At 38.6% G+C, this 102604-nt stretch overlaps 1 protein-coding gene across 4 annotated transcripts; it reads right to left on the minus strand.

Moving 5' to 3' along the window:
• Positions 1-287: 287 nt before the first annotated feature.
• On the minus strand, positions 288-75341 carry IL23R (interleukin 23 receptor). Of its 4 annotated transcripts, none has more exons than XM_081490718.1 (11): positions 75259-75341; positions 74081-74152; positions 70634-70930; positions 64044-64167; positions 46835-46995; positions 39969-40114; positions 33636-33792; positions 17757-17846; positions 15114-15219; positions 10392-10482; positions 288-878 (listed from the first exon to the last, which is right to left on the minus strand). In XM_081490718.1, exons 2-11 carry the CDS (start codon positions 74148-74150, stop codon positions 864-866), a joined length of 1257 nt encoding a protein of 418 aa, XP_081346844.1. In that variant the 5' UTR covers positions 74151-74152; positions 75259-75341; the 3' UTR covers positions 288-863. The 4 variants fall into 4 exon arrangements, with proteins under 4 accessions (XP_081346844.1, XP_081346845.1, XP_081346842.1 ...); XM_081490719.1 differs by having other exon boundaries at positions 74081-74182; XM_081490716.1 differs by lacking the exon at positions 288-878 and adding an exon at positions 5571-6710.
• Between the last annotated feature and the right edge of the window lie 27263 nt (positions 75342-102604).

Raw genomic sequence — 102604 nt, forward strand, 5'->3', positions numbered from 1 at the left:
TGGAAATTCTGTATATAAGAGACGCAGAGTATTTATCCTAAATTAAGTTGAAAAGTGAAATTAGAAAAATAGCTAGAATCCTAACATGAAACATTAATTGGAATTTAATGGTATAATCTTAGCAATGGGAAAGAGACATAATAGCATTCTATCAAACCTTTCTTAAAGTTTCTTATAATATTGCCTTAACTATAGCATCCAAGAAAGTTCCACACAATCCACTCCAGGAATCAGAATCCAATTATTTTATATTGGTTTCATGCTCTTACCCAAGAGAGATCCATAAATTGTTTTTAATCACTTCTTTTATTTTAAATCAGCAGAGTGTGCCAAGTGGGTAATGTTTTCCATTAAAACATCACCTCCTATAATTGGTATAATTATTTCATAGAGAGATAGGCTGCAGTACATTCAGCAGTCTTTGGGTTTATAAAATCTAATTATATTCACAACACAATATTTTATTCTTAGTGATCACAAAGAGAACATAAACTTGCACAAACCCAGACATTTATGATGAAATAATGGGAAAGAAACAAGTTAATTACTGCATATAGTACCGCCTCTATTAGCAGTCTCTGAGAGGAAGCTTTTTACTAAGTCATTCAGAGTGTATGGAGGCTCCAGGGAGTTCTGGTCCCCTTGTCTGGGTGGCAGCCTTGTGGCTGAGAGGGAAAGGTTAGTACAATCCTGAGGTACAGGCTTCTCAGGGCTGGGCTAGGACCCAGATCACCAGGTGTGGACTAGAGATTCCTCAGCCTTGGATTTTCATTGTGTACTACTGCTGCAGTGGCAGAGGAGGGGCAGTGGAACAGGCACGAACTTCACCCTCTGTTTCAACAGAAGATTAGCTTTCACTTGTTTTATATTTGAGGCTTCTGCAACAGATTTCAGTGGAGAAAAGGGGTCAGTTGCTAAAATTTACTTTTGAAAACTTCTGCCCTATGCCACAGTCATGTGCTGCCTCTGTGTCAAAGGGACTGAAAATATAAGGAAAGAAAAGCAGGGTTGTTGTTTGAACCCGGAGGGCCAAACAACAACCCACGTTACCCAAGAACCACATGCTAGAATGCTAAAGCCCTCTTACAGCATCAATATTATTTCTTTTCTTTCTCTCTCTCTCTCTCTCATTTTTAATTTATTTGGCTGTGGAGGCTCTTAGTCATAGCATGCGGGATCTAGTTCCCTGACCAGGGCTCGAACCCAGGCCCCCTGCATTGAGTGCAGATTCCTAACCACTGGACCACCAGGGAAGTCCCATCGATATTATTTCTAACTCTGGTAAAAACAAATTCCTAATTTAAAAAAGGATAAAGCATACACACACACACACATACACCCCAAGAAGATACCCTCTAATTGTACTTCGATTGTTCCACCCCATATTGCTTCTGTGTAAGAAAAGGTAGGTAGTGCCAAAGAAGATACTGGAAATCTCTTAATCAGCTTCAGTATTGTCCAGAGCCAAGGCATTCCATTTTGCTTCAGCATCCTGTGTATTAGTTTACCTTTCATTCTTTTTATTTCTCTCCCTTTCTTTCCACTCAGTGGTATCTCCAGGGGCTTTTTCTCACTCTTTCTTTCTTCCTTCTTCTCTTTAATCCACACCAATAAGTTTAACATATTCATTTTGGAAGCAGAAACTTAGCAAGACTTTGAGACTCAGAGAAAGAAAGTAAGTCCAAGATCTGGATGGAAAGATGAAAAGATACACACTTGTCCCCTAAAGCTACAGAAAATTCCAGCTGAGGAAGGGAAAGGTGGTAAAGGGCTGCAGTTGGGAGCAACTTGTCCAAGAGGGAACGAAGTAGAGACATGAACTACTGGAGAATTCTTCTATGAAAGGGACCTGTCAGTGGCAAGCTGATTCTCACATGCAGCTCCTACCAGTGACTCTGACTGCAGTGTCAATGTTCCTTCCTGGGAGAGACCTTCCTTGACTGCCCAGCACAGAGTGGCCACTAAGCACCTCTCTACTACATTATCCCATTTTACCTCTCTTCATGGCACTCATTATCTGGCATTTTTCTTCTATATTTTTTTTCTGCCTCTCTCCATCTCCTATCATCACCTCCTTCCCCACCAAAATATAAGCTCCCTGAAGGGCAATGATTTTCTGCTTCTTGCTCCTAGAATAGACGCCCCATGGCTGCAGGGACTTGGCTGATTTTGTTAACATCGATATCAATTCAGGGAAGGCAGGGCTTCCCTGGTGGCTCAGATGATAAACAATCTGCCTGCAATACGGGAGACTGGGGTTCGATCCCTGGGTCAGGAAGGTCCTTTGGAGGAGGAAATAGCTACCACTCCAGTATTCTTGCCTGGGAAATCCCGTGACAGAGGAGCCTGGTGGGCTATAGTCCATGGGGCTGCAAAGAGTTGGACACAACTGAGCAACTGAGCATATTAATTCGAAATGTCTTACACAGAGTAGGGGCCTTCAATGCTTCAGTGAAAACTTGTTGAATAAAAGAATCAAAGAAAGAAAACCCTTTTCTGTTGATCAAGTTTGCATGGTGATGAAGCAATAAAGTTTTTCTCTGAGTTGGGACAATGGCAGGCATGTTGCTTTGGTTGTAAGCATAGCCTCCATTTTTAGTCCATTGGGACCAACAAGGTCAGTGGCATGGATGGAACTATCAGTGTCTCCTCTGTGCTAAATGTGATGTGGGTGGTAACAAGAGAAAGCAGCTCCTTCATGCTCCAGGGGGGGCAAGAAGGAGATGTCGTAAAGGAGGCACTGACTACATTGAAAGCAAACACAGAGGATCAAATAATGCTTCGATCCTTTAAGCTTGACAAAAGCTTTTTTGATGTGTGGCAGGTTACACTTATACTGAAATATATTCTGAAAATATTCTTCACTTGTTAACAGATCTCTTCATAAGATTGGTAAACATCAAAGACTCATCTTGGTCTTTTGTTATCTCTATCTCAAATACTACCTGCATCTTTGCTTCATTATATTCTCCTTTTAGGTAAGAATAAAGCAAAAGCATATGATCATTTACAAGTCAAGATATTTAATATTTGCATTTTGTTAGTGATTTAAAATATACAGCTTTCAGAATATGTAAAATACAACAAATATATACATATTTTAGGATAAATAGAATAGAACTTTACAGTAGAAGATACATTTTTTTTACACTAACAGTAATGTTCATTTTGGAGCACAATGGCTTTAGTAAATGATATAAAGTAAAATAAAGAGGATTGTCAAAAAAAAAAAAAGCCAAAAAAATGAATTGTGATAAATTATATGTTGGACATTAGCAGTTTTCATAAATAGAATGATGGATGACCAAATGATTTATCATCCAAAGGGATGCTTCTGAGAAGGAAAGGGCACACTGGCCACAATTAACAAAAAACCAGGATAAACAGGATATTTGGTCATCCTCCTCATGGGGACATCTAATGACAAAACTACTTCGAGGTTTTTTTTTTCAAAAGCCAAGACAAAACATCTAGCTTGCTCAATATCCTGAACACTGGTCCTTTTTTGATTAACTGCTTTGGTACAGTAAAATTAAACTATTTAATCTGAATATAAATTATCGTTAACAACTGTTAGAAGAGGAAGAGAAATTCAATCGGTAATCTACTCAATTTCAAATGGCTCTGATCATTAGAAAAAATTTCCCCTTGATGTAAAAATTAATCATAATAGAAAAGTCTGCTGGGTACCATTTCTCAGCTTAAAAATATGCATTTTGTGTTTTTAAGATTACCCACTTCCAATGTTGACCTGGTTGGCAGAGAGCTCACCTCCAGCCCCAGCCCTTATTGGCTGTGGCCATCAGGAGTCCTGTGTTAAGAGGATTCTGAGGTCACCTTAGGGCCAGCAGCAAAGCACGTGGTGATGTGTAAGTGGTGTTTATAGGAGACATGGACTATGGGGCAGTGACAGGTGTGGCAAGTATTGCCATCCCAGATTTGGAAATACACCTGTTTTTACAATAATATTCTGACAGACATCCAATACAAAATAAATAATTACACCTTGTTGATCCTGCTTCTTCTACCTCAATAAGTCTATTACAGTGTAATTAGCAAATCAGCTACACCACAGAAGAACAACATCGTCACTCTTAACTAGAATGAAGGCAACCACTTATGATTTCCAAACATCACTGTTTACAACTCTCTCAGTCCAAAATCAAAACAAGGAAGATCACATTCTTAATACCTGAAAAGAAAGTAGTAGGAAAAATACACACACACACACACACACACACATAGAGTAAGTTCAGTTGAGTTCAGTCGCTCAGTCGTGTCCGACTCTTTGCGACCCCATGAATTGCAGCACGCCAGGCCTCCCTGTCCATCACCAACTCCCGGAGTCTACCCAAACCCATGTCCATCAAGTCGGTGATGCCATCCAACCATCTCATCCTCCGTCGGCCCCTTCTCCTCCTGCCCCCAATCCTACCCAGCATTAGGGTCTTTTCCAATGAGTCAACCTTTCACATGAGGTGGCCAAAGTATTGGAGTTTCAGCTTCAACATCAGAACTTCCAATGAACACCCAGGATTGATCTCCTTTAGGATGGATTGATTGGATCTCCTTGCAGTCCAAGGGACTCTCAAGAGTCTTCTTCAACTCCACAGTTCAAAAGCATCAATTCTGTGGCGCTCAGCTTTCTTCACCGTCCAACTCTCACATCCATACATGACCACTGGAAAAACCATAGCCTTGACTAGATGGACTTTTGTTGGCAAAGTAATGTCTCTGCTTTTCAATATGCTATCTAGGTTAGCCATAAACTTCCTTCCAAGGAGTAAGCGTCTTTTAATTTCATGGCTGCAATCACCATCAGCAGTGATTCTGGAGCCCCCAAAAATGAAGTCTGACACTGTTTCCTCTGTTTCCCCATCTATTTCCCATGAAGTGATGGGACCAGATGCCATGACCTTAGTTTTCTGAACGTTGAGCTTTAAGCCAACTTTTTCACTCTCCTCCTTCACCTTCATCAAGAGGCTCTTTAGTTCTTCTTCACTGTCTGTCATAAGGGTGGTGTCATCCGCATATCTCAGGTTATTGATATTTCTCCCGGCAATCTTGATTCCAGCTTGTGTTTCTTCCAGCCCAGCGTTTCTCATGATGTACTCTGCATATAAGTTAAATAAGCAGGGTGACAATATACAGCCTTGACGTACTCTTTTTCCTATTTGGAACCAGTCTGTTGTTCCATGTCCAGTTCTAACTGTTGCTTCCTGACCTGCATACAGGTTTCTCAAGAGACAGGTCAGATGGTCTGGTATTCCCATCTCTTTCAGAATTTTCCACAGTTTATTGTGATCCACACAGTCAAAGGCTTTGGCATAGTCAATAAAGCAGAAATAGATGTTTTTCTGGAACTCTCTTGCTTTTTCGATGATCCAGCGGATATTGGCAATTTGACCTCTGGTTCCTCTGCCTTTTCTAAAGCCAGCTTGAACATCTGGAAGTTCACGGTTCACGTATTGCTGAAGCCTGGCTTGGAGAATTTTGAGCATTACTTTACTAGCATGTGAGATGAGTGCAACTGTGCGGTAGTTTGAGCATTCTTTGGCATTGCCTTTCTTTGGGATTGGAACGAAAACTGACCTTTTCCAGTCCTGTGGCCACTGCTGAGTTTTCCAAATTTGCTTGTAATTAATTGTTCCTCTGTTTCCATCCCTTACTTGTTTTGTTGTTTGTGGGCTATATTCTTATCTACTAAGTAATAAAATGAAAGTTAAACTTGTTTTTCCTCTTGTAAGCAAATACTAATAGCTAGATTTAAAAATACTATTTTCAGCATTTATTTCATTACCATATATTTTGCATTATTTATCCTTCATACAGAGAGATCTGTTTAGTGCCTTGCAATGAGGAAAATTTTTAAAAGATATAGTTGAAACATATTTTAAAATACAGAAGGCTTCTCTAATATTTCTGCTGCTTTTGTGGCTATGAAGTATGTTTCATCTTTGGATATTAATTCTCTAATAAAAAAAAATTGGGCAGAATTAAAGTTGTGTTGAGAGAGAGAGCCCTCTTCAGATTGCAAGGCAGCTTTTGACTTCACAAATCTACTTTTCTAAAAGTGAAATCCTATTGAAGTGACTTTCCAAAATATTTTGTGGAAAGTAAGAATTAATAGATGGCAACTCTTTGTTCATGCTCCTCAAACAGGAGACAAATTCATCAGGCAGCAGGGTCTGTTCTGGAATAGTTTCATTCAGTGATGCATCTTCCAGAAGCATGGCAGTTTCCCCCTCTATTGAGTTTTGCGTGTCCAGAGGACTGCATTCTCCTTGATTTAAAATGAGGCTTAATTCTTCAAGAAATAGTGTGTTGCTTAGTGAATTTGTACTTGAGACAGAAAAAGCAAAATCAGGATATTTTTTAAACCTGGCATTGTTTCCCAAGTTTAAGGAATCAGCTGGTGGTTCCAGAGTTGAGGAAGCTGTTTCATCATCATTGCTGAGATGGTTTCCCCCAGTGAGACAACTTGAAATCTGGGGTTTATACCCAGTGTTGAGATCAGGAATATATACAACTGTAGTGTTGGTCAGTAGTGACTTCTCCAGGCTCTCTTTTCTCTCCAGGCATCCTGTAGTGTTTTCTTTCTTGTAGCCCATGGGTTTTTCTTCTGGGAGAATGATTTCTATCTCTGTAATCACTGGATCAACATATAGGACCTGTTCGCTGGAATTATTATTCATAAATTCATTTTTTTCCTAGGAAGGAAAGACACTTTTAGTTTACAAAAGACATTTAAAGGGGCAAACTGGATAAATAAGGACTAGAATTTTGCTCTCCCTCAACTTTCCTTTCCCTCTTGCTTTTCTTCATAGTGTTTCTCTTCCCATATGATTTCCTCCTTTTGTCTTGTTACTCTGCTCCATTCCAGAGGTTTGTTAAATTCTCCCAGGAAGGAATTGAAGGAAAGGAGTAATAAAAATGATCCATGCTGTAAGCACATGTCTTTATTTATGAATTTTAAAGAGAAAGAAGCCTTTTGCTTGTTAACTTGCATATTATCTCAGTGCCTTTTAAAATTTTGGAATATTTTGTAATATTATAGAACTTTACTAGAAGAAAATACTTTGTTGCTTAAATAAAAGCCACCTGATGTGAAGAACTGACTCATTTGAAAAGACCCTGATTCTGGGAAAGATTGAAGGCAGGAGGAGAAGGGGACAACAGAGGATGAGATTGTTGGATGGCATCATCGACTCAATGGACATGAGTTTGAGTAAATTCCGGGAGTTGTTAATGGATAGGGAGGCCTGGCGTGCTGCAGTCCATGGGGTCGCAAAGTTTTGGGCATGACTGAGCGACTGAACTGAACTGAATTGAAAAGAAGGTGGGGGAAGGGCACAGAGAATCCTGTTTTGCTTCCATTTGAGAATAAAGTTGTGGTAAATGCTTTGGGTTGTGGCTTAAAGGTGGGCAGCTGCTCACAATTCAGACATGTCTGTGGTGATCAATCAGGAGGGTAAGTGAAGAAAGTTTTTATTTGTATAAAAGCCTGATGACTTTTCTGGTAAGAGAAGGACTCAAGGCCTTCCACCTGATGGCTGGCTTCCCAGGACAAGTAACTTCCACCCAACACAGTTATAAAATTATAGCTGCCCACTATGATGGAATGTTTCAGTTCTTCCAAAATTCATATGTTGAACCCCATGATGATATTAGGAGATGGGACCTTTAGGAGGTAATTAGATCATGAGGGTGGAGCCATCATAAATAGGATTAGTGTTCTCACAAGAAGAGACACCAGAGAGCTGATCTCTCAGACTGCCATCTGAGGATACAGCAAGAAGACAGCCATCTGTAAGAGAGCTCTCACTAGGAACCACATCTGCTTGTGTCTTGATCTTGGACTTCCCACTTAAGCTGCCCAGTCTGTGGTATTCTGTTGAGTAGCCTGAAATGCCTAGACTACCACCGCTTAGTCTTTTGGCAGAAAGCAAAACCTCATCTGAAGGAAACCCTAAGGTTCATTTCGAATTCCAAGAGCTCAGGATGGGAAGGAAGTTTGGCAAAAGAAAGACCTTGAATAAAGCAGGGTGAAATATCATTCAAATTTTTTCAACTCAGCCTCCCCAGGGCCTTTGCTAGGTTTGAGTTGGGAAGGGCAGACATATAGTCGTGGATCAGATGAAGTCAAAGGAACTAGATTTGCTATAGTAAACCAAGAGGAAGGGGGTGTTTTCCCTTCTTCAGGTTGGCAGCTGAACGGAAAAGTACATAGGGGTCAGACCCCAGTGAAGGATACAAAGCAACAGGGACTATTCCAGAATGAGTACACTAAAGGAAGAGGAGAATCTGATCACAGTGAGGTCAGGGACGATTGTCTGAGCCACAGAAGGTTCCCAGTTCCCCAGGATAACTAGTGGGGGAACAAGACAGAGTGACTAAGTGGAATGAATATCAAGATCACAGTATTTATCAGCTGTAGTTTACTGACTGTGTGCTTGTTAACTATTTACTTTATTCTATATATGTGTTCAGTTATTCCAGACCACCCCTCCACTATGTACAACGTTACCTCCTTTAGAGTCAACCACGTCTACACACTTTCCTTTAAGTATCCAGAGACAAGGATCCCTCCTCCTGCTCATGGTAGGCCTTTCCTCCTCAACCCTTCATAGTCTTGCTTGATCAATCCTTGGCCTCCCTCTGCTGCCCCATACCAGTCCTCTCAAGCCCATCCAATTTAGTACAAATACAGTTCTGAGTCCATATTGCTCGGAAGCTATTGTTATACATAGGTTGCATCAGTACCATCAGAACTGAGAGCATTTGACCAGGTGTCAGCATAGCCCCTTTCTTACTTCTCTTCCAGTCCACACTCATCAAAAGAAGCCTTCATGTCCATCCCCACTTCCTTATCTTTTATTCACTTCTAACTGAACCCCTGGATGGGACCACCAGTGACCTGCTCCTTGTCATATTCCATAGGCACATTACACTCCTTATACGCCCTCTACAAAGTCAGTGCTGAGGACCCTTGCTTCTTGACATTTTGCCCACCCCTCACAATGCTAATTTCTCACAGGAGTTTTCAAACCCTTAACAGTGTTCTCAACACTGGCTGTGGAGTGGATTCACACGGGAAACTTTGAAGATGCTGACACGTGGGTCTCCCCACATCAGCCTTCCCCCCAAAGATCCTGGACTGTGGCCTGGGAATCGGGATTCTAAAATGCAGTCAAGGCTGAGAACTGTTGCCTTAAGGACTTATCTGGGGCCCTGAAAGGAGTTGATTAGTGGGCTCACTAGATCTCCAGATAGAGACACTTTTACTTGTTTTGCAAATACTTGTCTACTTCAACATCATTTGAACAAAGGGTCCCTAGGCTAAAAATAAATTTAAGCTTGAAAACTGTTGGTTGGCGGAATGAGGTCTGAGTTCCATAACAAGGCCTCCTGTGCCCTGATCCCACTCTACACGCAGTGCTTAGTCACTTCAGTCGTGTCTGACTCTGTGCGACCACTCTGCATTCCCACATTATTCCACCCACTCCTCACATCTAATGTTTCCACAAAGCCACACCCAGCAGGCTCTTCTCACCTCTGTACCTTTGCTCATGTAGACTCTCCATTTTGAATGTTCTTTGTCTCTCCTGAGCAATTCCTTTCCATCTCTTATATTTCCTCTACACTCTCATCAGGTTTGGTCTCATTTCTTTCACTATACTACGTTGCTACATTTCAATGCTTAGATGATGTGTCTGTCCAATCAACTGAGTTTTGAGCCCCTTGACAGCCAGGCCAGAGAGCCAGAAAGTGTAGGAGCACACATAGCATATTCTTCCCCCTCCTCCATAACCAGCTGCTGCTCCTTCAAAACCTGCAAGATCCCCTATTGCCTCAGGGTCTTCCCGGGACAACCTTCTAGTCTTTTCTGAACTGGAGACCTGACCTACCCCTGGGGATGCCATCTGCCACAGTCTCCTCACATCCATCTTCTTGAATTCCACTGGGTCTCAGGAGCAAAGTAGTGTCTACCTTGGGCTCCACCTGCTTCTCCAACTCGTGTAAAAGAGAAGCCCCTTTGTGTCTCTGAGGCTCCTTCTATTGAGATTTTCTTCCCTGTTCCTTCGGTCCCTGGGGACACCTACCAATTGTTTGGCCACCAAGTGGCTCTGGCACCTGGCTTACAATCTTCTCCTTCACTTTTCTCTTTTGAATGGCATTGCTTCTTTCTTCCATCTCTCTTTTCTTCCCCTAATCCATTCTCTCATCTCTTAAGTATGATCTGAAATATGTACAATTTTATTTCTGCATATGTTTATACAGTTGTGCAAATATGCACACACATTTATTTGAATGGAAATTCTACTTTAACTATTGGACTGTGCTCTTGGTCTCAGCTGCCATTTAGTTTGTACTTAATGGTGTTTGGTTACCTGAAGTGTTTTCACAACTTTACTGTTTTCCATATTAGGAATATCTTCATAAAGCCACTTTGGTATTAGCAATAAGATTCTTCTTTTAATTCTAAAAAACAAAAAATGACACATTAGAATAAGTATCTTACTTGAGGACTGATGCAGGCAATCATTTTGGAGATTAGGAAATAAACTAGAATAGAATGCATAATAAAAATTAAAATTTCCAATGCAGGAACTAAGATTTCTATCTCTTTAAAAGTTATGTGGGACGTTGATTCAGTATCTTTTCAGATTTTCCTCTTCTTCATATTGCTGTGCCTCTAAGGAGTTGGAACATTCCAAAGCACTCATGCTAGATTCAAGATAAGCAGGAGAACCACCCAGGAAGTGAAACTATACACACGTTGAATATGGCAAACTATTGTAAGTGGAGACGTTAGTGTGGAAAACTAATGTATTTGTAAATACGTAATACTAACGTATTAGTATTTGTAAAACTTCAGGGACAATTGTAAAACTTTCCAAGGGGAGCATAACCATAAAGAAATATTAAAGAAAACAATGTCATATAAGAAAACTATAATATTTGAGCTCCTCTAATTGTAATGATTCTAAATAAGGTTGAGAGAGAGTGGTAGCCACAAACTTTCGTTATGTGGTTGGAGTAAGAGCCTGGGGAAGTTGTCTTGCAGTTGTATGGCACAGTGAGAACACCAGTTTTTATTTCGGTTGTGTACTTATTAAGGATCTCTGGGGTTGTGTGACAGAAAGAAGAGGGAGAAGCCATGAACACCCCACTTTTCCTCCTAAGCTACCCCTTGGCACTGCCACTGTGTTGAAAGCACTTTCTACATTTATGTAAAAATTGATTTGAGCAAAGAGGTTGTCTCGGGAGCTTAGCTTGGGAGCTTAGAAGAGACTACAGTGAGCTCTGGCACATTGTTACATGTTAACAATGCACCACACGGATTAGGCTTGCTTATCTGCTTATGCAGCTTCTGTAAGAACTTTTACTAATTAACAATCAAAATGGCTGCACAGACTTTGCTAGCTCAACTTGACCTTGAACTGTAGCATAAAAGTAGTTTCTTTACATATATTTATACAATGTTTTATGGTTCAGTTTCTTTTACTATTTCATACTCCTTTAGCATACCTAAAATTAAACCAAATTGGTAAGTTCATGATACTGTAGAAGTTTTTATACAGCATGCTGATACAGTGAGGAAAAAAAAATATATGTGTGTATATGTATATATTAATATATATATACATATACCCACTCTTGTTTTCATTATATTTAAAACTGTTTTCCCCTCCATTTCTTGGTTTTATTTCTGAAATATGGCTTTTATAAATAATGCATAGTTATAGTAAATAACAGTATCTATTTATATGTAAAATAATTATATTGGAATTATCTCTTGTTTCATCTTCTCAAAAGAAACCTTATTTATATAATTAAATTAGCAAAGAATTGTTTTATTTTCTTATTTTTCAATAGCAGTAGGAATTTAATTTTTAGTTAGTAACAAACAAACAATGATATTTAAAATTTCATACTATCTAGGACACCTTTGGACAACAGTACAAATATTCTTATGTAGTACAAGTTGGAATATTAAGATATTACAAAGGGTTTTATAATCAAGTATATTTTAGAACAATCTAAAATAAAGTTCCATATTAGTTTTCCCACTTTACAAGGGTACCAGGGATATGTTCATTAATCTGTAATTTAAAAACTTAGGTTTTGAGAAGAAAGCCTATGTAAATTTAAAAAAATCATTAGTATACTTTATTTAGAATAGCTCATTCTGAATCTTTCTACTGCATTTTGATTATAAATTTCAAAGAAACAAGGATTATCTCATGAAGCAAGTAATAGAAAGACACAGAAACTCAGTGCCAGTTAGGTAAAGAACATTCACATGTGTTATATTTGTGCATCGTTGGATGAACTTGGAGACTGCCATATCAAACAACTCTATTAACAGATTAGAAATAGTGCATCTAGTAAAATTTACGACATCAAAGGCCTTGCTTGTCTCGTCTCATTTTTTAATAGCTAGGCATTGATCTCTACTAACACCATATTGGGGGGAAAAATGATTGAAGAAGGCTAAGGAGTGCAAAGAAATAGAGGAAGAAAATAGAATGGGGAAGACTAGAGATCTCTTCAAGAAAATTAGAGATACCAAGGGAACATTTCATGCAAAGATGAGCTCAATAAAGGACAGAAATGGTATGGACCTAACAGAAGCAGAAGATACTAAGAAGAGGCAGCACGAATACACAGAACTGTACAAAAAAGATCTTCACAACCCAGATAATCATAATGGTGTGATCACTCACCTAGAGCCAGACATCCTGGAATGTAAAGTCAAATGGGCCTTAGGAAGCATCACTACGAACAAAGCTAGTGGAGGTGATGGAATTCCAGTTGAGCTATTTCAAATCCTCAAAGATGATGCTGTGAAAGTGCTGCACTCAATATGCCAGCAAATTTGGAAAACTCAGCAGTGGCCACAGGACTGGAAAAGGTCAGTTTTCGTTCCAATCCCAAAGAAAGGCAATGCCAAAGAATGCTTAAACTACTGCACAATTGCATTCATCTCACACGCTAGCAAAGTAATGCTCAAAATTCTCCAAGCCAGGCTTCAATAATATGTGAACTGTGAACTTCCAGATGTTCAAGCTGGTTTTAGAAAAGGCAGAGAAACTAGAGATTAAATTGCCAACATCTGCTGGATCATCAAAAAAGCAAGAGAGTTCCAGAAAAACATCTATTTCTGCTTTATTGACTATGCCAAAGCATTTGACTGTGTGGATCACAATACACTGTGGAAAACTCTGAAAAAGATAGGAATACCAGACCACCTGACCTGCCTCCTGAGAAATCTGTATGCAGGTCAGGAAGCAACAGTTAGAACTGGACATGGAACAACAGACTGGTTCCAAAGAGGGAAAGGAGTCTGTCAAGGCTGTATATTGTCACTGTGCTTATTTAATTTATATGCAGAGTGCATCATGAGAAATGCTGGGCTGGATGAAGCACAGCTGGAATCAAGATTGCTGAGAGAAATATCAATAACCTCAGATAAGCAGATGACACCACCCTTACGGCAGAAAGCAAAGAAGAACTAAAGAGCCACTTGATGAAAATGAAAGAGGAGAGTGAAAAAGTTGGCTTAAAGCTCAACATTCAGAAAACAAAGATCATGGCATCTGGTCCCATCACTTCATGGCAAATAGATGGAGAAACAGTGTCAGACTTTATTTTTTTGGGCTCCAAAATCACTGCAAATGGTGACTGCAGCCTTGAAATAAAAAGACACTTACTCCTTGAAAGAAAAGTTATGACCAACCTAGACAGCGTATTAAAAAGCAGAGACATTACTTTGCCAACAAAAGTCTGTCTAGTCAAGGCTATGGTTTTTCCGGTGGTCATGTATGGATGTGAGAGTTGGACTATAAAGAAAGCTGAGCGCCAAAGAATTGATGCTTTTGAACTGTGGTGTTGGAGAAGACTCTTGAGAGTCCCTTGGACTGCAAGGAGATACAACCAGTCAATCCTAAAGGAAATCAGTCCTGAATGTTCATCGGAAGGTCTGATGTTGAAGCTGAAACTCCAATACTTTGGCCACCTCATGCGAAGAGCTGACTTATTGGAAAAGACCCTGATGCTGGGAAAGATTGAAGGCAGGAGGAGAAGGGGACGACAGAGGATGAGATGGTTGGATGGCATCACTGACTCAATGGACATGAGTTTGAGTAAGCACTGGGAGTCAGTGATGGACAGGGAGGCCTGGCATTCTGCAGTCCTTGGGGTTGCAAAGAGTCGGACACAACTGAGGGACTGAACTGAACTGAAGGAGAATGGGCAATGGGGCTGGATGCTAAAACACTAACACAATTGGTATCAAAGTGATGAATTCAGACACTGCCACAATTCTCTTCAGACTGATTCAGGGGATTTATTTGGGAAGAACTTGAAGCAGGTTACAGCTTAACTACTGTGAAGGATCCAGGCACAGTAGACAGACTTGAGGCACATTGAGAAGACTGCATAGGGAGAGAGAGAACATGGCCTGAGATGTCAGCTGCCTCTTGACTCCTGGCTTAGTGTTTGGTGACCTTGGTTTGAGCACTTACCCTCTCTACACCTCGTCTAAGTCATCTGTAAAATAGGCCACTCAGCTTTTCTGGCAGGGTCATTGCAAGGATTAAATTAATGACATTTGTAAAGAGTTTGGCATAGATAGATTCCCTGAGGCTCAGTTGGTAAAGAATTCACCTGCAATGCAGGAGACCCCCGTCTGATTCCTGGGTGGGGAAGATCCCCTGGAGAAGGGATAGGCTACCTACTCCAATATTCTCAGGCTTCTTTTGTGGCTCAGCTGGTAAAGAATCCGCCTGCAATGTGGAAAACCTGTGTTTGATCTCTGGGTTGGGAAGATCCCCTGAAGAAGGGAAAGGCTACCCACTCCAATATTCTAGCCTGGAGAATTCCATGGACTGTATAGTCCATGGGGTCCCAAAGAGTTGGATATGACTGAGCGACTTTCACTTTCACTTTTTGGCATGGATGCGTACTCATTAAATACTGTTCCTTTAGTTTTGCCTTTCTCTCAGGAAAAGTGTTGATGAATTTTTAAAATAAATCACGTAGTTGACTATATTTTGACGGTACAAACATATGGTCTAAATGAGAAAGCAAATTTAGCAAAAACCTACCCAGTTCGAAGCGATCTGTTAAATATCCCAATCAAAGATAGAACCGACAGCATAACAGCAAAAAAGACCATTCCCAATAAAAGTCCAATGTCTTGTTTTCTGTTGTCTGAAAGGAAAGAAAAATAATTTTAGCTATAATTTCCACCTTGGCAACCTGATGTGAAGAACTGACTCACTGGAAAAGACCCTGATGCTAGGAAAGGTTGAAGGCAAGAGGAGAAGGGGATGACAGAGGATGAGATGGTTGGATGGCATCATTGACTCAATGAACATGAGTTTGAGCAGACTCCTGGAGATGGGTGAGGGACAGGGAGGCCTGGCGTGCTGCAGTCCATGAGGTCACAAAGAGTCGGACACGACTGAACAACAACATGTGATACCAGAATCACTGTTCTCTCTATTCTGCTTCAAGTGAAGGTCATTAATCTCAAAGGAAATAGAAAGAAGAAATAAAATTAACCTTTACCTTGGGCTGTAAAGTGACCGCCATTCCAAACTGCATAACAATATCTTTTGTTTGAGAAGATTGGGTTGCATGGATCTGAGGTCAGTGGGTTTCCAGAATTGAGTCTCTGGCAAATGTGGTCAGTGTTAGACATTTTTTATGAGCTTGTGTTTGCATATTTTATATTAAAAAAAGTGTAGTGATGAACCTCATCTGGTTTGTCTGACACAAGTGAGAATTCCCATTGCTTGTGACAGAGGCTAAAGCTGGCCACAGTCACAACTGAGGTTTTTTTTTGTTTGTTTAACCTTTTGTACAAGACAGAAGTTATGTACAGTTTGTTACCATTCTTCAAAATTTACTGTTCATGAATTTCTTCCTGCTGAAAAAGGGCACTCTACTTAGAGCAATATATAAGGGAGAAATTGAAATTGTCATATATCTTGAACTGATACTTTATTTTAGAAACAATGCTTCTTTTGAATTTTGAAGTAGAATTAATCACCTGAAATCTTTAAATAAATAATATATTCAACATGTGTTACCTGCCAGGCTCATCACATTTTCTCCCTAGTACATGAAAAACCCTATTTTCTGTTTTCAAATGTAGACTATAATTGAGACATGATTTGTCACATGGGAGTTGTATCTAAGCCATTCTGTGTAGTATCTCCTTCCATCCTCCTTCCTCCCTTTGACAAATGTTTATCAGATACTTACCATGTGACAGGCACTGAATTGGCCCTACCCTAGTTATTTCCCAGCTGCACCTAACATACACTTGGGGGTCTACAGGCTGTCCAGCCCCTCTCCTAAAGCCAGCTGGTGGGCTGGGGTCAATGTGGCTTAGTTCACTCCTAGTCCCTGTGGGGTATGGAATTAGTGTTTTCCTAGAACTAAAATACTATTGCTGAGAACTTCAAGCCACTAATGGGAGGACTGACTGCCAGATATTAGAGCCTAGAAGACAATGGAGCATCCCTAAGTTAACATGGGATCAGGTAAAGGGGTGGGAGGAGTAGAGCAGAGTGACCAAAAGTACAAGCTGAGATACCTGGGTTCCAATTAGATGCTGCCATTTATCAGCTCTGTAACCTCAGTGTATAATAATGAACTTGCCAAAGTTCAGGTTCCTTCTTCTGTAAAATGATATCTACCTAATAGAGCAGCCATGAGTTCCTAGCCTCCTCAGTTCCCACAACAATATCAAGGTGCTGGTCTGTGTAGGGCATCTGTAATTAGGGATCTTTACTGAACCTAAGCACTTGACTCATAATTGATTCACATAATACAAAATTTAGAGTACCCTTACATTGCTTTGTCTTTATAACGCTTACTGCCACCTTACTTTTCTTGTTTTGTTTGTTGTCCACCTCCCCCCAACACACATTCATCTATCTAGAAAAGGAACTTCATGAAGACAGGGGCTTTGTTCGTTTTTTTCACTGTTGATTCCCCAGTACCCAAAATAGTGACTGGCACATAAAATATGTGCCTGGCAACACAGAATATTTTTTGAATAAATGAACAAAAGTCCAAAGGACATCAATATCACCTGCGAAAGTTTTTATACTATTCCTGCCAGATTTCTGTGCAAGGAAATAAATGCTCCACAACCTGATCTCATATCTTTTTATGCCTAAAACATTTTGGTATGCTTATCAATGGAAAATACCTAGTCATACTAACAAATAAAATGGGAGCTGGTTTGTGTAAGAGAAGGAGCACAACAGACTTCAGGATTTGAATTTTAGTCCAAACAAGTTCCTCAGTGTCTCTGAGTTCCAGTTTTCTGAACTGTAAAATAGACTCAACACTTACCTCAAGAAGTTATTTTGAAGACTGAAAAAGATGAAGTATGTGAAACTTTTAGCATAAGGTAAACACTTAAATAATGATATTTTTTAGGACGAATTTTTGAGGTCTTTCTTGAGCCCCAGCACCAATTGAAATGAATATGTTTCTAACCCAAAGCAAAAGCTGGCAGAATCTACTTAAAACACTTCTTTTTTTTTTTTTTTATTAAAACACTCCTTAAATTCAATTTTAAGCAGATTTTTGTTGGTTATTTTCCTATGTAAATCATGTGGCATATCTTACTATCAAGAACTTATGCCTAACACGTGATTTTTCAGTATGGAGCATTCAAATGAATGATTGCTAAGACTACTCAACAAACCTAAGCAGTATTTTCTTACCAGAAGTAAGGTGTTTTTTAAAGATGGAAGCAATTAGAAGTCCAGAATTCTGAGTATCATGTTGGAATGATTTCACTGTGACCTGAGGAACTTAAACAAAAAGAAAATAGTGTCAGCTTTTCATTCTTTGCACTCAGGTTACCCAGTTTCCTAAGAGAGTTTCTTTACTTGTTTGGAGATAAATACAGTAAACCACTAACTTTAATAGACTGGAAAGATGGAGTAAAAGCCTTCTAGTATGTGTGTCTTTTCTTCTTTTTATTAAATTGGATAAATCCCAAAGGAGGAAACATTCAAAGGACGATAAAAACTACCTGGAGTTTGTAAGACTTCAAGATGTGTCCACTAATTTCATGAGACTTCTAGGCAACAAATACCAAGGAGCTTTATTTCATTCGCTGAGCCAGAAGAAAACGCACAACCGGTCTCTACTTGATTCCTTTCAATAGGTGATGAAATAAGGTTTAGGTTTCCTTAAGTGCCTCCAAGATGTGACACTTGCCTTTGCATAATCTTCAAGATGCTATTGGCAAACAGCATCTTGGCTCCATATATGAAGCCCAGTTTTGATTAGCAGACACTTTGAGGTTATAACATAAGGGTGGAATGCCATTAATGACTTCCCTCTGCTCCTTCCCCGCTGGCAAGGATCCTGGCCAGCCCTGTCCACTCATAAAGGCTCTCAGAACACTGCTAATGAAAGCTTCTGACCAGGGTGGGGTCATCTAGTTTCCTTGATAGCTAACTCATTTTCAGTTTGAACTCAAGAGTCCTGGAGCTTCCTCACCCACCTCCTCCCTCCTGATAATTAAAAGCTGCCAGAGGTGATTTCAAGGACACAATTCTCCCAGCTGATGGAAGATGTTCCTGAAAGTGGTTCTAAGCTCTGGATCCTCAAGAGGGTCTCAAACCCTGTGTAATCAGTCATTCTGATTTTAGTGTTCAAATTCTTTTAAAAGAATTACAGTGGGGGTCAGGGAGAGATCAAAACTTGAGATGTCCTTAACTGCTACGGGGATATCACAGGCTTTTATAACAAGCTATGTGGCTGGGACAACTCTCTTTGACAAAAATATCACAGAGTTCCAATAAAAAAGGTCCCTATGGGTCTTTGGAAATGATTATAAAAGGCTGATCTGGTTGCAAACACAGGCTCAACTGAAGAGGAGTTTTCTAAGAACCATGGGTAGGGAATTTTAGGAGATGAAAACATCAGAAAAGCCAAAAGTTCTTTCTTGTGTTTTTATCTCGCTTCTCCACAGCAAGAGGGAAATGTTTCACTCTGAACTGTGCATGCTGCATGCTCAGTCGCTTCCTTCGTGTCTGACTCTGTGCGACCCTGTGGACTGGGACCCGCCAGGCTCCTCGGTCCATGGGATTCTCCAGGCAAGAATACTGGAGTAGACTGACGTGTCCTCCTCCAGGTGATCTTCCCAACCCAGGGATTGAACTATTGTCTTTTTATGTCTCCTGCATCGGCGGGTGGGTTCTTTACCACTAGCGCCACTTAGGAAGCCCTACTCTGAATTGTGACAAATCAGAAACTCTTTCTGGCTCCTCAGTGCTTCTGTAAATTTCTTTTTTCCCCCTGAGTGTGTGGTTCCATTACCAGTGGCCAACAGCCAAGATTATTCATCTAATTTTAAGAAAAATATTACATTAAAATGTAATACAACTTTCAGTTTGGCAGAGTCATAGGTTTATAGCTTATGTTGCTGGATTATTTTGTTCTCACTTTTATTATTTTTGGATTAGCATTTTATTTAAAAATAATATATAGTGTTGTTAGCTTTTAAACACAGGTTAATATACTTCTGTTGCATAAACTACAAGTGGTTATTTGGCAATGAAACATCAGTTATTAATTTGCATCACATAAAAATAATTTTCATATCTGACTGGGGCTTTATTAGCCCTAATAGAGAAGAAACATAATCTTCCTTTAGAGTCTTTTGTTATCATAATTTCAAATTGACCATGTTAGATTAATGAAGCCATTTAAAAGAGGTGCTTAATTGTGAGAAGGTAATTTCATAAAGAATCATGTATCTGAAGTAAGACAATTTATAAGCAAAATTGTCAGAGAAGAAATCAAGTCAATAATAAAATTTTTAAGCATGGGACTAAAATGAAGCCATGTAGACTATATTCTTCACAGCATACTGCCACCAAGTGGCTAGGTCATTTCTTTTTAAATCATACTTAATATTTTTCACTATAAAAGCAAGAACTAAAAAGAGACAATAATTTTAAAAGAAAAATAAAAGAGAAGGAAAAAAAAGCCCTAACCCCATCCCCTTAATCCACTTTCCATGACTAAAAACATTGTTTATATCAACTCTAATGATCAGTGTATTGCCTAAAACGCTAGAAAAAAATCTCACAGTATTTTTGTTATTTGTTTAATGTCTGTGGTATTGTCTGTAAAGAGACAATTCTGTCTCTGCAGCAGAATATTAAATTATGCTTATTACTCTCACAGCACATATTTCAGTATACCCCAAATCATCTCTAATTTGGTAAGAATTTTTATATAATTTATACACACTGACACTGGACACTAGAGTTAGTCTTAACAGAAGAGAATGTGTTTATAGGAAATTTAGAATTTTTTTAAAAAGAGATGTAGTTTCTTATTCTTGGACAAAACTAGAAGCATAACTGCATTCTTTGGCCCACTGAATACCAGCTTAATTTAATCAGATCTACTCAAAAGGAATTAACTTTTGCAATAATGTATTCCATCTGTGTCTTATGGATAATGTCAAACCAGTCTCCTCAGCCTTTTCCTCCACATCTACCATGGGGCAAAATGTGTTTTGTTATTCTTTTAAAGTGATGATTTATTGAGTACTAATTACATTCCAGATAATGCACTAGACTTTACATGCTTTCTCTCATTTAATCCTTACAACAACCCAATCAGGTAGATAATACTGTTGTCCTCATTTAAAGATGAGGCAACAAAGGCGTAATAAGGATAAATGACATGTCCAAAGTCACCTAGGCAGAGATCCAAGAGTAAAAATTCCTACCTGGTTCTGGTATGTGATTTATGCTGGTCGCTGGCCCCATTAATTAACAATCTCACTTTTCTATCAGGATGGCTACAGGTGGGGCAGCTGAGCCAGCTCAGCAAGCAGAGCTCCCCTGCTGAGACTTAGCCATTGTTCCTGGGGGCTGGCCAGTGTGTTAGAGCTGCCTGGCCTTGTAGGGCTCAGGACCCACCTCAATGGCCTATGGTTGGACTAACCCACTGAGCACTGATTCTTAGACTCTTCCAGCCTAGAGTTATTTTCTTCTGAACATCAACTATTTTATACAAGCTATGGTGGCTCAGGGAGAAGGCAATGGCAACCCACTCCAGTACTCTTGCCTGGAGAATCCCGGGGTGGGGGGGCCTGGTGGGCTGCTGTCTGTGGGGTCACACAGAGTCGGAGATGACTGACACAGCTTAGCAGCAGCAGCAGCATGGTGGCTCAGATGGTAAAGAATCTGCCTGCAATGCAGGAGACCCAGGTTCAATTCCTGAGTCAGGAAGATCCCCTGGAGAAGGGAATGGCCTCCAGTATTCTTGCCTAGAGAATTCCATGAACTGGGGAGCCTGAAGACCTGCAGTCCACGTGGTTGCAAAGAGTCGGACATGACTGAGCAAGTAACACACACACGCTAAATGCTTGAAAAACATAGAAGAGTATGAAAAAGAAAATACAATTTTGTATTTGTTCAAAAACTAGAAACAATCTCTTTTTTTTTTATATTTGTTAACAGTCTTTGGTGTATATCTATGCCCTAGTGGAGATCATGCTCTTTACTAAACGTGTGTCTGGGTTTTTTTATTCAATACTACAACATGAACATTTAAAAGTTTTATTAAAACTTGTTCACAATCATCATACTACTGGCAATTAAATATTTCATCGTGTTTATACTGTGTTTATTCTATCACTCTCCCATTGAGAAACTGTATACTTGGTGATTTCAAATAACAGCTTTGGATTTAGATGAAACTGTTCAAATCCTGGCTCCATCACCTGGAGTTGCATGGCTCTGGGCAAATTGCTTAACTACTTTGTAACTCAGTTTCTTCATTTGTCAAATTAGATAATAATAATAATGCTTCATTGTGAGGTTTGATAAGATAGTTCATACAAAGTGCTTAGTACCATGGCTTATACAAATTAAGAGCTTAGTAAGCATTAGCTATTGGTATTATTGGACTTTTAGAATGTTTCCTAATTCTTATTTTATAATTAGCTTTTAAATAAATTTTGCGCATCAGACTTCTTTTGACATCTCTACTTATTTTCTAAGGCTAGATTTCTATATGTGGAACTGTTAGGCAAAAGGGCATAGATATTTTTAAGGCACCTTTATTTTTGTCCTTGCCAGTCTTGGTGTTAGAGCCACACTAACCAAGACCTGCGTCTTAGAACTTTGACCAGAGCTGACACAGGGCCCTTTCTAGACCTTTCCTTCCAAAGTTCCCAGGTATTTTAGAAAGAGAAGTCATACTAAAGGTGTGTTTTTCAAGTTAGTGAAGGTTTTTTTCCTGTCTTGTTTTTCTTAAAACATAAGCATCTCCTTTTGATTTCTTTCTTTTTATTCTCCTTATTCTAACAATCTCAACTGTTTCACAGCATTTACATGCTATCTTCCTAGGCCAGTTTAGCTTTATGTTTGGAATTCAACATTATTTGGGCCAAGGGTAAAGATTTGACTATAGTCCATGTCAGATGGCAAAGCAAAAGACAGCAGGCAGAACTATCAAATAGGCACCAGAAGCCCTGGGCAGAGAAAAGGATACGTCAGAATAAACTCTTTACCACGCCTTGAAAAACAAGTCGAACAATGAATCATTTCATGAGTTACCATGTCATCCTCATGTATTAAGGATAGGAGGTCTTGCCTAGACATATTCAAGGGATTATCTTCATGCTTATATTCCTTACAGTTGAGGGAGAAGAACGTAAGAAATCTGTGTATGGCAGTCGTATCATTAAAGAGAAAGAATAAGAGAAGGAAACAGTAAAAAATGGCAGCCACCTAGACATTTTCTTGAGTGACATGGATCTCACAGAGGTGAGGATCTGATATCAAAGTGTAGCAAACACTATGTGCAAGCATGGGCAGCTTCCAATTTTACCTAGTGGTTCAGGATTCTTCAAAGGTGCAGCCTGGCTATCAAGCCCAGCATGTACCTGTTCCTTAGTCTGAACAGTCTAGTGGACATTTGGCATTTTTCAGTTGCCCAGCTGCAGGACCTACTCCTTTGTGGGCATCCTAGAGAAGGTAGGAGACAGGTAGGGCTTCCCACTGTGGTAGCCTCAATGGAGCAGAGAAGCCCTCTCCCTACCCCATCCCACCCCCTCCCCAGCCAGCAAGTAGCTGCAAGCAGATGACCTAAGCCTCACTCATCAGATGCCCTTCTCCCCCACTCACATAGAACACATGGCTCTGGGAAATCACTTAGAATCCAATATAGAAGCAGCAGCTATATCCAGAGTCTGGTAACAGCAGCACCAGTGGAGTGTCTGGGGCACAGGGAAGCAGTGGCAGTGAGCACAGTGCCAGGTGCAGAGTCCTTACAAGAGTCTTCCCAGGCTGAGATTTTGGCTGTGCTTCTAGCTGCCCCCATCCCTTGGATCCTATCTGTGACCATTTTACCAGCCTTTCTTCAACTTACCAGCTGTCATTCCAATAATTAATTCCTTTTCTGCCTCAGAAAACCAGATTTTATTTCTTTTGCTTACACCCAATCACAATGAAAAATTCTGTAGTGGGTAAACTTTGCAGTTTTTGCTAGTGGGTGGTTAGGTGAGGAGACATGGTAGGACAAATAATGACCCCACAAAGATGTTCATGCTCTAATCCCTGGAATTTATGGATAGATTACTTTATATGGCAAAAGCGATTTGAGATGGGGAGATTATCCTATATTATAGGGGATTATCCTATGTTCAGGAGTGAAATTTCAAGGGTCTTTATAAGAAGGAGACAGGAGGGTCCGAGTCCAAGAAAGAGATTGGCAGATGCTATGCTTCTGATTTTGAAGATGAAAAATGGGGCTGCAAGCCAAGAAATGCAGATAGCCTCTAGAATCTGGAAAATGCACTGAAACTAACTCTGAGCGCCTTCAGAAGGAGCATAGTCCTGCCAATACCTTGGTTTTGGTGCAGTGATGCTTATTTTGGATTCCTCACCTCCAGAACTACTAGAGAACACATTTGCATTGTTTTAAGTTACTGAATTTATTCTAACTTTTAATAGAAGTGATAGGAACCTAACACAGGAGATTATGACTTCCTCATGGAAAAGCATAATCTTTATTCTCTATTATTTGATTGCAGACCTCAGAGAGATTGTGAAACTCTTATGAATTGTTCTTTATTCTACAAAACCCTGGTGCTTTACTAGGGACAGGACCCAAAGAAGATTAAACAAATACAGATGAAGGATCTAAAATGATCAGTATTTCAAAGAACATTGTGTATATACGTTTAACCCAGTTTAGTAACCACAACCCTACAAATTTATAATCCATCTTAATATGAATGAATCAGAAATCTCTTAATTACAAATAACAGAATTTTTGCAAAGTACACTCTGTGTGCCACTTCTAACTTGCATTATATTTATTATCACCTATATTTGGTTCCATTGATATAACATTTGTTTTTTCTTTTTGAGCCACTAAAATCCTGAAAAATTAATGAGAATCTTTGAGTCACTGGTAATACAACCAGTGGTATTTTGTGAGAACAAAGTACAGTGTGGTTTAATATCCTGCTTATACTTGCCTTCCTCTGGAGAACTGTCAAAAAAAAAAAGACTATGATTTCTCTGGGAAACTTTTCTACTGCAAATTGTAATTCAAGCAAGTTAATTAGTCATTGTGAAATGTAACTGCCCTTCCCTCAGGCCTCTGACTTGTCATTAAAGGGATTAGAGGGCCTGTACCTTTTCTTCATGACAAAAGGATCTGTATAACAACAGAACTGAAAAACATTCATGCCTAGAAGTCCTCCTCGCACATTTTTTCACATCAGTAGGAGTGAAATTAGGAAATTCATGTTCATATTTTCAGTGTTGGTTTTCTGTGCCAACAAACTATCTTTTCCCTTTTGGTGCTATTTCTGCACTGCTTAATGACTCCAGGAATTGTTGCAGTGACTATCCAGGTTGGTGGTCTAGAAGCTCCAGTTTCAGCAGCCCTTGGAAGTTATCAGTGCCTCTGCTGAAATCTCATATCCAGAGGCAGAGAGGGTCTAGGCCGAGGGGGTAATGTGGAACGTGGTGGTTCACTGGAGCCATGGTCCTGCATCCTGTGCTTCTTCAGATCCTGGGGTGCTCAGGGACTGAGGAAGTGGTGGGCAGGAGGAAAAGGAGCCAGAGGTGGAACCAGATAATACTAGAGAGAATGCCCTGAGATTCTCATGTACCCACCCTTTTTTGCCCCCCAAAACCATGTTACTAAGGCAATGGCTTGGGCAATCAGTTCTCACCCTTTTTGCCCACATTTCCAGCCCACACCCTCATGACACTTCTCCCTTTTAAAGGGTGTGTGCAACCTCCAGAACACTGGTTTTTACACTTTGCTGCAGAAATACGACTTGATAGATGCTGAGGAATTGTATTTTTAACCGGTACCCAAGCATTTCTAATGCAGATGGTCCTTAGAGAAGCACTGCTTTCAAGACATTTTACTGAACCAAGTTCCAGCTGGAAAAACACACTGAATTTCCCCGTGGTGCCTTGTCTTGGGCAAGGTCACCTTTTCCACGTATTTTGTCCTTGTCTCTGACTGCCCTATCCTATCCCAAGGTTCCTATGGTTTCATTCTCATCACTTTAACACAAACCTGCTTCCACATCTGGTATTCATGCCAAAGTGGAAACAGTTGATAGCACCTTATGATTCCCTCTTCTCTCGTGTATTTGCATTTCACAACAAACATTAAAAGAATTAAAAGAAGCTCAGTTGGCATATTAGCTAATGTGTAGAGGAGGATTTGGTTAGGTGATCCAGAAGAGGCTGACAAGGGACCTATGAGGTCTCTTAGGAAGGAGACCAGCAGAACTACAGGGTGACTGCTGGAATCCTGCAGCCTGACTCATGCCCAGGTCTACCATTTACCAGCTTTATAATGTTCAGTAAACTCCTTAACCTCCCTGAACCTCATCTTCCTCTGTACAATTGGAATAACAGTTTTATAGGGCTGCAGTGATGAGTAAAATCCTTACCACAGTGCCCAACACATAATAAGCATCCAATAAATGTTTGCTGTATTATTTATTATCCTGAAGTCACCTGGATTCAGCCACTGAATTAGCCTCTTGTTATTATACCAGGATAGTATACTAGTCTCTAATACAGAGAAATTTGTCCCATAAAGTCTGAAAGTATATTATGAGGTTGATTAATTTTTTCTTTTTCAGTCCCCTCTTATCATTATCCTTGGTTTTGCTTTCCTCAGTCTGTTACCCTGGTCAGCTGGATCCAAAACTATTAAATGGAAAATTCCAGAAATAAAGAATTCTTAACTTTTAAACTGTGCACCATTCTGAGTAGTGTGATGAAATCTTGCATTGTCCAGCTCCATCCTACCCTGGTTGTGAATCATCCACACATCGGGCCTGTCAGTCACTTAGTAGCCATCTTGGTTATCAAAACAACTTTCCTGTATTATGGTGCTTATCTTCAGGTGACTCTTATCTTACATAATAAGGGCCCAAAGAACAAGCGTAGTGATGCTGGCAATTTGGATATGCTGAAGAGAAGCTGTAAAGTCCTTCCCTTAAGTGAAAAGATGAAAGTTCTCGACTTATTAAGGAAAGAAAGATAGTTCTACGCCATGCTGTGAGGCAAGAATAAATCTTCTGTCCTTGAAATTGTGAAGAAGTGAAAAGAAATTTGTGCTAGTTTTGCTATCATACCTCAAACTGCAAAAGTCACAGCCAGAGTGTGTGATGAGTGCTTATTTAAGATGCAAAAGGCATTAAATTTGCACAATAAGATATTTTGAAATTGAGAAAGAAACTACATTCACACAATGTATATTATGTATGAACTATATTGCTATAGTTCTATGTTATTACTAGTTATTGTTGTTAATCTCTTGCTGTGCCTAATTTAGAAATTAAACTTTATGTTTTATTTACAGGAGGAAAACATAGTATATATAAGGTTCAGCACTATTTGTGGATTCAGGCCTCCACTGGGGGTCGTGGAATATATTCCCCAGCCATAAGTGGGGGCTACTGTGTAAAGCTTTGTTTTCCATTGAAGTCTAAATACTCTAAGGATGAAAAAGCGAGTACATCATTTAACCCTTATTATAATTTGGTTATATTATAAAATGATTTCATTTGATTTCTTTTGGAGACCAAGTTTTTAAAAGCCAAAGAAAGGCACTATCCAGAGGGAAAGTGATACAGAAGAATGACAGGGGATGCAGGAAAAGCCATATACCTACTTCATGATTTGTCCTGCGGTGCCATCTGGGCAAAATTTTGAAAACACATTGTTACAAGGATGAATCTGTTTCAGTTCAGTTCAGTTCAGTCGCTCAGTCGTGTCTGACTCTTTGCGACCCCATGAATCGCAGCACTCCAGGCCTCCCTGTCCATCACCAACTCCCGGAGATTACCCAAACCCATGTCCATCGAGTCGGTGATGCCATCCAACCATTTTATCCTCTGTCGTCCCCTTCTCCTGCCCCCAATCCTACCCAGCATCAGGGTCTTTTCCAGTGAGTCAACACTTCTCATGAGGTGACCAAAGTTTGGAGTTTCAGCTTCAACATCAGTCCTTCCAATGAACACCCAGGACTGATCTCCTTTAGGATGGACTGGTTGGATCTCCTTGCAGGCCAAGGGACTCTCAAGAGTCTTCTCCAACACCACAGTTCAAAAGCATCAATTCTGCGGTGCTCAGCTTTCTTCACCGTCCAACTCTCACATCCATACATGACCACTGGAAAAACCATAGCCTTGACTAGACGGACTTTTGTTGGCAAAGTAATGTCTCTGCTTTTCAATATGCTATCTAGGTTGGCCATAACCTTCCTTCCAAGGAGTAAGCGTCTTTTAATTTCATGGCTGCCATCACCATCAGCAGTGATTTTGGAGCCCCAAAAATAAAGTCTGACACTGTTTCCACTGTTTCCCCATCTATTTCCCATGAAGTGATGGGACCAGATGCCATGATCTTTTCTGAACGTTGAGCTTTAAGCCAACATTTTCACTCTCCTCTTTCACTTTCATCAAGAGGCTCTTTAGTTCTTCTTCACTTTCTGCCATAAGGGTGGTGTCATCTGCATATCTGAGGTTATTGATATTTCTCCCAGCAATCTTGATTCCAGCTTGTGTTTCTTCCAGCCCAGCGTTTCTCGTGATGTACTCTGCATATAAGTTAAATAAGCAGGGTGACAATATACAGCCTTGACGTACTCCTTTTCCTATTTGGAACCAGTCTGTTGTTCCATGTCCAGTTCTAACTGTTGCTTCCTGACCTGCATACAGGTTTCTCAAGAGACAGGTCAGATGGTCTGGTATTCCCATCTCTTTCAGAATTTTCCACAGTTTATTGTGATCCACACAGTCAAAAGCTTTGGCATAGTCAATAAAGCAGAAATAGATGTTTTTCTGGAACTCTCTTGCTTTTTCGATGATCCAGCAGATGTTGGCAATTTGATCTCTAGTTCCTCTGCCTTTTCTAAAACCAGCTTGAACATCTGGAAGTTCACAGTTCACATATTGCTGAAGCCTGGCTTGGAGAATTTTGAGCATTACTTTACTAGCGTTTGAGATGAGTGCAATTGTGCGGTAGTTTGAGCATTCTTTGGCATTGTCTTTCTTTGGGATTGGATTGAAAACTGACCTTTTCCAGTCCTGTGGCCACTGCTGAGTTTTCCAAATTTGCTGGCATATTGAGTGCAGCACTTTCACAGCATCATCTTTGAGGATTTGAAATAGCTCAACTGGAATTCCATTACCTCCACTAGCTTTGTTCATAGTGATGCTTTCTAAGGGCCACTTGACTTCACATTCCAGGATGTCTGGCTCTAGGTGAGTGATCACACCATCGTGATAATCTGGGTCATGAAGATCCTTTTTGTACAGTACTTCTGTGTATTCTTGCCACCTCTTCTTAATATCTTCTGCTTCCGTTAGGTCCATACCATTTCTGTCCTTTATCAAGCCCATCTTTGCATGAAATGTTCCCTTGGTATCTCTAATTTTCTTGAAGAGATCTCTAGTCTTTCCCATTCTGTTGTTTTCCTCTATTTCTTTGCATTGATCGCTGAGGAAGGCTTTCTTATCTCTCCTTGCTATTCTTTGGAATTCTGCATTCAGATGGGAATATCTTGCCTTTTCTCCTTTGCTTTTCGCTTCTCTTGTTTTCCCAGCTATTTGTAAGGCCTCCTCAGACAGCCACTTTGCTTTTTTGCATTTCTTTTCCATGGGGATGGTCTTGATCCCTGTCTCCTGTACAATGTCACGAACCTCTGTCCATAGTTTATCAGGCACTCTGTCTATCAGATCTTGTCCCTTAAATCTATTTGTCACTTCCACTGTATTAGTGGTACACAAATAAGAATTTTAGAGCACAGAAACAGGAAATTCCTGCATGAAGGGAGGATTACTGCCTGGGCTGTGTTTCTTCATACTTGTACTTAGCCAAAAGGCCAAAATGTGATGTTTCTTCATAAATAAATTACCAGGAAAGTTTGGCCCCAAACTCCACTACTAAGCAAGTTAATTAAAGTATCACAGAAACTATCTTTTATTTTTTTCTGTTTTGAAGCAATTCAAACTTCAGTGGTGAGTTTTGATTCTTACTGCTTTGATTTATATGTTTATTCATAATGCTGTGTACTTTTGGTTAGACTTTTGTTTTGTCTGTCTTCTCTAGGATTAAGGGATCTTTGTCTCTTTTGCTGACTGAAGTTATGCAAGTACCTAGCAAGTGCCTGATGTGCAGTATAGGATAAATGAACATTTCATGAACAACTTAAATGAATGACTGTTTTCATGGATACCTTTTTAAAAAAGCAATTGATATTAAAGATTTACTGAAAAGCAATTTGGCAACTTGCATTAAGCATCTTAAAATATGCTCAACTCTGGATCCAATAAGACTTAAAGATAGAAGGGGAATTTATATACATAGCTATTCAAAGAAGTTTATTGATAATGGAAAAATGCAATAACTAGATATTGTTTAAATAGAGAAATGATTATATTACATCTGTAAACTGAAGTGCACCCATTAAATAGGTTTTTAAACTCAACAAAGTAGATTAAGTAAGAAAATCAGGATATAAAACGGTACTTATACCACAGCACCAACCATTTAAAAAATATGTGTACAGGAAAAAACTAGTATTAAATCCATTAAAATGTAAACAATACTTATTTCTAAGTTGCATATTACAATAGATTTTCATTGCTTCTACAAATAGAAAAAAAGAGATAATTTTTCAAAATGATTTTATGCTAGCACTTTCCCTAACACATTTTTCCTGTATCTTGTTTAATGTGTCTTAGAAAGGAATTTGTACCAAAAGAATAGTTTACGGTTCCTCTTAGCTAACATGTTAGTCCTGGATAGATGCAAGTTTTCAGAGATACTTAATTTCAGCTGGCGTTTTTGCCTCTTGAGTGATTATTTTTCCCTTAGGAAACAAAGACTTTAAATTTAGAATTGTAAAGTAGCCGTGACGTCCCCATTCCTTCTGTGTGTAGTTTACAGCCTTTTCTTTTAAAGGAGAACATCTGTGGTTTGTGGTCCTATACAGTTGTCCATTGGTATCCATGGAGGATTAGTTCCAGGACCCTCTTTGGATACCAGACTCGGAGGAAGCTTGAGTCCCTTAACTAAAATGGAGTTTGTATTTGCCCTTAATCCATGCACATCCTTCTATATACTTTAAATCATCTCTAGAGTACTTAAAATACTCAATACAATAAAATGCTATGTAAATATTGTAAATACAATGTAAATGCTATGGAAATAGTTGCTGCTATTGTTGTTCAGTTGCTCAGTCATTGGGACTCCATGGACTGCAGCACACTAGGCTTCCCTGTCCTTCACCATCTCCCGGAGTTTACTCAAACTCATGTCCATTGAGTCAGTAATACCATCCAACCATGTCATCCTCTGTCGTCCCCTTCTCCTTCTGCCTTCAAGCTTTCCCAGCATCAGAGTCTTCTCTAAGGAGTCAGGTTTTCCCATCAGATGGTCAAAATATTGGAGCTTCAGCATCAGTCCTTTCAATGAATATTCAGGATTGATTGCCTTTAGGATATCAATGACTGTTTTGATCTCCTTACAGTCCAAGGGACTCTCAAGAGTCTTCTCCAACACCACAGTTCAAAAGCATCAGTTCTTCAGCATTCAGTCTTCTTTATGGCCCAAGTCTCACATCCATACGTGACTGCTGGAAAAACCATAGCTTTGACTGTTCAGATGTTTGTTGGCAAAGTAATGTTTCTACTTTTTAATATGCTGTCTAGGTTTTTCATTCCTTTCTTCCAAGGAAACATTTGCTGGTGTGAGGCAAATTGGTTTTGCTTTTCAAATTTTCTGGAACTTTTTTTCCAAATATTTTCTACCTTTCGTTGGTTAAATCTGTGAATGTGGAACCCATGAATGTGAAGAGCTGACTGTACTTGTAGGATATTTCTGTAAGCTGTTCCACTTCGAGGTACAATTGACCCTTAACACAAGGGTTGGGGTGCTGACCCTCCACACGGCCAGAACTCCTCGTACAATTTATAGTTGACCCTCTGTATTTTTGATTCCACTGTATCCTGTTCTGCACTGTGGGTTCAATCCACCACAGATTGTGTAGTGCTGTATTATTTATTGAAAAATATCTATGTATAAGTGAATCCACACAGTTCAAACCCATGTTGTTAAAGCGTCAACTGTAATTGGTTAAAGAAAGAAATCAATGAGATTGCTGAGGGCTGGTGGTAAGAAAACTTGTGTTCTGCTTTAACTGCTCTTTACTTACTAGCAAGGAAACAAGTCATGCTTCAGTTTCCTCATTTGTAAAATGATGGCAATTATGCTATCAAATGGAGAAGGCAATGGCAACCCACTCCAGTACTCTTGCCTGTAAAATCCCATGGACGGATGAGCCTGGTAGGCTGCAGTCTATGGGATCACGAAGAGTCCGACACGACTGAGCGACTTCACTTTCACTTTTCACTTTCATGCATTGGAGAAGGAAATGGCAACCCACTCCAGTGTTCTTGCCTGGAGAATCCCAGGGACGGTGGAGCCTGGTGGGCTGCCATCTATGGGTTGCACAAAGTTGGACACAACTGAAGCAACTTAGCAGCAGCAGCACACTATCAAACTTGTCTGATGTAAAGGTCAAACACACTTATGTATACTATAATAAATGGTAAAAAAATGTTAATTATCAATTTGAATAATTTTGCTAAACAATTCTAGATTTCATTAAAATAATTGGATTATCTACTAAATTCTGACTATTCTAAAATGGCATCAAAAGTCCTAAGAATTTTAACAATATCAATTTAAGTTGGAATACCTTAAATTAAAAACTTACTTAAAAAAAAAAAGAGAGAACTGATAACCCGTATTGCAAATGATTCCCTTAATAATGTGTTTCTGAGATTTTGACATAGAGGGCACCAAAAGAACTTTTTAAACTTATCTTTGGCTCTATGGCTCCCTCTACTTACTTGGTGGCCATTAATATTTACAGTGTATGTCAAAGTGCTTTGAAAACATAAAATAATTCCAAGATGTTATATTATATAAGAATGACATTAACAATGCTGTGATTACAATTAAGTCCTTCAGTTCTGAAAAGAACATTTTAAATCTAGTGAGTAAGCTACCCGCAGTACAGAGACATCTTCAGGATAAGGACTGGGACCAGCATGGAGTATTATGACAATTACAATAGGTTCATTTTATTATTTACTTACAATTAAAAATAAAATCTTAGCCAAATAGACTTTATTTCTTAATTTTTTTTTTTGGTTGTGCTTGCAGGTTGTGGGATCTCAGTCCCCCAATCAGGTGAATTTATGCCCTTGGCAATGAAAGAGCAGAGTCCTAGCCACCAGACTGACAGGGAATCCCTGGCTAAGCTTTTACAGAATAACATTTAAATGACTAGAAAATTAACCGAATAATATTAAGAGCAAGAAAATATCTAAAAATAAACAATAGCTCAGCTAGGTTATGCTGAGAAGAGAATTAAAAAATCCCATGTTGAAGTGTTTTAATTTTTTATGTTTGCTTTGCATATAGTAAATAATCAATCTTTATTGAATAATTTTGTGTCTCACTTAGAAGAATATATTGTATCAGAATGGCCTAAATAGTGTACTGTAACTCTTACTAAACTCTTTTTTAAAACAAGGGCTAGGGAGATTATATACCTGACAATCACCCAGGATATTTGTGACGAATGCTGACTCTTGACAACCCCCATTCCCTCTACCTCAGATCATGGACTCAGACACTCTGGGAGCAGCCATAGTGAACATGCATACTGAACAAGCACCCCCAGCTGGCTGTTATGTCTTGAAATATTTGAGAACCATTACATAAATTGTAGTCAACCTTAACAAAATCAAAGCAAAAATAACAATTTAAATGTTATCACCTGCCCTAGTCGGTGTTGGTGATGGACAGGGAAGCCTGGCGTGCTGCAGTCCATGGGGTTGCAAAGAATTGGACACAACTGAGCAACTGAACTTAACTGACCTGCCCTAGAATAGTTTTGTCAATTTTGATAGAAATCAGGGAGAAAAAAAAAGATATACTTAGAAGAGAGACAAAAGTCAAAAGAAAAGCCAAAGAGATTAAATATAGAAATACACTCACCTATTTCAGGAGTTTTATGAGAAAAGGGTGAACTCCAGGGCTGCCAGTACCTTTTACCTGTTTCTTGACATCTCACTTGAAATACATACATAGCATTTGGCTGCAAGTAGAATTCTGACTGTTGCTCGTATGTAAAATTGGTGTCAAATTCTTTAACCTAAAATGGATGAATAACCATAGTGAAATACCATAAAGAAATAATGCAGTAGGCTTTTAAAACAAACAATTATTAGCAGAAACATATGCGGCACATATTACGTTTTAGACCCTTCTCAACCCTTGGAAAACAGATATAGAATACTTTGTGTAAAAGACAGTCATAAATAATCAAATACATGTTATTTAACCTTAAAAGTCAAATACACATTGCTTAGTGTTTGACAACTCTCTCAAGCTTTTAAATCTCAAGAAATTCCAACATGTAATATGCTCTTAATTTGGCCTAGCTGATTTTAACAGGATAGGAGAAGGGGAGACCTGATAGCTACTGTTTGAATTCAGTCCTTCTTCCCTCCCCCATCTGTCTGTCCCTGTCTCTCTGCAGTTGGGTATTTAGATCAATAATTCTTTCTGAATGATGAAATAATTTCACTGGCTAATGATGACTTTTAGAAAAAATTACCTACAAACTAAGCTGTTAAATTTGTGCTTATTGCAGATCTATGCATTCTATAAGGATATATATGAAAACAAAACAAAACATTTAAGATTGTTAAACTGTGAAAATCCAATGGAAGATAAGCAAAAAAAATAGGTGACGGATTAACTTAAAAGTCATGTTTCTGGGGCACTACAACCTGCCATAAAATATAATGAGAAAGGATCCCCAGACAAGCTGGTTCAGAAGGGAGAGAGAAACCAAAGTACTTACACAACACATTAGTGTGTTGTAATAACTGGATCTACTGAAAAAAAAGTGAGGCACAATTGAAAGGTAAACATAAAAAAATTGTAGAAAAGCATTTATTTATTAACAGCAACTGGAAGAAAACAGTGACCATGAAAGAGAAAGTTAAAACTATCATGATTAAAACACAAACACACACATACACACACACACAACAGGGTATTCACATCATTTAGAGATTCTTCTGTTAAAACCCAATCTTAACATGTCTTAAAACTTGCAATACATTTAGATTGTAAAAATTATATAAAGTTCTGTTTTGGGATATCATGTTCCCTGAAAGATGTCATTCAGTGTTTCCATAAGCCACATTTTTACCCATGGCTCTTGAAATTTTCTGCTCTTTTAAATTTGAGTGGAGGCTCCTGGAGTCTCCTGGGATACGGGTGAGATTTTACTAGTGCCAAAACTTTAGCTTCCATATGCACTATTCTCCCATATATCTCCTGCCACTATGTTTATAGATAAGTCCTCTAAGAAGAGAAATACCCTAAAGTTACAGCCGGAATTCTAAAATATAAAGAATTTTATGGAACTGTTAAAAGTTGTTTCTACTAAGAAGCAAACCAGGTGACTCTTTAGGGCCTTGCAAGCTCAAGATGGTACTTCAAAATAATACTTTCAGAGGCTAAAATAGGCATTGAGAGAGTTGGACCTAATTGTGTTCCTATGGAGAGGGTATGATCTCAAGTGCCAGAAATATAACTTCATCTTTATAGCAGCTAATTTCTTTTTAGAGCCTCAGTTCTCAAGGTGGGAGGCCTGGGAATTTAATCTCCATCATTTTGAGGTACTGCTTTTCTTAGGGTTATGCCTAAGTTTCTGGGAGCATCCTTGGGTGAAGGATGCACCCTATTCAGCGTTCTATAATCTAACTCCCTCTGGCTCCCAGCCTGGAGCATGGCACAGGGTGAGGGGTCTTGCTCTTTAAACATCTGAGTCTAAACGTTTTTTGTTCTTCCTCCTTACCAACTCATTTCCTCCTCTCTCTGCTCAGAAGTCTTTTTCCATATTTATTTATTTTCGGCTGTGCTGGGTCTTTGTTCCTGTGTGGGCTTTTCTGTCATTGCGGTGAGTGGATGCTACTGTCTAGCCGCAGTGTGCAGGCTTCTCATTGCGGTGGCATCTCTTGTTGCAGAGCATGGGCTCTAGGACATGTGGACTAGTAGTTGCAGTTCCTGGGTTCTAGAGCATAGGATCAGTAGTTGTGGCACATGGGCTTAGTTGCTCTGAGGCATGTGGGATCTTCTTGGACCAGGGATTGAACCCAGGTCTCCTGCATTGGCAGGTAGATTCTTTACCACTGAACCACCAGGGAAGCCCTTGGAGCCTTTATGTAGTGTTTGGTGTGAGAGGGAAGGGGGTTGGGGACTGGGAAATCTAGTTGTGACTAATCACATGTTCTTTTTTGTTTTTGTTTTTTGAACTTTTAATTTTGTGTTAGGGTATAACTGATTAACAATAGTTGTGATAGTTTCAGGTGAACAATGAAGGGACTCAGGCATACATATACATGTATCCATTCTCCTCCAAACTCCCCTCCCATCCAGGCTGCCACATAACATTGAGCAGGGTTCCATGTGCTATACAATAGGTACTTGTTGGCTAATCACATGTTCTTACAATTTTTCTGTCCTATACCAGCACTTACACTTTTGAAATGCGAAGGCCAAGGATTTAACCCTTTGCTATCTGCCAGTTGTTCTATTAGCCATTCCAAGAAAACAGTGGGTGCTTGCTTTTGTGCAGCCTATGACTAAGAAGGGTTTTTACATTTTTTAAATGGTTGAAAGAAAGTCCAGTGAAGACTATTTAGATGATGCATGAAAAAGATACAACATTCAGTGTGCATAAGTAAATTTTACCGGTATGCAACAATGTCCATTTATTTACATATTGTCAATGGCTGCTTTCATGCTATAAATACAGAGTTGAATAGCTGAGAAAGAGATCTTATGGCCTGAAAAGGCTAAATTGTTTACTATTTGGCCCTTGAATAAAAAGTTTGCCAATACCCTGATCTAGCTTCATCAGAGACTTGAGTCACCATTAATTCATTTACTTGAACTTATAGTCAAGATTTCCCTACTTTACTGTCACTGCTGTTGGCACCATTAAAGGCAAATAACCATACTAATAGTTGATGTGTCCAAATATTATCTGTGTGAAGTAGACATTATAAATATAAATGTAAATACAAAAATGATTATGGAACAGCCCTGTCTTCCAGGGGCTCACAGTTAAAAGATGAGGAAATACACAGGCAAACTGAGCAAATGCTCCTGAGACAGGGTGCCTAGGAGTGTGCAAGGATTGCCATTGAGAATTGTGAGCTCAAATTTTTACGCAAGTTTAAGGTGTCAGGAAGACAGCTGATGAAGATAACCAAAGTAGATATTCTCCCCATGGCTTCAGCCTTGCAGGTTCACCTGAAGGACTGGCTAATACCTTGTAATACGTATGCAGCTTAGCTAAAAACAGCTGAAAACACCCTCAATGCAGTGATTTTGATTTTCAGGTGGGCATCTTTGGCTCGACCACACCTGCTATGTGGCTCTCCTGGAGGTTAAGATGAAGAGTAGCAGCAACAGCCAGCATTTACTGAACATTAACTATATTCCAGGTTGTGGGCTAGCTTCTCTCATCATTTAATCATCCCCAAAACCATATGGAGGAGGGCATGGCAACCCACTCCAGTATTCTTTCAGGAGAATGCCATGGACAAAGGAGACTGGTGGGCTTTAGTCCATAGGGTTGCAAAGAGCTGGACATGACTAAAGCGACTCAGCATGCATGCTTGCTAGCATGCACAACCATATGAGGTGGGTGTTTTTCTTATTCTTCTTTTAAGTATGGCAGTAATGAGACTCAGAGAAGATAAAAAACTTGCCCAAGGTTGTATATCTAGAAAGTGTCACAGCCAGGCTTTGAACTCTAGAGTCTGTGCCCTTAGCCACAAGGCTTTCTGTGTAACTGCCCACCACTTTGAAGTAAAGAACTTCCTTCCAGCTATTATCTAATGGAGGCAGAGCTGAGGTGGAAGGGCAAATCCGTAGTCCTTTGTGTCTGCCTATTCTTCATGACTCTTATTTCCTGTCTCCTTACAAGGAGGTAATGATAACATTTTATGCATGATCCAGATGAAATTGATGGATAACACATGTGGGAAACAAAGCTTCATTCTGGCTGTTACCAACAGGACTTGGGTCATTTCTGTGAGTAGTTACATTTGGAGGAATTATGGTAAAAGGGATAGGATACAGATTTTGGATTGAAACCAGTTCCTTCATTTTCCAAAAATTTTTTGTCCCCAGAGTAATGTAGGGTCTGTGAGGGGTACTTAGTTACTAGACTAACACTGTAAGCTTGGAGAACCTGGCTTAAGCTCTTTCAAGCCCTGTGTCTTCATTTCTGTGATGGAGCTGATACTACCTATCACTAAAGATTGTTACAGAGATTAAATGAGGTAACAAATATTCTTTCAGCTCCTTCATTTGCCTGCTTCTGATAAAGAGAACATTTTGAAGAGTTCAGATTTACCTCTAAGTTACCAAGTTTCACAGTGGCACATATAGTACCACCAGGGGGAGCTGAGAACAAGAATTTCAACCAAAAAACAATTGGTTTCTGAAAATCTATTAGGAGATAAGGATACTATAGCACCTTTCTGTTTTCTAAACATTCTTATAACTTATTACTTCTTCCTACTTGTGCCAAATAAGGGAATTTCATATTCTTAATATCATCCTATGGCCATGACATTACCTGTGCATGTGTACTAAGTCACTTCAGTCATGTCCTACTCTTTGCAACCCTATAGACTGGACTATAGCCCACCAGGCTTCTCTGCCCATATTCTCCAGGCAAGAATAGTGAAGTGCATTGCCATGCCCTCCTCCAGGGGATCTTCCCGACCTGGGGATTGAACCCAGGTGTCTTCTTAGAGTAAAGCCTCATTCGCTCAAAGTCTAAGATGAGAATTTCATTTGGGCTATTTTCTAATTTACCTAAATTCCACATATGCAAAAGATTGGCTGTGAATTTTCTTTATTTTTCTCATCCCAGGCTTTACACTTAGAGTTGCTGTGAACACAAATTCCATAATTATTTAGTCAAGGGGTCCAGCAGGATCCTTATTTGGTTATTTACCAAGTGATGCAGAACATGGACTTGCATCTAAGTGTAATCTAAACAACTAAAAGGTCACATTTCTCATTTAAATGAACAAGGGTAAACAAACAAGTTGGCATTGGGGATTTAAAGAGTAGTTGTTAGAGTAGAGAGTATGTGGTAAAGTTAGCATAGTTTTACCCTCATTTTTTTGACACTGCCTAAACATACTGCTTTCTGTAGCAAAGCAAAAGTTCATTAATGTTCAGAATGATGAAGGCTTTGGAGTCATGCTAATCATCAGAGAATAAATGTGTATCATTTCACTTAACTCCTTGAAAACTGACAAATTAATATATGATACATAACTCATAATTAAGCAAAGCCATAAACTCCATTCCCTAATTATTTTGACTAAACTGGCAGCTACAGTCCATGGGGTTGCAAAGAGTCTGACACAACTGAGCACACACACACACACACAAACACAAATGTCAGTTTATTGTATACTTAAAAGTAATAAAATGGCATTTCTTTTCAAATGCACCAAAATTGGTACTTTTTCCTCAGTCAGATTACTGTTCCCCTATAGTTCAAAATAGTGAGTTTTTATTATAGTGTTCACAGGTGCTGTCATGTGATGTGATTTTTATTAATGAATCTTGCACCTGTGCCTCTCCTAAGACACTAACTTGCTAACTTACTGTTGGTGTTTAAGGATGGTTGATTTGCCTAGACATTCACTTTTTTTTTACCTTTTGCCCATTTAAAACTAATATAGTAATAAATCTTACACTTTGAACTGTGCCTTTTTTCATTTAAAAAGAGATACCCATAAATCTGAAGCTCTTTTTGAATAAATTTTATTTCCCTGAATGCCTGGTAAATTTCAGCATAGAATGCTGCTGCTGCTGCTGCTGCTAAGCCACTTCAGTCGTGTCCGACTCTGTGCAACCCCACAGACGGCAGCCCACCAGGCTCCCCCGTCCCTGGTCAGCATAGAATACTTACATTTATATTCATAATCACTGACATAAATTTCACCCCGAGACACTGAATTATAAGGAGCTAAATAGATGAATCCCTACTAGTTGGACATTTATCTTTTTATTAGTTTACAAAAGGCAAGGGACCTTTTCAGGAAATTCACCTCTTTATTTGGAAGCATCATTATTAAAACTAGAGTAGTTTGAATATCACACAAATAGTCAGATAAAAACATGTAAAATAGATCATTATACATCCACTGTGGTCATTGACTTGGCTGGCTTTTCTTTTACTCACTTACATGTAAAAGGAAAGTAAATTTAGCTTACATTCCAAGTTTGGTTTGTTGTAGTTTTATATCTCATTTCACAGGAAATTTTTTCAATTGATGTTTGGCTATTCCAGTGGATTACAGTCTTGGATTCTGTAGTATTTATATCCTCAGCCCTGGAAATAATGGATGCAGAAGGTATCACTAGAAAAAAAACATAAACAGAAATCCAGTAACTTAAAACTTGCCTAGGAAGAAATTGGTATTTTTTCATCAATATTTAGACATGTTAAAACTCAAAGTGCTAAACAAAAAACCTCATGATCTAATTAATAATTAATGAAAATTTTCTTGTTTTCTAATTTATTATGTAGGAGAAAACTGCTGTTATTAATTAAAATTCCATTCCACCCATTCTCCATTTCTTTTAAATGGAACTTTAACAGTCTTGTTTTTTCCCACCTCATGCTGCCTTATATTCCTAACTCATGAAATCTGAAGCCTGGCCTATTAACAAGAGTATGAAAAAGACATAAAGAAGATATCTCTTCTTTCCTGTGTATGTTTAGGGAGAAATTATGTTTTGCATCCAAAATTTAGTTCGGAGAATCTGATTTGGCATAATGTTGAGTTGAGATCTTTCACAATCATATTATTATTCTCCTGTGTCATAGGGAAACTTGTACAAATATTTTCTCACTTGTTAGCTATTAAAGTAAATCTGTACTTGAAAGTATGACTTGAACAAAGTGTCTCACAAGACGCTAAGACTTTATAAATTATTGCTGTGTTGTGTGATTATGATTTTCAAAGAAAAAGAAAGTGAAGTTTCTCAGTCATGTCCAACTCTTTGCGACCCACGGACTGCAGCCTGCCAGACTTCTCTGACCATAGGTTTTCCAGGCAAGAATACTGGAGTGGGTTACCATTTCTTTCTCCAAGGGATCTTCCTGACCCAGGGATCAAACCCATATCTCCTGCATTGCAGGCAGACTCTTTACCATCTGAGCCACCAGGGAAGATCAAAAGAAAACTAAAATTTTCGTTTGATTTTCAAAAGGAAACTGAAATTCTGATTGTTAATCTTACTATTTTTCGTACTAGGAGTCATGGTGTACCTGGAATCTCTATATTTCTAATCTGCAAATTATTGTAAATTTGTTCTGTCTGAATAGAATACAATCACTGGCATTTCCCACTTCTCCTATATGCATAATAGAACAACGAAAACCTATGACTTTGTTAGATGTATTTATTTTGGGATTTGCTAAAAAGTTCGTTCAGGGTTTTCTGTACGATGGTACGAACTTTTTGGCCAACCCAATATTGATTTAACAAATCAGTGTGCTTTTAGGGGCCATTATTACAACTTAATATTCTCTATGAATTCATTTCCTTTTATTCTAAGTTATAAAGTATTCTTTGGGAAAATTATTGTTTTATTTTCAATGAATAATATTACATAAAGTTATGTGCACAGATACACTATTTATAGAAAAACAGAAAAATTAAAAGATTTACTTTCTAGTAACACTGACCTAAAATAAAATCCTTGGGCTTAATCTAGCATAGAGATTTAGTCGCTCAGTCATGTCTGACTCTTTGTGACCCCATGGATTGTAGCCTGCCAGGCTTCTCTATCCATGGAATTCTCCAGGCGAGAGTACTGGAGTGAGTTGCCATTTCCTTCTCCATAACCTAGTATAGAATATAAGTAATAGTAGTAGAATTAATCTAATTAAAGAGCTTATGGTACTAAACTTTTATCATCTGAATTCCATAGTTGATTTCGTTTTTCTATTTTAAGCTCCTTGTAACAAGAATCAGAATTCAGAGATTTCTAGAGTCAGGGAAGTGGATCTCTAGGGTTCTGAAACCATTTGCGAATATTTAAGCCCCCTCAAGGCTATAAATTATGCCCCCGCTCCTGTCTCCCATCTCTGAGTGTAGCCTGCTACAAATATAACAACACAAGCATTGTGAGATCCTTTTCCAGAAAGAAATATTCTGGGGAAGAAGAAAAACTCTTCTTAGTCCTATGAGAAATGCAGATAGAACAGTAAGTGTGATTAAGATAGAAGCTTAGCACAGAGCAGATCAATACAATAGACGTCTAAGGCTTCAGGTTTGCATGAGCTTATATTTTTCAAGTAATTATATAATATGTACTTGACCATTAGTTTGTTATACAAGACTCAAAATGTTGATTTTTTTCTCTCATTGCTTACGTTTCAAACATTTCCATCGGACCTTACATGGTGTTTTTTTTTTTTTGTAATGTCAGTTCCATCATAGATGCCGTATCTTTAGTTTCTACTTAAATTGAAATAAAGAACCGTATTATAGTTGTCTGGTATCTTTCTAACAATACGTATTTACTTATAATTATTCACTGGGGAGAACTAATGTTCAAAATGGCAGCCAGAAGGCACTGCATTTTCTGTATTGAAACTCATTTCTCTATAAGGGAAGTTTAAACATTCCTTTCACATGTCATTTTGGCAGTGTTTCTACGCTGTTAACTCAGTCCTGCCTTTCAGCATACCTCCCTAATTTAATTAAAGCCCAGTCCCATAGCTGTTGTATGGAAATTACTCCCAGGAGAGTCCTCTGCTTCAGTTTCACAGAACAGTTAATTTATCTAATTTGCAGTGTCTCGTTCTTAAAGTGCCGTAAATCAATATAGCACATCCAGTAAGAATCTGGGGGCTCTGTTGGGAGGGGCCTCCTACATTGTCAACCTGTGTTTTTCAATCTGAGTTTCTTAGAATCCATTTTGGGAGACTGAGAAAGGAGGAGGAGGAGGTGGAGGTGCAGAGACTTCAAACAAGAGGCTCCCTGGTTTAGTGTGAAATGATTTGAAGGGGATGGTCAGAGGAGATTTTGGAAGGCGGGGATGATGGTTAACTACAGCAAGTCAGCAAGTCTGAGATGAAATCTGGCTCTCCTTACTAGCTATGTGCTTTGAGGAAATTATTTTATCTCTTTCTTTGTCTAAAAAATGGGCATAATGGTATCACATATGATTATTTCCAGAATTAAATGTAATGCCATGTTAATTGCCTGGAACACTATAGGTGTTTAGTAAATGGATACGCTAAGATTGTAATAATAATGATAATAATAGCAGTAATACTACTAATATTAATCTAGTTCCTAATAATGAATACTGCCAAATAGATACTGAACATGATAACTTTTAACCATTATTAATCCATTGAGAGGAACTTGTTTTTAGGGCTTCCCAGGTAGCTCAGCGGGTAAAGAATCTGCTTGCAATGCAGGAGATGCAAGAGATATGGGTTTGATTCCTGGGATGCAAAGATACCCTGGAGGAGGGCATGGCACTCCAGTATTCTTGCCTGGAGAATCCCATGGATGGAGGAGCCTGGCAGGCTACAGTCCATAGGGTCACAAAGAGTCGGACACAACTGAAGCAACTGAGCACACACATACTATGACTGTATACTACCTCAAAATGTAAACTTACAAAAACGTGTAGATCATGGTCCAGAGAACTGTAACTCCAAGAATATATAGTACAGTGGAATTACTATTCATCTACATAGTTAGCAGTGTTTGTTTTCAAAGCCAATATTCATAGCCTAAGGACAGATGTTTTAGTACAGTTCAGTCGCTCAGTCGTGTCCGACTCTTTGCAACCCCATGAACCGCACCACGCCAGGCCTCCCTGTCCATCACCAACTCCCTGAGTCCACCCAAACCCATGTCCATCGAGTTGGTGATGCCATCCAGCCATCTCATCCTCTGTCATCCCCTTCTTCTCCTGCCCTCAATCTTTCCCAGCATCAGGGACTTTTCCAATGAGTCAGCTCTTCACATCAGGTGGCCAAAGTATTGGAGTTTCAGCTTCAACATCAGTCCTTCCAATGAACACCCAGGACTGATCTCCTTAGGATGGATTGATTGGATCTCCTTGCAGGCCAAGGGACTCTCAAGAGTCTTCTCCAACACCACAGTTCAAAAGCATCAATTCTTTGGCGCTCAGCTTTCTTTATACTCCAACTCTCACATCCATACATGACCACTGGAAAAACCATAGCCTTGACTAGATGGACCTTTGTTGGCAAAGTAATGTCTCTGCTTTTTAATATGCTATCTAGGTTGGTCATAACTTTCCTTCCAAGGAGTAAGCGTCTTAATTTCATGGCTGAAGTCACCATCTGCAGTGATTTTAGAGCCCAGAAAAATAAAGTCAGCCACTGTTTCCACTGTTTCCCCATCTATCTGCCATGAAGTGATGGGACCGGATGCTATGATCTTAGTTTTCTGAATGGTGAGCTTTAAGCCAACTTTTTCACTCTCCTCTTTCACTTTCATCAAGAGGCTCTTTAGTTCTTCTTCACTTTCTGCCATAAGGGTGGTGTCATCTGCATATCTGAGGTTATTGATATTTCTCCCGGCAATCTTGATTCCAGCTTGTGCTTCATCCAGCCTAGCGTTTCTCATGATGTACTCGGCATATAAGTTAAATAAGCAGGTGACAATATACAGCCTTGATGTACTCCTTTTCCTATTTGGAACCAGTCTGTTGTTCCATGTCCAGTTCTAACTGTTGCTTCCTGACCTGCATACAGGTTTCTCAAGAGACAGGTCAGGTAGTCTGGTATTCCCATCTCTTTCAGAATTTTCCACAGTTTGTTGTGATCCACACAGTCAAAGGCTTTGGCATAGTCAATAAAGCAGAAATAGATGTTTTTCTGGAACTCTTTTACTTTTTTGATGATCCAGTGGATGTTGGCAATTTGGTCTCAGGTTCCTCTGCCTTTTCTAAAACCAGCTTGAACATCTGAAAGTTCACGGTTCACATATTGCTGAAGCCTGGCTTGGAGAATTTTGAGCATTACTTTACTAGCATGTGAGATGAGTGCACTTGTGCAGTAGTTTGAGCATTCTTTGGCATTGCCTTTCTTTGGGATTGGAATGAAAACTGACCTTTTCCAGTCCTGTGGCCACTGCTGAGTTTTCCAGATTTGCTGGCATATTGAGTGCAGCACTTTCACAGCAGCATCTTTGAGGATTTGAAATAGCTCAACTGGAATTCCACCACCTCCACTAGCTTTGTTCGTGGTGATGCTTTCTAAGGCCCACTTGACTTCACATTCCAGAATGTCTGGCTCTAGGTGAGTGATCACACCATCGTGATTATCTGGGTCGTGAAGATCTTTTTTGTACAGTTCTTCTGTGTATTCTTGCCACCTCTTCTTAATATCTTCTGCTTCTGTTAGGTTCCTACCATTTCTGTCCTTTATCGAGCCCATCTTTGCATGAAATGTTCCCTTGGTATCTCTAATTTTCTTGAAAAGATCTCTGGTCTTTCCCATTTTGTTGTTTTCCTCTATTTCTTTGCATTGATCTCTGAGGAAGACTTTCTTATCTCTCCTTGCTATTCTTTGGAATTCTGCATTCAGATGGGAATATCTTTCCTTTTCTCCTTTGCTTTTCGCTTCTCGTCTTTTCCCAGCTGTTTGTAAGGCCTCCTCAGACAGCCATTTTGCTTTTTTGCATTTCTTTTCCATGAGGATGGTCTTGATCTCTGTCCCCTGTACAATGTCACGAACCTCCGTCCGTAGTTCATCAGGCACTCCGTCTATCAGATCTAGTCCCTTAAATCTATTTCTCACTTCTACTGTTTAATTATAAGGGGTTTGATTTAGGTCATACCTGAATGGTCTAGTGGTTGCAATAGTTGAGACATTGAGATATTATTTCCAATAGAAGACCCCAGTAGTCCCCAAAGGGTACTCATGTTGTATCCTGAGAGATATCACATCCCCTAAATTGTTAATCAGTAGGAAAGTTGTGACACACATTGCAATGTGCTTTTAAATAAAGACTGAGGATAGACTGAGGATCCTGGAACTAGAGGCTTCCTAGCTCTGCAGCCTCAACTTGCCTCATGCCACCTCAGCCTGGTTTCCTCATGTATAAAGTACATTATCTTCTACAAAATAGGGTTGTCGTAAGGATTAAATAACATAATGTATGTAAAAGCAGTTAGTGCTGAAGAAGTGTGCCATAAGTGTTTGCTACTGAAATTATCTTTAATAATAAAAACAGGGATAATTGGCACTAGAATCTGCAACGGGAAGGTGATTCAGACTTAGTGCTCTTTGGAAGAACTCTGGCTTTAGGATTAGAATGTAGATGTAAAAGCCTCAAGGGCAACTACTTTTTGGAATTTATCTTAAGGAGAAAAACAACCACTATGTAAGAATTCAGCCTAAAGGTTGTCCATGGCAGTACAGTTTATGATGGTGAAAAACTGAGAACAATAATAAGGGATAATTAAAGATTTTAATTAAAAATAAGCTTGTAGATTAAATTAATAGAAATATTTATTTATATTGTAGTTTTTTAAGAAGGCAAATTCTAAAATTCCTGAAGCAAAAAATATTAACATTTTAATCTGGCTGGTATACATAGTGATGTCTACATAATTCTCTACAATTTTCTATGTTTTTGTAGAACTTTTCAAACAAAAACATAACTTTAAAGATAGTGTATATAGCAGTATACTGTAATTCTCACAACATAAGACTCATCACACTTTATTATAATCCTTATTCGTTTCTATCATCCCCAGTAGATTGCAAGCAAGTACCTTCCTTGTCTGTCTTATTCACCCCAGCCCTCAGAACTATGCTTGAACATTAGAAATTCTCAGTAAATATTGTGAAAAGACACACCCATGTAGAAATAAGACTGGAAGGATATGAAAAACAAAGGCAGCTTCACTTATCTTTGACTTGTCTCAGGCAGCAGGTTATGGGTAATGCTTATTTTCTTTATCATGATTTTTTGGGACCTTTAGGGGAACTCCTTTCAGTTCTTGACTTCATTTGATTAGGTCAGCGCAAATTAGTTGTTTATAAAAACATTACAGAATTTTTTATTCTTTACCTATATCGTCCAGATGAATTTGTAGTTGTTTCGACTTCTCCGTGCCCAGTACATTTGAAGCTTGGACCCAAACCAAATACTTCTTGCCTTTTTGCAATGAATCAGTAGAGATGTTAATGTAACTTGAAGTGAGATATTCTTGCTCTTCTTCTGTCTCTAAACTTAAAAAAAAAGAAAGATTATGATCACCAGTTATGTTGGTTTGAATTAATTATTCGTCAATTTTTTGATGCTGTCTTTTTAGCTTGCTTGCAGAATGCACTTTTACTTTATTTATTTATTTATTTTTCACTTTAAAATGAATCAAAATTTGTTTCATTTTTGAAAACATAATCAAGACCATCCAGGGTCACAGTGTGGCTTTCGTGGGCCCTAAGCACTTTTACCTTCATAAACCCCTTTTGCAAGTAAGACTAAAAAGTTTATATATGTGTAGGTATGTTTTTACATATATATAATGTTTATGTTTATATATCTATTGTATATATATGTATATGCAAGCTACAGCCCACGGGGTCACAAAAAGTCATGACTGAGCAACTGAGCATGCATGAGCACTTATATGCATATATATTCATATAGATTATGTTTTACAACTGTTGATATAAAAGTAAATATATTAATCTCACATGTTAAAACACTTTCTTTGGCCTAATGGTTCATTTTTTTCTTGTGATTTCAAGTGAAATTAAACATTTTCATAGACTTCTGAAGGTATGGCAGGCCCTGGGTTTGCCTATTTTGCCTCTTTGGGGAAGTCAGCACTGGATGTGGTTTGAAGTAAGTGAGCTAGCTCCCTCTGGGAAGGGGCATTGCATAGGAGTTCCATGCAAAGGCTTTGTAATAAGGAATGCTAACTTTTGTGTTAAATAAGTATTCAAATGTGAAAATAAGAGAAAGGCAACTGTGTAAGTAGTAAGTAGGGCATCTTTGAATATTTTTCAGTTAGAGAAAACCACATACGTGTTCTTAACTGGTCTGTGGCTAATTCTTTCATCATACATATTGAGACCACAAGTCAAAATGGAAATGTATTCTCAGACCAACATTAACCATAGCTACTAGGTAATTTAATTCTTCTTCTAAAGTACCCTAATATTAACACCTAGACCACAAAGCACTATTTTAGATGAGAAATCCAATCAAAATGACTGACTAAACTTTAGGACAATTTTTGCATACAAGTTTTGCATATAGTACAAAGTTTCAAAATTTCTTCTGTTTTTTTCCTGTGCTAATTAATATCTATAATAGATTATTTGTTGAAGGGGAATTACCATGATTTATATTTTTCTGAAGTTTCCATTGCACCTAGTCCTAGTTGCAGTTAATAGATTTTTTGTAAACACTGCTGATTTATGGTGATAATGATAAACAGTATCTTTTAAAATTTTATCATTCATTCAACAGTTATTTAACATTTAACACCCACTATATTCTAAGCACTACTTTAGACACTGAAGCTACCATAATGAACAGAAAAGGTTAAGTTGCAAACTTTGTAGAGCACACAAATACATATATGATATGTCTTGTGTTGATAAACATTCAGAAGGAAAAAGGAAGGGGGTTAGGAAATGCTAGGAGAAGGGGTGAGGGGGGATTTTTTTAGGGAGGAAGATAGGGAAGACATGTCTGAGAATCTGAGAAGGTAGTGCTGAAGCAGTAAAGAATCAAGAATTATGCCTCTCTGGAGGAAGTACATTGTAGGTGATGTGCAAAGGTCCTGAGGCAGGTCCTTGTCTGTCCTGTTCAAGAACAGTAAAGAGGTCATTAAGGTTCGGTAGACTGAAGGAGATGGGAAGGGATGAGATGAGATCAGAGAGTCCTAGATGAGAGAAGATTTATAAGGCACTGTAACGGCACATAGGGCCACGGAAGGATCTCTGAGTGAAATGGGAGACTGAACAGAAGAGTAACATTTGATATGTGTGTGTGAAAAGGATTACTCTGACTATTTGTGAATAATAGACTGTAGCAGGGCAAAGGTGGAGGCTAGAGCACCAGTTTATTAACCCAGGTGAGAGACGGTGTGGCTTGGACCAGAAAGTGAAAAGAAGTTAGTTTTTTAAAGATAGATGTGATAAGTTTTTCTGTCAGTTGAATGGGGGCATAGTAGAAAGAAATCCAGGAGGACTCCAGTGATTTTAACTTGAATATTGCAAAGGATGGAATTGCCACTTACTGAGATATGGAACGTGAGTCTGAGGAGAGGGAACTTAGTATTTGGTTTTGAAAATGTTAGCTTTTGGACATTAAGAGGAGGAAACATTGAGTATGAAGTTAGGTAAAATTTGGCTGCGGTTCAAGAGAGATATCTGGACTGGAGATACAGATTAGGGAGTTTTACGCCATAAATTTGGTCGAGATCTTTTAGATAATGAATGTAGATAAATATAATAAGAGGTCCTAGGACAGAGCTCTGGATCACTATTACTTTACTAGAATAAAGGAGTATTGGCAAAATAAACTGAGAAAAAGCATCCAGGAAGGTAGGAGAACCAAAACGGAGTGCTGTCCTAGAAGATAAAAGAAGGAAGTAAAAAGCTAAAGTTAAATGTTCCTGATAGTAAATCTGCCTTTCCTGAAAAGGAAAATAGGAACTGAGAATAAACTGTTGCATCTGGCAATGGGGATGTCATTAGCAACACTGATAAGACCTGGAGGTGGAGGGCAAAAGCTTGACAAGATTAAAGAGAGGATGAAAAGAGAGGAAGTAGAGGCAGAAAGTACAAACAGCTCTTTTTGAAGAGTTTGCCATATGAAGGAGCAGAAAGATAAATTAGTGGAAGGGGAGTGCCAAGGGAGGATAGATGCTACAGCATTTTGAAAGCTGATGAGGAGATCCAGTAAAGATAGAAAAGGTGATAATACAGAAGAAAGGAAGGAATATTGTTGGAACGATGTCCTCTAGCAGGCAGGCAGAGAAAGATCTAGTCTAGCGTGGAGAGCTGGCCTCAGGGCAGTGGTAGTTCATCCACAGTAATAGAAGGGAAGACCAAGTTTGGGGTACAGATGTCAGTGTGTCAGCAGATGAGGGAGGTTGTGGTATTTCTTATTACTCTTATTTTCTCAATGAAATAGGAAGTTAGTCATGGACAGAGAGTGGGAAGGGGGAGAAGATTTTGGAAACAAAGATGAAACAGTAGCAAAATAATTGCCTGGTTAGTGGGGGAGTGACTTGACCAGTGAAGTGCCACGGGACTACTGGGTAGCCATCTGGGCTCCGTTGAAGTGAGTGGTCATGAATATAAAGTAATATCAGTCAGTAAGTTTGTATGTGTCCCCAGCCACAATTAGCTCTCCAAGCACTGGTATACAACCAGTGAGGAGATGGATTTTAATATATGAACTGATTTTTAAGTCCTAAAAGAACTCAGTAGAAATATAACATCACAGCCTTAAATATATTTGGAATTATATCTAAGAACTCTGTCTGGTTATTATGAATATGAATATAGAGAGAAACATGTGGCAAAAGCAAGCAGGTCTTATGAAGTAGAAGAGTTAACAATTGATTTTAGGGGTCTTATCAAAACTAAAAGACCCTATTGGTCTCGCATGATACCTGAAAATATACTATTGGTGTTATTCTAAATAGTTTAAGAACTTGTCATCCACAGAGATGTTGTCTATTTTTTAAAAGTTTTCTAGCATTTAACATAGTTCCAAGAAGACATGAAATTCTAAATAAATATTTGTTAAATTGATTTGAATAAAATAGAATGAAGGGCCATCATGCACTCATTTTCATTCAACAAGTATTTACTGAGTACCATGCCAGATACTGCAAGAGCTTCCATGATAAAGAAAGAACATATTTACATGAAGCTGTTGAGGGTAACAGGACAACAGTTAGCAGTGTTTTTTTTTTTTTTTTTTTTTCCTATCACCACCCATTGGTGCAATACTTAGCAAAATACAAAGTGGTTGAGAAGGTTATGTGAAAGGTCATGTATCTCTTCTGGTGGGGTCACTACAGAAGTCCTGTGCAGAAAGAAGATTCTTGAAACAACATAGACACAATTCCTCTGCTTTACAACTTCAACCCCATACCATCTGGAGGCCCTGATGGCCCCAGTGCTGCCATGGAGGGCATACCATCTTTCTGCCACTGTGGAAACAAGTAGGTGGGCTGAGGTGAAATGCATCTCTGTACATGATTTTACTGGAAAAGAGAACCACATGAGTTGGAAGTGAAACTTTGCAAATTCTGATATCTACGCAACTGCCAAAGTAGAAAATACCCTGAGAACTCTGAGTTCTCAGGGTATTAAAAAGAAGAATCATTTTAAATCTGATACTACCTCTACCAGAAAATTCACTGTAAGTCACGTTTTTCCTAGGGGTAAAAGGCCTTAATCATTAGTTAGAAATGGATTTCTGTAATTTTTCTCAGTTCATGGATGTGTTTTTAATTAATTGTAAGACAAACAGATATCTATTTTCTTTTTCAGCTTGTCTGTGTTTACAGGAGCTCATTCTTTGAATTTGCTAGAGGAATACATTCATTTTTATGCTATACTTCACATCTTTTATGTCCTTTTTAAGATACAATAAAATTCCACTAATCTGGACTCAATCAATTTAGAATTTGGGTTAAATTTGCCTAAGCTTGGCTATAATTTACCCTCAGTTTCAGAAAAGAGAGTGAAAAATACCTTTTTAATATATAGGAGCTTGTGTTATTATTATTCAACTTGATTGTGAAGGGAGGATACAGGAAATGTCCGTTTCTAGTTATCAGAATGATCACTAAACACATGTTTATTGAGCACTTTCTAGATGCCAGGCCTCATCCTAGGCTAAAGAAATATAGCAGTAAACAAAGCAAGCAAAAATTCTTGCCTACATTGAGTTTACGTTTCTAGTTGAATGACTTTAAAATGAGTGACTTTACTATTGATGTATGTACACCAGCTTGAAAATTAGTCTTACTTATTAGACCATATTTGACATTCTTTCTAGATAGTTATCTGTCTAAAGTTATTGTTACTTGAAAAGAAAGTAAATAAAGTTATTGCTTACAATTGCCTGTAAATGATCATTTTTATGGCTTTACATTCATCTTCTCTCCCATATCAGTCAGGTTTTGACTTTAAAATGAATCAAAAAAGTCTAGCGAGTCAGTCTTGAGTTTCACCATAATGTTCTAACACTTTAACACTGTCTTTTTGTCAGTTTCTAAGCATTTCCTATTTGTGAGCTTTTTCTTATAATTTGCTTTCTTATAAGTTTTATAATACTTAGTTTTGTATTACTTATACTCATTTCTCAGGAGGCTGCTGCTGCTGCTGCTAAGTCGCTTCGGTGTGTTCGACTCTGTGCAACCCCATAGACAGCAGCCCGCCAGTCTCCGCCGTCCCTGGGATTCTCCCACAAGAACGCTGGAGTGGGTTGCCATTTCCTTCTCCAATGCATGAAAGTGAAAAGTGAAAGTGCAGTTGCTCAGCTGTGTCCGACTCTTCACAACCCCATGGACTACCAGGCTCCTCCGTCCATGGGATTTTCCAGGCAAGAGTACTGGAGTGGGGTGCCATTGCCTTCTCCCATCAGGCTAGAGCTTAGCAAAGCTAAACAAATTTTCCAAGGTCACTCAGCTAGCAACTGTGGTAGATACTGTTAGATTACTGAACTGCATCCACCATACCCCTCTCCTGGATTCCCATCCAGATAGAGTAGATGTGTAATTCAATTCTGGCCAGTGAGATGCAAGTATAAGTCCATGGGAGAATTTCCTTTTCCCTTCACTACTTCCCTGCCTGAAACTTGGATGAGAAGCCTGGATGTGCAGCACCCAAGGACTAGGGTCAATACTCTAAAGACTGCAGAGAAGAAAGATAGAAAGAGCCTGGGTCCTTGGAGTATGATTGAATTAACATACTAGCTCTGCACTACCTACCACCATGGCTTGATATAAATAAAGCCTTGTCTGTTTAGGTCACTACACTTGGGTTTTCAGATATTTGTACCATTAACGTCTTCTAACTGATAAGTCTGTGAACTGGAAATCAAACATGAAAGTCTAAAGCTCATGCTCTTTCCAATAGATATTTCTGACAGTTTACTCTTTAATAAATCTAGTCTTCAGACTTTCAAAGTGACTTTTTGAGTACCGAAAACAATTTCAGTGCTCATAACTACTGTAAGTAACCCTCACTTGATAAAGTAGATGTGTCCCTCAAAAACCACCATGTATAAATAATTTAGACATATGTAATTCTCAATACATTAATGGCTTTTAAAGAGATGTATAATAATCTTATAAAATTGTGAGATCATTTTTATGATACTAAATAGGAAATTATGGGTGGTCGACAAGTGTTTTTTTAACAAACATATTTTTTAAAATTGTGTTATGTCTGTTTTAAGTTTACAACACAATCTCATTGCCAGGAATCTGAGAAGGCATATTAGCAAGATTTGAGAGAAGTAACCCATACTCACTATGGTGACAATAATCAACAAGATAATAGCAAATATTGACAGAATATGGAGAGGTTGGAATCCTTGATGGGAATGTAATGGTGTGGCTTCTTTTTTAAAATTATTTTTAAAATTAACTTAATTGGAGTATAATTACTTTACAATGTTGTAGTGGTTTTTGCTATATGTCTACATGAATCAGCCATGGGTGCACATGTGTCCCTCTATCCTGAACCCCCCTGGTGTGACTTCTTTAGAAAACAGTATGACAGTATAAAAATGGGTGGAAGATCTGAATAGACCTTTTTCCGGAGAAGGAAATGGTAGCCTACTCCAGTATTCTTGCCTGGAGGATCCTGTGGATGGAGGAGCCTGGTGGGCTGCTGTCCATAGGGTCTCACAGAGTCGGACATGACTGAGGCGGCTTAGCATGCATGCATGCATTGGAGAAGGAAATGGCAACCCACTCCAGTATTCTTGCCTGGAGAATCCCAGGGATGGAGGAGCTTGGTGGACTGCCGTCTGTGGGGTCGTACACGACTGAAGCGACTTAGCAGCAGCAGCAGCAGCCAGAGAAAATATACAGGATATCAATAGGCACATGAATACATGCTCAACATTGCTATTCATTGCATGCATGCTCAGTCACTAAGTCATATCTAACTCTGTGATCCCATGAACTGTAGCCCACCAGGCTCTTCTGTCCATTGGATTTCCTAGGCAAGAATGCCAGAGTGGGTTGCCATTTCCTTCAGGGGATCTTCCCAACCCAGGGATCAAAACTGCATCTCCTCCATTGGCAGGCAGATTCTTTACCACTGAGCTACCTGGGAAGCCCAATGCTAATAATTAGAGAAATGCAAATCTCTAAAACAATATTGAGAGGGAATGCCCTGTAGTGATTCATTCGTTAGGAATCTGCATTCTCTGCCAAGGGCCTGGATTCGATCACAGGACAGAGAACTAAGACCCCACAAGCTACGTGTCAAGATCAAAAAAGCCCAACAACTGCCCCCTCCACCAAATACAGATGAGATATCACCTCACACCTGTCAGAATGGTTATTACCAAAAACTCTACAAATAACAAATGCTGGCAAGGATATGCGTAAAAGGAAACCTTAGTACACTGTTGGTAGGATTGAAAATTGGTGTAGCCACTATAGAAAACAGTATGGAGTTTCCTGAAAAAACTAAAACTAACATATCATACAGGAATTCCACTGCTGAATATACATTGGAAGAAAATGAAAACACTCATTCAAAAAGAGACATGCATCCTGATGTCCATATATATACAATGGAATATTACTCAGACATAAAAAAGAATGAAATTATGCCATTTGTAACCCTGTGGTTGGACCTAGAGAGTGTTATGCTCAGTGAAGTAAGTCAGACAAAGACAAATCTCTGTTATCATTTATATGCAGAATCTAAAATATAAAACAAACATATATGATAAAAAAGGAGATAGACTCACAGATATAGAAATCAAACTAGTGGTTACTAGTGGGGAGAGGAGAGAGGGAAGGGGAAAGATAGGAGTATGAGATTAAGATACAAAATATTATCTATAACATAAATAAGCATAAAAAATATATTGTATAGCATAGGGAAATATAGCAATTATTTTGTAATGACTTTTAATGGAGTATGACCTATAAAAATATTGAATCATTATGTGGTACACCTGAAACTAACAAAATATTATAAATCAGCTATACTTCAATTAAAAAAACAGTGTGGCAGTTCCTCAAAAGTTTAAACTGACTTAGCATATGACCTCACCTTCATGGATCACAGCCTTGTTGTGGCAAAGGGGCTTGCGTAACTCAGTGAAGCAATGAGCCATGCAATGGAGGGCCATGTAAGACAGATGGGTCATAGTGAAGAGTTCTGACAAAACCTGGCCCACTGGAGTAGGGAATAGCAAACCACTCCAGTATTCTTGCCTTGAAAACCCATGAACAGTAAGAAAAGGCAAAAAAATATTGTATAGGAAGATGAGCCTGCCAGGTCAGTAGGTGCCCAATATACTACCGAGGAAGAGCAGAAAAGTAGCTCCAGAAAGAATGAGGAGGTTGGACCAAAGCGGAAACCACGCTCAGTTGTGCATGTGTCTGGTGGTGAAAGTAAAGTCCGATGCTGTAAAAAACAATATTGCATAGGAGTTGAAATTTTAGGTCCATGAATCAAGGTAAACTGGACATGGTCAAGCAGGAGATGGCAAGAGTGAACACCAACATTTTAGGAATCAGTGAACTAAAATCGACGGGAATGGGCAAATTTAATTCAGATGACAATTTTATCTACTACTGTGAGCAAGAACACCTTAGAAGAAATGGAGTAGCCCTCATAGTCAACAAAAGAGTTTAAAATGCAGTATTTGGGTGCAATCTCAAAAACAACAGAATGATCTCAGTTCGTTTCCAAGGCAAACCATTCAACATCATAGTAATCCAAGTCTATGCCCCAAGCACTAATACCAAAGAAGCTGAAGTTGAATGGTTCTGTGAAGGCCTACAAGACCTTCTGGAACTAACACCAAAAAAAGATGTCCTTTTCATCATAGGGGCCTGGAATGCAAAAGTAGGAAGTCAAGAGATACCTGAAGTAATAGGCAGGTTTGGCCTTGGAGTACAAAATGAAGCAGGGCAAAGGCTAGCAGAGTTTTGCCAAGAGAATGCAATGGACATAGCAAACACCCTCTTCCAACAACACGAGAGATGACTCTACACATGGACACCACCTAATGGTCAATACTGGAATCAGATTGATTATATTATTTGTAGCTGAAGATGGAGAAACTCTATACCGTCTGCAAAAACAAGACTGAGAGCTGACTGTGGCTCATATCATCAGTTCCTTATGGCAAAATTCAGGCTTAAATTGAAGAAAGTAGGGAAAACCACTAAACTATTCAAGTATTACCTAAATCAAATCCCTTATGATTATACAGTAGAGGTGATAGAGTCAAGGGATTAGATATAGTAGACAGAGTGCCTGAGTAACTATGGATAGAGGTTCGTGACATTGTACACAAGGCAGTGACCAAAACCATCCCCCAAAAAAGAGATACAAGAAGGCAAAGTGGTTGTCTGAGGAGGCTTTACAAATAGCTGAGGAAAGAAGAGAAGGTAAAAGAAAGCAAGTAAGAAAAAGATACACTCAACTGAATACAGAGTTCCAGAGAACAACAAGAAGAGATAAGAAGGTCTTCTTAAATGAATAATGCAGGAAGTAGAGGAAAACAATAGAATGGGAAAGACTGGAAATCTCTTCAAAAATTGGAGATATCAAGGGAATATTTCATGCAAGAATGGGCATGATAAGGGACAGAAACAACAAGGATCTAACAGAAGCAGAACAGATTGAGAAGAGGTAGCAAAAATACACAGAACCATACCAAAAAAAAAAAAAGTCTTAATAACCTGGATAACCACAATGGAGTGATCACTCACCTAGAGCTGGACATTGTGGAGTGTGAAGTCAAGTGAGCCTTAGAAGCATTACTGCAAACCAAGCTAGTGAAGGTGATGGAATTCCAGCTGAACTATTTCAAATCCTAAAAGATGATGCTGTTAAAGTGCTGCGCTCAGTATGCCAGCAAATTTGGAAAACTCAGCAGTGGCCACAGAACTGGAAATGGTCAGTTTTCATTCCAATCCTAAAGAAAGGCAATGCCCAAAAAATGTTTAAACTACTGTACAATTGCACTCATTTCACATGCTAGCAAGGTAATGCTCAAAATCCTTCAAGCTAGGCTTCAGCAGTATGTGAATCGAGAACTTCCAGATGTACAAGCTGGATTTAGAAAAGGCAGAGGAAGCGGAGATCGTAGAGAAAGCAAGGGAATTCCAGCTGGATGAATACCAAACTGGAATCCAGATTCCTGGGAGAGATATCAGTTACCTCAGATATTCAGATAATACCACTCTAATGGCAGAATTGAAGAGGAACCAAAGAGCCTCTTGATGAAGGTGAAAGAGGAGAGTGAAAAAGCTGGCTTAAAACTCAGCATTCAAAAAACCAAGATCGTGGCATCTAGTTCCACCGCTACATGGCAAATGGAAGGGGGAAAAGTGGAAACAGTGGCAGATTTTAGTTTCTTGGGCTCCAAATCACTGCTGACAGTGACTGCAGCCATGAAGTTCAAAGACACTTGCTCCTTGGAAGGAAAGCTATGACAAACCTAGATGGCATATTAAAAAGCAAAGGCATCACTTTGCTGAGAAATGTCCATAGAGTCAAAGCTATGGTTAGCTACCATCACTGATTCAATGGACATGAGTTTGAGCAAACTCCATGAGATAGTGACAGACAGGGAAGCCTGGCATGGTCCTGTCCATGGGGCCACAAAGAGTCAGACATGACTTAGCAACTGAATAACAGCACCATATGACCTAGCCACTCCATTCCTAAGTATATGCTCAAGAGAAATGAAAATACATGTCTACACAAAAGCTTGTACATGAATGTTAGTAGAACATTATTCATAATAGCCAAAAAACTGGAGACAACCCAAAATGTCCATCAACTAGTGAATGTGAATAAGTTAAGTGTGATATATTCACACAATGGAAAATTATTCAGTCATAAAAGAGAATGAAGGACTGATACATACTACACCATGGATGAATCTTGAAAACCTTACACTAAGTGAAAGATGCTATTCATGAAAGACCATAATTTGTATGATTCCTTTTATACAAAATGTCCACAGTAGGCAAATCCACAGATGATGCCTAGGGCTGGGAGAGTTGAAGGGGAGTGCAGGGTGATTGCTAATGGAGATATGGTTTCTTTTGGCATGAAGAACATGTTCTAATATTATGGAGATGGTTGCTCAACTCTTTGAATATACTAAAATCTTTGAATTTTGCATTTTAAATAAGGTGAATTGTATGGAATATGAAGTATACTCAATAAAGCTATTGTATTAAAAGAATTTTTTCTTTTATAGTTAATATTTATTATTCAGTTTTCATTCCAATCCCAAAGAAAGGCAATGCCAAAGAATGTTCAAACTACTGCACAATTGTACTCATCTCACATGCTAGCAAAGTAATGCTCAAAATTCTCCAAGCCAGGCTTCAACAGTATGTGAACCGTGAACTTCCAGATGTTCAAGCTGGATTTAGAAAAGGCAGAGGAACCAGAGATCAAATTGCCAACACCCATTGGATCATCAAAGAAGTGAGAGAGTTCTAGAAAAACATCTACTTCTGGTTTATTGACTATGCCAAAGTCTTTGACTGTGTGGATCACAACAAACTGTGGAAAATTCTTCAAGAGATGGGCATACCAGACCACCTGACCTTCCTCCTGAGAAATCTGTATGCAGGTCAAGAGACAACAGTAAGAACTGGACATGGAACAACAGACTGGTTCCAAATAGGAAAAGGAGTATGTCAAGACTGTATATTGTCACCCTGCTTATTTAACTTATATGCAGGGTTCATCATGCGAAATGCTGTGCTGGATGAAGCACAAGCTGGAATCAAGATTGCCAAGAGAAATATCAATAACCTCAGATATGCAGATGACACCACCCTTATGACAGACAGTGAAGAACTAAAGAGCCTCTTGATGAAAGTGAAAGAGGAGAGTGAAAAAACTGGCTTAAAACTCAATATTCAGAAAACTAAGATCATGGCATTTGGTCCAATCACTTCATGGCAAATAGGTGGGGAAACAATGGAAACCGTGACAGACTTTATTTTTGGGGGGCTCCAAAATCACTTCTGATGGTGACTGCAGCCATGAAATTAAAAGACGCTTGTTCCTTGGAAGGAAAGCTATGACCAACCTAGACAGCATATTAAAAAGCAGAGACATTACTTTGCCAACAAAAGTCTGTCTAGTCAAAGCTATGGTTTTTCCAGTAGTCATGTATGGATGTGAGAATTGGACTATAAAGAAAGCTGAGCACCAAAGAATTGCTGCTTTTGAACTGTGGTGTTGGAGAAGACTCTTGAGAGTCCCTTGGACTGCAAGGAGATCCAACCAGTCTATCTTAAAGGAAATCAGTCCTGAATATTCATTGGAAGGACTGATGCTGAAGTTGAAACTCCAATACTTAGGCCACCTGATGTGAAGAACTGACTCACTAGAAAAGACCCTGATGGGGAGAAAGATTGGAGGCACGAGGAGAAGGGGCCAACAAAGGATGAGATGGTTGGATGGCATCACTGACTCAATGGACGTGAGTTTGAGTAAGCACTGGGAGTTGGTGATGGTCAGGGAAGCCCGGTGTGCTGTAGTCAGTGGGGTCGCAAACATACACACACAACTGAGTGACTGAACTGACTGATTGACTGATTAAGAGAAAAAGAAGTAATCAACTAATCAAGATCAGTGGGTCCATGAGGTAGTGAAAGTTCCAGGAGATAGATAGCAAGGCCCTAGGCATTCTCTGTCAGTCTGGCACATCGAAATTTTCTGTGAGCTTCAGCTGTGGCGTTTGCTCCTATACTGCCTTTGTTTTCACATTCTTAAAGTTGCCTTTGGGCTTCCCTGATGGCTCCTCTCTGTCCATGAGGATTCTCCAGGCAAGAATACTGCAGTGAGTTGCTAGTCCCTTCTCTGGGGGATCTTCCCAACCCAGAGATCTAACCCGCGTCTCCCACATTGCAGGCAGATTCTTTACTGTCTGAGACACCATGGAAGCCTCCTGATGGCTCAGATGATAAAGAATCTGTCTTCAATGCAAGAGACCCAGGTTCAATACTGGATTGGAAAGATCACCTAGAGAAGGGAATGGCTACCCACTCCAGTATTCTTGCCTGGAGAATTTCATGGAGAGAGGAGCCTGGCGGGCTATAGTCCATGGGGTTGCAAAGAGTTGGACTCGACTGAGTGACTAACACACACACACACACACACACACACACACACACACACATGCAGGTTGCCTTTACAATGAGATTCTTGTCCTCATGACCTCTTTTCATCTCAAAGGCACTACTTAATCCCAGAAACAAGGAGGAGCAGTTAAGTCTTAGACACCTGTTAGAATCCTGGCTCCCTGATGTCTTAGCCAAGTGACTTTGGCTCTGTAACATAAGCTCTGTAAAAGGGGACAAGTATAAAGTTCTGTGCGAGGTTGAGCTGAAGATTGAGGATGTGAAGCATATGAAGTAACAGAGTGCAGTGCTTAGCAAATTGTGTACTGTTTGACATCACAATCTATCTCTGATCTCAGTGTTTCCATCATTCCTTTGGTACCCAACCGTACCTCTGCTTAGTGAAAGATGTGAGCTTCTTGCCCATGGCATGTAGCCAGTAACTCCAGGCTTAGCAGTGTGTTCATAAAATCTGTCTAGTTTTTGTCCAGATATTTTGAACAGAGTGGTGTTACACTTTATGTTTCACTTAGTCAAAATTATTCTGAGTATCTAGCAGATGGAGAGAGCAAGATTGGAAGGTTATTCCCTTCCATAGTGATGAGACTTGGATAACATCTCTCAAGTGTACACAGTGATCTGGGTTCCCACACCACTTTAGCAGAAAAAACTAAATTAGGAAGAAAGCAGTCAGTCCATGCCAAGTTCAAATCCCACCTCTCCCTCTCATAGCTTCATGGCCCTTGACGCATCATCTAACCTAGCTAAGCCTCAGTCACCCGTCTACAAAAATCAGGAAAATAATCATATGTACCCCATAAGGTTGCATAGGGGATTAAATGACTTCCCAGCTGGTGCTAGTGGTAAAGAACCCACCTGCCAGTGCAGGAGACTAAGAGACAGGGGTTTAATCCCTGGGTCAGGAAGACCCCCTGGTGGAGGGCATGGCAACCCACTCCAGTATTCTTGCCTGGAGAATCCCATGGACAGAGAAGGCTGGTGAGCTACAGTCCATAGTGTCACACAGAGTCAGACATGACTGAAGTGACTTAGCACAGCACATATTAAACCTTTGGCCCAGTGTGCCCAGTGTGTGGCAAACAGTAAGAGTCCAATAAATGCATTATAAAAAAAAAAGTGGTTTGTGAAACTTTTGAGAATCAATAGAAAAAAAAGTGTACAGGTGTACTTCAAATACAGTTGACCCTTAAATAACACAGGTTCGAACTACACAGGTACACTGATAGGTGAATTTTTTTCAATAAATATATTGGGAAAAAATTTTGAGATTTGCAACAATTTGAAAAAAACTCACAGATGAATGCATAGCCTAGAAATATAAAAAAATTAAATAAAAGTTAGGTATGGCATAAATGCATAAAATATTTATAGATACTAGTCTATCCTTACAAGAGCATAAAGTGATATTTAATATGAAATTAATAATGTATTAGTTTTCTTACTGTTATAACTTTGCTTTCAGAGAATTACATTACCATAGAGTATGCCCGTTTTTTCTAATTGGAGAAACTGCATATCAGCCTATCATCACAGGTAAGTGTTTCTAAAAAAAAAAAGCAACAAAGTTTCCAATACTGTATTATGAATATGACTATAATACTGCATGCCATAAAAATAATGATTCACTCATTAGTGTATAGGCTAGACTACCATGAAGCAATTCTACCAATTACATTAGGCTACTGTAAAGCGATCATATTACTGCTTATTCCCTATCATTCATGAATCATTATACCTATAAGTAAATATGAATTTCTTTTTCACATTATATTTTCATTTTGATGTTGGTACTAACAGATGATTAATCTTGTAAACAGACAACACAAAGTTACTTTATCAATAAATACAGCACACTATTATAAATATATTTTCTCTTCCTTATGATTTTATTAATAATATATTCTTTTTTTTAGCTTACTTTATTGTAAGAATACAATGGTGCTAGTGGTAAAGAACCTGCCTGCCAATGCAGGAGACATAAGAGATGCGGGTTCTATCCCTGGGTCAGGAAGATCCCCTGGAAGAGAGCATGGCAGTCCACTCCAGTATTCTTGCCTGGAGAATGCCATGGACAGAGGAGCCTGGTGGACAACAGTCCATAGGATCGCAAAGAGTCAGACACAACTAAAGCAACTTAGTACAGCACATTGCAATATCTAATACAAACATATAACATATAAAATGTATCAATGAACTATTATCAGTAAGGTTTCTGCCCAACAGTAGGCTATTAGTAGTTAAGTTTTGGGAGAGTCAAAAGTAACATGAAGGGGTCAACACCACAATCCGTGTGTTTTTCAAAAGTCAACTGTACAAAATTGAAGGCTTTCTTTGAAAAAATAAATAAATGAAATGAAACAAGAATAGGGAGACCAATCTAGCCCAGTTTGCCCACAATTTTTTCCCTCCAAATAAGTGATATTATTTCCATCTTTAACACTGGCAAAGGATTCCAAAACAGACTGACATACAGGGATATAGTTTAGATATAACCCAGAAACATTTGAGTTGTGTACATTAAGGAGGGAAAGATTTTTCCACAGCAACCATTTCCTATTTTGCAGTTTATAAATAGTAGAAACTAAAAATACATTTCCCCTAATCTAAGTTCATATGAAGTAATATAACGTTTATGATTAGTTATTTGCCTTTAAGCATAAAAATTTTGAGCTTTTGGCTACACGGTTGTCTGGCTCCTGAAGTCTGGCTATTGTTAGATCATAACGGAAGAGTGTTTCCACAAAGCCCTCCTCAACTCCAATTAAGAAATTATTACTCTCATTCAACTTTTGCTTTCAGTTTTAAAGCTGAAAGTCCTGTGTCCTTATTCCCAGGATAAGGGATAGTTTATTCCCAGAATAAGGGATAGCTCCCTTATTCTTCCCTGGCAAGCCAGGGAAGATGGTTGGTATATATAAACACCAAATTTAAGACTTGGGGGTCATTATTAATACTATCTTCCATGAATTTAGTGCTAACTATGGACCTGGTGTTACTTTGCCAACAAAGGTCCATCTAGTCAAAGCTATGGTTTTTCCATATGTGGAATATGGATATGAGAGTTGGACTATAAAGAAAGCTGAGTGCCAAAGAATTGCTGCTTTTGAACTGTGGTGTTGGAGAAGACTCTTGAGAGTCTCTTGTACTGCAAGGAGATCCAACCAGTCCATCCTAAAGGAAATCAGTCCTGAATAGTGATTGGAAGGACTGATGCTGAAGCTGAAACTCTAATACTTTGGCCACCTGATGTGAAGAACTGACTCATTGGAAAAGACCCTGATGCTGGGAAAGATTGAAGGCAGGAGGAGAAGGGGAAGACAAAGGATGAGATGGTTGGATGGCATCACCGACTCAATAGACATGAGTTTGAGCAAGTTCCGGCAGTTGGTGATGGACAGGGAAGCCTGGCATGCTGCAGTACATGTGGTCACAGAGTCAGACACGACTGAGTGACTAAACTGTACTGATGGACCTGGCGTAGTGATTCACACTTTAAAAGTCAAATTCCACTTAAACAGAATTAGCCTATCCATTAGGTTCTATTTTAAGCCTATTTTAAAGATAAAGAAATGACAATTTGAAAAGTTTAAGTGCCTAAATCCTAGAAGGAAGATAGAGCTGAGATTCAAGCAAAGATCCTTTTAAAACTGTGCTGTGCTGTATCACATTAGGCCCTTGCCCACAGTTACCTCCAATGAGTAAAAACAGCAGAAAGATTATGAAACATTGCCTCACAGGGTGAAAATATCAATGGCCTGAAAAGTGTTTTGGTGGATTCCTTGATCAGTATTAGGGAGTTGGGGATAGTAAAGATGCATTTAACATTTGAAGCAGATTTCTTGGATCCCTGCTGGAGGCACGGCACTGGCTGAACTGGAGTGGAATTGCTCAGGTTAGACTGTTGAGGAGGGAACCTACCTCTTCACGTACACCACATACTTTGTGTCTATGTAGGTGGGCTTCCCAGGGTTCCAGGTACAAGTCATGTTGCCTGAATATTCATAAATGACACAGGCTACTTTGTCAGGAACATCTGGTGGATCTGCAACAAAATGTAACACTTAGGAGCCACCACAGAAACATCAAGGTTTTTTAATAGTTAGTTGATAACCATTCCATTTTATCTGGAAATCGAGGTCAATCAGCACTTCCCCCATTCCACCCCTTCCAGCTCACATTCCAGCTCACTTTGCCCTGAAACGTTGCTGCTTTCCTTCACGTACTTTACTATATTCCCTCTTTGGGAATACTAAGGTGATCAAGTTCCTCCCATCCAAAAGAATTCCTCCCCAAATTCTCCTCCCTCAGCTGTCAGTATATCTTTCTCCTTTTCACAATAGCTTTTTTCTTTTTTAAAGTCCATTATACTGGTCTTTTTCCTCAGTTCCAATTTACTCTTGAACCCCAAATAATCAAGATTCAGACCCACAATTCCACCAAAACCACTGTTGTTAAGGTCATCAGTGACTTTCTAATCCACAAATCCCATGATTTCTTTATGGTCATCATTGAGCTTGAACTCTGCAGAATTTGCTATTTTGGTCTTTCCTACCTTGAAATCTCTCTGCCTTTTGGCTGTTGTGAAAGGGCTCTCCATGTTTTTCTTCTACTCTAGCATTCCAATTCAAGGGGAGCAGGTTTGATCCTGGGTCAGGGAACTAAGATCTCACATGCCTCAGGGTGAGGCCAAAAAGAAAAAAAAAGTCTGATAGTCATGCATACATACTCAACCTTTAAAAGAAAGGAAATTCTGACCCATGCTATAACATAGATGAACCTCGAAGACATTATGCTAAATAAAATAAGCCAGCCACAAAAGGACAAACACTATATGATTCTATTTATAGGAGATGTCTAGAACAGTTGAACTCACAGAGACTGAAAGTAGAATGGTGGTGGCCAAGGGCTGGGGAGTTGGGAGAAATGAAGAGCTGTTGTTTATTGGGTACAGAGTTTCAGTTTTGCAAGATGAAAAAAGTACTGGAAATGGATGGGGGTGATGGTTGCACAATGATGTCAATGTGTATATACATCATTGGCATTCACAGAACTGTGCACTTAAGAACAGATTAAAAAGTACATTTCGCTACAATAAAGAAAGATTAAAAATTTTTAGGCATTCACAGAATTCTATTTCTAGTTTCTTTTTCTCTCTTCTCCCATGCCTTGAACTCTTTCTCTGAATGGCCAAATTTTAGAGAACATTGTTAATTTTTGTCTGCCACCATCCTTCCTTTTGAGAACTAACATCTTCTTCTTCCCTACTCCACCCCTGTGCCAAGGGGTGTGCCTTGACACACAGAACTGTGCCCTTGACCTAGTCTGCCTGATCAAGTATTTCCATTGGGAATGAACCCATGACCCAAGATGAACCAATCAGAATTATCCAAGGAACTTTTTCTGGGGCTATTGTAAAAGATGTGCTTTCTCCCTGCCTTAATTTGCTGTCTCTGAGTGTCATGTAAGCTATGGGCTGTTGATGGCCATCTTGCTGTCATAGTGAAACAGTCTATTTAAGAATGAAGCCAGCACAAGGGAAAACAAAACCCAAGAGATGAGAAAAGATGAGAGAGTTCTGTTGGAGCCCTTGGAGCCTCTGAAGCCTATGAAACCCCAACAAATATAGAACTGCATCTGGAATTTTCAGATACATCATCCAGTAATAAATTACCAAGAATCAAGATCAAAAAAGAAGTATGGAAATACTGAGCATTTACTATATGCTCACTTTTTAGGGGTGGTTCTCTTAGCTGTGCCTACTTTTGCAATACTGCCTGGGAAACTGATTACTCAAAAAATGATAGAAAAATGAAAGGATGAAACTAATACAACATTGTTAATAAACTATAAAATAAAAATTAAACAAACAAAAAATAAACCAATAATTCTGTCCCATTAAGGAAAAAAGAAAAATGAAAGGATGGGGCCTAAGAATGAATAAAAATACAGACATTTATGCACCTGAAGTTATACCCAAAGAGTTAGCTTAAATATAGATATATTCCTGCACTTCATCTGTAAATCATCTACCAAGAATACTACTTATAAAATAAGAAATACATATGTGGAAAAAATTTATCTTCATTGCAAACTGAACCAATAATAAATGTCATTTAGAGCTATCAAATTGGCAAAGATTTTGAAAAATCGTAATCCATAGTGTTGAAATGGACTCAAGGAAATCCTCTAACACACTGCCGGTGGAAATGCAAACTGGAGCAACCTTTATGGAGAGCACTATACATATCATAATCTGTAAAAGCAGGAGTAATATCTTGCAACCCAGCAATTTTATATCTAGGAATGCATCCTTACTAAAATGTTCATAGATACACAAAAATATTTGGCTAAAAGGGTTTGCCTCTTAAAGTATTGTTCATAATAATGGAAGAATTGGAAACCAGCTTAATATCCCAAAATACACTCCTGAAATACAACCAAAAACAAAGTTATTGAAGACAATATAAGTATCTGGCCTTGGAAGAAACTCAAAATATGTTTAATTAAATAAGTAAGGGCCATATGATAAAATGAAAAAATTAGTTACAAAATAGTATAGTACAGTGGTCTCATTTGAGAGACAGAGAGATAAAGGGATAGAGAGAGAGAGAGAGCAAGAGAGAGACAGAGAAACAGAGAAAAGAGACAGAGACACACACACAGAGAAAGAGACTGAAACTAGGAAGACATATTTCAAATTATTAAAGATGGAGTCTGCTAGTAGTAAGATTATGAGATTATAGAAATGATGGGTATTTCTTTTTTGTTGGTCCAAAATGTTAAAGACATTCTACATGAATGCAATTTGATTTAATGATTTAAAAACGTATTTTCAAACAGTAAGAACACACTAAAGTGTTTTAAAACATTTTGATGGATTGTAGCATCAAACTACAGTGGGGGAGAAATTGGACTCCAAGTAAGATAAATCTTTTAAGTTTTACTTGAGCCTTAAAGGAGGTAGGTGTAGAAACATAAATTTAAATCATTTTGGATATTGATTGACTTGGGGTCCTTCAGTGATTTGTGCTGAAGTTATTTTTTCCCTCTAGTTTCAGAGTATTTTTGATTTGGCCATCATAAAAGACAACTGTCAGTCTTTTGGGGTATGTTATTCCATAGCATTTTCTCTGAAGTGAATGCTCAGGGTTATGTCTGATAACTAATTCACTTTGTAAAAGATCAAACAGATTAAACACTTATGTGCAAATAAACATGCTATTTGTTAATATGAAGCTATGTAAAGATGGGAATGTGAATATAGATATAATATAAGACCAAATTGTTTTTAGATTCCATTGTGTGTGCTTAGTCACTCAGTCATGTTGAACTCTTTGCAACCTCATTGGACTGTAGCCCTCCAGGTTCCTCTGTCTGTGGGATTCCTGGGCAAGAATACTAGAATGGGTTGTCATTTCCTTCTCCAGGTATCTTCCCAATCCAGGGATTGAACCCGCATCTCCTGTGTCTCCTGCATTACAAGCAGATTCTTTACCTGCCGGGTTATTAAGTGTCCATGGGTAAAAACCTGCTGTACAGCCAGATACCAGAGAATACTCTGCTCTCTCCTACCCATCACATGTCTCCCCTCCTACTCGGTCCCTTACTATTCACAGGCCATGTTTCTTATTAATTCAAAGTTTAGCCAAGGATCATTTTCAACTGAGAGCTTCTTGACGGCAGAGTCTGTGATCCCCTCTTCTCTGAATTGCTATCATTTAACACATTTTTGGTGCATACTAACCACTAAGTAAAGTGTATTTCATGGCTTGAATGGTTTGATTAATAAAATGATAATGAGAATTTAAAATGAAAAGAAAGACAATGCTTCTGGCAAAGATCTCTCCATAATTCCTTACCCAAAGAGTGCACAGACTGGCCTATTGTGTCATTAATAAGACTGAGTAACAATGTTAAAGACAACTTTTCAGGGCCTTTTATTGGATAATAAGTCTACTTTCATCAGATGATAAGTAGAGATCAAAGATGATTAAAATTCAAGTTAGATATATTTAAACTCTTTAATGATTCAGTGGAAATATGACTGTTTCACAAATAGTTTAATTTGGTGTTTTTAAAGGAATAGAGAAATCTTAAAGTGTTTTATCCCATGACTTGTGTGACTCTGATAGAATACTTTTCATGATGTGTGTACACTTACAGATAACAATCTAAGAAGTCTAAGATTATGGCTAAAAATGAAACTGTGATAATAGTTTGTATTTCACAAATTACACATCAAAGTATGGAAATTTTTTAATGTTTGGATATCTTTTTAGGAAAAGCAATGACCCCTTTATCTTCTCTTTGTTTTGTATGATTTGTCTCCAGTCTAAAAAACTACACATAATCATTTTGTTCAGAACAGTGATGATAAGTTGACACGGTAAAGCTCACAGGAAGAGTATCCTGTAATCAGAGTGATCCAGTGAAAGCAGTGTGATTTCTAGAATACCACAAAAACCTTCAAAAACCCTTACTTGACCTACTTCAATAGGAAGTTTTGTTTGCTAAGAATGTAGAGCCCAAGAACACAGGGTTCTTGAATCCAGGGCTTTGAGTAAATTCTTACATGGCAGTTACACTTTCACACTCATAACCAGAGATCTATGTAAAAAGTTTCAAAATCACAGAGTAAACAAGTGGAAAGGGTAATGTTCTTTCTAAGCAGCTGTCAGCAGAAAATGTAAGTGCTTCTAATGTGTTGTCCTAGAAGGGGAGAAAAGTCCATTCCCTGTCCCTGAACAGAGCCTTGTGGTTGTATTTGGGGGCAGAAGGCCTCAGCCAACACTGGAGAGTGGTTGGGCATCACTGGTCACTCAAACTGCAACTCAGGGAAGGAGGCCACACTTCTTCTGCCTCCTTTCTTATTCTGGCTTAAAATTAAAACTAACCTTTCCCCACAACCATGGCAGTTGCTCATTTGTCCTCCAATGAAATATTCTCTCAACAACCCACCCCCCAACTATCAAGGATAAATAGGAATATAATTAAGCAAGAAGGGTTACTTTTGTTTCCTGAGGATGTGGACAAGCTAAGAAGTCCTCAGACATCAGATAAGATGTCTACTTGTGGTTTCAGTTCCCACAATTTAGGGCAAGTTTAGCATGCTATTATTATTTTAAGGCCTAAATTTTTTCTTTAACTCCAAAACCTAGTAATTTCCTTCCTCAGTTCACCTCTGCCACTTCCTACAGCTCTTCTCTCTTGAAGCAAGGAGGTCAGGTGCCCAGCAGGACAATGGCCTTACTTTAGAACAAAAAAACCTCCTTCTTTTCAGACACCCCCTCTAGGGACAGGTAGAGGTGACCAGGTGGACTTGGTCTGTCTAGGTGAGGACTGGAGATGAGGAAGAACTCAGATTGGATTCTCAAAGGTATGGAGAAAGGGAGCGTAGCAAAGATCCAAAGCCCTCTATCTTTCATTGAAAATGGGCCCAGATGCTATAGGGAATGAAAATCTAGATTAAAACAGTACTGAACTTACTGATTTTTCTTTTGTAATAGTAGAACCAAGAATTAAGTATATAATTATACAAGCCAGCCCATATTACTATAGTAACTTAAACACCTTCAGGATACTATGAACACACATTGAATTTAGCAAATATTTTTAAAATTAACAATTCATTTTTTCTTAATAATTATAGTAACAAACACAATGATTCACAATTGAGGCAGTGACATTAAGAGCAGGGAATTGTATCAAAATCGTCCCATCTTTTATCAAAAGGTTCCATTTAAAAGGGCTTAGGCACATTAATATTGTAGTTTAAAGTATATAATACACTTTTAAATAAGTTATTGAAATTTGATGTTTACCATGACCAATATAATTAGCCTCATTTTACAGACATGGAATTTACAGACATGGAATTGAGGCACAGACTGGTTAAGCAACTTTCCTGAAGTCACAGAGATGGTAAGAAATATAGCAGAGATACAAAGCTAGTATTGCAACTGTTTTTTTCCTTCCAAAATCTTAGCCTCAAAATTTCTCAATGGAATCTGCTTCAAAGTTGATATTAGTTTGTAAAACAATGTTAAGTGAAAAATAGTTGAAAATAAAAACACTGAAAATCTGAGGGTGCTGCCTTTCACATACATAAAAACTGTGTTCGGCCAGGCTAGTGTTAAAAAATTGTATTTTGAATATGTTGGCAACATTGAAAAGTATGTAGAATTCACATTGAAAATTTACACTTCCATCTTCTTTGGAAGAACCAAAAGATCTAAGAATGCTGGACCTTCAGAGATGCTGAAGCTGGACACTGTCTGTGCTCAGTAAACTATCTATGTATTTTCCTCTCTGCACAGATCCCACCAGCTTCTTAATGCAACATTTCACCAACCTGGCTCCTGGAGACATTCAAATTTGCAATACCCCCATTAAACTAATAGAAGAAGTGAAGTATATTAATTTGCCTCCATTTTTAGACAATATTGGTAGTTACCAGTTAATTGTTAGGTTAACTTTCACTTGGCTTTTGAATGCACCCCAACACTTACATCCAGAAGAAATGTCTTTTCCACATATCAGTGTCTCTGGAAAATATCTGGAACATTCAGCAGTACAGTACACAAAGGCTTGTGGCTCCACAAAGTTGTTATACCAAAGGCGAGCTGTTGTTTGATTGATTCTTGTGATTTGAAATCTTTCTTTGATGCCATTTTTATAAAAATAAAGTTTCCTTGGTTGGCAGTTCTTAATTGCTGCTTGGCAATATATAGAGACATTCATACCCATCTTAAAAATTGTGGCAGGTTCTACCCAGATGTGTCCAGAGCAGTTTATATTTGTAATCCCTGGAAAACAAATAGATAAAATAATTAATTCCATGTAAAACATTAAGACCAGATGTTCAGAAGAATATGCTTTGCATTTAAAATTGTGTTTGATTAATGGAATAATTTCCATTGGAAAAGAGTTTTAGGACTCAGTGTATCCTTTAATTGCTTAGCTTATCAGTGTGTTTTTACCATGTTCTGTTGATGTTCAACAGCATGACACAAGCCTAGAGTCAGCTTCCAGCTTTTCAGCTTCTCTAGCAGTCTAAAGTGCAAATATAATTAGCTCTTCTATTTTAAAGGTGAGGAATGAGGCATTTTGAGGCTACCTTATGTTTCAAAGGTAACATTAGAAATAACAATTGGTAGTGAAGAATCCATTCTTCGGCTACTCAGTCTTTCCTTCTTTTATAGATAAGGGCTACTTTTATTAGAAAATTATGAGTTTAGTGACTGAAATCATACTCTTACTGGTGGCAAAAATTTATTGCTTGACCACCACTTAAAATTCATCATTAATTTAAAAATATGGGGAAATTTTCAGAATATATTTTTAAGTTGAAAGGCAAGTTGCAAAACAAAATATTTAATATAAACTCGATGTTAAGAATAAATAGATGAATGAATTAAAGATACACTAAGATATTATCAATGATAATCTGTGTGTTAATTTTTATTTTTAATTGAATATTTCTGTGTTTTAGAAATTGTATTATAAGGTATTATTTTTATAGCCAAAAGACAATAAAAGCATTTTCATAAACTCAAATGACAATGTAATACAATATCAATTAAATTAAATTCACATCAAGGAAAATTCATTGTAGGCTTTTTCTAAATACTCTATATTCTAAGCATTAGGATATCTTAAAACCTTATCAAAGTGATAATTAAAGGCCAGTATTTAATTTTAAAAGTCCTTATCTTTAGAATTCAAAGCTTAAAAATTAACTTTATAATATAAATATAATTGAATATGTCCATTTATGTAGTTTGCATTCACATATAAATTATAAATATTTAAATGTTGAAGTAGTTATAAAAATAATTCCATCATTATCAATAGGAAATTGAAGCCAAAGACATGAAAAGAAGTTTTAAGAAAGCATCTGATTGCTTTGCCATGCTGAGTCACTTCAGTCGTGTACAACTCTTTGTGACCCCATGGACTGTAGCCTGCCAGGCTCCTCTGTCCATGGATATCTCCAGGCAAGAACACCGGAGTAGTTCGCCTTGCCTTCCTCTGGGGGATCTTCCCAATCCAGGGATCAAACCCCCATCTCTTATGTATCCTGCATTGGCAGGCGTTGTTTACCACTAGCGCCATCTGGGAAGCCCCAGCTGTTTTAAAGTTCAACAATTCAAGCTCAGACAAACTGTTTCTTCAGCACCTTAAAAAATATGTGAATACTACCATGAAACCATTGTGAGTAGTGTTTAAGAATACACAGAAAATATTAAAAATGTCATAAGACTTCAAATTTGGATAAATGTTGTCTTGGTTTTAAAAAATAGAATAAAAAAGAACCCCAGAAACACTGGACTGCTGAGCTTCACAACGTTCAGGAATGAATGTACATAGAAAAAGAAATCAGTAATCGGCAGGAGTCAACTTGGATTATGTAAGAATAAGTCATACAAAAGTATGTTAATTTCTCTTTTTAATATGTTAAAATAAGTCATATAAAATATGTTAATTTTGGGGGGTTGGTCAGAAAAATGCTAAACATAGTGTTTATTTTTTTTACTTCAGCAAAGCTATTTTAAAGGGGTAAAATATTCTAGTAGAAAATTTGGAAAAGATAGTAAAAATATTACAGCAGATTGGGTAATAATATATAAAATAATTTCTAATGAACAGCTGGAAAGTCTCTAATGCCATATCATATGGGCTTGTCTTATTTCTCTATGCTTCATATTAATCACTCAGATGTATAAACGGGCTTCCCTGGTGGCTCAGACGGTATAGAATCTGCCTGCAATGCAGGATACCTGAGTTTGAACCCTGGATCAGGAAGATCCCCTTGAGAAGGGAATGCCTACTCACTCCAGTATTCTTGCCTGGAGAATTCCATGTATAAACAGAAGCCTGACTTATCACTTGCATATTTCCAGAAGCTAGAAAAAAGTAAATGATGTCTTATTTTTATGAAACCTTCTTGGATACTGTTGGTCTGACTCTGGAAGTGTCCAATATCCTGCTGGAGGGATTCTAGTTCTCATGGTGGAGCTACTTCTATATGTCTAATATAAATTTGTCCCAACCTACAGAAGATCATTTTGCTTTTGTCACTACTCTGAGTAAGTTGCATGATTTTCAAAGCTTCCTTCAAGATCTAAAACCCTGCCTTGATGTTGCTTGTGTGTGCGTGCGTGCTCAGTCACTCAGTCGTGTCCAACTCTTTGCAACCCCATGCACTGCAGCCTGCCAGGCTCCTCTGTCCATGGGATTCTCCAGACAAGAATACTGGAGTGGGTTGTCATGGCCTCCTCCAGGGGATCTTCCAGACCCAGGGATTGAACCGGCATCTCCTGCATCTCCTGCATTGACAGGCGAATTCTTTCACCGCTGAGCCACATGGGAAGCCCTTGGTGTTGCTTATCTCCTAGTAAATGAGTCCCTCTTGCCTGTCCAGGGTGCTATGCCCCCAGAAGAAACTCCCAAGAGCCAATGGCTGTCCTGCCTGAACTTCTGATGCTCTCCCACCTGGACTCTTATAGCACATAATACTACTGCACAAAGTTGTTGTGAGGAAGACAAGGCTTAGCACAGCACCTAACACAGAGTAATCATCAATAAATTGTTTGTGGAATTGAATAAAATTCAAATGTTTGATGAGTTATATATAAGTTAAAAATGTTCAAAGACAGATTATGCCAAACCAAAATAATAAACTCCCTTGTGGAAATGTTGATATTAGAATTAGACTGCTTTGTGGAAATTTTGAAATAAGAATTAGACCTCTGTCAGGATGCTTGATAAAGGAATCCTGCATTAGCAGGGAGCTTGGACTCATATTTCATTCTACATAATTTTATGTGCATATAATTTTTCCCAAGTATAATAATTTTTATTCTTCAGAGATTCAAGCATAATGTCATGAACAAAATAAACACTCAGTATTTTATTTGAATAAAAAATAGCAATAGGTACTCAAAATACTGTACCTCCATGACACCAACTGAAGAATATGTAGAGAGCTATTACCACGTCCCAATGAATTGTGACCTGATTCATGCCTGAAAGCAGAAAAAACTCTTTGTCGCTCTCTAGAAAAATATGAAAAATGTTTAAACTGTAATATTTTAATAAAATACTAAAAGGCATAACATTTTTTCTAACAGTTGTTTTTGATGAGAAACTTTAATTAGGAAGAAAGGAACGAAGGAAGGAAGGATGAGAAGGGAGAAGGAAACAGGGCAAAGAAGAGTCACTAGGGTGTGAGGAGGTATAATAAGGTGGAGGAGTAAAGCAAAAGAGTGGAATTTTATACCCTTCAAAAATCAGTATGAATTACCTTCATAGGACATTTTGACCCTTGATAAAATATAATTCCTCCTGATCTTCTCTCATCAGAAATCTCTTTCTGCTCTAACTCACGATCCTCAATCCGTCTCCTGACCAGGTTCACATGTCTATCAAGCCCCAGAAATATTAGTCTTTCATAAGTAAAACTCAGGAAAAGCCAAAAAGGTCAGAAGTTCCAGAAAAGAAAAGCACTCAAAATGAAGAAAGAGGAAGTGAGACAAAACCTTATGTGTTGTCACAAGTTAGATTTACAGAAATCTCCTTTATCTGCAGAGAGTTTAAAAGAAACACATTATAGAAATTCCAAACAATATTGCCATTAGTTTACATCTGGAATTATATTATTCAGTTAAACAGTTACATGCATTATTAAATAATTAAGTTATTCAATAATCAGCATTATTCAGTTATTTTTATCTGTTTAATTAAACCTGAGCCTTTCATATAAAACAACAAAAACTCATAACTCATCAAATGGCACACAATATTTCATTTTTAAAAACTGAAGTCCCCAGTGACTTATGAATATAAAGATCCCTTTCATGATTTGTTAACAATAGTAGATCCTCTCTTTGTAAACAATAGGCAAAATAAACCTTGAAATATTCCTAGTTAGGAGTTAACTACTCACCTAATAGAATATACACAATAATATCATTTAAAGCGATATGATGTTAGATAACGTTACAAATTCAGCTTCTATCAGTAACTCTGTATGAAATATCATACAAACTCATAAGAGAAGACAACTGGGACCATGGATTTCCAAAAGGAAATACAGCTGTTTTTGAGTATTCAGAGATCATTATCTCTTTACCTTACAACCTTTTTGAAGCACATAATTCCACCTCAGAGCCAGGCTGCTACCCTCGTATCTGCGTCATGTCTTCTTTCCTCACTGCCTGCCTGTCAACGATCACTTCAGGTTTTCAGTGATGAGGCAAATGGAAATATCTGCAAAGCTCCGACCTACATTTCAGATTCTTGAAGAGGAACTCAAAACCGTCCAACTCAAAATGACTGGCTCTTAAGTCACTATTTGGGAAAACCCAGATTGCTAAAAGTCAACTGCTTTGTCAATACTTTTTTTTCCCCCTCACCTTAATTTGAAATAATCTCATCCAAGAAGTAGAACACATATTTATGCTTAATCTATCAAAATCTTTGACACCAAAGATACAATGCTTAGTTTTAATTTGCAACCAACATTGATATCCATTATAAACCCATTTCTTAAGAAAATTTAAAAGCTGCTATTGACCATTTATTTAACAAGCATTTTTGAGCATCTCATATGTGCCAGGTATTGTTTGGAGCATTAAAGATATAATGGTGATTAACTACAGAACAGCTGCTTTATATATTGCATTATTTATGATGAGAAAATTACAGGTCAGTGGCTTTAAACTATTTATTCATAGTTTAACAGGATCCTAAAGTGAAAGTCGTTCAGTCGTGTCCGATTGTTTGCAACCTCATGGACTATACAGTCCATGGAATTCTCCAGGCCAGAATACTGGAGTGGGTAGCCTTTCCCTTCTCCAGGAGATCTTCCCAACCCAGGGATCGAACCCAGGTCTCCCACATTGCAGGCAGATTCTATACCAGCTGAGCCACCAGGAAAGCCCTAACAGGATCCTAAGAACAAATTTTTAAAAAATTATCAATTATTTGGTTGGTTTCTAGCAAGCATCACCAGGAGACCTTGTGGCACACCTTTTCTTCTCACCTCCTTATTTGTTCTACGTGAATATCTTTTCACTCTTCGTTCAGCTTTCTATTATAAATGATGGCTTTCTATTATTAATTTACTCATTTCCTCCATAATGAATTTCTTAAAGTCAGAAACCCCATATTGTCTTTTTAGTTTTTATATCTTTAGTACCTAGCACATTAGAATATTCTGGGGGAACATTTAAACATTCCTATGCTCAAAATTATTGTACCCAATGAAATCAGAATTTCTGTAAGTGGAAGCTGAGCATTGATACATTTAAAAAGCCTCTCCTGTGGATTATAATGAGCAGTCAGGGCAGAGGACTACCAGAATACACAAATAAGAGTGTCTTTGACTGTCAACTGGGTTTTAATGACTAGTAACAATTTTCTAAACTATGAAGGAGGGTATGGGAAAACATTTCACATACCAAGAACAATGGTTTGGGACTGGCAAGTTGTTTCTCTAGGCTGAAGGATTTGAGCTGGAAAATTAGATCAGTGGCAGAATATAATGGGCTTTGTATTCCTGTCTGTCCTCCACTCACTCAGGTGCACATCACCACCTGACTGTTGCTTGTCAGGCTGTTGTTCAGTTGCTCAGTTGTATCCAACTCTTTGCGACCTCATGGACTGCAGCACACCAGGCCTTCCTGTCCTTCACTATCTCCAGGAGTTTTGCTCAAACTTATGTCCACTGAGTTGATGATGCCATCCAACCACGTCATCCTCTGTCGCCCCTTTCTCCTCCTGCCCTCAATCTTTCCGAGCATCAGGGTCTTTTCCAATGAGTTGACTCTTTGAATTGCTGCTGCTGCTAAGTCGCTTCAGTCATGTCCGACTCTGTGCAATTACATAGCCAAAATATTGGAGCTTCAACTTCAACATCAGTCCTTCCAATGAATATTCAGTGTTGATTTCCTTTAGGGTTGACTACTTTGATCTCCTTGCCCTCCAGGGGACGCTCAAGAGTCTTCTCCAGCACCACAGTTCGAAAGCATCCATTCTTCGGTGCTCAGCCTTCTTTATGGTCCAACTGTCACATCCATACTTGACTACTGGAAAAAACATAGCTTTGACTCTATGGACCTTTGTAGGCAAAGTAATGTCTCTACTTTTTAATATGCTGTCTAGGTTTGTTATAGCTTTCTTCCAAGAAGCAAGCATCTTTTAATTTCATGGCTGCAGTCACCATCCACAGTGATTTTGGAGCCCAAGAAAGTAAAGTCTGACACTGTTTCCATTATTGCCCCATCTATTTGTCATGCTTGTCAGGCTACACAGCTGAAAGAAACCAAACAACAACAACAACAAAACCCCAACTTCCTTATCTGAAAGTGTCAGAGGTAACAAAGATTGTTAGGCAGAGAAATACATAATCAAGTTGGATATTAGAAAGATATCTCTAATTACTGTATGGAGAATTGAATGAGGATAAAGAGTCCAGTTAGGAGGCTATGGAAGAGCAAAGGCTGATGAAGACCTAAGGCAAAGTAAAGGCAGTGAGAACTGAGAGGAGAAAACTCATGTGCGAGCTCCGGGGAGTCCCACTCAACAGGAGTTTTACAGTGAACAACCTGTGTGTGGGGCTAAGAATTCAGGAGCACAAGGATTGACTCTGGTGGCCATTTTGCTGACCCAGTAGATAACAGTATTAACTGGGCACACAACAGGAGGAGTGAAGGTGGGGAAGTAATGAATCTGGATCTGATCATGCTGATTTGAAGGGGCTTCCAGCATGTTCAGAGAAGACTGTCTAGTAGGTTGTTGGAGACACTGGTAAACTTGAGAGAGAAGTTTGAGCTGGAGACCTAAATTTAGAAGATTTTAGCATGTCAGTAGTATTAAAAGTAAATTAGAAAAAGAGAATTCAGCAAGAACATCCAGAGAGATAAGGGAAAGGAGTAGGAGGCCAGAACCAGAAAATCTTGACCAAAGGACAGAAGAGATACAGGAAGATGTGCATGGCGAGTATCAAATGGTCAGAGATTAAATATGATAGGAACTAAAAGGCAGTGTTGAATTTGACAATAGTCAGTACCCCCTGAAACTATTGTCAAATTCAACACTGCCTTTTAGTTCCTATCATGTTTAATCTCTGACCATTTGATATTCGTCATGCCCCTGAGAATAGTTTCAGAAAAGAATGAAGGTAGAAAGAAGATTGAAGTGAGTTAGAATAGAAAATAAAGGAGAGGACATCATCTAGTATTTCAGGAATTTGGACAGTGCAGATGAGATTGATGGATGCTCACTGCAAATCAGTGTCCACTTATTTATTTTAATGGGGACTGGTGGTAGTTCTCAACCCTCTTTTCAGATATTTTCCATGCATATCTTTGGTGAACAGTCCATTCAAGTCTCTGTTGTTGTTGTTGTTGTTGTTGTTTAGTCACTAAGTTGTGTCTGACCTTTTGTGACTCCATGGACTGTAGCCTGCCAGGCTCCTCTGTCCATGGGATTTCCCCAGGCAAGAATATTGGAGTGTGTTGCCATTTCCTACTCCAGGTTTAAATCTTTAGTCCATTTATATTGGTTTATTGTTTTTCTTATTATTGAGTTTTGAGAATACTTTACATGGTTTGAAAACTAGCCCTTTACCAGACATGTGTTTTGCCCTAGTTTTTTTTCATTTTCTTACCAATATCTTTTGAAAGAAGTTTTTTATTTTAGTGAAATCCAATTCATTAATTGATTTAATTCTTTTTTCTTTTTTTTTTGTCTTGTTAGCTTCTGCTTATATTTTCATCAGTGAATCAGTATATAATCTTGCTTTATGTGTGTTTCTGTTTAAAGACAATCTATACTGTTGACTAGCTAACATCGAACTCAGGGTCAGCAATCCTATAATTCACACCTGAACAAAGCTTACCTAACACAGATGTTCTTTATAATGTACATTGCAGACTTCTTGTATTTCGGAGCACTTAACGATACTTTAGGACTATATTTGGAGGCCATGTTAAAGAGTGAAATCACCAAAAAAGAAAATCAAAAAATGTGAAAAGTGTCGCACTAAATAGACTTGGGGCTTCCCAGGTGGCTCAGTGGTAAAGAATCCACCTGCCAATGCAGGAGATGCCAGTTTGATCCCTGGGCCAGGAAGATCCCCTGGAGAAGGAATGGCAAACCCACTCCAGTATTCTTGCCTGGAAAATTCTATGGACAGAGAAGCCTGGTGGGCTAACATCTATGGGTTTCAAAGAGCAGACACAATTGAGCACACACACACACACACACACACACATAGGTAATTATACACAATATTTTATTTTCAAAATTCTTCTATTTTGGAAGGTATCTTTTCACTGTCTTATCAGCCCACAAGTAATAAATCTGATTTATTTCCTAAAAATCACACAATTTCAAGTTTTTCTCTAGCATTTGGTAAAAGTTTGGAATGGTTGTTGGACAAGGGAATGAAAAGGATGATTGAGTGTAAAATGCATGATTTTGAAAACAACATATTAAATTAGTAAGTATACTTTGAGTTACATCACAGGGTAAATGCATTATGCAACATTTAGATTTTTTCCAACTTAAAAAAATATACTTTAGAGAATTTCAAAACAGAAGGAAACAACTGTAGTCCTTATGCAGTTGTGCTTTTCTATAAATTTACCTGCCTATTGTGGATTGAAGATATCTCCAGTTTCCCTGTGCATTGGCAACAAACATTGTCATAAACTAACTGACCATTATCAACAAAAGGAACTCCTTGAAGTGGATTGATTAGGATCTTCCAGTTTAAGAAGTACATCTGGACCAAGACCTGAAATGTTAAGCTGTTACCTAGCAACACTGATCTACCCAGTAAGAAGGAAGCCTAAGAGGAATCTGTCTTGCCTCAGAACTCAGATGCCATATATGGAGGAATGAGAAGAATGAACAGTGGACTATTGATCCTTGAAATGGCAACTTAGTGACTCTCTGACTCTGATTAGAGGTGGAAAACCTACCACCTCTGTATAGGGAAGTGATATGACAGTCCTAGCATTTTTAAATGGGCCTGGCTTACAGTAGATAATCTCATTAGAGAGGAGGACTAGGGAACTCTTGAATTAGTGCTTGCATAACAGGTGCACTATTTCTACTTTAATTATTACATTTCTTTGAAGTGGCTTTAGTAAGGTTCTCTTGTCATGTGTAAAGCTCCTAAGCCATCCCTTTAAAGGTACCACTAAATATGCAAATCTCATTAGGTAGATCTGATTTGGGAGGCTTAAAATTTGTGCCATAATAATCTAGCAGTTCTGTATGGAATAAGGAAATCAGTATCATGAAAGGGTGGGGACACTGATTGTTGGTGGGATGAACTGTTTTTGAAAGAGAGAAGATGACAACAGCTACACACTGAAGTCAGAGAAAGTCCCCTAATTCATGAATATGCCCAGGGCAGATATTTGTACATATCTGCACAATTGTTGGTAGCTAGGACACAGTGGTATAGCCCAGTCTTTCTCTACACTTGGGTGGAAAACAGGTATCCCCATTTGAGAGGGCTTATCTTACTACAGCGACCAAAGTGTGACTGGATCCCTTCTTACTCTCTGCCTGGGGCAAGACACATATCCACCCTCCTTCTTGGGCAGTCACCAGTAGATCCAAGATGATAGGAGAGGGCCTGTAGAAACTGCAACACAAACATAAGATAAAACAGGAGGGCTTCTTTTCCCTTAAGCAAATAACAAGGGTTATGCTTAGAAACAGGCTTCCCCAGTGACTCAGATGATAAAGAATCTGCCTGCAATGCAGGAGACCTGGGTTTGATCCCTGGGTCAAGAAGACCCCTTGGAGAATGGAAAGGCAACCCACTTCAGTATTCTTGCCTGGAGAATCCCATGGACAGAGGAGCCTGGCAGGCTATGGTGCTTAGGGTCTCAAAGAGTTGGACACGACCAAACGACTAACACTTATTTATTACTTACACTTTGAAACAATTTATCAGTTCATGGTAAAATGAAAGTCTAATTGTTTAATAGATGTTTGGTTAGGTAAGTGACTTCCTTCTCTCAACTTCTTCTCTAGACAACCTAAAAGGAGGCAACTGCATGGGTTGCCCCCGAAATTAAGGGTGAGACAAGAAAAACCCATTGGGACTGTGGATAAAGCTGTTCAGTGAGCCAATCCTCGGGCCTCTTTAAGGTTGTTTCTGTATATAGTGCATTAAGGGGCTTGAGGTTGGGGTAAAGAACCCTTTTGTGTTCGCCAGTGTACTGATATTTGTATGTGCAATTGAAATGAAAAACTTCTTTGGATAATTGACTGTGTTACCCTGCCCTTCTGTTGTTACAGGCCTAATAAAGGGGCTACATGTTCCTTAAGTGCCTTCCATGTGACATCATACACTGGCTAAGGGTTGTGACTACAGAAGAGGATATTAATGGCTTTCAAGGACCCTGAAGTAGGGAAGAAGATTGTGTTGAAAAGTTACAATAGAAAAGGATAAAATGGTAATAGAAAGATTTAAAAGCAGGGAAGCAGAGAGGAATACACAGGAACCTCAGGTTCACACTTCTGCAAGCTTCTGCCCTGAATGCCAACTCCTGTGGGGCAAAGTTTACCTGATCTGGGTCAATGACTTGGGCTCAGTTTCTCACCTGTTCCCTCCAGTTCGATCTTACACTTGTGACTCTCAACTAGATTTTATGGTACCAAATAACTGGTTTCCCTGCAGATCATTAAATCTTTTGCCTTTTTACGGCACCAGCATGTCTCTTTCAACTGTCCCTACTGCTACCCCATCACTGTCCAGTAGCTTTGGACCACACCATATCACTTTGCTCCACCAGCAGTGCCCAGTCTGTCTGAGTGTGCTCTACTTTTCAGCACTCACAACTGAGTAATTACGAAAAGTACAATTTCAGTTCCACAGTCTCAATTTAAGAAGGTAATAGAAAATATTATTCATTTCAGAAAACTTTTTATCAAAAATGTTGAACTTGTTTTTCTAACTTCATGGTCTTGAAATTATGTTTTAATTATATTGACAATACTTTTACCTGGAAAAACTCATTCTTCAAATATGCCAGAGAAAAGAGGTGTTATCACTTTATTTTCTCAACTACTGAATTAATAGTGCCATTCATTATTCATAAAGAGTTATATAAATTCTTTGAAGAGAAATAAAAACCATAAATCTTTTGACTCATCCAAAGGACAGTGCCTACATGCAACTGCTCAACATTTCTCAGTATCAAACACCTTACAGTTCATTCAGCTCTGTCAGAGGAATGGGTGCTACTGGCTGAATCATCACCATTTCCTGTGAGGTGTGCATTAAATGTCAACTCTACCTTATTTCCTATGAACTTTTTAGAGACTTAAGAATACTCAGAAGTGGAGGTGAACTCAAAACCTTCAAGGTACACACTGCTATATTCAAAATGGATAACCAAAATGGACCTACTGTATCACACATGGAACTCTACTCAATGTTTTATGCCAGCCTGGGTTGGGGGGCGGAATTTGGGGTAGAATGGATACACATATATGTATGGCTGAGCTCCTTTGCTGTTCACCTGAAACTATCACAACACTGTTAATTGACTATACCCCAATACAAAATAAAAAGTTTAAAATTTGGGGGAAAAAAAAAACACCTTCAATGTACAACTGTAGCTCTTGGAGACTTCACATATAATTTTAAGGAGATCAGTTTCAAGATTTTTAACTTCCTAATGTGCCCTTTCCTAAATTTGATTTCTCTGAGAATGAGCTGGATTCATAGTAGTCATTCTTTCACTTCATAGAATGGTAGCCCTCCATCCCAAATCTCAGCATTGTGCATGACCCTGGGTATAATTAACACCAGGGTATCAAACAAACAGAGAAATGGGAGTACTGGTTTCAGGGAGAACTCTTCAAATAACTAATCAAAGCCCTTTAAGTTCATAAGGTTTCTGATCTTTTCCTGCATTACATAGATATTTTAGAAAAGTGAAGCTTATCAAAATACCGGTATTTCAGCCCATGTTGACTTACTCTGAATTTTAGCCAATTTGGGATATTTGGGCCCATTTTGGAATAGTCTGAGTGCTGAACACCACGAGCAATATGGGAAACTTATGATTATCCTATTAAATGTAAATAAGATGCTTGATGGACTATGATATTTTTTTCTAGATACATTGGATAAAATTCATGTATAAAATTTTACTTGATTTATTTCAGATTTGCTGTACTTTATTGAATAAGGTAAAGAAGACTGAGCACCAACGAACTGATGCTTTCAAATTGTGGGGCTGGAGAAGACTCCTGAGAGTCCCTTGGACTGCAAGGAGATCAAACCAGTCAATCCTAAAGGAAATCAACCCTGAATATTCATTTGGAAGGACTAATGCTGAAGCTGAAGCTCCAATACTTTGGCCACTTGATAAGAAGAGCCAACTCATTGGAAAAGGCCTTGATGCTGGGAAAGATTGAGGGCAAAAGGAGAAGAGGGCAGCAGAGGATGAGATGGTTAGATAGCATGACCAACTCAATGGACATGAGTTTGAGCAAACTCCTGGAGATAGTGAAGGACAGGGAAGCCTGGTGCACTGTGGTCCTTGGAGTCACAAAGGGTCAGATACGACTTAGCAATTGAACAACAACAACAATTGAATAAGGTAGCTAAAGGTCATGTTATCAAACTACATCTTGGCATATTTGTTCCTACTCAGCCTTGTCTTGCTTATTTCATCTTATAAAATGTTCAATAATTTCTATTGTCTATTTAAAAGGAAGCAAACTCTTTTAGACTTGTGTTTAATATTTTAGAGGCTCATATAAAAATATGCAAAAGGGTACATAATTTTTAAAGTTTATTTTAAGGGTATTTAAGGAAAACATTTGGAAGACTACTGTACTAGTGCTCAGCTATCCTCAGTTCAGTTCACTTCACTCGCTCAGTCATGTCTGACTCTTTGCGACCCCGTGGACTGCAGCACGCCAGGCTTCCCTGTTCATCACCATCTCCCGGAGCTTGCTCAAACTCATGTCCATCAAGTCGGTGATGCCATCCAACCATCTCATCCTCTGTTATCCCCTTCTCCTCCTATCTTCAATCTTCCCCAGCATCAGAGTCTTTTCCAAGGAGTCAGTTCTTCACATAGGTGACCAAAGTATTGGAGTTTCAGCTTCAGCATCAGTCCTTCCAATGAATATTCAGGACTGATTTCCTTTAGGATTGACTTGTTTGATCTCCTTGCTGTCCAAGGGACTCTCAAGAGTCTTCTCTAACACTACCATTCAAAATCATCAATTCGTCAGCGCTCAGCCTTCTTTATAGTCCACCTGTCACATCCATACATGACTACTGGAAAAACCATAGCTTTGACTCTACAGACCTTTGCTGGCAAGGGATGGCTTGAGCATATTCCTGACTTCAAAGACCCTACTGTTCTTTGACATTTGACAAAAAATTGCAATAACATGTGATAAGTTATAACAGTGTTGTTTTAAGGTAGTGGAGATATTGAATAGGGCTTCCCTGGTGGCTCAGCCTGCAATGCAGGAGACCTAGGTTCAATCCCTGGAAATCCCCTGGGGGAAAGGAATGGCAACCCACTCCAGTATTCTTGCCTGGAGAATTCCATAGACAGAGGAGCCTGACAGACTACAGTTCATGGGATCACAAAGAGTTGGACACAACTCTCTCTCTCTCACACACACACACACACGCACACACACTGTCTTCCATAAAGCTGTACCATTTTACATTACTACCAACAGTATTTAAGGTTTCCTTTTTCTTCACATCCTCCCTAATATTTGTTATTGTTTGTTTTTTTGATAAAAGTCATTCTAACAAGTATAAGGTAATATCTCACTGTGGTTTTGATGTACATTTCTCTCATGATTAGTGATGTTGAGCACCTTCTTGTTTACCAGTTGGCCATTTGTGTATATTTTTTTGGAAATATGTCTATTCAATTTCTCTGCCCATTTTTTAATCAGATTGTTTTTCTGCTATTGAGTTATGTGAGTTCTTTATACATTTTAGATATTAGCCCCTTATCAGATATATAGTTTGCAATTATCTTCTCTCATTCCACATTTCTGCCTTTCCTTTGTGTTGATCATTTTCTTTGCTGTGCAGAAGCTTTTCAGTTTAATGTAGTCCCACTTGATTATTTTAGATTTTGTTGTCTGTGCTTATGGTGTCATATCCAAAAAGATCATTGCCAAGACCAATGTCAAGGAGATTTTTCCCTATGTTTTCTTCCAGGAATTTTATGGTTTTATGTCCTATATTTAAGTCTTTAATTAATTTCAGTTAATTTTTTGAATTATGAAAGATAGGGATCTAATTTCATTATTTTCCATGTGGATATCTAGATTTCTCAGCACCAGTTATTGAAGAGACTTTACTTTCCCTATTGTGTGTTCTTTGTCAAAGACTACTTGATCGCATATGCATGAGTTTGCTTCTGGGCTATTTCTTTTATTCCATTGGTCTGTCTATTTTTATGTCAGTGGCACCATATTGTTCTTTCTTAATATTTAGTTATTTTTAATTAAAAAAGCATCATTTAGATACTCCTCTTCAGTTTTTATGTTTATGTGCTCGGGGGGATTTGCTGGTGCATCCAAACAGTGACTGTTGTTGTTCTGCTAAATTATGCTTTTAGGACAATTTTAATACTCCAGTACTCAACATTCATCAGCTTCTCAAAGTGACATTTCAACTTAGTGCTGGAAAGAATGCAGGAATGGACTTGAAAATTCAGTGTATAAGAAAACACACTATGTTCTATTGTCTAGTCTTCATGAAGCTTGTATTCTAGCATGGGGAGACAGACAGTAAGTAAAACAAATAAGTGAATTATAGTTTAGATGGTGTTGCCATTTGAAGAGAAATAAAGTGGGACATGCAGACAGAGTTCAGTGTGCTCAGAAAAGGTCTTGATGGAATGTGATGTTTGAGCAAAGATTTGGTGGGCTTGAGTGAGGGGCTGTGGGTTTAATTTGAAGAAATGTGCTTCAGACAGGAAGAATAGTGGAAGGGACAGGTGGGGTAAGAAAAGAAGCTCTGGGCTGCTTTTGAGTACAGGTAAGGAAGCCAGTGTAGGAGGAGCTTAGTAAGCAAGGGGAGATGAAAGTGGGAGATAAAATCAGAAGGAAATGAGGTTGGAGAAGAAACTGTCATGAAGCGGGGGTGGTGGGTGATAGTGTCAGGCTGCGTGGGCTTTCAGCTCTTCTGACAGTTGAGATGAGAAGCTATTAGAGTGTTTTAAGAGAAGAATGACCGTGATTTGACTTCAAGGATTCTGGCCTAAGCAACTAGAAAGGTTGGGTGAAGTGGTCATTAGTTGAGATGGGATAAAATATCTTCTTCAAGAAGAAGATATTTTGCAGAGGAATGGGGTAGGGAATTTGGAATTTATTCTAGGACACGGTAGCTTTAGAATGTCTATTAAGCATCCAGACAGGGATATTGAATAGCCAGTTGGTCATATCAGTCTGAAATTCAGAGGAGGGATACAGATGAGATACAAAAATTAAAGTGTCTTCTGCACATACACAGAATTTAAAGCCACAGGCATGAGTGAGATTACCAAGAAAGTAGATATAAACTAGAGATAGAAAGAGAAGAAGTCCTAGGACTAAGCCCAGAACATTCCTATGTAAAGATATAAGGAAAAATAAACCAAGGCAAATTTTCTATCTTTAAGAAAGTTACCTGAAAATTCATTTACTTATGATTGGAAAAAAGAATTAACTGTATATATCACAAAGCTAAAGAATCTTAAAGCTAAAATAGATCTTAATCCAAAGGATGATCAAATTCAACCTGCTGGCCTTTTGGCAACAAATACTTTGATCTTTAAAAAACTAGCTGACTCATTTGCTCAATTTAATTTAGGAGTTTAATTTTAGTCAAATGATGGAAAATGATTGAACTATGAACCTCCAGCATAAAGTAGGTGGATTAGAGTAAAGATGGGCTAATTTGGATGAAAGAGGGGATCTAGTTTTAACTCAGGGGTTTGAGTGAAGTACCACTTAATTCTACATATATTTACTGAGTGCCAATTATGTGTGAGACATGTGAAAGAATTATTGGGGAAATGCAAATTTGATTAAGAGACTGTCTTTTGGGATTCCCCTGGTGTTGCAGTGGATAAGAATCTGTCTACCAATGCAGGGGACATGGGTTCGATTCCAGGTCTGAGAAGACTCCACATTCCTTGGAACAACTGACCCCATGGGCCTTAACTACTGAGCCCAAGCTCTAGGGCTGAGAGCTGCAACTACTGAAGCCTGTGCACCTAGAGCCCATGCCCTGCAACAAGAGAAGCCGCCTCAATAAGAAGCCCACTCACCACAACTAGAGGAAGTCCATGTGCAGCAATGAAGACCCAGTGCAGCCAAAAATAAATAAATAAACAAAAATTTTAAAAGGAGAAAGACTGTCTTTTTCTTCAGAAACATTACAACATAAAAATGGAGAGCGAAGCAAGTACAATGAGATAAGAGGCACAGAGAGGCAGAAATACTTTACGGAAGTTCAAGTTAAAGAAAGTGATTCTCCATTTGGCTCCACAGAGGACATGACATTTCAGATAGCCCCTGAATTAGGGGAAGGATGGGATTTGACAGAAGGTATAAAATAGGCAAGGACATGGGGGTGGGAAAGCTGAGGAGTATGTTTCACTGGTGGGTATTTATGTCCTCAAACTATTGTTATTACATCCATATTTCTTTCATTTTTTCTCCCAAATGGAGAAGCAGAGATTACACATGTAATTATGTTTGATTGCATTCAGAAAATCTGTGTATATTTGCACATCTATCTTCATGGCAGTATGATTCACAATAACCACATGGTAGAAGCAATCTAAATGTCCATCAGTGAAAGAATGGATAAAGAAAATGTGGTAAATATATATAATGGAATATAATGCAGCCCTAAAAAGAAGGAAATTCTCTCGTATATTCCAAGGTGGATTAACTTTGAGGACATTATGCTGAGTAAAATAAGCCTGCCGCAAAAAGACAATAACTCATAATTCCACATGTTTGTTGTTCAGTCACTAAGTTGTGTCCCACTCTTTGCCAACCCATAGACTGCAGCATGCCAGGCTTCCCTGTCCTTCACTATCTCCAGGAGTTTGCTCAAACTCATGTCCATTGCGTTGGTCATGCTATCTAACCATCGCATCCTCTGCTGCCCTCTTCTCCTTTTGCCTTCAATCTTTCCCAGCATCAGGGTCTTTTCCGATGAGTCAGTTCTTCACATTAGGTAGCCAAAGTACTGGAGTTTCAGCTTCAGCATCAGGCCTTCCAGTGAATATTCAGGGTTGATTTCCTTTAGGATGGACTGGTTTGAGTTCCTTGCTGTCCAAGGGACTCTCAAGAGTCTTTTCCAACACCACAGTTCAAAAGCATCAATTCTTCACTGCTCAGCCTTCTTTATAGTCCACCTCTCACATCCATACATGACTACTGGAAGAACCATAGCTTTGACTCTCTGGACCTTTGCTGGCAAAGTTATGTCTCTGCTTTCTAATATGCTGTCTAGGTTTGTCATAGCTTTTCTTTAAGGAGCAAGCGTCTTTTAATTTCATGGCTGCAGTCACCATCTGCAGTGATTTTGAAGCTCAAGAAAATAAAGTCTGTCACTCTTTCCATTGTTTCCCCATCTACTTGCCATGAAGTGATGGGACTGAACACCATGATCTTCATTTTTTGATTGTTGAGTTTTAAGCCAGTTTTTTCACTCTCCTCTTTCACTTTCATCAAGAGGCTCTTTAGTTCCTCTTCACTTTCTGTCATAAGGGTGGTGTCATCTGCATATCTGAGGTTACTGATATTTCTCCCAGCAATTGTGGTTCCAGCTTGTGCTTCATTCAGCCTGGCATTTTGCATGATGTAATCTGCATATAAGTTAAATAAGCAGGGTAACGACATACAGCCTTGATGTACTCCTTTCCCAATTTGGAACCAGTCCTTTGTTGCACGTCCAGAACTGTTGCTTCTTGACCTGCATACAGGTTTCTCAGGAGGCACATCAGGTGGTCTGTTATTCCCATCTCTTTAAGAATTTTCCACACAATTTGTTGTGATCCACACAAAGGCTTTAGCATAATCAATGATGCAGAAGTAGATGTTTTTCTGGAACTCTCTTGCTTGGCAAGAGATCTCTGGTTCCTCTGCCTTTTCCAAATCTAGCTTGAACATCTGGAAGTTCTCAGTTCATGTACTGTTGAAGCCTTGCTTGGAGAATTTTGAGCATTACCTTGCTAGCATGTAAAATGAATGCAATTGTGCAGTAGTTTGAACATTCTTTGGCGTTGCCTTTCTTTGGGATTGGAATGAAAACTGATCTTTTCCAGTCCTGTGGCCATTGCTCAGTTTTCCAAATTTGCTGGTATATTGAGTGCAGCACTTTTAACAGCATCATCTTTTAGGATTTGAAATAGTTCAGCTGTAATTCCATCACCTTCACTAGCTTTGTTCTTAGTGATGCTTCCTAAGGCCCACTTAACTTTGCGCTCCAAGATGTCTGGTTCTAGGTGAGTGATCACACCATTGTGGTTATCTGGGTTATGAAGATCTTTTTTATATAGTTCTTCTGTGTATTTTTGCCATCTCTTCTTAATATCATTTGCTTCTGTAGGTCCATACCATTTCCGTCCTTTATTGTGTCCATCTTTGCACAAAATGTTGCCTTGGTATCTCTAATTTTCTTGAAGAGAACTCTAGTCTCTCCCATTCTATTGTTTTCCTCTATTTCTTTGCATTGATTACTTAGGAAGACTTTCTTATCTCTCTTTGCTATTCTTTGGAACTCTGCATTCAGATGGGTATATCTTTCCTTTACTCCTTTGCCTTTCACTTCTCTTCTTTTCTTAGCTATTTTTAAGGCCTCCTCAGACAACCATTTTGCCTTTTTGCATTGCTTTTTCTTTGGGATGGTCTTGATCACTGCCTCCTATACAGTGCCACAAACCTCCGCCCATAGTTCTTCAGGCACTCTATCAGATCTAATCCCTTGAATCTACTTGTCACCTCTACTCTGTAATCATAAGGGATTTGATTTAGATCATACCTGACTGACTGACTGGTTTTCCCTAGTTTCTTAAATTTAAGTCTGAATTTTGCAATAAGGAGTTTATGATCTGAGCCACAGTCAGCTCCCAGGCTTGTTTTTTGCTGACTGTATAGAGCTTCTCCATTTTTGGCTGCAAAGAATACAATCAATCTGGTTTCAGTATTGATCATCTGGTGATGTCCATGTGTAGAGTCATCTCTTGTGTTGTTGGAAGAGAGTGTTTTCTATGAATAGGGATTCTCTTTGCCAAATTCTGTTAACCTTTGCTCTTCTTCATTTTGTACTCCAAGGCCAAACTTGCCTGTTACTCCAAATGTTTTGTTAAGCTCCTACTTTGGCATTTGTCCCCTATGATGAAAAGGACATCTTTTGGGGGTGTTAGTTCTGGAAGGTCTTGTAGGTCTTCATAGAACCGTTGAGCTTCGTCAGAATTAGTGGTTGGGCAGAGACTTGGATTACTGTGGTAATCAGATACATTAGAGTGGTATCATCTGCATATCTGAAGTTGTTGATATTTCTGTCAGCAATCTGGGTTCCAGTTTGTGAGTCTTCCAGTCCAGCATTTCGTATGCCATACTCTGCATATAATTTAAATAAGCAGAGTGACAGTAAACAGCCTTGATGTACTCCTTTTCCAATTTTGAACCAGTCTGTTTTTCTGTATACAGTTCTAAGTGTTCTTTCTTGACCTGCATACTAATTAAACTCAAAGAAACAGAAAGTAGAATAGTGGTTGTCAGAGGAAGGGAATAGTTGAAAAAGAATTGTTGGTCAGTGGATATAGAGTTTCAGTCTCACAAGACTGAAAAGTTCTAGAGATCTGTTGCACAACAGTGTGCCAATAGTTAACACTACTGTACTGCGTGAGCTTCCCTAGTGGCTCAGTGGTAAAGAACCCTCTGCAATGCAGGAGATGCAGGTTCAATCCCTGGGTTGGGAAGATCCCCTGGAGAAGGAAATGGCAACCCACTCCAGTATTCTTGCCTGAAGATCCCCATGGACAGAGGAGCCTGGAGGGTTACAGTCCATGGGGTTGCAAAGAGTCAGACATGACTGAGCGACTAAGCATGCGCACACTGTACCACATACTTAAAAATGGTTAAGATGATAACTTTTACATAATATGATTTTCATCACAATTTTTTTAAAAAAGGAAAAGAAAATATGTGTGTGGGCCAATACTCATTCAATTGCAAGCCACTAAACTCAGCTAAAACACCTTAGTTGAACAAAGGAGAATTAGCAGTTCAGAGAGCCAAAGAATGCAGCAAGGCCTTAATAACTGCAACCAGAAATTCTAAAGAGCCCCTAGGTGTCACTCTTCACCTCCTGACTCATCTTGCTCACTGCAAACCTGCTTTCTCTACAGGGTGGCCAACATAGCTGAGGATAATTCCTAGGTTTTACACCTTGGACTTTCTGTCAGAGTGCCCACCCCCCTCCATGTTCTTTTCCACGTTCAAAATACTGAGAAGAGCTTTAAGTAGCCTGTTTGGCCTCTGGACCAACTGTTGACAGGATCTTGTATGAAGATATTACAAGGGGTCAGATTTTGTAAGAAGAACCTGTTAAATTCTGTGGGAACAGTGTGCTTGGGAGTGGGAGGTAATTTGTTAGCTCTTACTTCTTTAATGCTGTATAACAAAGCACTGAAACAACCATCATTTATTTCCTCAGATCTGCAGATTGGTTGAGACAGCTCTACTTCAGGAAGTGGTGACTAGGGTGGCTACACCTTGGCCATCTACTTCCTGGAACAAGTAAGAGAGCCAGGGCACATGGGAGGCCTCTGAAGTTTAGTCTCTGAACCATCCTAACACTGCCACTCCCACTCACATGCCACTGATCAGTGCCAGCCACATGGTTAAACACTAAGTCAAGCACAGAGGAAAACTTTCTGCCCAAGTGAAGCTATAGTCAGTGTGGGATGCAGAGAAGGGGAAAGGAGGGGCTAAATCATTTAATCTATCACAAGGGGTGGGTGAGAGAAACAGTTTCCAGAGGAAGTTTGGGTGATGGTCAAACAAGACAACAGGAGTCCTATATAGTGTTCTTGTTGTTATTTTTGTTATTTAGTTGCTAAGTTGTGTCCCACTCTTTTGCAACCTCTTCGACTGTAGTCCATCTGTCTCTTCTATCCATGGGATTCTCCAGGCAAGAATACTAGAGTAGATTGCCATTTCCTTCTCCAGGGAATCTTTCCAACTCAGGAATTGAATCCGGGTCTCCTACACTGCAGGCAGATTCTTTACCATCTGAGCAACCAGGGAAGCCCAGCAAATACAGTAATATTAAGGAGTAGATTTTATCAACTCCAAAATGCTAAAATAGAGAGCATGGGAAGAGAACTAATTAGCCCTGACAATATAACAAGGACTATACTAAGAATTTTATAGATATCATCTAAAAGGAAAAGCAATACAAGATACTATTAACCTGAAACAATGTCATTTTGCCCATAAACTCTCTTAGGTTGCAAAGGAAGTGTCCTTGAGAATTCCAGGTTAATAACCACTTTTCCAGTTGATGCTTCTTTAAGAGTAGGTCACAACTTATTAAACTTTCTATGAAGGCACCAGCATGGATGGATGGAAAAAAGAAATATTCTGGAGCCAGAGAAATCTAAGTTTAAATTCAAATTTGGCCACTCACAAGTTGAATGACCTTAGACAAGTCACAAGCCCATTTTCTGTTAGTTTTTTTCACTGTAAAATGTGGGTAATAATATATATCATATAGGATTTGGAGGAGAATTGAGTAAGATTGCATCTGTAAATATATATCACAGTGTCTGGCACATAATTATCCGATCAATATTTGTTTCTTGGTTATGGTGCTAACTAGTAGAACAAGGCAAGATTTCTATCTTGAGTTCAATGCTGTGCTCCTTTCCACACTAAAGGCAAATACTATTACAGAAGGGAAAAAGTCTCAAATAAAATGGAGCACAAGTTTATGTAGGAAAAACAAATAAAACATTAAGGTCATTAGTGCTATGCTTGAAACCAGAATTCAATTAAAAAAAAAAAAGCAGTTTGTTTTGTTAACTGTTTTTGCCAGGAGAATCTCCTGGCAGTCTAACGGTGAGAGTTTCATTTCACGTCTCAGTCAGTAATGGAGTATATGTAGCTTATTGTTTGTTTTCTAGCCATGAGACTTGTGGGATCTTACTTCCCTGACCAGGGATCGAACCCACAACCCATACACTGGAATCTCATAGTCTTAACCACTGGACCACCAGGAAAGTCATTATTGTTAAATTGTTCGAGTACAGTGGCTTAAACACTGAAGAGTTTAACACATCTTTCAACCGATCACAAGTTGCGGGTATGATTCAATTTTTTTTAACTTAGGAGAAATATTAACTTTGTCTTCAGTAGCTAACTGACTTTCTCTTTTAGGATATTTCTCCCTTGTGCTTCCTTTTCTTTACAGTATTAGGAAATCAAAGTGTTCATACTGGTAAATACATTGTGAAAAGGCAGTTTATAGTGTAAATTGCGTTGTCAATTTTCTACTTTCCTGTTTGATAGAGTATATCTTGGATGGTTAATTTAATTAGCTTGTCTTCTTTAGATATCTATACTTCCAGGCTGTCCTTGCTGCAGCTTTGTTTACATGAACCTTCATATTTTGCTGAGATTTCCTTCTTAGGTTAATACTAATCAGTTGTTAAATAAAAGTATGATTTAATATGTTAGCATTAAATATTTGTGCATGTTTCATACTAGAAACCAATAGAAAACTTCATTAATCCAGAGCACAGCATTACTCAATAGAAAAGAATTCTCAGAGTTTTATTACTTCATATTGCATCATGTGTCTTCTTTTCCGGATGGCAAAATTATAGAGATATTCTTTTTTTAAAAAAAAACACCAAAATTTCAAATTGGAGTTGCAAGAAAAAGTGGTAAAACAGAGTAACTTTTAAAATGGTCATTTTACTCCAAGGAAGGGTTTATTTTCCATAAATTTTTCCCATTACAAAAAACTCTGATTCATGTCAATGTATGGCAAAAACTATTACAATATTGTAAAGTAATTAGCCCCCAACTAAAATAAATAAATTTATAAAAAAAAAACCAAAAACTCTGCAAGTCTAATTTTCATTTCTTGAACAATTTGTTAACCTCAGATTAATCAGATTGTAGCAACCACAAATTATATACTATAGCACATTAATTTCTTATTAGATAACTATTTAAATATGCTGCAACTTCAGCTCTTTTTACTCTAAGTCATTTTCCCATTGTGAATATAAGGCAGATAAAAACAAGAAAAATATTTGTATCATTTTGATTTGCTTGTATTTGCAATAGTCAGAAAATTTTTTTAACTGTAACTGCTAGGAATCCAATTCAAATTATTTAAATAAAAATGGGAATTAATGGGAAAAGAATACAGCCCACTGTAGAACTGATGGAATTTCTGTGGAGAGCAGTTAACTTCAGGTGTCTCAAGGAGAGAAACTTCCAACTTAACACAACCAGGACTTTCTCTCTTTCACGCCATTCGTCTCTCATCTGCTTAATTCTTCTAGGCTTTATTTTCTCAAAATATTTTCCACATAGAATCCCCGGACTACAACTTTCTTATTCTGTACCTCAAGAAAGGAGTCTTTTCTTGAAGAAAATCTCTGAGAGGAACTCTGTTTGCCCTATCTTGGAGCCTATACTTAATCCTTTAGAATAGTCTCTTTTCCTAGAGAAAGGAGGTACTGTAATTCACCAGAACAAGATCACATTCTCATCCTTCTAGGCTAGAGTGGAATGATGTACTATAATTGACAGTCCAATCACAACTCACTGGAAACGGATAAGGGCAGTTTCCCCAAGGAGGATGGTAGCTGTTAGCAAATGGAAGTGGGAAGAGGAGAGTATTCTACACTAAAATAAATATATGAATGAATAGTTTTAGTCTTAATTCCACTAGAATCTGGGCATGTTGAACCTCTTTGATTTCAGTCGTCTCTGGTCATGTCTGAAGGCCTGGTGGGGTTCACATTTTAGGCCCTGTATACATCAAGCGTCTTAATGCCTCTTCAGAGAAATTTTAATCGAAGAGAAGGGAATGTCATGGCACAAAAGTATGACTTAAGGACAATGGACCAAGGATAAAGGAGGAGAAATGAATATGAATGTGGCACTATTTCTATCAATCACTCAGATTATTTAGTGGCCCAGCCCCAACGGATGTTTGGGGTGATCACTGTTTGACAGTGATCTTTGTGGGATAATGAAGTGCAGAAGATCAGCAGCATTCATGACAACTTCTACAGGGACCTGAGACTGCACCCCAGTGTAGACATCTGCACTCTCAACATCTAGCAGCAGCAACATTAGCATAGGCATCGGCAGGCACTGGTAACTGTGGCAAAGATGTGGAAGGCAGCAGATTACCACTTTTGTCATTGCACACATAGGAGACATGATCACATGAAGCTATAATAGCAGAGAAGGCGGTGACTGGGCTAAGTTGAAATGTTCTTCAGTCTGACACGATGATGACTGGAGCCACAGTTATCTGTGGTTCAGCTGATTTGGAACATCCAAGATGGTTCATTCACGTAGGTGGCTGGCAGTTCATGCTGAATGGCATCTGGGAAATCGTCTGGGAGTATCACAGCCAGAGAATGCAATTTTGTGACTATTTCAATGATCTTGCATTCCCACCAGGCTAACTAGGAATGTTATTCACACATTCATGTACTTATTAATTCATTCAGAAAATATTTTATTATCCAATATGTGCCAGACACTGTGCATGCATGGTAGGGAAGATATTAACATGAATATGACAGTTAGTAAAATGAACACAGATAGAGGATAAAAGAGCTACAGTGCAATGGCATAAAGGCTAGAAAAGAAGGAGGCCACGGGAGCCCAGGATAGAGGAGATGGAATAAAGTGTCAGGGAAGATTTCTTCCTGAAAGGCAACAACTAAGTTGAATTTCACAAGATACATAGGAGAGGCATTCCCTGAAGGATCAGCATATTAGAAAGCAGAATAAAGGGCATTTGGGGACCTCAATGAATTGAATATAAGGTTGAAGGAGTGGCCAGTGAGATGTTATCTAGCTTATCGAGGATCTTGTAGCCCATGCCGAGAAGACTGGCTGTTATCTGTTGGGGAATGGGAAGCCACTTAAAAATGTTAAGAAATAACAGAGCATTAATACATTATTTTAAAAGAGTCAACCCAGCTGCACAGTGGAGTGTGGATTGAAGATGGTTGAAGATGGAGGCAAGATGAGTTGTTTAGAAGGCTATAGGAGCTGTCCCAATTAAAGAAATAATGAGAGTTTAGCCTAAGGCACTATAGAAAGAACAGAGAGGAAGAAGAATTAAGGAGGAATGAAACAATTTGGTAATTGATCCATCAGATGTGGACAGTGAAGGAGAAAGAGGCACTTATTGGCATATGGCTTGTATCAGTCAGGACAGGCTAGGATCCACAGTGATAACGGCAAACTCTGAAATCTCTGGAACTTACCACATTTTTCCTTAATGATACGGATTATGTAGCTATGCCATCTGGAATTCATGGCCACAACTGAGGGAAAAGAGAAGATTGAGAAGAACACAATATCTTTAAGTGCCTTGTCCTGGAAGAGACACACGTAATTTCCATTCCCATTTCATTGTCCAGAACTGGATAGATGATCCCAACCTAGTTGCAAGGGAAGTAAGAAAACGTTTAGAAACATATGTATATTTGGTGCTGCTCCTGTTAAGTATGAGTTAGTGGTATGGACTCTGAAAACACACTGCCTGGGTTTACGTCTCAGTTCTACTTACTAGCCATGTAGCTGTAGGAAAGCCTGTTTCCTCACTTGTAAAATGGTTTTGCGATAGTACTTACCTCATAGGCTTGTTTTGAATATTAAATAAGGTTGATGCATCTAAATGGGCTTCCCAGGTGATACTAGTGGTAAAGTGTCGTGGGCCAATGCAGAAGACATAAGAGACGTGGGTTCAAGCCCTGGGTTGGGAAGATTCCCTGGAAGAGGGCATGGCAACCTACTCCAGTATTCTTGTCTGGAGAATCCCATGGACAGAGGAGCCTGACAGGCTACATACAGTCCACGGGGGTTGCAAAGAGTCGGACACGGCTGAAGTGACTTAGCACACATGCATGCATATAAAAGACTCAGAACTTAATTAATAATTTTAATTATTATTATTATTCATGTTAAAATTACTCCAATATTTCATTTTCACTGACCCAGTGAAAGGGCAGAAGGGTGTGAGACAGAACAAATTTAGGAAGGGACATAATTAACGAGTAGACATGTTGAATTTGCAGTGTTTGTGGGGCCTCCAGTGGAAATGTTTAATAGGCCATCACAAAATGAATGGAGTTTCAGAGAGAGATGGGGCTGGGGAGATAAACCTAGGAATCATCGGTAAATAAGAGATGACTTAAACTTTGGATATGTACGAGACGCTGAGGAAAAGTGACTAGGGTGAGAGACAAGAGCAGTGTGAAGACAGAACCCTGGATAACACCAACATTTAAGAAGTGTTTGTTCAGGAAGAGCTTGTACAGGAATGATCAAATCAGCAGGAGGAAGCCAAAAGGAAATAGAAGGGAGTTTGAGAGAGTGTTAGTTCTTTTAGAATTATAACAATTTTTCAATGTTTAACTTAACACTTAGTTCAAAGAATAAAATGGTATTTGATATAAATTACTAAATTTAATTATTAGAGTTTTAAGTAAATCATTATAAGTAGCTTAAGAAGAAATGTAAGTATAACACAAGAAGTAAATATATAAGAATTTTCATAATTATCAACTTTTATAATGATTTTTTGGTCAGAATTTTGATTAGAAAGACAACTCTTTAAAAAAGGAAGATCTTCCTGTTTCAATAAGGAATGCCAATGTAAGAAGACAAATCAGACCTCAGTGGCAGCAAAAAGTAAAGAGAAAGTGGTTGAAACATTAATTCAATAGTTTCACTGCATTATAATGGTCATTTCTTTTCTCTATAGTAGGTATAAAAATGGGCAGGGGCTGAGGGAGAAGGGACACATTGCAGAAAGAATCTTTCTCAAAAACCTACAGTGTAGTCACAGTAGCTTAATCTCCAACTAGAAAACAGCACATTTTGGGGAAATTGTTTTGCAGCCCTTATCATGAGATATTTAGTGTCATTTCAAGTCATTATAACTGTTTGTTGCTGTTTTTTTTTAATTAAAACTTTGGTATACTGCCATCAAGTGGTAAAAGGGTATGTGAAGTAAGGGAATATCATTTTTCTCTTCATTTTATTCTTTTGAATCGATGGCTCAACAGGTAAAGAATCCTCCTGCAATGCAGGAGACACAGGAGATGCAGTTTTGATTCCTGGGTCGGGAAGATCCCTTGGAGGAGGGCATGAAAACCCACTCCAGTATTCTTGCCTGGAAAATCCCATGGAGAGAGGGGCCTGGTGGGCTACAGTCCATGGGGTCTCAAAGAGTTGGACACTACTGAGCTCATGGCCAGCAACCTACTTTATTATTTACTGGTCCCTGTGGCTGACTCTGGTCATGTCCTGCCTTCGTGCATGCTAAGTCATTTCAATTGTGTCCAGTTTATGTCCCATTCCTGTTTATTCCAGTTTATGTCTCCTACACTGGCAGGCGGGTTCTTTACCACTAGTGCCACCTGGATACTATTATCCTATTTTTAATTTTTCACACCATTATAAAGAATGTTATACTAACAACACTGTTCCTAATTCTTTGTGCATTTCTATGATTAATTGCTAAATATAAATTCTTGAAAATGAAATTGCTGGGCCAGAGTTTACATATATTCTGAAAGATTTCCTACAAATCACCATTCTAACAAGTCATACTTCCACTGGTAGAGCATAGGGGTGTATGTTTCTCTTCCTTTCCCCAAATTGCCAATGTGATAAAGGGAAAGTTATATTTTGTAGGCTTAATGCATATGGCTCTGAATATTTTGTTGATAATCAAAAATATAATTGATAGTCATTTGTAGGTATTCTTTTGCAAATAAACTGTTTAAATTCAACACATTTTCTTTTCCATTATTGTGTTTGTCCTTTTCTTAATGACGCCCAAGATTTTTGAAATACTTTTTGTTTATACATGTTGGATAATTTTCCAAGTTTAAAATGTTTTGATGGTTTTTGACATGCAGAAATTTTAAATATTTATAAAGCCAGATTTTACAATCTTTTACTTTAAATACTATGTTTTTACATGTAAATCAAGCAAAACATTTTAAGATATTATACAAAAGAATATGTTTAAAGTGTTCTTTAATAGGAAGAAAAGATTTATAGGGAAAAATAATTTAAATATTTGAGAATATGTGCTTTCTTAGCACTATAAAATCAAGTTCAGGTAGCAATTTTTAAGTGTTGTATGGACTTTGTGGGGATAGGGAGAGGGCTAGGGGGGAAGAAACATAATGAAAGTTTAGAATATCTGTTTTTGCTTGGCACCTGGCTTGGTGCTTCAGATTGGTAAATGCTTTAATTCTCAGACCAGCCCTATGAGATCATTCATCTACCTATTTTACAGTTTCCATTCATTTGACAAATATTTGTAGAGCTCAGTATCAATTTTTAGATATCCTTTCATAGGAAGTGAAAAAAATAAATCCAAAATAAGTCTGTGCACAAAGAGGATTTATTTTATTATGAGAAAGTCTGACAGTAGTTCTAACTTCCATGGTAGGTTAACTGGGGTCCCTAACTGGTCTCTCATGAGTCATGTGCCTCTCCCTAAATCAATCACTGTGGTCAGGGGGTTGTGGTCAGTGGTCTTACTGAAATAGCATAGACAACGTTTCCCCTTTGGAAACTTCGAGTTGAGTAAGTTCTTCACAAGTGCCTGTGCTGAGGGAGCAGCATGAACCCCAAGGCACAAAGATATGAAAACCTGAAACATTTGAAAAATTTATGTGAACTGATAAGGTTGTCATTTTGTGTGCCAGGGGGTGGCCCAAATTAAAAAAAAAATCAGAACTCTATTCAGCATAAACTGGACTTAGATGGTAGATATTTCCATATCCATATTCTACACTGTGTAATTTGGACTATGTTCTGAGGGCAATATCAAGGCCAGGAAGGGAACTGAAACTGCACAGATGAGACGCTAACTCAGCCAAAACTCAGATTGGGACTTGCGCCCACAAGTTGGGACTCGAACCTACTGTCTTTTGATTGAGATTGCACACCAGGTTCCAGGACTTAATGAAGCTCTGGTTCTTTATGTCAGTGCAGAAGGAATTTAGTGAGAGGCAAAGTGATAGGTAAGAAGTGGATTTATTTAGAGAGATACACATTCTATAGACAGAATGCAGTTCATCTCAAAAGGTGAGAGCAGCCATTTTAAATACGGCAAGTTAGTTTTTATGAGCTGGGTAATTTCATACGCTATCAAGGGTATGGGTTGTTCCAACTGTTTTGGGAAAGGAGGGGATTTCCAGAAATTGAGCCATTACCATCTTTGAGGGCTTTATGGTCAGCCTTGGAACTGTCTTGGCACCAGCTGTTGTGTCATTTGAGCATATTACAATGAGCATACAATGATGGTTAAACATCTACTGGAAGTCAAATCTTCTGCCATCTTGGGCCTAATTGGTTCTAACCAGTTATGTTGTCTCCTCAATGGCTATGCCATTCTTTTAAAAGTTGTGCCCTGTCTCCTTCCCTCTTGTTTTAGAACAAAAGGAGATTAAAAACAGGAAAGAATCAGGTAGAATAATACTCGAGGAGAGAGCAGAGGGATGGGAGTTCAGAAAGGAGGTTAATAAGAATATTCTCAGTGAGGAAAGGGAAGTAGGAAAGAGTAGCATCCCTTGAGGCCAAGGGAAGGGAATATTTCAAGGAGCCAGAAGTCAACAATGTCAAATTCAGAACTGAGGTCAAATAACATCGGGTCTGAAAGATGTCCATTGGATTTGCAAATGAGAGAGATGAAACTAAGGCGTCACTAAGGGGCCAAGAGCTCATTATCTAGAAGTAAGAGAGGTGATGGGCTAAAGGAATGAGAGTTTGTGATCTAGGGCAAACTGGTAAAGCTCAAGACTTCAGAGTTACAGTTTTAATGGACAATGAAGTAAAACAGCTTTAATCTAGGAGGTGAATGAATGTTAAGGTGAGACATTGACTTCATAAATGTAATATGAAGACCGAGAAAGGTCTCAAATCCATAAAAGTGAGAGATGGCTGGGGATTTGTTAATAAGTTGGTGTGGAGAGATAGTTGAACCTCATAAAAGAAGGCGTTTCCTAAAGAAGAAGAAAAATAAAGTCGTGAAAGGGATGATAGGCAAGTTGAAGAATATTGACACTTCTCCCAGGCCTCATGGTTTGTGTGGAGCAAGAAAAGAGATGCTCCCCATTCCAGAGAGGAAAGAAGGTGGGGATGGGAAAGCAAAGGATTTCACCATTTCTGAATGGCTAAATAAATATCTGGATATTTTTTAAACAAAATATAGTCACTATATAGTAAAGACTATATAATAAAGAATCTCTTGCCCAAAGAGAAGCTCTGGACTTTGTTCTTGGCTTCTGGGAGGTTATCTCTGGGTCCTAGTATTGTTGTCCCTGATACAGTGTCTTTGTTTGCCTGGGGGCCTTATGTCACACTGGATAATCCAACAATGTGATGTAGGGTGGAGGGCTGTCTACTCCTGCATAGTCTTGGGGCGGGGGGCTGACCACTTGGTCTAGTGGGGGATGACCACTCTAGAAAGAACAACAATGTGACTTAAAGTTGGGGCTCTGGATCAGTCAACCAATTGAGATTAACTATGGGGAAAATGAGTCAATCATGCTTATATGATGAACCCCTAAAAGCTAAAAACTCTGGACACAAAGCTCAGATGAGCTTCCCTGGTTGGCCGTGCTGCTTATGTATTTTATCAGTACTGGGAGAGCAACCTCTTTCTGACCTCAGGAGAAGAACAAAAGAAGCTCTGCCTACGGCACTTCTCCTGAACTCGGTCCTGTGTGCTTTTCCCTTGGTTGATTTTAACCTACATCCTTTCCCTATAATCAACCCTAATCCTGACAATAATGGCTTTCAGTGAGTTCTTTCAGTCCTTCTGCTAATTATTGAAGCTGAGAGTTCAAACTTGGTGTCAGAAGTGAGGGTGGTCTTGGAGAAGATGCCCTCTAACTTTATGGATGGCTTAAACACCTTCCAGTGGGAAAACGTCTGCAGATATCACTTTCTTTGCTTTCTTATAGAATACAGTTTATGTTCTAAGACATTGTGTACTTTTAAAATAATGCATTTATTAGATTCCTTTATCCAATATTTATCTATAATAGGTTTATGAGCTCATTCAGTAAATACCTGTTGAATTTAACTGACAGTAATTAAGAAAGAATCCATTTACATTTTTACTGGTGTACATTTTACCAAATGTTTTT

This window comes from Giraffa tippelskirchi, chromosome 5 (assembly GCF_054371585.1).
Source record: "Giraffa tippelskirchi isolate mGirTip1 chromosome 5, T2T-mGirTip1v1.2.pri, whole genome shotgun sequence".
NCBI lineage: Eukaryota > Metazoa > Chordata > Mammalia > Artiodactyla > Giraffidae > Giraffa > Giraffa tippelskirchi.

Coding starts and splice junctions, on each gene's coding strand:
- IL23R (XM_081490716.1), bottom strand. CDS start 74,150: ATGAATCAGGTCACAATTCATTGGGACGTGGTAATAGCTCTCTACATA. Junction 70,931..74,080: donor CTTCAGTTGGTGTCATGGAG/GTACAGTATTTT, acceptor TTTGTTTTCCAG/GGATTACAAATATAAACTGC. Junction 46,996..64,043: donor TATGTGGTGTACGTGAAGAG/GTAGGTTCCCTC, acceptor TTTTTTTTTAAG/TTTAGAGACAGAAGAAGAGC.